This window comes from Chiloscyllium punctatum, chromosome 42, assembly GCF_047496795.1.
Source record: "Chiloscyllium punctatum isolate Juve2018m chromosome 42, sChiPun1.3, whole genome shotgun sequence".
Taxonomy (NCBI): Eukaryota; Metazoa; Chordata; class Chondrichthyes; order Orectolobiformes; family Hemiscylliidae; genus Chiloscyllium; species Chiloscyllium punctatum.
The window spans coordinates 39,049,213-39,193,391 of record NC_092780.1 but is presented as its reverse complement, the minus strand read 5'-3'; the positions used below and the strand labels follow the sequence as shown (position 1 = coordinate 39,193,391).

Sequence of the window (144,179 nt, the reverse complement as noted above, 5' to 3'; positions counted from 1 at the left end):
AAATACAGTTCATTGTAAAAGGCACAGTTAATTCACAAGGGATGGTCCACTCCAACAGGCAGCAAATGCTCACCTCCCAGTACACACACCGATGTTCAGTTTTTACTAAGGCCCAGTCTACCCACAGAGGAGTAGCTCATCTGGAAAGGTGCAGTATCTCACAGGGGCTCAGTCCAAACATCAAAGAAAAAAAAATTGAAAACATACAAGAAAAGAAAACCAGAGTGCAAAGACTAAGCCCAGCCATAAAATCAGTATGGTCCTTTTCTCAAAGTAAACAGAGTAACACACAGGCTGTAACCAGCCAGTGAAACAAGAGTACCCTAATGAGACCTGAATTACACTTGTAACAGGATGTACACTTGTTAAATTGTGTGGATCATGCAGTTTAGAAATCAGTCCTCAATAAAATAGAAAGATCAGATAAGAAACTGAACAACGACGACCACACTGTCTGTCCAACTGTCCAGCGCACAGTCAGACCCCTCAACTGAGGAGATTCTAAACCCCCTGTTCATGTTGTTCAGCCAGGGCTTTCCTGATTGGCCCAGGTAAACAACCTTGATCAAGGATTTCAGTCAATGAGATCCACCTAGCTCCAATCAATTCAGTACCAAAACTCTAACTTATTAAGGAACCTTGTAATTGATTGCTGCCATACAACAAACTACACCTTCCGAAGACAAGACCCTCTTCTCTATGAGACTAGCTAGTAGTTTTCCTTCTGCATTGTGAACCAAGTAGGGCCTTAGACCCAGTCAAGGAAAGTGAATGGTGATAATGAACTACACCAAATACAAGCTGCCATTGAAAACATCACAGTACGTACAATAGAATTAGCAAATGGAACCTCACTGTTTGATAAAGGAGGGAGAGAGAAAAATACAAAGAAATACCACCTTTTAGTTTGTTATCAGTAGTAGTGAAAATGTTAATATCAATTATAAAGCTTCTGATAATATGGAAAATAATGATTTACCTGGGCTGAATCAACTTGATTCATGAAAAGGAAATGATGTCTGACAAATGTATGAGAGTTTTTTGAAGAAGTTACTTGACACAGATAAAGGAGAACACGTAGATATGATCTATGTGGATTTTCAGGAGGATTTTTGATAATGTCAGACACAACAGGCTAGTGAATAAAAATTAAGAGAACATGGACTTTAGGGTAATATGCTGCTAGAGACTGAGAACTGGGTAACAGACAAAAAACAGAGAGCAGGAATAAATTCTCAAATTGGCAAGTTGTGAATTGTAGGGACCACAATGGTCATGTTAGTTCCACAACTGTTCATACTTTAGGTAAATAATTTTGAGGGGACTTCAATAATACTTTAAGTTTGCTGATGACTCAACAATGTGAATTGGGAGGAGGATGCAAGGGGACTTGGAGAAGTTAAGAGAATGAGCAAGTACAGTCAGATTAAATATAATGTGAATAAGTGTGAGCTTATTCACCAAGGCTCCTTAGACAGCACCTGCCAAACCCACAACCACTTTCATCTAGGCAGACAAGGGCAGCAGATATTTGGGAACCTTCAAGTTCCCCACCAAGCCCCTCACCATCCTGACTTAGAAATATATTATCGTTCCTTCACTGTTGCTGGGTCATAATTCAGGAATTCCCTCCCCGAGGGCATTGTGGGTCAACCCACAGCAGATGGACTGCAGCAGTTCAGCTCACCACCACTTTCTCGAGGGCATCTAGGAATGGGCAATAAATGCTGACCAGCCAGTGATGCCCACATCCCACAAATGAGTTTTTTTGAAAATCCACTTTGGCAGCAAAAGAAAACCCAGAAAGGCAGAATATTTCTTAACTGGTGAGAAGCTGAGAAACGTTGATGTCCAAAGGGGCCTGGATGTTCTTGTACATGTGTAACTAACACACAGTTGCAGAAAGCAATTGGGAAGGCAACTGGCCTCTTAGTCTTCACTGCAAGATTTGCATACAGGAGTAAAGGTGTTTTGCTTCAGCTGTATGCATTTGGTGAGACCTCACCTGGCGTTCTTGATCTCCTTATCTAAGGGCGGATAAACTTGTCACAAACACAGGCTCAGCAAGCTGCATAATATAGTCCTGCTTAAGTTTTCATTGGAAAAACAAACATGGCAGATGACTGTATGGTCAAGAGAGGGAAAGTGGAAGGTTACCTTTCAGAAGAGTTGGAGCTGAAGAGAATTCTCTAAAGGACTGTCGTACACTTTAACAATCAAAACGTTACAGCAGAGAAAGAGGCCATTCTGTCTGTGCTGGTTGAATAAAATAGCCACACATTCTGTTCCCAATTTCCAGCATCTGGTCCATAGCCTTGCAGATTCCAGAGCTCCAGGTGTAGATCCAGGTTCCTCCTAAATGAGTAGAGAGTTTCTTCCTCCACCACCAAACTGGACAGTGAACTTCAGACGCCCAGCAACCTCACAGTGAAAAGAGTTTTCCTTATGTTCCCTCTAATCCAATAAACCTTAAATCTGGATCTCCTTGTACATTGACCTCTCCACTGTGGGCAGCACGGTGGCACAGTGGTTAGCCCTGCTGCCTCACAGCGCCAGAGACTCGGGTTCAATTCCAACCTCAGGCAACTGTCTGTGTGGAGTTTGCACATTCTCCCCGTGTCTGCGTGGGTTTCCTCTAGGTGCTCCGGTTTCCTCCCACAGTCCAAAAATGTGCAGGTTAGGTGAATTGGTCATGCTAAATTGCCCGTAGTGTTAGATGTAGGGGAATAGGTCTAGGTGGGTTGCTCTTCGGAGGGTCAGCGTGGACTTGTTGGGCCGAAGGGCCTGTTTCCACACAGTAAGTAATCTAATTTAAAATAAAATGGAAATAGGGCTTGCCTAATCCTCATTATTTTGAGCTCTTCAATTAATCACAGAATCCCTACCTTGTGGAAAAAGGCCATCTGGTCCATTGGCTCTGCACCAACCTTCCGAAGTGCATCCCATCCAGTCCCAGCACCCCTTCTAAGCCGATAACCTTGCATCTACCACAGCCAATCTACCCTAACCTGCACATCCTTGGACTGTGGGAGGAAACCCACACAAACACAGTGAGAATGTGCAAACTCCACACAGACAGTCACCCAAGGCTGGGATTGAACCCAGGTCTCTGGCACTGTAAGGTAACCCTTATCCTCCTATATTCTAAGAATAGAACTGGAATTAGAATCCTAACAGTGTGGAAACAGGCCCTTTGGCTCAAGTCCACACCGACCCTCTGAAAAGCAACCTACCCAGACCCATTCCCTTACGTTTACCCCTGATTAATAAACATAACCTACACATCCCTGAACACTGTTGGCAATTTAGCGCAGCCAATTCACCTAACTTGCACATCTTTGGACTGCAGAAGGAAACCAGAGCACACGGAGGAAACCCACACAGACACAAGGAGAATGTGCAAACTCCACACAGAGAGTCACCCGAGGCTGGAATCGCACCCAGGTCCCCAGCATTGTGAGGCAGCAGTGCTAACAACTGAGCCACCGTGCCACCCCAAGTGGCACCAACCTATGTCTGTTAATCATTCCTCATAACTGCAACTTTTAAGGTAACATTCTTGTAAATCTCCTCCATACTCTGTCTAGACCAAATGGTTTTCCTATAATGCGGTATACCAGAACCGTGCACTAACTATAGCTGGTGCCTAACCAATGATTCTTATAGTACACCATTCTATCCCTGCTTCACCAAACACCTTGCTCAATGAAGGGAAGAAGCATCCCATATGCATTCCTTACCACCTTATCTACCCATCCTGTCACTTTCAGGGTATTCATTTCACAATCTCATACTTCCTTCACCCTCATTACTCTCCTGTCTACTGTGTATTCCCATACGTTATTTGCCTTCTCAAATGCATACCCTTGCACTTCTCTAGATTGAATCCCATTTCCAGTTTCCTGCTCACTCATCCAAGCTATTGATATCTTCCTGCGTCATCAACCATCTACCTCACCACTTGGTCAATATCAATGCAGTCTGAAAATTTCCTAGTCATGCCTCTCACAGTCAAGTTTAAATCATGAGTATCTACCACAAACAGCAAGGGAGCCAGTATGGAGCCCCATGGAACATTACTGCAAACCAGGTTCCATTGACAACAAAATATCCATGGACTATCAGCCTTTGTTTCCTATCACTAAAACAATTTTGGATCTACCTTGTTACATTTCTCTGAATCACAGTCTTTAATTTTTCTGATAAGTTGGCCATGTGAAACCTTGTCAAACATCCACCACACTACCTCATCAACTCTCCTCATTACTTCCAAAAAAGTGTAATTTAGTTAGTAAGAACTTCCTTAACAAAGAGAGAAAGAGAGGACTGTGATGCCAGAGATCAGAATTGAAAGGTATGGCACTGGAAAAGCACAGCAGGCCAGGCAGCAGCCGAGGAACTCTCTTCAACTGTCCTATCTGTCCACCTTCATTCCCACCTATCTGCTTCATCCTCCTCTATGACCTATCACAATCACTCCCTACCTTCATCTAACTATCACCTTCCCCCATCCCCAATCTCACCTTCCTATTTATCTCTCAGCCTCCTTCCCCACCCCCACCCTCGCCCATTCCTGATGAAGGGCTTATGAGCGAAATGTCGACTCTGTTGCTCCTAAGGTGCTGCCTGACCTGCTGTGTTTTTCCAGCATCACACTTTTCGACTCTTTCCTTAACAAAGCCGTACTGACTATCCCTGACTAATTTATGCCTTTTCAAGTAACCAGTGAGTCCTATTCTTTAATATTCAATGCAGTAATTTGTCCACAAGGGACATGAAACCGACTGACCTGTATTTGGTCTGTCCTTCACACCTTTTCAAGAGTGGTCCCTACAAAAGTAAATCATGTTAAGATTGATTTGCTTTATGAGAGAATTCTTAGGAAACATAAGAAGTAGGGGAAAGTGAGGACTGCAGATGCTGGAGATCAGAGCTGAAAATGTGTTGCTGGAAAAGCGCAGCAGGTCAGGCAGCATCCAAGGAACAGGAGAATCGACGTTTTGGGCATAAGCCCTTCTTCAGGAATGAGGAAAGTGTGTCCAGCAAACTAAGATAAAAGGTAGGGAGGAGGGACTTGAGGGAGGGGTATTGGAAATGCGATTGGTGGAAGGAGGTTAAGGTGAGCCACAGCTACCTAGACTACACCTCCTCTCACCCTGCCCCCTGTAAAAACGCCATCCCATATTCCCAATTCCTTCGTCTCCGCCGCATCTGCTCCCAGGATGACCAGTTCCAAAACCGTACAACCCAGATGGCCTCCTTCTTCAAAGACCGCAATTTCCCCCCAGATGTAGTCGACGATGCCCTCCGCCGCATCTCTTCCACTTCCCGCTCCTCTGCCCTTGAGCCTCTCCCCTCCAACCACCACCAGGACAGAACCCCACTGGTCCTCACCTACTACCTCACCAACCTCCATGTCCAGCGTATCATCCGCCGTCATTTCCGCCACCTCCAAACGGACCCCACCACCAGGGATATATTTCCCTTCCCTCCACTATCAGCGTTCCGAAAAGACCACTCCCTCCGTGACTCCCTCGTCAGGTCCACACCCCCCACCAACCCAACCTCCACTCCCGGCGCCTTCCCCTGCAACCGCAAGAAATGCAAAACTTGCGCTCACACCTCCCCCCTTACTTCCCTCCAAGGCCCCAAGGGATACTTCCATATCCGCCACAAATTCACCTGCACCTCCACACACATCATCTATTGCATCCGCTGCACCCGATGTGGCCTCCTCTATATTGGGGAGACAGGCCGCCTACTTGCGGAACATTTCAGAGAACACCTCTGGGATACCCGGACCAACCAACCCAACCACCCCGTAGCCCAACACTTCAACTCCCCCTCCCACTCCAACAAGGACATGCAGGTCCTTGGACTCCTCCATTGCCCGACCATAGCAACACGATGGTTGGAGGAAGAGCGCCTCATCTTCCGCCTGGGAACCCTCCAACCACAAGGGATGAACTCAGATTTCTCCAGTTTCCTCATTTCCCCTCCCCCCACCTTGTCTCAGTCAAATCCCTCGAACTCAGCACCGCCTTCCTAACCTGCAATCTTCTTCCTGACCTCTCCGCCCCCACCCTACTCCGGCCTATCACCCTCACCTTGACCTCCTTCCACCTATTGCATTTCCAACGCCCCTCCCCCAAGTCCTTCCTCCCTACCTTTTATCTTAGCCTGCTGGACACACTTTCCTCATTCCTGAAGAAGGGCTGATGCCCGAAACCTCGATTCTCCTGCTCCTTGGATGCTGCCTGACCTGCTGCGCTTTTCCAGCAACACATTTTCAGCAAACATAAGAAGTAATCTGGACTGCATATTATTGATGGTTGTAAATTATCTTATTAAGGTAATAGTGCTTGATTTGTTTAATTCTTTTATTTGCAATGAAGTTTGTTTTATTTAAAAATAAATCTTGTAACATAGTTTTATTGGTCAAAACAATGTGCTCAGATTGCTCTTTAAATGTTACAGACTGTAACAGAGTCCTCACTTTGTCTTGCCCCCGTACAATGAATTGTGTACATGTACTCTTAGTCTTTCAGTTCCTGTATCCCGTTTAAAATTGTATCACTCATTTTATTTTGCCTCGCTCCATTCTTCCTACCAGTGTGAATCACTTCACATTTTCTGTATTACATCTTATCTGTCCAGTAGCCTGCATATGTATTCCTGAAGTTTGCCCCTCTTCCTTTCACTGTTTACGGCATTGCTGAGGTGTGCGATATCTATAAGCTTTGAAATGATGCCCAGCATCTCCAGATCCGATCATGATAGATCTATCAAAAACAATGGCTCCCTCACAACATGCTCTTCGTCCAAATTTTGTTCAGGCTGAGGAGCAATCACTCACTATTTGTCTCCTTTCTACTACTTTCCGATTCCTTAACAACTTACCTACCAATGTTGCTGCTGCCCCTTCAATCTCACGTGTTCCTATTTTCCAAATATACTGTGAGATTGATGGACTGTCTTTTGGAAGTTCACCTGCACAACTCCTGCAACGCCTCATTGAAGCCTCATCGTTTCATCGCCGCACTACAACCTCCCAGCACCTCTCTGTGGTGCATTGGCAATAAGTTTCAAGCAAGGGAATCGTAGTCTCTGTGGTTATGTTTCACTGTTAGGCAGAGTCATTCAAATTATCAGGCAGTTTGCTGGCTGATAAATTTTGCCATAGCATTTTACAGCTGGTTTGCAAGGCAGTGAAACAATTATGAACACAAACTAGATCTATTTCCTCCCCATCCCTCCACAGAACAGTTATCGACACAGTCCTGCCCTCTACTCCCCCAAAGAATGGTTATGGATATGTGATAACTTTCTGAGCACGAGTTTTGTATGTATTGTACGCTTGCAAGTTGCATTCTGTAGTAAAGAGTGCCCTCTAGGGGATGTCTACTGAACAGCTACATTGCTTGGATATTTGGCTCTCATTTAGTCAATCAGAAGATTTACCTTTCTGCAGCCTCTTTTACATCCCAAATTGCTTCTTAGCCAGTGAAAAACTTTCATGACATAGTCACAGTTTGAATGTAGGAAATGTAATGACCATTTGGACACAAGGTCCCACACACAGGAATGAGCTAACCCATTTGCTGCAGTGATGTTGATAGAAGGGTTATTATGGAACATGATAGATGAAGAATCTCTGGTTTCCTTCAAGGTAATGCCTGGATAACTCTTACCTGCAGCTGAGTATCTCAAAGCTGGCACCTCTGACAGAGTGGCACTCCATCAGTGACAGGTTCAGGGGAGAGGCAAGGTAGGATAGAAATTCCATTAAACTATTAATTATACAATTTAAAAGCTCATGACAAACTTGTCCAGGTTCGAGATTTAAATTTTAAAGGGTTGCACATGGTTTATTCAGAAACAGATCAGGTGAGGTGGGGTACAGAGTGCGAAGTCAATCACGGCTGTCTCACTGAATCATCCTGACATGATAACAAGATGAGTGGTACGATAAGGACCAGGTACTTTGTGTCATAGAACTGTACAGCATGGAAACAGACCCTTCAGTCCAACTCATCCATACTGACCAGATAGCCTAAATTAATCTCGTCCCATTTGCCAGCTTTTGGCCCATCTCTCTCTGAATCCTTCCTATTCATTTACCTATCCAGACGCCTTTTAAATGTTGTAATTGCACCAGCCTCCATCACTTGCTCTGACAGCTCATTCAATACACACACCACCTTCTGCGTAAAAAAATTAGCACCTTTGGTCTCTTTTAAATCTTTCCCCTCTCACCTTAAACCTATGCCCTCTAGCTTTGGACTCACTTACCCTGGGGAACAGATCTTGACTATTCACGCTATCCATACCCCTCATGACTTTACAAACGTTCCAGGAAAAATAGCCACAGCCTACACCTCAAACCTCGCCCCCCCCCCCTCCTCCCCCAACCCTGGCAACATCCTTGCAAATCTTTTCTGAACCCTTTCAAGTTTCACAACATCTTTCCTATAGCAGAGAGGCCAGAACTGGACACAATATTCCAAAAGTGGCCTAATCAATGTCCAGCAAAGCCACACCATGACCTCTGAGCTCCTATACTCAATGCATTGATCAATACCATACTTGCTAAATGGATGTGCGCTGCAATGCAGGTGATAAAGCCTGGAGTCTGTACCTGGCATCTTGGAAGCAAAAGATGTATCGTTCCATTACTTTTTGCTCTGATAATAGATAATCCTCCCCATGTGTATGAACCTAATTGAATCACAAAGATCAATTGACCTGAATGACTGGCTGAAATTCAAAACTAGTAATAATAGACATCACGTTTTGTCACGAACAAGAGAAATAATTATTTCTTAAAAACACTTATAGTTTAATAAAATGATAAAAATGGATAATTAACTATTAAACTAATACTATTAAACTAAAACTATATCCTTGTACCTCAAATACAAAGTAAGTCACAAATAACAGACAGACAGTTTGACCCAAGTACTATTGGTGGAAGAAAAGTAGTCACAGAAAACTTAGGTCTGTGTCACTAGTCCACATCATAAAAATAGAATGGGTGGTTCTCACAATTCTCTGATGATTAGCAATGGCAATATGATGATGTCAACAAAGAATGATGCACATTCTTTACTTCATTGGTTGATCAATTGAACCTGGAGTCTGCTTTCCTTTTCTTTTTGTTTTCAAATTCATAGGATCCCGACAGTGTGGAAACAGGCCCTTTGGCCCAAAACTTCCACACCGACCCTCCAAAGAGTAACCCTCCCAGACCCATTCCCCTAACTAATGCACCTAACCTACACATCCCTGAACACTATGGACAATTTAGCATGGCCAATTCAGCCAACCTGCACATCTTTGGACTGTGGGAGGAAACTGGGGCACTCGGAGAAAACCCACGCAGACACAGGGAGAATGTGCAAACTCCACACAGACAGTTGCCAAAGGTTGGAATCAAGCCCAAGTCCCTGACCACTGAGCCCCCCTGCCAGCCTTCTCGACTGTAATTTCTTCTGTTTTCTTTGCAGAGAAAGGGAGAGAGCACTCAGCAAAGACAAAGACAGAGGGATGCTGATGCAACCAGCTTATGGAGTTTTGTGCTAAGCTGCAGCTGGACCAATCTAAACCCTGTTCCTTTGCTGAGCTCCCCTGAACCCACAACAGGTGGTGCCATTTGTCTGGACTTAGCATGCAAAAAGAGTAACATTATATTATTTAAAAAATTGCAAACATACTTCTTGCACACTTTCCTTTTTTAAAGCAGTGTCCATTTTTCCAACTTTCAGTCCATTGACGAAAATAAAAATGTGAAGCTTTTACATCGTATTATTATAAAACTTGGGTTCTAATGTAGGCTGAGCTGAAAATGTGTTGCTGGAAAAGCGCAGCAGGTCAGGCCCTCCTGAAGAAGGGCTGATGCCCGAAACGTCGATTCTCCTGCTCCTTGGATGCTGCCTGACCTGCTGCGCTTTTCCAGCAACACATTTTCAGCTCTGACCTCCAGCATCTGCAGTCCTCACTTTCTCCTTCTAATGTAGGCTGAGCCATGTATAGATTTAAGTTTTTTTTTGTATTTCTATGCTGTGTGTGTTAAAATGTTCTAAGTTTCATTTTTGGTGTTCTGTGAGTGGTATTTGATTGTTTGGACACTTGGTTCCACATATTGAAATCAGACTTCATAGAAAACCTTGAGATAAGTATTTTCATTCTTCAGAAATTAAGGTAGAGGTAAGGGGCAAAAAATGGGCAGTAACCGAGCAACAAGATGTCCAGTGACACAATGGGACAGAGACAGTAACAACCTACCTTTTGGAAACCTACCTTGGGAAGGTTCGTGACAGCACAAATTTCTTTCAAAAAGAAGCAGGCTCATTTAAACAAAAGAGGTCTGTAACATGAACAGTATAGTTTAGCAGTCTCCAAAACCATCAGCATATAAAATAAAACCATCCTGAATGACTGAGAAGTCAGTGGTGTACAACCTTCAGAAATTGAAGACTTTGAGTGTCAAAAAAGAAGACATTCTCTACAAGGCTGTTGAATGCATGAGTTGAAGGACCACATTTTGAAGAAATAAATGAGCTGAGGTAGAATTTTGTTTAGGGTTTCAGGAAGAGACAAGAACTAAAGAAGATGCAGAGGTTTGCTGGAAAGAAACATTCCCACTGAACAAGGAACTTTAAAATGGAAAGAGAGTTGATTCTTCACTAAGGTCTGAAAAAAATGAATCTTTATTTTTGATAGTTGTAGTGAGACTGTTTCAAGTAGCTATCTTTATGTGTAATGAGCTTTGATAGATCTTTTATTAAAAAATACATTGACAGTTTCTTGTGAATATGGTGATACCGTGAAAAATGAGCTGCCTCAAGGAAGGCTGCCGAGGAAGTGAAAATCATTCCTATATTTCATCTGAACTGCCTCCATTCCCATCCATAGTGGCTCTACATGGGCAGAAAACCTGTTTCCAAGTGAATTAAGGATGCATCCCTGTGGAAATCTGAACTTGAATCAGTTTCCCATCACTTGCAGATTCCTGATTCACTGACAGCTGGCTCCTGGTTCCTGCTTCCAAGGTGAAAATTCCAACCTCAACTCCGCGAGTGTAGGATCTGAACCTTCCAAGTTCTTTCTCAAAGATAAATTCACCTTAGCTGACAGCTGAGGGTGGAGATAGGGAGGAATTAAAGCTACAAACTCAGTTTAGGATTGCAGATGGTGAGATGGCACCAGACACTTGTGTATTTTCCCCAGTAGTGCTGCCAATCACCCTTCCATCCTGTGGTGACAGACTAGGCAGATCATTTAAGAACAGAAACTACGGAGTATTATCTCCACATTCAGCACGCATACGGTACTCCTAGAGTTGCAAGGAATAACTATATATTAGATACAGTATACCTGGCTTTGGATGAAGAAATTATTCAAACATCAAGTAGGGTAAGGAGCTACAACCTAAATAAATATTTTACGCCATACAATGAACTCATCACCTCACTTAACCTTTGAGGCTGTTTCAATATTCCAGACCACAAACCCTTGCCAAAACAGCCAGGGTCTCTCCTTCCCACCTCTCCCTATTTTGGTACCAATGAGAACCAACTGTCCGGGAAGTTTTAAAAGTGGACAGAACAGGGCCAGAGAAGCAACATATCAAAATAAACTCCCTGCAAATTAGGTACAAAAGTAAATGGGGAGGACACTAATCCAGGATCTAATAATTGATTAGAGAACTCCAGGCAAGTCATTCAAAACAAAGTTTTACAAATTGAGCTGTTAATCACTGTGTTATCTGAAGCAATGGTCAGTGAAAGACCGTTGTGGTGGCTGTAGTTGTGTCCCTGTTTTAGAGCCAAATGATCCTATATCCAAGTCCCACTCCAATCCAGAACTGTGGCAGAAAGGATTGGTTAAAATTAGTCAGCCAAGTTTCACTACAGGTCAGACTCCTTGATTGTTTTAATGACCACATTACCTGTTTTAGTGACGTTGGTTAAAATTTGCCAGCACAATAGGGAGAACTAAACAAAAGGTCTTTACATAGCACCATTCATGATGTTGAGTGAACCCAAAGTACTGTAAGCACATGGTGTAGTCACTGCTGTTCTGCAGAAAAGATACCTTCTTTTCTTCAAATTGTAGGTGCAATCATTTCTATCTATCTGAAAGGAGACAGACTAGGCCATGATTTAATATGGTATTGGAGAGTCAGCATGTCTGACTGTGCAGCACTGACTCCACTCCAGTGAAATATCTTGACAGATGTGCTTCCAGTCTCTGCAAAAACCTGCTACTCACAGAGCTCACACCTATAGAGTGGTACCTCCAACAAGTCAGAGCTCCCTCCATGCTGCACATACATTAGAGTCTCATGTCTTTGACTGGAGATTAGACTCAACAGCATCTGAGCCAGTGGTGATACAAGTCCCAAGCTTAGAATCATAGAATCTTGATAGTGTGGAAGCAGGCCACTTGGCCCATTGGGATCACACCAACCCTCCAAAAAGATCCCATCCCCATAACCTTGCATTTCCCATGGTTAATCCACTGAGCCAACATATGACTAGATACTACGGGGCAATTTAACATGGCCAATGCACCTAACCTGCACATCTTTGGACTGTGGGAGGAAACTGGAGCACACAGACACAGGGAGAATGTGCAAACTCCACACAGACTGTTGCCCGAGTGTGGAATCAAAACTGGGTCCCTGGAGCTATGAGCCAGCAGTGCTAACCACTATTCGAGCCACCATTTCGTCCAAGCCTCTGGGCTGAAAACTTTCAAATCACTGATGAATTGTCAGACAATGCTCACTCAATGGGCTTCTCTCTGGGGTTTTATCTAATGTCTGTCATGCCAAGTTTGATAGTTAAAATCTAGTTGGAAATATAGAATGCTGCCAAGGGATGACAAACACTGATTAAATATGGATGTTATTCATTTTCATTAATTCATGGGCCATCATTTATTGCCCATGAACTGAGCTGCTTGCTTGGCAGTTTCAGAGGACATTGAAGAGTCGGCAACGTTACTGAATTCACATCTGGGGTAGACCAAGGACGGACAGCGGATTTCCTTTCATTAATGAACCAGATGGATTTTGAAGAGGAGAAAGTGAGGACTGCAGATGCTGGAGATTAGAGCTGAAAAATGTGTTGCTGGAAAAGCGCAGCAGGTCAGGCAGCATCAAAGGAGCAGGAGAATCGACGTTTCGGGCATGAGCCCTTCTTCAGGAAGGATTCCCTAAACGTCGATTCTCCTGCTCCTTTGATGCTGTCTGACCTGTTGCGCTTTCCAGCAACACATTTTTCAGCAGATGGAGTTTTACAAAAGCAGTCACTATTAAGATAGCTTTTAATGCCAGATTTTTACGGAATTAAAATTCACTTTCTGCTACCTTGGGATTTGAACACAGATCCTGAAGATTTCAAAGACATTGGATTATTAACAGAGTGGCACTGTCACTACACCACACCACAATCTCCCCTTGCTGCAGATGCTCTTTTCAAATGTGTCCGAATGTTTCAGTGACCATTCTACTTCAGTTTACATGTGCAATACAATCAGTGGCTCAGTGGTTAGCACTGCTGCCTCATAACACCAGGGACTCGGGTTCAGTTCCAGACTTGGGCAACAGTCTGTGTTTGTGTGGTTTTTCTCTGGTTTCCTCCCACAGACCAACGATGTGCAGGTTAGGTGAATTGGCCAAGCTAAATTGCCCATAGTGTTCAGGGATGTGTAGGTTAGGTGCATTAGTCAGGGGTAAATGTAGAGTGGTGGGGATTGGGTCAGGGTGGGTTATTCTTTGGAGGGTCGGTGTGGACTTGTTGGGCCATAGGGCCTGTTTCCACACTGTAGGGATTCTATGTTTCTAATGCTGGGAAAGTTCCCTAATTTAAGAAAAGGATCTGAAATGCCTCCTAGCTTTCGACTAATGCTCATGCTTGTTTGGGTTTTGCAGTAAGTTCATTTACATGAATGCAGAGGGAGAGGCTCCCAATCTTTGTGTTTCTTCTACACAATCAGTTTCTAATTAGCTATCATCCAAACTTTCTCAAAACAAGATGATTACTGAATAAAGCAATTCTCAAAACAAAACATAATAAACAGGAAGGACTGGGCATATTCTCCCAGAGCAATCATTTCCTCCCACTTCAGAGGATGTTTGATTTATTTTGGGTATTTCTTAAACCTTTATTTGACAATAAATTTAAATCAATATTCATGCAAAATGTGCATCTGACAGAAATCATCAGATTGTTCACATTTCAACATGCAAATATCAAAGTCCAAGTGCTTGACTTTAACACCTTTCTCAAGACAACAATAACTTTTTTATATGTAGTACCTTTAACACAATTAAAAGTCCCAAAGTGTTTCACAAGATCAATATAAAATTAAGACTGATACCAAACCACATGAGGAGACATTAGATCACATGATAAAATGTATAGTCAAATTAGTACAATTACAACATTTAAAAGGCACCTAAATGGGTACAAGAATAGGAAGGACTTAGAGGGATATGGGCCAAATACTGGCAAATGGGACTAGATCAGTTTAGGGTATCTGGTCGGCATGGATGAAAGGGTCTATTTCTGTGTTGTACATCTCTAATATTCTATGATTCTAAAGAAATAAAGTTTAAGGAAAGACCAATTCTGATGAAAAGGGTCACTTGACTTGCTTTCTCTCTCCACACCAGACCTATTGAGTTTCTCCAGTTCTTCCTGTTTGTATTGTTTCAAATCACCAGCATCCACAGCTCTTTGCTTAATTAACTTTGAGGAGTTTCTTCACAGTAGAAAGTGAGGTGGGGAGATGTAGGAAGGGAATTCCAGAGCTAGGGGTTTAACCAACACAAGGCATGGTGACCAATTGTGGAACAACAGTGATTGGGAATGCACAAGAGGAGTAGAGATACTTTGGAGGATTGTCAGGCTGGTGGGTATTGTTGTTCAAGAGGTGGAAGCATAGAAAAATTTTAAAATAAGGATAACAATTGTAAAATCAAAGATGTTGTGTGACAAGGAAGCATAATCAGTCAATGTGCACTGAGTGGGTAGAGATACAGGATTTGGGCAGTGAGTTGTCCCAACACAGTTTGGGACAACCTCAAGTTTACATGGGGTAGAATGTGGGAAACCAGCAGGGAATGGGCTGGGTCCAGAGCTATCAAAGACACGGATAAGGGTTTAAGCAGCAGAGGATCTGAGGCAAGGCTGACATTGAGCACTTCAGAGAAGGATACAGGCAGTCGTCGTGAAGGGGCAAGCATGAGGTTGGAAGTTCCTCTCAAGGCTAAAGTTGTGTACAGACTGACTTAATCTCACATTGTTCCAAGGGAAAGGGATTGAGTCAGAAGATTTCTCTCCTATCCATGTCCTTAACCTCCCTCCCTCCCTAAACTATCCTCCATTATAATCCCTAATCCACAGTATCTCTGGAGAGAAGGCAACAGGTTGGACATTTCAACTCAAACAGTTCTCTGCAGAACTGACAAAGCATTGTCAATCTGAATCATCAGCCTCACCTTTTAATACCATAGATTTGCTAGTTTTCTTTACATCAGTAATTCATCACATCCAGCATCTATACTATTTTGCTCTTTGTTTGTTTGTATCTCTGACTCTTGTTCCTGTAGTGATTGTAATGAGGTCAGCCAGGTGGATCTTACAAAATACCAGTTCCCTGATTGGGACTGTTAACCTGGCTCAATCAGGGAGCCCTGGCTGACAGATACAAACAGGAGTGTCAGAGATTCTGTTCACTCTGAGAACTGGCTCTGACGGAGCTGGATCAGTGTCAGGGAGGGCACAGGCTCTGAGCTTGCTGCCTACATCCAGTGTTTTACTGCTGCTGTTAATTTCTGTTTGTTTTGTTATGGAGGAAACCCGATTCCTGATCTGGCTGAACCATATTGCCAGTTTGATAACTGGCATTGCTTTTTATTGAAGACAGACTTTTAAACTGGCTGATTTACACAGTCAATGTGTTTCAGGCGTGTTTCAGTTTTCATTAGGGAACTGTTCTTTCATTGGCAAGTTACAGCCGGTATTACCCTTTTCTCCTTTATTTTGAGAAAAGGACTATGTTGATTTTGTGACAGGACTGAGCCCTTGCATTCTGGTTTTCTTTGTTTTATTTTAACATGTTTTCACTTTTTTTTAATGTTTGAACTGAGCCCTTGTGAGAAAATACGTCTTTCCAGATAAGCTGTTCCTGTGTGAGTAGGCCTGGCCCTTTGTGGGTGACTAGGCCTCAGTAAAGACTGAACAACTGTGCGTGTGCTCGGAGGTGAGCAATTGCTACATCCTGAGTGGACCAAACCTCTGTGAGTTAACTGCGCCTTTACGATGCATTGTGTTCCTGTGAGTGGGCCTCGTTCTCTGTGGATGGGCCACGCCTCTATGGAGGCTGAACACCTGTGTGTGCGCTGTGGGGTGTGCATTTGCTGCCTGTTGGCGTGGACTCTACCTTGGTACTGGAAACTATATTGTGAGGACTTTGAGAATTCTGTTAATGAATGTGGGTTTTGTAATTGATTGTATCTGAGTGCGGGCCAGAGTGGGCTAGTCGGTATGTGGGGCGGCCGGGAGCTGGAGGGTCAATGACTGGCCTAGGGAAAGACGTGCTGGGGGTGTCTGTTAATACGCAAGATGGATGGGGGCTAAGCAGTCGACAGCATGCCCATTGGAAAGCTGGTCAGGGGAGGGGCAGCCACTACTCAGGGTGGCTAGGGGCCACACGGTCAATGGCCAGCCTGAAGGGAAGTGGGCCAGGAGGAACCTGTCAGTAGTGGGGTGAGACAACTGATAGCATCCTCGCAGGAAGGCCAGTAGAGAGCAGGCCAGTCAGTATGCAGGGAGGCTGAGTCAGGCGGCCATTGCAGCCCGTAGGAAGGCCGACCAGTGAGTCGGACATTGGGTGGCCGCGTGCTGGAAGGCCCTCAGCCCGACTGTAGGAAAGCAGGTCGGGTTGGTTTGCCAGCTGACCGGCAGCTGGTGGCTAATGTCCATCCCGGAGAAAAGCAGGCTGGGGAGGGTCAGTTAGTATGCAGGGCAGCTAGAGACAGGAAGGCTGATAACTGTCCTGCAGAAAGGCTAGCCAAGGTCGGCCTGATCAACATATAGTGCAGACGGGTGTCAGTTTGTTTTATACAGCTATATTGGGTCTGTGTTCCATGCACTGTTTTTCAGTTGATTGCACTGTCTTATCTGTGTTTGTTACTGTTATCGTTGACTGAAAGTGGGACTTGAGGTTTGCCCTCATCTCTCTGAAAACTGGTCGAACGGTGGGGTTTGGGGTTTGGGGTTTGGCTTTGTTGCCCTTTCCTCTGTATGTAGTGGATTTTTTTGTGAACTGCTGCTTTTTTTATTGTTAACTGTATTTTGTACCGTTTACTAAAATAATACAAACATGAGTGTCAGAGATTCTGTTCACTCGGAGAACTGGCTCTGACGGAGCTGGATCATTTGCCTCAGGGAGGGGACTGACTCTGAGCTGGCTGCCCACAGTCAGTGTGTTACTGCTGTTGGTCTCAGTATTGTTTAGGGAACCTGATTCCTAAACTGGCTGAACTATATAGCCAATTTGTTAACTGGTATTCCTTTTTTATTGAGGACTGATGTCTAAACTGGCTGATTTATACAGTCAATGTGTTACAGGTGTATTTCAGTTCTCAGGGAACTATTGTTTCATTGGCCTGTAAGGTAGGGGAGTCTAAAACTAAATGGCATAGGTTTAAAGGTGAGAAGGGAAAGATTTAAAAAGGACCTTAGGAGCAACTTCTCCATACAGTGGATGGTGTGTATGGAATGACTGTTCCTCTATGGGTGAACTAGGCCTCAGTAAAGACTGAACAACTGTGTGTGTGCTAGGAGGTGAGCAATTACTAATCTTGGAGTGGACTCTGCCTTTGGGAGTGGACCAAATCCCTGAGAGTTAACTGCACCTTTACAATGTACTGTGTTCCTGTGAGTGGGTCTGGTTCTCAATAGGGCTTTTGCCTGAAACGTCGATTTTGCTGCTCCTTGGATGCTGCCTGAACTGCTGTGCTCTTCCAGCACCACTAATCCAGAATCTGGTTTCCAGCATCTGCAGTCATTGTTTTTACCTTCTCAATAGATGGGCCAGGCCTCAATGGAGACTGAACACCTGTGTATGTGCTGTGGGGTGTGCATTTACTGCCTTCTGGAATGGACTCTGCTCTCAGTTGTGGACTCTGGTTTTTGGCACTGGTCTCCACATACCAGAGTGGACTCTATTCCTGGGAATGGACTCTGCAGTCTGACGAGAACTGTTTATGGTAATAGACTCTGTGTACAAGAGGGGACTCTGTTTTTGGAAATTGACTCTGTCTTTTTGCAGTGGGATGCCTTTGAGTGGCTGGAAGGTGGGAGGGAAGGTGGGGGTTTGCTGTGTTGTGGGGTGTCTGTGATATATGCCCTGTTTTATTGCTCAGTTTATCAGACTGTTTGTTTGTATGTGATTGCGTCTGCTGTTTCCTTTTTGATATGGTAAGATGGGATTTGAGGTTTGTCCTGTTTTCCCTGTGAACTGGTCATACGCTGAGGCTTGGGGATCTGGCTTTGCTGCCCCTTTCCCCTGTAAATTGCTATTTCTTGTGTACTGTTGCTTACTGTTAACTGTTTGTTTGTAATTTGTACTGTTTATTAAAATAAAAGAAATACAAACAGGGGTATCAGAGATTTTGTTCGCTTTGAGATTTGGCTCTGAGGAAGCTGGATCCATGTCAAGGACTAATAAAGGGTGTCCTGGTGACGGGATACCGACCTCTGTGAAGGTATGTCAGCGGCAATGAGAGTAAAGCTCACTCCTGAAGACATTCGCCCCCAACAGTCATCTTTGAGTTGGGGGGTAATTTCAGGCATCGTGCCACTATTTGGGAAGCTTCATTTGATCTTGCTGGCAAAGATTGAGATCAGTATGTGGAAAGAATGCAGTCATTTTTCTGGGCAAATAACACTGGGACATATGAAAAGCAGCAACTAATTCTACTGACACCATCCAGAAGGCCAAGTTGCAAATGTGGATGTATGAGCCACCTCCCACTGATAGATACACCTATGGTGGTACCGCCACTGGAAGAATCTGTAATGGTTTTAAATTTTCTGGACCCTCTTCCAGACACAGCTGACAATATCAGACTTTAGATGCAGAAAGATTCGGTCCAGGCAAAACTGAAACAGCTGGTGGTGATGGCAGAAATCAAAGTGCCATACAACCAGAATTGAAAACATTTGGACCCAGAGAGACCAGATCACTGTACAGGATGACATATTATTATGGAGAGCAAGACTGGTTGTCCTGAGCATAGATCACTGCCAGACATTGGCTGAACTCCACCAGAAACGTCCAGGAGTTTCCAAAGTGAAGATGTTGATGAGAAGTTATATCTGGTGCCCAGGATTGGATGCTGACATAGCTGTGTTGGTGAGGCAGTGCTCCGTGTGCCAACAAGGACACACTGTCAGCAGCTCCTCCACATTTGTGCGAATGACCAGGTAAACCCTGGGCATGTCATAGCACAGAAACAGACTCCTCTGCACTGACCAAGTTTCCCAAACTGAACTAGTCCCATTTGCCTGCATTTGGCCCATATCCCTCTAAACATTTCCTATTCATGTATCTGTCCAAATGTCTTTTAAACGTAATTGTATTCACCTCTAGCAGCTCATTCCATACACACACCATCTGCTATGTGGAGAAGTTGCCCCTAAGGTCCTTTTTTTATATCTTTCCCCTCTCGCCTTTAAACCTATGTCCTCTAGTTTTAGACTCCCCTACCCTGAGGTAAAGACCTTGACTATACACCTTATCTATGCCATTGATATCACAAGTATCTTCTGCCTGGATCACCATTTTGGACTTGTTTCGATTGACCTTTGTCAGGTGCCTGCCCTCTGACCTCACCATCTTGGGTGACCTGCCCAGAGCAAGAATTCCTGACACCAACGTTTTCAGGAATAATGGAACCTTCGAGCCTCTTTCCTCACAGCAAGAGGGCAATCTACGAAAAGGAATCAAGCAACTAAGTATCTGAACACAAGAATACGTTCAAAAACAATTACAATATTGCTAAACATTTTGCCATAAGAATGCTATATACCTAGGAGCACAATGTCTGGAAATATGCTACCTTATTGTGAGGTGGAGGCAGGTCCAACTGAGACTTTTAAAAGGGTGTTACAGTACAATCTGAAAGGAAGAATGTGCAAGTCTACAGAGAGAAGGAGGCTGGGTGTTACAAAATGGATAACTTATTCAGAGAGTTGGCCGATTCATAATGTGCTGAATGCCCTTTTCGGTGCTATAACAGTACTGTGATTCTTCAGTGCTAGATTCAAAAAGACGTTTTACATCGAGGTAGAAACAATCAATAACTACAAACTGAATAACAAGTGCTCACTGACCAGAGTAGCTAATTGATTGATTAATTGAATGTGTAGATAGCAAGGATCAAGGATTACCTTGATGCTGACCCTGATACTTGATTGGTTGAAGTGGATGATGAGACAAAAGATGCCTCTTTTATTGATATTACATGAATGTGGTGCATGAGAATCCGGAGATACCACTGGCACCAGGAAAAAGATCTCACTGTGAGACAAACTATTTAGGTTGGATTTGAATTTATAAACTGTCCTTACAACTGATTCAGGCCCCTTGTACAACACTTCACCGTTGTTCTCTGGATATTCTGAAATCCATTCTGAAAGCACTCTTCCTCTGTCATTCTTTAAGGCATATCTGAAACCAGCCTCTTTGATCATTCGGTCACCTGTTCTAATATATTTAAATCGTATTTTACAGATCTCTGGACTCAGCATTGAGTTCAACAATCCAGACTATAGCCTCTGATGCTAATGTTTTCAGCAACTGTTGTTAATGACTCTACTGTTCTCAGACACACCTCCACCAGACCCATCATCTTCCACTATTTGTCCGTGATATCTCCTTCTTTCCTCCCACCATCATCCCTGCTTTTAATCTATTTTCCATTCTAATGTCGACCTCCCCAGCCCACACTTTAAGCTAACTCTAACCCTAACCCTAATGTAGACCTCTCTGTTATTGTTTAAAACCTGTTACATCTCCAGCACTTCTTCCAGATTTGATAGGATCATTGTCCTCAAATATTAACTCTGGTTCTCTCTCCAGGGTATTTTCAGCACTTTCTGCTACCTGAGTATTTTTTGGCATTTTCTGCTTTTATTTCTAGTATCGCCCAATGGGATGGCTTATGAAGTTTTAATTAATAATGCTCCTAAGCAACACTAAAGGCACTATATGATGCAAGTTGTTGTTGATGTTGTTTGATTTCCTTCCTGACCATTTGGATCATTTCCCTTCTGTGGATTACTTGGCTGATGGTACATTCAGAGGATGGAATAATCTCCATAATTTAAAATTACTGGAATTGTTACGCCTCTGGGAGAGAGAGACAGAGAATGGGGGATGGAACCAAGGGAGTCAAGATGCTCATGAGTGGCACTGAGTTGGAAATTACTTTTGGATTCTTTTATAGATGGTTTAGCCACCTGGCACCAATAGACTGTATTTATATACAATTTGAACACCTCTCATTGCATTGTTCTTTTCTTCTGCATATGACTTGTTTGTAAAATTTCTGTAAATAAATCAAGTTGGGCTCCTGCATTATCTGGATCCAGCCCTGGGTGTTTGTTTATTGCCTCTTGATGCCATTGCACCTCAATAATTCTCTTCTGGACAGATGTAAAGTGAACCATGATTGTGGAGGTCTTAAACTGGACATGGTCCCATGGACATAATAAAGACCTCTCCCACCCAGTTACAATCCCTTCTAACCTCCTCCGTCAGCCAGAAGATACAAAACCTTAATTACATGTACAAATAGATTCAAGAACAGTTTCTTCCCTGCTGTTATTAGACTTCTGATCGGACGACTCAAAGTTCAAATTTAATGTCGGCCTCGCTTTTTGTTTTGCACCTTCTCTGCAGTTTAAACATTGTATTCCTCATTCTGTTCTATTAACCTTATGCACCTTGTATGGAATGATCTGCACACAAATCTTTTCACTGTACCCAATTGCATGACAATAATAAATCAAATGGAAAAAAAAAGTACTGGTCTTCGGGGGAGAAAAGCGTCACACTGTGCTTGCACTCAATGCAGGTTTTCACACTGGGCCTGTATCCTGTGTTTGTTACACTACTGCCTGTGGCTGATGTAATCAGTTCTGTATTTGCACCCAATACAGGGTCTTATACTGTGTTAACAGCCCCAATATTTCTAAAAAAAAACTCTGACCCCTACCCTACTATTGAACAATCAAGGGAGTAAGATTGATGTACAATTGTTCATCATGTCAAATAAATTACTGGGATGTAAAACAATTGTGACAGTTACCTATTTCTCTAAGATGTGATGCTTGAATATTTTACAAGATAGAACTGGTTGAAGGTGGCTGCTTCCTGTTGCTCAGTGCCAGTGTCCACTGATAGTTGATGTCTAAATTCAGTAAAAACCAATGATGGGCAGTGGCTAACTTTTACAATCCTCAATAATTGATGTTTTTAATCCCCAAAATAAAAAGGAATTTCTCTCCAGTCAGGACTTGGCCAGACTGAGCTTTTATCTTCGAGGGTGGTGAGAAACTGTCTGAGAGAGGAACCCTCAGGCAGCAAAGCTGCTAATGCAAACGAAAAGAATTTTCTGTGGCTCTGAACTAAAGACATTCGCTTGAAGATGAATTTGCTTCTCTCTGGAACGGAGTGTAAACCCGCCTCTGTCCATTAAGTGTTACAGTAAAAGGCTGCAGGCCAATTGGTTCTTATCCAAGTGTATTGGATCATGTTGAAGGAATAGCTAAATATATTGTACTTACTACCTAAGGTAGTACACTTTACCTCAACATTGGTCTGTTATGTAGATATGTAGAGTATTTGTGGCTTACTTTTTCCCCTTTTTTTAAGGTATGGGTAAACTAGATGGGTTTTAACTACATGATCGCTGAAAGGTTAGTCTTTAATTCCCGACTTTATTAAATTCAAATTTCACCATCTACCATCCTGGGATTTGAACACCTGAATCCAGAACATCAGGCTGGAACTTTGAAATATTAGTCCAATGACAATATCACTAACATCCAATTTATTTGTGGGTTGTATTTTTTTTCTTTTTTTAAAACCAGAAATGCTCTTACGTACAGGATTTTGCCACCACTTGTGGTTCTAATTAACCAATTTACCTGCAAAGCCCACTGGGGACAGTGCAAATACTTGTGGATTTTTTTTTATGTCCGGAAAGGTTACTAAGCACAACAAAACAGCTTATTCCATCACCACATCATCTGTAGCAATGTTCATCTATTAGCCATGCCATAAAATCAATCCAATTCAAATTGTTCAATTTACCTGCAGAGCCCATTAAGGAGAATTCAATCTCCCAAAATTGAGGGAGAGGTATGGGGATAAATCAAATGGAATTCTAACGGGAAATAAGGCAATCCTCACCCTGCCCTTGCAGAGCCCATCTCGCGGTCTCTAAAAGCATCACCAGTATTGGTGGACACCACATATTCCCTCTCCAAGCAGAAACATTTGTAGCTCGATACTTTTTTGATGCAACCTGTTATAACACACCTCTGAAATAAGTAGGACCTGAACCTAAGCTTCCTGTTCAAAGAACCCTTTATTTGTTGCTTGTTGAATAGAGACTCCAATATGCAGCATCTGGTTACTCAGTAGTAGCACTCTTACCTCGTGTCAGACCGTAACTCCAAATGTATGTCAGCATCTATACTGACACATCAATGTGGGGCTGAGAAAGTATAGCAGCAGGAAAGGAGTAGAATTGGTAATCTAATGCCCTTACCGTGATGCCTAGTGTGGGATCTTACTGCATGTAAGTTGGCTGCAATGTTTGTCTCAAAAGTACAGGTAGTTCTCCTGTAATGCCATAGTTGTGTTCCAGTGAAATCTCGCTTCATAGAAAATCATTCAATAGAATAATGGGGCCTATGGGAAAAGTGGGGTTAGGGGGCAGACCAGCAAAAACATAGCACTCTCAATCACTCAAAAATCACCCAAATGTCTAACATAAATCAGAGCATAGCCTGAATAAAAGTATAAATCATATTTATCAACAAAACAAAAGTAAATTTAACACCATACATTTTAAAAATATTGCTTACACAGGGACGAAGGGTCATCATGGTGCATATGGCAGACTCCCTCATTCCTGTTATGTGAGCTATATCACATTGTCTCCTTACACTCAATGCTTTATAATATAGAGTTTCTCTTCCAGTGTTATAGCCTTTCCTTTGCATTTACCACCCACTATTTTGTTACCAAGATGCTTCTTGCTAACAGTCTTGTCACTCTGCCCCTCCATTTTTTTTCAAAAAAGTGGATAATCTAGTAGTTAACCTTTCACAAGAAGCTGCTCTCTGTATATTAGCTCTCAGAGAAAGCAACTCTGGACAGCTGACATTGGCACATGCGCAGAACAAAGCAAGTGAGATGATCATCGCTGGAATCACGCTATTGCGAACAGAGGTAAGCGTTCTCGGAAACAGTGTCTTTGTTCCTCAGCAACATTAAAGGCAAATCGCACTGCCGAAATGCGTGATATCAGAGAATGAGTTTTCTCTGTGAATAATTGGCTGTATAGTACTTTAGGACATTTTGAAGACATTAAAGCTATTTTTCTTTTGTTATTGAAATAAATTCAGAATATACAACCTGTTTGTCAGAACAACTAAAATAGAGAGTGGTATCTTCTGGAACTCTTTCCCAGTTTGCTGTGTGCAGAACTATGTTTATCAGATATAATGAAGTGCTGCAGAGCTGTTGTTGTTTTTTTGTATATCTACACAATGACTTTCATACATAAAGTGCCTCTTATGACCTCCAGGTGTCTGAAAGGACCTCATATCGAGTGCCCAGTAAAAGATTTTTTAATCACTCATAATGTAGGAAGCATGACAGCCAATATGCACAGTAGGAAAGAAATTATTAAACAAATAACTTTTCTACCTGCTTTTAATGATATTATTTAAGGAGTAAATGATGACCAGGACATTGGGAGTATTCTGCTCTTCTACAGATATTGCCTTGGGATCTTTTATGCATTCCTAACAGGCAAATTGGAAATATTTTAACCAAAATCAGTTTTATCTAACAGGGTGGACTCCCTCCTCATACACTGAACTGTCGTCTCAGGTCATACATTTAGTTCCTGGAGTAGAGCTTGAATATATGACTCCCAAACTCAGTCAAGCTGACACAAACACCTAAAAAGTCTTGGCAAAACTCACTCTTTGGCATTGTTTTAAAAAAAAAATCTGCAAAGTAAACATAGTGGAGTTTTGGACCAAATAAGGGACAGGTAAATATTTTGAGAAAACTTCATGAAAGCCCATCGTGAAAGAGAAATGAGGTTAAAAGGCGGTGAAGAGAACTTGTCATTAGCCAAGTTTAGTTTTAAAGCCACAGCTATTGAAGAAGAAAATTGGAATTAAAAATTTCTACAATTTGAAGGTCACGTGAAACAAATTCATAGACGCTAAATTAGATGCACAAAGTTGTACTTTCATGTAAACAGATTATGAATTGATGTAGAGGCAATAGGGTAGTGGTGATGGGAGATTTTAATTTTCCCAACATTGACTGGGATAAGCTCAGAGTCAGAGGTCTGGATGGAGTAGAATTTGTAAGAAGCGTCCAGGAGAGTGTTCTAGAGCAATATGTCAATAGTCCAATGAGGGAAGGGGCCACATTGGACCTTGTACTGGGGAATGATCCAGGACAAGTGGTAGAAGTTGCGGTGGGGGATTTCTTTGGGAACAGTGACCACAATTCTGTAAGTTTTAGAATACTCAAAGCTAAAGTGAGTGGTTCTAAGGAAAGACTACTAAACTGGGCCAAGGCTAATTATATCAAAATTAGGTAGGAGCTGGGAAAAGTGGATTGGACACAGCTATTTGAAGGGAAGTCCACATTTGAGATGTGGGAGGCTTTCAAAGATAGTGCAGGATAGGCATGGCCATTGAAGGCAAAGGATAGGAAGGGCGAGATTCGTGAACAGTGGATGACAGGAGAGATTGTACGACTAGCCAAGAGGAAAAGGGAAGGGTACATAAGGTCTAGGCAGCTAAGAACAGAACGGGCCCTGGAGGAATATTGGAAGAGTAGGACAAGTCTTAAACAAGGAATCAAGCGGGTGAAAAGGGTCATGAAATAGCTTTAGCGAGCAGAATTAAGGAAAATCCCAAAACATTTTATTCTTATATATGAAGCAAGCAGGTAACTAGAGAAAGGATTGGTCCACTAAAAGATAATGAAGGAAGGCTGTGTGTCGAACCTGAGAGAATGGGTGAGATTCTGAATGATTATTTTACATCAGTATTCACTGAGGAGAGGAACATGATGAAGTTTGATTAGTCTGGATCACATTGGCATAAGTAGGGAAGATGTGTTGGGTATGCTAGAGGTTATTAAGGTGGACAAATCCCCAGGACCAGATGGGATATATCCCAGGTTGCTGAGGGAGGCAAGAGAGGAAATAGCTGGAGCCCTGACAGATAGCTTTGTGGTATCCTTAAATACAGGTGAGGAGCCGGAGGACTGGAAGGTTGCTCATATTGTCCCCCTGTACAAGAAGGGTAGCAGGGATATTCCAGGAAACTATAGACCAGCGAGCCTAACATCGGTGGTGCGGAAGTTGCTGGAGAGGGTACTGAGAGATAAGCTCATTCTTTTCTAAATATAAATAGATCCTATCAGTGATAGGCAACATGGATTTGTGCAGGAGAGATTGTGCCTTACCAACTTAATAGAGTTCTTCGAGGAAGTGACCAAGTTGTTAGATGAAGGAAGGGCTGTTGATGTCATATACATGGACTTTAGTAAGGCATTTGATAAGGTTCCCCATGGTAAACTAATGGAGAAAGTGAAGTCACATGGTGTGTAGGGTATTCTAGCTAGGTGGATAAAGAACTGGTTGAGCAACAGGAGACAGAGTACTAGTTGAAGGGAGTTTCTTGAAATGGAGAAAGGTGACCAGTGATGTTCCACAGGGATCAGTATTGGGGCCACTGTGTTGTTTGTAACATACATAACTGATCTAGAAGAGGGCCCTGTTGGTATGATCAGCAAGTTTGCAGATGACAAAGATTGGTGGAGTAGCAGAAAGCATAAGGGACTGTCCGAGAATACAGGAGAATATAGATAGACTGGAGAGTTGGGCGGAAAAGTGGCAGATGGATTTCGATCCTGACAAATGTATGGTGATGCATTTAGGCAAGTCTAATTCTAAAGTGAATTATACAATGAATGGAAGAGCCTTGGGAAAAGTTGATGCGCAGAGAGATCTGGGAGTGCAGGTCCATTGTACCCTGAAGGTTGCTGCACAGGTGGTCAAGAAGGCATATAGTATGCTTGCCTTCATTGGACAGGGTATTGAGTATAAGAGCTGGCAAGTCATGTTAAAATTGTACAAAACATTGGTTTGGCCGCATTTAGAATACTGTGTACAATTCTGGTCGGCACATTACCAAAAGGATGTGGACGCTTTGGAAAGGGTGCAGAGAAGGTTTGAGGATGTTGCCTGGTATGGAAGGTTCTAGCTATGAAGAGAGGTTCAGTAGGTTAGGTTTATTTTCACTAGAAAAAAGGAAATTGAGGGGGGATCTGATTGTGGTTTATTAAATTATGAAGGGTATAGACAGGGTGGATAGAGACAAGCTTTTTCCCAGGGTGAAGGATTCGATAACGAGAGGTCATGCTTTCAAGGTGAGAGGTGGAAAGTTTAAAGGGGATACATGCAGCAAGTACTTCACACAGAGGGTGGTGGGCGTTTGGAGCGTGTTGCCAACAGAGGTGGGAGACGTAGGCACGGTAGATTCATTTAAGATGCGTCTGAACAGATGCATGAGTAGGTGGGGAGCAGATGCTTAGGAATTGACCGACAGGTTTAGACAGTACATTTGGATCGGCTCAGGCTTGGAGGGCCGAAGGGCCTATTCCTGGGCTGTAAATTTTCTTTGTTCTTTGTATTAAAAAATTGTGAGAAGCATAGATAGGATGGATAGTCGGAGGCCTTTTCCCAGAGTGGTAAGGTCAACTACAAGAGGGCACAGGTTCAAGGTGAGGGGGAAGGTTTGGGGAAGAAGCCACTTCAGATAAACCAACCGAACCTCAATCACAAGAAGTGACAATCACTAACATTATTTAACAAGTGTAATAAAAATTAATAACATGTTCATGATATTGGGTTCTAAGTGGAGAAAGTGGATTTTTCTTTGGTCTGTGAAGGTCTGACTTTTATTTTAGGGGTCAATGTTATTTTGAATATTGATTTCTAAACCGCATTTATAAAAGTCATGTGATGTCAGCTAAATGACTAGCAGGACACCAAGGTGTTTGCTGACTTCAATTTTTTGACCGAGAGGAAAGGGAGGAAGACAAGGAAAGGAAGAGGGGATGAGGAGCAAGAGGGAGAAAGATAGACAGAGAAATTAGCAGCTTGTTTTAAGGATTAGGGAAGAAGCATTACCTGAAGAAAATAGCATTGAATGGATGCAGAGAAATTTGCCAAAACAAAACTGATTATCAGCAAAGCAAGATGCTTTCTTGTGGAGATGAGGATGGCTCTTCACTGAGGTGTCAGGGCATTTCTGGGCAAAAGGAATTTAATCTTTCTTTCTGAAATTTGTAATTCAGATGACAATAGTTCATGTTCTTGTTCATATTGTCTTCTGTGCAATCAATTTTTATGCTTTTGTTGAAAGTACACTTGCAGCCTCATGTGATTATGTTCACTGACTGGCCCCTATGATGAACAAAATGGAAAGTAAAACTATGGTCTATCAAGCCAGATTCTATTCTGGGTTCTGACATTTCCAGTATCACCATCAGTGAGAATTATAACACAAGACAACGTGTTTTAATACTTGTCAATATATAGCATATATTATCTGACATTTACTATCCATCAATTAATACCCCAAACTTGATGCAACTGAGGGGCTTTTTAGGTGACTTCAAAGGACAGGTGACTAATCATGGTGCTGTGAGACTGGAATCACATATATAACAGACTGAATAAGCACAAGATTCCTTCCCTAAGGAAATTAGTGAACCACTAATGCTGCAGTGTTTGTTTTTCAGTAAGTTTGAGATGCTTCTGATCTTAAATGTGCTCCATTTTGAACAGTCAGGAAAAATTAACCTCAACATTAAGTGCACAAAGTTATTTGTTGGTGTATGGCAATTCCTAAGGCATAAAATCAGTTTTCTTTGCATTCTGCTGTTGCTGTGAAATCATAATACCTTGCTATTTGTTCCATTTCCAAGGCACCTTAAGTAGTTTGCCTTTTCCATGTAACGAATAGATCTGTTCAACGGCAACACTACTGTCAGGTCAAGGTACTGCAGCAACAAGTTGAGCATGTTCGCCCCTGCTGCAGTTACAGTATTCCCCTCCGTCCCCATGGGGGATACATTCCAAGACCTACCGCAGAAACCAAAACTATGGATAGGAGCAAACCCATTCATTTAATTGGGAAATATACCTTCCCAGTAGCCACCTGGTCCTGGCTCTGGAAAATTCCCTGTAATATGTTCAGGCTGCAGTAAACCGCAGGTCACTGAAACAGAATCTGCAGATACGGCAGTCGCCCTGTGTTTAAGTGGCCAATAGTGTTGCTGTAGAGTTGACGTACCTGTGGACTAACCATTACAGACACAGACTTGAAGCTGTTAAACAGGGAGAGGGGTGGAAATTAATGCAAGAAATAAGAATATGAAAACAAAAGCACGATTAGTTAAACCTAAAGCTGACTTGATAAATAAAACCCATTCTACACAAGAGGAAGAGGTGGAAGCTGGTACAACTACAACATTGAAAAGACTTCTGGATGGGTACATGAATAGGAAGGGTTTAGAGAGATATGGGCCAAATGCTGGCAAATGGGACTAGATTAATTTAGGCTATCTGGTCGGCATGGACAAGTTGGGCCGAAAGGTCTGTTTCCATGCTGTAAAACTCCATGACTCCTGCTGATATTTCAAATTAATTCAGAGTTGCCATAGTGTTGCAGAGATTCCATTTCAATATGCTTGAGGATTCAGTTCTTCACATGAGACAGATCTAAAAAAATCCTAACAGTGAGCCTTCTACAACCTCAACATTAAATCTGCAAATTGCTCACAGCAGTGAGTGATTGAAATACAGGACACTATTTCTTCACATTAGCAGTTATGATATCATCAGTTTTAGACACAAATGGATATTCCATGAGCTTTTCTATGCAATCCACATGTCTTGAGGAGTAGATACAAGTGTCCAGCAAATCATAGTCAAGTGATGATATTTAAAGATTGGAGTGCTCATCATCTGAACAGTTGGAAATAGCACAATGATGGGCAAGTTACATGTAAAATTGCCAAAATAATCACATATCTTAGCTCTTCAATTGCTATGTTGTTATAAAGAAATATTTTTAAAAGCTAATACAAAAAAGACAGTTTTCATAGATTCATAGAACCCCATTAGCACACGTGATGCTATGCACAGCTCAAAGTCTTTCACAGCTTTCTTTGACTGGTAGAGTTTAATTTTTCGTTACACAACATTTGATTCTGCCAACATCTATGTTCTAATCAAGGCCCACAGATATAGTCATCACCAAAAAAGGTACAGAACATCCTTCACTCTTTCATAACAGCCCCAATGACTTGGATTTCCCACAGTCACAGTCATCTGACCACTTAGCACCACCCCAGTACACTGCATTGCTGGCTCTGGTAAAAACTGAAGTCGTGGTGGTAACCAAGTTATACCATTCCCCTTTCTAAACCAAGTCTTCAGTTTCCATTGTTGCTTAGCTGTCTCACACGCACAGCTCCTTAAAATCTGTGTTACCTTGACCTCCTGGTGAAATCTGATCTCAGCCTTTGTGGAGAAAAAAAATCAGTTTAATTTTCCTTCCAAACAAAAGTTGCAGAATGTTTTCCCAAACGCCTGATGTCACATCTGGGGATACACATTCCTTCCCCTGAAATATTTGTTTCTTTATCAGGTGTAACTGCCAAAATTATTGTAGACAACAGCTCATCTATGTCTCTCCTGTGATCTTACAAAGTGTATATTTAATACCTTCATACCAGCTATCATGCCTCCTTTCATCTCTCCCGTTTGGTTATTCTGCCATCCCAAGTCCTAGCCTTTTAGAACTTTAGAAACAGGAGCAGGGATAGACCATTCAGCTAGGCAAGCCTGCCTGACATCGAAAACAACCAAGACTGAGCTTGGGCATCAATTCCACATTCTCAATCAGTCCTACTGATTCCATGTTAAACCAAATAAACTATCCCAGCCTTGACAACAATCAGCAATCAATCATCCTCCATCCTTTTGGGTAAAGACTTCCAAACATCCACAACACTCAGTGAAACAATTTCTCCTTAATTCAGTGTTAAATGGTCAGCTCACTATCCAGAAATGGCATCCTGTGTTATAGATTTTCCAGGAGAAAGACAGGATTGCAGATGCTGAAGATAAGAGTCAAAAAGTGTGCTGCTGGAAAAGCACAGCCAGTCAGGCAGCACCCAATGTGATATTTCTGATGAAGAGTTTATGCTCAATATCGACTCTCCTGCTTCACTGATGCTGCCTGACTGGCTGGGCTTCTCCACCACCATACTTTTTGACCTTGCAGATTCCCCAACCAGCAGAAAGAGTCCCTCAACCTCTACCTTCTCCGGTCTCTTCAGAATCTTGTATGCCTCAATTAGGGTGGCACGGTGGCACAGTGGTTAGCACTGCTGCCTCACAGCGCCAGAGACCTGGGTTCAATTCCCGCCTCAGGCGACTGACTGTGTGGAGTTTGCACGTTCTCCCCGTGTCTGCGTGGGTTTCCTCCGGGTGCTCCGGTTTCCTCCCACAGTCCAAAGATGTGCAGGTCAGGTGAATTGGCTATGCTAAATTGCCCATAGTGTTAGGTAAGGAGTAGATGTAGGGGTATGGGTGGGTTGCGCTTCGGCGGGGCAGTGTGGACTTGTTGGGCCGAAGGGCCTGTTTCCACACTGTAAGTAATCTAATCTAAATCTAATCTAATCTAGATTGCCGCTCATCCTCCTGAGAACACAGACATAATCTACTCAGTCTTTCATCACAGAACAACTCCTCAGCCCAGGAACCTTTGCTATCTGCCCCCATTACTAGTCTTTCTTTACCTATGAAGACTGAAACTGCACACTATTACAAATGTCAGAACAAAGTCCAGGATAATTGTATCAATTACCTTTAATCCTGTACTTCAATTCTCTTGTAATAAATGCCCACATACAATTTGCCTTCTTGCTTGCTGTATGCTATCTGTATTCCTTCTAAAAGCAATTCAAGTCAACACTTACAAGTTTCACAGCTATAAAAAAACTGCTCTTCTATTGCTATAACCAAATAGTGTCTACTTTTCCCACGTTACACTCCAATTGCTGCTTAATCTGTCTATATCGGTGAGACCAAACTTAAATTCAGGGCACGTTTCACCGAGCATCTCAACCAGGCACGCAGGGGCCAACCTGACTTCCCAGTCACTGTCAATTTTAATTCTGTCTCCCACTCCCTTTCCAATATGACCACCCTTGGCCTCCTCTATTGTCACAGTGAATTAGACCGCAAATTGGAGAAACACAACCTCATCTTCCGCCTGGGCAGCCTACAGCTTGGAGGACTCAACACTGATTTCTCCAATTTTAAAATAACCTCCCTCTCCATCCCTTCCATTCCTCTGACCGACCCTTTTCTTCCAGCTACTAACTGGATTCATTCCTCCCACCGACCTCCAGGTCATACCCTCTACCTGTGTTCACCTAATCCAACCTACCATCCCACCCCTCTCCCCACCCAAAATCGTCCCCCACCTCCACGTGTCCCTGTATCTGCAGCTATCCTTACACCTACCCCGAGTCCTGAAGGATTACACCCAAAACGCTGACTTCTCCACCTCCTGATTTTACCTGGCTTGCTGTGTTCTTCCAGCCTCCTGCTTGTCCAATGTCTATATCTTCTTGCAGCCTCTTTTTAGTCCTTCTCATAGTTTGAATTCCCACCTTGTATTGTCAGAAAACATAAGAAATAGAGCGAAATGTATCTAAGCTAAGCCATGAATAGAGATTGAAAATAGTAGCGGTCCCAGAACTGATCCTTGTGGCACTCCACTATTTATAGGCTATGATGAGCCTATTCTTCTACCAGCATTCCAGCCTTGTTACCTTCTTGGATAAAGATACAGTTCTCTATGTCTCTTTTAGTATCCTCCAAAGTGCCTACAGAGTGCTGTCTCCATACTACTAGAATCCAAAACTGACTCAGCTTCTTGCTAAACTCCCAATTTGGAGAATAATCTGTCCAGACCACCTCACTGCTCCTGTGATGATCCTGAGGTCAGCAAGTCATCCCCCATATCCTTTTTCTCAACTACCCTCAGAATGCCTAGTCAGTCAGGAACGAAGCCCATAACTCCAGCAGTTTATTACAGATGCCTGCAGCATGGCCTTGAAGAAGATATGGCTGAAGAGTGATGACAATTCCCCATTAACTGAAGCCTTCCCTCCTAACTACATATTTCACTACTTGACTTGCCCAGAGTCTCGCTGTTCTGTTGTCGATCTTATCATAAAGTAACACCTTGATCTGCCCGCAAACTGATATTTTCTGTTCCTCTGAGCATCTTATCTTGTTCCACTCTTTCCTTTTCATCTCTCATTTAAAACCCTCATTCTCTACCACCCACCAGAGGACACCAAATTGTTCAGAGTTCACTGCTTTTCTTCCTAGTTTCTGCTCCAACTAATTCTCATTCTTGATTCCATCCTCAACACTTCACATTTTTTGTCCAAAGTTCATTGCCCTTCAATTCTTTCTCCCAACCCATGGGCCAAACTTCCTCTCCTTGCCCGATCCCAGATCTTGCAACTTCTGAGTTTTTCTCTGAGCTCATGTTGCCCATGAGACCCACCTCATTCTGTCTTGATCCAATTTCTACTAAACTACCAACAAATAAACTTCCTTTGCTCACTCCTACATCTCCTGAATCATTCTCCTTCCTGTGGTATTATCTCCATAGCCTTCATATCTGCCATCATGACCCTCATCCCCAAAAGGATTTTTGGGCTTGTCAACGTTGTAAAATACTACTCCATCTCCAACTGCCCTTTCCTTTCTAAAGGCCTTGAAGATGTTATCCCTCTCAAATCCATGTCCATGTTTCCTGGCTCTTGTTTGCATCCTTTGACAGGGCTGATAACATCGTCTTCCTCTGTTCCTCTCTGTCCAGCTACCTAGACTGCACTCACCAGGTTCCATTATAACTCATCTTATCATAGTCAGAAAATTATCTGCAATGGTTTCTCTTCCTTCTCCCTCAACTTTAGGTTGAGGGTTAAATATCAAAAGATTTATCCTTTGGCCTCCTGCTGTTTCTCATTTGAATGCTGCCTGTCAGTAACATTATCTGAAAAGACAGTAAATGTACACTGACATGGCACTACCTCTCAATTTATCAAAGTGCTTCTCAGACATTCAGTACTGAAAGTTCCTCCAATTAAGTATGGGCTATTGCCTTCAGCCCTGATTCAACTCTTAAGCCTCTGACTCCATCCCTCTCCCAGCAACCGATAGAGGCTCAGTCAACCCTGGTATCTTATTTGACCCTAAAGTGATTTTCCATCCACATATCTATGCTTTCTCTAAGACTTTCTATTTCTACCTCTGTGAAAGGCACAACCTTACCATGCCTCAGCTTACTTGATTCTGAAACACTCATTCTTGCCTTTGTTACCTCCAGATTTGTCAAACCCAAAGCGATCCTTTTGGTTTCTGACATTCTCCCCTCCATAAACCTGAAGTCAGCGACCACTCTGAACCTGCCCATTTTCATCCATCGTCCCTGTGCTCGCTGTCCTACCTTTAACAATTTTGAAGAGCTCCGTATGTGATGAGAGCCAAAAAGCAGACATCCTGAACTCGATAGTTTGGTGTTGCAATGCCAAGTATTGATTGATAAGCCTTTTCACAATTGAATCGCTGCTATTGCTGATTGTGTGTTTGTTCAGGATATTAATAACTCACAATCTTGTTTAAACTTGCTGCATTTCCATTCATCACTGAAAATTATCAGGCACCAAATGTTCACAAACAATTGATGATCAAACATATTTAAAACGGCAAAGTAAAGATATTCTGACTCATGGGGAAATTGTCTGAAACTATTCCCAAAATACTTGAATAGACTTTATTAAAAAGGTAAATTATCAATTTGTTCTTTTCAAGTATAGCCAAGGTTACCTGTAACGAATATGGTTCACCAAGCCAGAAAGGCAATGTTTAGGGAATTGAGCATTTGGAAAAGACAAGTATACATCAGATCTATGGTGGGATAAAAACAGAGGTCAGTCTAGCACAATTAGAACAACTCTCAAGAAGCCCTTGAAATAAATTTACAATAAGGTCCATGTGGAAAAATTGGAGTAAAACTCAAAGTGAAGCAATTTTGCGTGATTCTTGTGAACATTAAACAGATCAATAACGTAAAACGCCAATTAATGTATTTTCGCATTGATAAGGGCCTCAAAGGTAGTCATTATTCTGACTAGAAGGGCACAACAACGCAAAATATTGTGAAATAAGTTTGAGGGTTTTATACTATATTGAATCAATTAATATTTTAATGATGACAGTCAGTGACAATTACACAGAAGGCAGTTCAAAGAAGGTTCACTAGGTTGATACTTGGAATATGGGGGCTGTTTTCTGAGGAAAGATGAAGCAAAATGGGCCCGTGATCATGGAGTGTAAAAGAATGGTTATTGAGACACGGGATTAGGAGGAATCTTGATGAGTTTAATGCTGAGAGGATGTGACCTCTCATACCAGAATTTAAAACTAGAGGCACTGTTTCAAAATATGTGAACTCCCATTTAAGATGGACACAAAAAGGAACTCCTCTCAGAGACCCATTAGTCTTTGAGCCAGCAGGCAATGGAGTCTGGTTCACTGAATATATTCAAAACTAAGTTAGACAGATCTGAAAATGTGTTGCTGGAAAAGCGCAGCAGGTCAGGCAGCATCCAAGGAACAGGAGAATCGACGTTTCGGGCATCAGCCCTTCTTCAGGAAACAGATGTTTGGTTGACAAGGAAATTAAGGGTTAAGGGTGCCTAAGCAGGAAATTGGAGTTAAGGCCACAATCAATTCAGGTATGATCATACTGAATGGTCGATCAACCTAGAGAGATTGAATGGATTGGCCTGCTCTAATTTCTTATGATCTTTTGAAAAAGTTAACACTCCCCATATTTTCCAATTGTTGTACCTGAAAAGAGCAGTTTGAGGAAGTAAAGTCCCCATTAAGAACATAGACTTCGACTGCTTGGCTAATAACTTTCTAATTACTTCAACCAATGAATATTTTATTACATGCAAAAGGATACAGTGTTATTGGACAATAAAGGAAAAACAATGGAAATTAATGAGGTCCCGGAGGCATTAAGGCTCATGGCATCATGTCAGATGAATATCAAAAGGCCAAATGTTAGTGAAATAAAGATCTTTTCAAAGAAAATAGGACAAAAGAAAAGACAGAACTGAATTTAAATAAAGTGACTGGTGGGGGAGACAGCAAACAGACTTACATTAATATTGTGCATTTGATGATCTTTATGATCAATTAAATATCTTTTAACTGTAATCACTGTTGTAATGTAGGTACCGAGATAAATTGTGTAAAATCCATTGAAAAGCAGTAAGGTAATGAACAGATCATTTGTTTTAATGCTGTTGGTTCAGGGAAGAGATATTGGTTAGCCACTGCAGACATTGTTTCTGCTTCTCTTTGCATTAGCTTTTTTACAACCACCTAAAAGGGTAATTGTGCCATAGTTTTATAGCCCAGCAGAAAGACAGCTCCTTGAAAAGTGAAACACTTGCTCAGTACTGCACTGTACGAGCTTCTGACTCAGGCATGAGAATAAGCCACGGTTTACCCTACTCATGTCAACTAAAAGATTCCCTCAGTAGTGATATCATTATTTAGAAAATGGAAGAAAGATAGCAGAAATGGTTTGGATATGGATGCTAAATCTGAATAAGGTAAGCAAATTCAGGGATTATTGGGATAAATTTTTTCATTCACTCACAGGATGTGGGGGGGGGGGGTCTCTGGCTCGGCCAACATTTATTGTCCATCCCCAATTACCCAGAGGGCAGTTAAAAGTCGTAATCATAGAGTTGTACAGCATAGAAACAAGCCCTTCCAGTGCGTCTGTGCTGGCCAGATATTGTAAAATTGATCTAGTCCCATTTGCCAGCATTTGGCCCATATCCCTCTAAACCTTTCCTATTCATGTAACTGACCAAATGCCTCTACCATCTCCTCTTGCAGCTCAGTACATACACACACCACCTCCTGCATGAAAAAAGTCATCCCTCAGGTCCCTTTTAAATTTTTTCTCTCACTTTAAACTTATGCCCTCTAGGTTTGGACTTCTCTACCCTGAGAAAAACACTTGGCTATTTACCACGCTTTTCATGATCTTATAAACCTCTAGAAGGTTACCCCTCAGTCTCCGATGCTCCAGGGAATAAAAGCCCCAGCCTATTCAATATGTCCCTGTAGCTCAAACCCTCCAATACCTATGGGTCTGGAGTCACATATAGGCCAGACCAAGTAAGGTGGGTGGCACGGTGGCACAGTGGTTAGCACTGCTGCCTCACAGCGCCTGAGACCCGGGTTCAATTCCCGCCTCAGGCGACTGACTGTGTGGAGTTTGCACGTTCTCCCCGTGTCTGCGTGGGTTTCCTCCGGGTGCTCCGGTTTCCTCCCACAGTCCAAAGATGTGCAGGCCAGGTGAATTGGCCATGCTAAATTGCCCATAGTGTTAGGTAAAGGGTAAATGTAGATGTAGATGTAGGGGTATGGGTGGGTTACGCTTCAGCAGGGCGGTGTGGACTTGTTGGGCCGAAGGGCCTGTTTCCACACTGTAAGTAATCTAATCTAATCTAAAAAAAAAGGATGGTAGATTAGATTAGATTCCCTACAGTGTGGAAATAGGCCCTTCGGCTCAACCAGTCCACACCAACCCTCTGAAGAGTAACCCACCCAGACCCATTTCCCTCTGACTAATGCACTTAATACAATGGGCAATTCACCTGGCCTGCACATCTTTGGACTGTGGGAGGGAACCTGAGCACTCCAAGGAAACCCATGCAAACATGGGGAGAACGTACAAACTCCACACTGGCAGTCACCCGAGGCTGGAATCGAACCTGGGACCCTGGTGCTATAAAGCAGCAGTGCTAACTACTGAGCCACCATGCCGCCTCAAAGTAGTAAAGAACATTATTGTACTAGATGGGGTTTTTTGATGTTCAACAGTGATTTCACGGTCACATTAGACCCTTAATTCCTGAGGTTGTTTTAATGAATTCAAATTCTGCCATCTGACATTGGCAAGATTTAAACCCAGGTCCCCAGAATATTAGCTGAGTTTCTGAATTAATAATCCAATGATAATACCACTAGGCCAGTGCCTCTCCCTTGAAATACAGATGCTGCCAACTTATGAAATTTTGAATAATCTGTTGTGAAGACCCCAAGGTATCAATCCATGGGTGTCTCCCCTCTCTGGTAATTTTATAAAATGATTTTTAGGAGTTAAATGTCATGACTCTCCAGATCACAGTTAAAACTCCTAGTTAACAATCGCAACTGTAGGCCACCAATTTCTTGTCTGCCAGAGTTGTCTGGCCTGTTTCCAACTGGTGTCTCCTCAATGTACAAATTATGGTAGCACACTAGCATAATCTTGAGGAACAATAGGGACTGCTGCAGAAAAAGGGATAAGATATAGTTACAACGTTTAAAAGACATTGGATAAGTACAAGAATAAGAAGGGTTTGTTGGGATATGGGCCAAACGCAGGCAAGTGGGACTAATTTAGTTTAGGAACATAATCGGTGTGGACTAGTTGGACCAAAGGGTCTGTTTCCATGCTGTATGACTCATATATGACTCTATACGTTTCTCTGGGAGAAAGTGTGCAAGAATCAGGAGTGCTGTTACAGTGCTCACAGTAATACTCAGGCCACTCAACACCATACTTGATGAGCTATGGGGCCAGTTTCCCCTTCATGCCTATCCATCCTGTTTAGTATGAGAGAGAGCCTATGTCCAGCTTTCCCATAGATGAGCCACAGCACATAGTCATATCTCACTGCTGTCATTCACATGTAGCCTGGATCCCAAGGTAGTGACCAGTCATGACACTCCCTCATGAGTGTGGGCAAAATTGTTGGATCAACTGTGTGTCCTGTCTATTAATTTTATATATTTGCAGAAGATGTTCTGATCCTCTCAACCTCACATCCATTTTGAGCAAAAGTTAAGATGTCCTCCGCCTATAAGAAAGCATTTAATTTGACTGCTACTTTAATCCTCGTTTGATGATTTCTATTTCATAGCTGTGGCAGCGATCTCAAAGACATAAATGGGTTTATTAAGAAATATATTTATCTTCAATATAATCCCCCACAATTTATCACAAACTAAATATTTTAAACAAGCACTTAAAAAGAGATAATAACGAGCTATGAAATTCAAATCAAGATAATACCAAAAGCAATTAAATATTGTAGAAAGCAATACCCAAAACATAAGTTGGCTTGTCAAAACTAAATAAACACACTTATATTAAATACAATGCACGTGACTGTTACTTCCTTCCACTATACCCTCATACCTCTCTTTAAATGTTCCTCACTGCCTTTTACCATCTTAATGGTTAAGTGATCAGAGTATCACATTTCAATCTCCACTTGATTTCGATAGGACACCATTACTCCCAATCAAATAGTAAATAACATGATGTTGAAGGAGGCAGGGATTATATGTACTTTTACATCCTGGCCACTCTGCTCCTGCACACCATTTAGAATAGTACCCTTTATTATTGTCTCTCCATGTTCCTTGTACCAAAGCATTTCACTTCACACTTATCCATGTTGAACTTCATCTGCCACCTATCTCTCCGCTTCACCAACTTGTCAATGTCCTTTTGAGGTTTTTTGATGTGGGGAGGGCTGATAAATGTGGTTTGCATGGACTTCCAAAAGGCTTTTAGTACAGTGCCACATAAAACCCTTGGGTTGGAAGTTAAAGGTCATGAATAAAAGAGTGATCGATGCAATACTACCTGAGGGATAGGAAAGAGAGAGTAATGATTAATGGGCCTTTTCCAGACCAAAAGCTTGTTTGGAGTGGATTTCCCCAGGGACAGTTTTAGGGTCATAGTTTTTGAGTAATCTAAATCTTGATGTGCAGGAGACAATTTCAAAGCTTTCAGATGACACTAAACTTGTTCACTGTAGAGACACTACAGAACTTCAAAAGGGCGTTCACAACATGGCAGATGAAGCTCAATGTGAACGAGCATGAAGTGATATACTTTGGTACAAGGAACATGGAGAGACAGTATGAAGGATACTATTCTGAATGGTGTTCAGGACCAGACTGACCAAAGTGTAAATGTACAGAAGATATTAAAGTTAGCGGGACAGGCAGAGAGCCGTTAATACAGCTTACAATATTCTTCACTTCACTAATAGGGCCACAGAGTACAAGAACAAGGAAGTTATAGACTAGATTCCCTACAGTATAGAAACAGGCCACTGGCCCAACAAGTCCACACCAACCCTCCAAAGAGTAACCCACCCAGACCCATTCCCTACACTATATTTACCCCTGACTAATGCACCTAACACCATGGGCAATTTAGCATGGCCAGGTCATCTGACCTGCACATCTTTGGATTGTGGGAGGAAACTGAAGCACCCAGAGGAAATCCACGCAGACACAGGGAGACTGTGCATACTCCACACAGACAGTTGCCCGAGGTGAGAATTGAAACCAGATCCCTGGTGCTGTGAGGCAGTAGTGCGAACTACTGAGCTGCCATGCTGCCCAAAACTCATAGAAAACATTCGATACCAGGAGCCACACTATAAGAGTGTGAACACATTGGAGACATGCAGAATCATTTCAGGAATGAGAAAGGGAGGCAATGGCCTAGTGCTATGATCAATAGAAAATTAATCGAAAGACTTGGGTAATGTTCTGGGGACCTGAGTCCAAATCCTGCCGTGTCAGAAGGTGGAATCCCGAATTAAGAGTCTAACAATGACCATTAAACCATTGCCGTTTGTTGGGAAAAGTCTATCTAGTTCACCAATGTCCTCAAGGGAGCAAAATCTGCTGAACTTACCCAGCCTGGACTACAAGTGACTCCAGACCAACAGAAATGTGGTTGACACTTAATAGCCTTCTGCAGCAATTAGGGATGGGCAATAAATGTTGGGCCAGTAGTGACATCCTCATTCAATTAATGAATAAAAAGAAACATCATAGTGAGAAAAGTTTGGATAACCTGGGACTGTTTTCTTTGGCTAGGAGAAGGATAACAGTACCTTTTTTCTGAGAATTATCAAAATCATGAGGCATCTGGACAGACTGGATAGGGAAAAATTGATCTTAAATGGATTGAGAATCAAAAAGCATAGTTTTAAGATGTTTAGCAAAAGGAAGCAAATGCAAAGTGAGGAAAATATTTGTCACACACTAAGTACTTAGGGTCTGGAAAGCACTGCCTGGAAGCATGGTACAGTCAGGTTCAATTTAAGAATCTAAGAGAGCGTTAGATGATTACTTAAATAGTAGCAATGTGTAGAGTTGCATGGAAAGGAACGAAATTGGTATTGCATTAAAATGCTCAGAGAGCCAGTGTAGACACAGTGGAACAAATAGCCTCCTTCTGGATCGTAACAACTCTGTGAATGGATCACACTAGGTGGGGAAAAAAGGTCACATCGTCCCTCGATTTAACATTTCAAATGAAAGATAGTACAGCATTCATAAGGTATAGCACTAGGGTGTCAGCCAAAATTATATGTTTGAATCACTGAAATGGAGCTTGAACACAAAACCTAATGGCTCAAGGTCAAGACTGCTATCAGTGAGACAAGGCTGGCACTGTATGTAACAACAATACCATCTCTGACATCAGGAATATAGGAAAACGTGTAGGCCATTCAGTACCATTGAGCCTGCCCCATCTTTCAACACAATCATGGCTGATCAAACTCCTCAATGTCTTATCCCCATACTATCACCATAATCCTGGACATCATTGGCAATCAGAAATCTATCAATGTCTACCTTAAATATACTCAAAGACTGAGTCATGGAAGTCTACAGTACAGAAAAAAATCCATTGGCCCAAGTCTATGGTGAATAAAAATGATCACCTATTCTAATCCCATTTTCCAGCATGCATGCCTTGATATCACAAATGCACATCCAAATACTTCCCAAATATTATGAGTGTTTATATCTCTACCACCCTTACAGGCAGTGAGTTCCAGATTCCCACCAACCTCTGGATGATTGTTTTTTCCTCCCATCTCTTTAAAGCCACCTGCCTTTTCCATTAAAACTATGCCTCTAGAGCTTTTACAGTCCTCTGTGACAGAGAATTCCAAAGGTTAACAACAACGAGTAAAATAATTATCCGCATCTCAGACCAAAGTGAAATCCCCCTTATTTTTAAAATTTCTGTTTGGTTTTAGATGCTACAATCAACAAACATTTTATGTGCATCTACCCAAACTAGCACCTTCAGTATTTTGTAAGCTTCAATGAGATTACCTCCCACTCTGGCTCACATCTGCAAACAAGTTTCTAATTTGCTTAATCTTAACTACCTTCTTGGATTTTTAAATCATGTTGGGTTTTCTGTGATATAACTTTTTTTTTTAAAGCATGTCACCTCTTTGCTTTCCTAATTTCCTTTTATTTTCCCTCCTGCACTTTCAATAGGCCACTAGGCTTTCTGCAATATTGAGCTTGGGACATCTGAAATAAACTTTTTCCCTTTGTTTTATCCAAGCTTGATGTTGTCTAAAGATCCCTGCAGTTCAGAGGTAAGACAGCCACATATTTTCTTGGCTTATATTTATTCTGAACCCTCAACTTCTTTCGTGAGTACCTCTCAGTTCTGACACTGATTTGTCTTCAAGTAGCTGCTGCTAGTCCACATTTGTCAAATTTCATCTCTGCTTTGTAAACTAGCCTTTCCCTGCAAAACGTTAATACTTTAATTAGATTAGATTCCCTACAGTATGTAAACAGGCCTGTGGGCCCAACAAGTCCACACCGACCTTCCAAAGAGTAACCCACCCAGATCCATTTCTCTCTGACTAATGCACCTAACACTATGGGCAATTTAGCATGGCCAATTCACTTGACCTGCATATCTTTGGACTCTGGGAGGAAATCAGAGCACCCAGAAGAAACACATGCAGTCACAGGGAGAATGTCTGCGTGGAGTTTGCACAGTCACCGGTGGCTGGAATCAAACCTGGGTCCCTGGCGCTGTGAGGCAGCAGTGCTAACCACTGAGCCACCATGCTTCCCTGATTCCTCCTTTATCTTTCATCTTTTCCATAACTACTCTAAGACTATATGAAACACCTCATTAAGATGCTCTCCCTCTGACCATTCACACCTGCCCAAACTCATTCTCTAAAACTAAGCCTGCAGCTGCTTCTTCTCTTATCGGCAGGTAGAGGACTTGCTGAATGCATTTTAAGAATTGTGTGCAATGTACCTTTACATAGTTAATCTTTGCAGAAATCCAAAACAGCAGTATCAACAAAGTAATCATGGTCAAAACTACACCAAAATGAATTTGGAACTATTAACTTTGTGAAACTTGCACTGTTATCATGTTTGCAATACCTTCTGAAATAATTTGAAGCAAAGTTTTTATGTGTACTTTTCAGTTTTACAGATAAATTTTCAGTTATCAGTACTTCCCAGGACAGGCATATTATTATAATTGTCCTTGTGATAGGGTAGGTGGAAGACGACACCATGGAACTCAGTCCATTGAGAGCACATTATAAACAATGTTGTCTGCCTGTACAAAAACTTCTAATCATTGTAGTAGGAAGTCATGCAGCGTGTCCAGGAATTTCTGACATGTTGTTTGCAAACCGTAATAGTCACCTTGCTTGATTGATTCACCAAAGCAGGAGGGGAATATTTTCCAAGTGAGTTTGCTAAACTTGGACAGTGATTTGATACAGGTTGCATCCTGCAGGATAAGCAATGATGTGTCCAGCTGTCTTTTATCTCTATCTTTATGAACATCTGTACCTATATGCGCAAACATATTGTTAATTCATGGTTTTGATTTTATTCAATCCTGCAGAGTTTATAATTTTGGGAATATCCATTAAAATGGTGAGAGAAACTTTTCCAGAACAGTGGTTGGTGAAGATTTGAAATAGGTTGTCAGAAAATGTCCTGGAAACTTACCTGGAACTAAAAGAAACCAGTACAACACATAGGCCCCACTAGAACCAGAAGTTTCACAACCATTCATTACCAATTGGTAGTCACAGACAGAGAGCATCACAACATTAAAGCTCATAGATTTAACCACAATGCTTTAAATGCTGCAAAATGTCTAGCTCACTTGACAAGTGCCCAGGATCAAACCTATTAAACGATGTACTGAAATGTTCTTCAATAATTGAGATGAAACAGTTTTTAAAGTACAGAATGTTTGCATTTATATTAAGTTCTTTAATAACTCTAACCTGAAGTGATTAGTGGAAAGCAAATGGACTTTTCAACCATCAACAACCTTGACAATTACTTACCAAAGGGAACAGTTAAACAAACATATCATATGGGACAGGTCAAAGCACTCTCATTTGCAAAATTAATCAAGATATGGCAAGCCAACTATTTGCAGGGCAAATGTTCCCGTGCTTTGGGCTACTGGATCACCTGGGTGTAGTGAATACAGGAAAATTGGGTGGGAAGTACGCACACCCTACTGGAGTCAGCTTAATTTCCACAATTACTTTAAATAGACAAAAGATCAGACAAGCTCCCTTATGACTGTGCACTCCTCCCAGCCTGACTTCCTGTGTATTCTCATTTCTCACAGCCCAAGCAATCCAATAGTCCCAGGCACAGGAAGAGGAAAGCCTGCCTCATAAGATTTGGATTGAAATTTACATTATTTACTCAAACCTACTGAGGTGGAAAGACAGGATTCACAGTCTGATAGACAGAATGTCAAAAGAAATTACAATCCATATCTGTGTATCGGTAGCATTAAACCATTAATCATATATACACAGTTGCATTTCAAACCATGTCGAGAGACATTCCATAATGCAGGATGTACACTGCACCTTAACATTCAGAAAGTAGAAGAATCTTTAACAGATTTACAGGAGTCATTGGATATCTACTAAATGGAGCTTGGTTTAATCATTTTAAGTATAGTTTAGGGCCAGCCTACAGTGAAACTGGCAAGTGCACTTGCTATAAGTATCGAACACAGACAAAAGAACATTGAACTAATGACAAAATAGCAATACGGGTGAGGCAATTAAGCTTTTTCTTTTATTGAGTACAGAAGCTATCTTTCACTTATTCCAAAGTATCCTGCAGGCTGAGTGTCAATATCATGGAACATGACCACACAATTTGATGCACAGTAAGCATACAGGTTATTCCAATGAGAAACAATTCACATCACATCCATTTCCCACTAGTGCAAACAGACTAAGGATACCATTTCTCAGCTTCACAGTGAATATGATGTAACTTAAACACCATCTAGACTGAATAAGTAAAACGTAGTTTGCTGCTTTGTAATAAATACAGCCTCCAACAGCAATAGAAAAAACTTTCAATTATCAGAGCAGTAGCTTTTTCCTTTAAGTCCAATTCCTGTTTTGCTTCGGATGAGACTTTTTTAAAAAATTGCCACTAGATGAATTTAGGGACAACAAGAGGATACCTTACACACTGTCCCTGTGATGCTGTTTGGAGCCCACTATTAAATGATCTATGTAAGTAGCCTGGGTTCACTCGTCCTCAAGAGTTTTTCATTGACTACGCGACAAATACACCTTCAAGTCAACAACTGCCTCCAAAGCTTGGCTGAGATCAGGAACTTGCTCTCTCAAGAATTGAGAGCTCAACGGGTGGCAAATGGGGATAGTGCATCTGGCTATTACCTGAAACACCAGGTTGCAACATTTGTCGGGGGAAATATGGAATGCCTCATTTGAACGCATCAAAAGGTTGAAAATGCTATTTCTGAGAAGGTCACGTCAGCCACCTGAAATTACTTGTTTATTTCTGCAGGAAAATGCCTGGAGCTGGGATAGGAGCAATTAGTACAAAGTGGCTTCCTGGCAGTATCATCAAATTCAGCTTTTTTACAGGTTTCTTTTTATTAAAATGAGATTTTTTTCCTCCTCCAGGTACTACAAAATTAAAACGATTTATAATGCATCATTTTTATTTATTAGAATTGGAATTATTGGCCTTTATCAAATCTTTGATCAATGGTGCTGGCCAAAAGAATTGGCATCATTGTTATAGATTGTGTAAAGGCTTTTTGTCCAGACTAGTAGTTATTAACCTGAAATAGTTTCAGGGCAATTAGAGGTTAGGGGAGGGAGGGGGAAGGAGTCTGAAAGCAACGAGCCAGACAATCACTTGGGCAGTCTTTTCATGGAAATACTGATTCTTTATTTTCCCTGAAGCAGAGTCCACAAGACAAAATTGATTCATGTCAAATATTTAACCGCCAAGACCATGATAATGCAGGTGATCACCATCCCACCAATCATAATGAACTTGTCCTGGAACGCTCGCTTCTCAATTAGACGCATCACAGTATTTGACATTCCCAACATATTTGCCACATCCAGGATCTTCTTCTGTGCTCCCTGCAATGATAGATACTATGTTAGACAAGATGCTACAGTCAGAAAAAACAGAGCACAAGTGTGAAGCAACAGATAGCTTCAAAACAACTTGGACAGGATCATTCTTTTCTCATCCTGATATCATTTCAAATACATAAATTAACAAAAATAATGACTCAACGCTCTCTCCCTCTCTCTCAGGTAGTCACAAAAAGAACCTACGGCACTATTCAGAAGATCAGCAAGTGAGTTGTACACATTGTCCTGACACATAGTAACCAATACCAGTAAACATGAAAGAAACATGTTTATTTCCTCATTATCACACTACTTTTTGTGAGACTTCGCTGAGTGTAAATCAGTGGTCTCATTTCTTTCTTTAAAAACTGTGACTACTCTTCAACTCTGGTCTTACCCTGAACCTCAACCACCTGGAAGAAAAAGGGCAGTAGATGCACCTTCTCATCATCCACAGCACACCCCTCACCCCCTCTCTACGCCCACCCCCCCCCCCCCCCTCCCCACCAACCACCCTTCATCACACACCATCCCATTTCAGAATAATATCACTGTTCTTTCATGGCCATGGAGTTAAAATCCTGGAATACTCTCTCTGACAGTAGTGTAGGCTGCACTGATTTAACACAGCTGTGCCCCCATCACTCTCAAGAAGAATTCAGATCGAGCAGTACGATTGAAGATATAGATTACATATCCTCACGATGATCAATGATGCTCATATCCATGAAGAAGAAAAGATGTCTATGAGAAAAGTGGTCCTCAAAGGTGCTCTATAAATGCAATTTCTTCATCATCTTAATGTAATAGCAATTTTGGAAGTACAGAAGACTCCTTGGTCAGTTAAAGATTTTGCCCATACTATTCAAAACCATGAGATAATACTTAATACCATCAACAAATACCGGTAGTTCTCCTATAATGTCATAGTTGCGTTGCAGCGAAACCTTGCTTAATAGAAATAATGAGACCTTTGGGAAAAGTGAATTTAGAGGTAGACAGGCAAAGAATATCATACATGATCACTCAAAAATCATCCAAAAGTCTAATGCAAAGTATAGTACAGCCTAAATGAAGGTTGAAATCATATTTTATTAGCAAAACAAAAGTAAATTTAAAACAGTATGTTTGAAAAATGTAAGAAAGCTGCTCTCTGTTCAGTACCTCTCACAGAAAGCTGCTTGGTTGGAAGCTGACATCAGCACATGTGCAGAACGGCACATAGACCAGCATTGACATGATGCATGTGCAGAACAGCACAGAGACTTTGGCATATGCACAGAATGGTTCGAAGACCAGCACTGACACTGCACATAAACAGACACCAGTGCATGGCAAGACAGCACACAGATTTCAGAGCACCTGCAGAACAAAGTGCTTAAATCATGCTATTGCCAACAGAGGTAAGCCTTCCGCAAAATACCATTCCTTACATCTGTAGCAACATTATAGCCAAATCCTACTGCCAAAATGCACATTATTCCAGAAGTACCTGTGCTAGTAAATTAACTTACTATTTTTTCTCCTGCTATCTGTGCTGCAATACTGGCTGACAATGGCTGAACATTTGCTTACATAACACTGCACTTTAGAATAAGTGATTGTACAAAGTGCCTTATGAGGTTTATGATAAATCACGATATGAATAGGACTACAATAATTACCTTTAGGATTTATGAGTCTCTCATTAGTGGAGGCAGTGTGGCACCACTGGTATTGTAATTGCTGTATGACAAGTTTACATATTACAGCTTCCATTATAAAAGTGAACATGGAGTGTTTTGTAATAGAATCAGAAAAAAACTGAGAACAGAATGTATGACTTTAAAATGAGAATGGAATATGTCAGCATGTCAAGGTCTGATTACAACTTATAGTACCATTTCATCTGAAGATTATACTTCGTCTCTACTCTGAACACAACAGCACTCAAGACCAACTAATAGTAAATTAGACTTACATGTGAATAATCTGTTTCTACAGCAGCATAATTCAAAAGGCCAAGCAAGCACTCAGCACAAAAACAGAACCTCTGATCCAACTTGTCCATTCCAAACAAGTTTTCCAAATCCCATATCCCTGTAAACCTTGCCTATTACAGAGTCATAGAGATATACAGCACAGAAAGAGACCCTTTGGCCCAACTTGTCCATGCTTACCAGGTATTCTCAATTAATCTAGTCCCATTTTCCAGCACTTCACTCATATCCTCCAAACCCTTCCTATTCATATCCCCATCCAGATGCCTTTTAAATGTTTTTTAATTGTACCAGCCTCCACCACTTTGTCTGGCAGCTCATTCCATACATGCACCATCCTTTGTGTGAAAAAGTTGCTCCTTAGTTACCTTTTAAATTTTCCCCTCTCACCTTAAACCTCTGCCCTCTAGTTCTGGATTCCCCCACCCCAGGGAAAAGACTTTGCCTATTTACCCTATCTATGCCCCTCATGATTTTATAAACCTCTATAAGGTCACCCCTCAGCCTTCGACGCTCCAGGGAAAACGGCTCCAGCCTATTCAGCCTCTTCCAAAATCTCAAACCTCCAACCCTGGCAGCATTCTTGTAAATCTATTCTGAACCCTTTCACATTTCACACAGCCTTCCTGTAGGGAGACCAGAATTAAACATAATATTCCAAAAGTGGCCTAACCAATGTCCTACACAACCATAGCAGGACCTTCCATCTCCTATACTCAATACTCTGACCAATAAAGGAAAGCATACCAAACTATATTTTCACTATCCTATCCATTCATGGGCCTTTCCAAATGTTGCTTAAATGTTGTAACTGTACCTGCATCTACTGCATCCTATGGAAGTTCATTCCACACACGAACCACCTCTGGGTGAAAACATGCCTCTCAGGTTCCTTTTAAATCTTTCCCCGCTCACCTTAAACCAATTCCTCACCTGGACCAAGTGCTGGCAAATGGGACCAGAATAACTGAACTTCCTTAGCCTTGGGAAAAGACCTTTGCTATTCACCTTATCTATGCCCATCATGATCTTATAAATCTCTATAAAGTCACTCCTCAACCTCCTACACCCTACTCATTGCCCAGTAAGGGAAATCCTTCAGAAGGCCATCACGCCTCACAAGAAAATACTGCTGAGCACCATGGAAGATACAATCAATACTCAAAGCTAGGCTTGTGCTTTTTGCTACCTACATCCTCAAAGGTCAACAAATTGCATTGACAATGCTTTCTGTATATTGTATAGTCAGAGTAACAACTCTGGCTGAATGACAACACTATGCTTTGTAGAATGCAAGTTGACATCAGGGGAAAAATACTGTGATACTGCAGAGAAGATTCAGGTAAATGACTGAAAGGAAAGCAGGTCTGGGATCCACTCAGTTTTGGGATGTGAGCGAGCGTTTGAAGAAATAGCATTTCTAGTTCTGCGATTTCACTGGCGAAAGAGACTTTCACAATACTATGCATATCATTTTTAAAATACACTGTTTTTTTTTAAATGGACATCAATAGTGAGGTTAAGGTTTTATAGATTAAGCAGTTTATGTTTGACAATGTCCTTTTTCCTCATGCTAGCAAAACTGCCATCAATTTGCTTCCATTAGCTTGAGATTCAAGATTTAATTTAGCGTACAACGATATGAAATGCTTCAGTAATTCACATCTATTAGATTGTTTCAGTTATCAGTGGAATCACATTATATTATAAGATCATTAAGTAAATCAATTTGCAAACTTCCTGCTGTTAGAACTAATTTTGGCAAATCTTCATTCACTCCTGCTGAGGTTCAATTATAGAACTCCATACCCATCAACATAAAATTATCTTCAAATCTGCATAGATTTAAAGCAAACAATACTGCCAATTCTTCCCACAGCAACAGTGTACAATCATGGGTTGGCATAAATTATAATCTGTAATACTCAAGTATCCAGATGTAGATAAATATAAAGCTGTAAATATTGGAAAAGGAACCAGGTTCAAATGATGAAAAGGCTAGAACAGCAATGTTGTTGAAGTTTAATTGGTGGTCAACATGGCCAGTGATTTATCGCTCTGAAATTAAAGAAGTTTAAACAGAGTTATACACAAGAAGCAAAAACCCTACATCTGGTAGCTTTACAAACTGCCTTGCTGAAACAAATCACTTGTCTGACTGAAAATATCGAGGAGCGTTAGCAAAATATTCCAATGGCATTTGATTAAAAATTGGAACTTATTTTTCCAGTTGTAGGACATGGGTAGAATAGGCATTTATATCAGAGAACAAGACTTGTAAAATCACATGGTTGCATTGAAGGAACTCAGGAAAGAGATGGCACATCTTAATTCGTTAAGAGAAGTACTTTGCAGCAATGGCTTTCAACCAGTGTGTCACGACAAAGCAAGAGGTTTGCCGTGATATTTTCGGATGGCAGTACAACCTTACCTTCTGACACCGAACACCCCTATTATGGGGGGCAGGGGAACAGCTCCAGTACAATTGTTGGATTATGTTGTCACTCACTGCATGGGTCCAATGATTCTGTCACATTTATCCTTTACTGAGCTGAGCCAGTTGGAGTGTGCACCGCTGCTACTGCAGGTTGTCAGGGCTGTGCCAGAGCACAGCCAGGAACAGGGAGAGTGTGGGAATTGCAGCGTACAGAGAGCCGGCCCTTGGCTGGAACTGAGTCACAGGGAGAGGGGATCGGCTCACTACCTCACCAAGTGCTGAACAGTCAGGGGTAGCTGCTACCCCGGGTGACCAGGTTTCCTCTACAACCAAGCCGTGCTACAACTTCTGCAAGATGGTGGCAAACGGATTGCAGTGGAGGGAGCAGGGAGTAAGGAGGCCATAGGAGAGCTTCACCAATTACTCAGTATTGCCATTCATAGAATCCCTACAATGTGGGAGCAGCCAGTCGGCTCATTGAGTCCACTCCGGCCCTCCAAACAGCATCCCAAACAAAACTGTAAGTCCAAACAGAAAGATTAGTCACAACAGAATACTGGCTATATATCTAGAGGACTACAAGAGGACAGGAATCATCTGCAGTTATGAGTAGATCATACATGGAATACAGCTCTTCATATCACAGAAGGAAAAATTGGCATTGTGAGCACAGTACGGGTAAGTCAGAATGGTATCTGGACTCCAAAAATTATATTGAGGCAAGATTATACAAATGTGATTTGTATTATAGGAATTTTGAGGATGATGGGGTCATTTAATTAAAATATTCAGGATATTAAGGGGAAAGGAGAAAGATACTTTCTAACAGATTAGGGAGTTTTGTCTTCAGAGACAATTGAAAAAGTAGAGCCAGGCCTTTCACACTGAAGTTAATAAATGCTCCAACACATAATGGGTATCAGAAATTTAAACTCGTTTTCACAAATGACAATTAATGTCAAATCAATTGTTAATTGTAAAACAGAGATAGATTTTTGTTGAACAATTGCATTAAAGTAAAGGACAAAAACAAGTATTTTAGTTTAGTCACAAATCAGCCACAACCTCAGCAAATGGTATATAGGCTTGAGGGGCTAAATGACATTCCCCTCTTCCCAAGTTCCTTCTGGATATTCACAGCAAGGTTCTACAGCTGTGGTTGCACTGATAAAGTGACAGTGAACTGATTAGGTTTGCTCCAGCACACTGATAAGCATAGCTCAGCAGCAGAGGTAATAAGGATAAATGATTATAATGGACTTTTGGCTGGACTGACCCCGATAATCATCATGTGATTGTGCAGCTCAGAAAGAGACCATTCAGCCCTCTGTTTCTGTGCCAGATCTTTGAAAGACTTATCCACTAGCCTCTATGGTTTATTTCCTATAGTTCTGCAAATTTTCCCTTTTCAAGTTGTTTTCCAGTTCCTTTTTTCCTAGTTACTATCAACTGTGCTTTCACCACCCTTTCACAGGTACGATCAGCATCCTGATCAAATGTAGGATTTTATAACTTTAACAATGACTGAAGTCAGCGGTGACACTTAGTCCAAAATTTCTTAATGTCCCAGGAGTATGAGCACGTTCGGGGACAGCATTATATCACAAACAGGAGAGCACTCTATAGAAAGGATTCTCCCAGGTTGTCTCTAACCAGTGTAATGCTAAATGGTATAGAACTCCAACAACATCAGAAACACAACTCCTGAACACAGAAAGGGCAATGTGGTAACATATGCTGATTTTTTTTTAAACCATTTTCCTATTATCAAATTAGTACAAGTGCAGAGTGCAAGCCCTCGAACATAAAAGGTTTAACAAATATAAGGAGTAACAGATACAGGACTCAACACAGAAAAGATGTATAAAAAAGACAACTCCACAGAGTCACATTATTACATGAAATAAAAATGATAAAGTAGTACTACAATGTAAGGAATATGGTATATCACAGTTTTGTTCCTAACATTAAATGCAATCCTGTACCAGTGTAAAAGCCACAAGTACATCAGTCAACTTGAACACTGTTTTATGAGAGTAATCATGTTCCATACAGCGAGGATGGTATATAGGGAAGCAGTGGAACAAGTTACTTTTCTCTGTATCAATGATATAAAATAGCGACAATTCAATAGTGAATTTGGTTGGAGTGCAGAAAATTGAAAATAGAGATGGTAGACTCCAAAGACGAGATTATAATGCATTAAAGTCACTATTCATAAAAATGTACTATGTACATGGCATCTTAGTGAACACACCAGAGATGACATTCAGTAAACAATTCTATAACTCATATCGGATCCAGGAATACAGTACATGAAAACAAAGGGTGATCATCCAGCTTTCGGGCTGACAAGATCGCTATCATTGAAATGTAGAAGCTGGTTATGCAGGTAGCAGAAATAAGATCCCTCACTTCCTCATTCAACTTTGGCTACAAGTCCCCTCCTACTTGATGATGTGGCAAAGCATTCTGGAATTGCCCATGTAATGATTTGCTTTGTACTAAGCACTTGAAATATTCCAGAACCACTGTCTTCACTTACAGGTGTTTGATGTGCAAGGTTAGCTATTTTTTATTGGTTGCGATGGACTAATTCCTGGCAGATGGGTATTCCATCCTTCCAGGGAACCAATTACAACTGCAGATTCTGGGGCTTTATAAGATATAAGGGAGACAACTGCCTGACTATAACGCTGCTCAGCATATATTTTTACCAGAAGCCCAACTTTAGTGCTACCTCATGAGGAAGCAACATAATGAAGAAAGGAAAAATGTCTTTCTATTTAGAAAAATGGCAACAAAGATCAGAATCACTTTCACTATAAGAGCTTGCTGACAAAACAGAATATGAAATGAACCCTCTCCATGGATGCAGCAAGTTCTGTTGTGGCCACGTAACTGTGATTACATGCTATCTGTTGTTTACAAAGTTTACAGCTCAGATCATTTCTGAAGTTGGAAAAACAACCCAAGGACACAGATGTTTTCCATTGGGAGGCAGCCGCTTTGGAATTGATGATTAAACCTACAGCGTGGGAACCAATCAATAGATAGCCTGGAACCCAATTCCAGGTTAGAACCACATCCAAACCAACAGCTGGATCATCTGGACTTTCATGTTCCCAGATTTTTCAAAAAGTGTAGCACATACATTCTTTTTTTCAGACTGTTAAATTTAAAAACTAGAAAGCATATATTGGCAAGAAAATTCCAGCCTGCTGTGTACATTATACTGCAAGTGATCCTGACTTCACTTACTTCTCTGCTCCCTAACAGAAGCAGACAGGACTTGCATTTCTCACAGCTCTGCTCCTCAGTTCCCAGGGACCACACCTTAGATAAAGACAGTGACATGCTTCCAACTGGCCGCCAACACAGATAGAGGAAGGCGCAATGACAGAAGTGGAGGGAGGGCAAAACTGAATTGAACGGTGAACAAACACAAAAAAAATGGCCAAATCACATTCTCACACCCACCTTGGCAATTGGGCAGTCTTTTTCCACACACCACGAAAATTTAAAAACAATTCAAACTTCAAGTAATCCATTAAGTGTTTATAATCTGCTAAATGCCTGTGACATAACAAGTACTGTCATTGTTGGAAATGTACTGATCAATCAATGGGAAAGTTACACGGTTTGATAAGTGTTCTTGCAATCATTTTTAAATATGTATAAAAGAACCCTTATCACCAAGATTGACAGACTGGGCGGAGCGGTCATTGCAAGATTTGATATTTATGACTTACATCAAGACTATCAAAGCAGGTTCCAAAGCATTCACAGCTGAAGTGACAATATTGCACTAACTTTTGCTGTAAAAACAAAATTGAACATTTGAGGAATAGGAGCAATTGAGCAACAATCACAAGTTTAACTTGTCTCAATACGGCCAATATATTGCACATGTCACTCACAGGAGGTTAACTGAAGGATTGAAGCTCCACTGATGATTTTTGTTGTGCAATCTGGAGAATACACAATTTGAATTCTTGCAGCACATTAGCCACCGAAGTCTTATTTTCCTTAACTTTATTCAAATTAATCCCTAATTAAGAAGTGTTTTTAGTGAGGAGTTCCAGTTATCAGAACAGACCTAAACAAAATGCACACTGGCCAGTTCTGAAGCTTTGAATAACAAATGATGATATATTATAGTACCTGACAGCACCTTTTTCCTGTGAACACAATGCAAACCTTATCCTAAATGACCCATCAGATAGATAGAATAGTGTACGTGGCCATGTTTGCTGTGCAAACTCAGCACCCACAGTGGTTCAGCCCCTAGAACATTACTTGATTCAGAGATTCACAGTATAGGGCCAACCATCTGTAATAAAAGACCATGTATACTAAATACAGAGGTTCACCAAAACCAAGCAAGTTTAGCTTCCTTTCTCCAATATGACCAGACCATTTAACTGTTTCACAAAAATATATCCCTGCGTAATTTTACCTAACAGCATCTGCTCAAAGCTTTCAGCTTTAAGAAGACAAATGTGATTGACTATAACACCAGAATTCAGCTGATAGATTTCATCATCAAAGAGAAAAGTGAGACAGTTCTATTCTCTTTCCCTCCTGATCTGGACACCATATTTAGCAACTTTAAGGAAAGGACAGATTTCAGGAGGCTCTTTTGAACAAAAACAAATAGTAGCAAGGATACCCAGTCAGGAAGAGAAAAATGCTTCAAGGGTAGTATGCCGGTGGAAGATTTAATCAGAAATAGAATATATAATGAATTTTGTTTAAAGTACAGATACTTAGAAAAATACAATCAATCGCAGCTATTAACTCACCCACCAGGAATGGGAAAGGGGAGAGGGCAGTGGGCAATCGGAGAGGGCAAGGGCGATCAGAGTGGATGAGTGCAATCAGAGAGGGCGAGGGCAAGCGCAAGCAACAGGAATGTTAGCAAGCAGATATATAGCATGTTATATGAAATAAAGGGAACTATGAAATATGATGACTAAGACTGAGAAATTACATTAAAAGTTATAACAGTAGGCAGGCAATAGCATGCACTTAGAGAATACATGCAGAATTACAACAAATCTACAATCGTTTGAGACACAAAATCAAACATGATCTACCTCTGGCTTACAAGAAAAAGTAAAGACTGTATTAGATCAAATAAAGAGACTTAAGAAGTTGCCAAAAAAAGGGAAGGAGCCTGAGGATTCATCTCAGGGAGTACCAATAAAGTGGTAAACAATGGCAACTTTACCTTTTACTTTTACAATGGAATAATATGTATTCCATTTATATGATGATCATGGTGCAATTCTGAACAAAAAACTCATTTCCACATGCAGTTGGCCAACTTGAAACAGTAGCTGAACCACTACTAAGCACCTTAGGCCTTTCAACTTGATTCAGAAAAACATATATGCACATTTTACAATGGTGATACAAGGGGTGTTACATTGATAGACTAAAAAACCTGAAATGGTTCTCATCAGAGCAGAGAAGGCTATATTTAATAGAAGCATTCAAAATCATAAAGGATTTTAACTGACTAAATAAGGAGGATCAGTTTCCAAATGCATGGTTAAAATCAGAAAATGCTGGAGATATTCAGTCTATCTCACAGCATATTTTGATAGAGAAACTGTGGACATTTCAGATCCGTTACTATTCGTTGGAACAAGGAAAAGCGAAGTGGTCCCAGATAGGAGGGAAAATTTAAAATAATTAGCAAAAAAGCCAGGAGGAAGAGTTTTATATATTTTATACAGATGGGTTATTACACTAAATGCTCTATATGAAGGGCAACTGAAACAGATTCAACAGTAACAATCAAAAGGGAGATAGATACTTAGATGCAAACAAAAAATTTGCAGGGTTGTAGAAAATATTGCGGGGTAGAACTAATCAGTAGCTCTTTCATAGGAGCTGGCACAAACTGGTTAGCACTGCTGCCTCACAACACCAGGGACCTGGGTTTGATTACACCCTCAGGCAACTGTCTGTGTGGACTTTGCACATTCTCCCCATGTCTGCGCAGGTTTCCTCTGCATGCTCCTCCCACAGTCCAAAGCAATATAGGTTAAGTGGATTGGCCATGCTAAACAGTCCGTACTTTCCAGGGATGTGCTGGCTAGGTGGATTAGCCATGGGAAATGCCGAGTTACAGGGATAGGGTAGGGTGGTGGGTCTGAGTAGGATGCTGTTCAGAGGGGGAATGTGGATTTGATGGGCCAAAGGGCCTGCTTCCAAACTGTAGGGATTCTTGGAAACCAAATACACCGTATAATTCTCTGATACAATTTTCACTATACAGTTTGGTGACACCAGCTATCAATAATTAGATTCTATAGATCACTGACAACTGCAAGAACACAGTAAGGCATTTTGGGTTGAGGGATTTAACAATTTACCTGGCTTTTAGCTAAATCAAGGGATATCAATCAGTGTTTCAAGTGCTGCTAGGCTCAATCTCTGAAAACAGTGTCTGTTCTATTTATTTTCCTATTTGGAATCAATTTATCTAACAGTTGTAGATGTCTTAACCATGATTTAACTAAGATTTATTTCGCATTAGTCACAGCTCGAAATCTGCCTGATTATTGAGCTTACAGCTAAATTTTGCCATATGTTTTATTTAAGCTCGAAAGAAATGTACATCATTAGGTTTTTTTTTCCCTCTGATAATGTATGGACATCTGTGCAAGAATATTGAGACTAGTGTGAGCAATGTGTTATAGAGGGCTGATAGTCTATCTGGGTAGTTCTGAACAAATGTGGGAAACTGAAGGAAGCCAATGTGTACTACACTTGAAGTCAATGTAGAATATAGAATTTTGGCTGATTAATTTATTTGCTGAGCTGAACACTCTCCTGAAACAAGCAATGTCCAAGATCTGCATTTAAGTCTCATACCACCCCAGAGGAATCCTCATAGTAGAGTGATGAAAATCGAGATTGTGCAAAAGACCAAAAGGCACTAGAATTTGATGGGCTGAAGAAGGTAAAAGAGATAGGGAGGGGCACTGAGAATTGATTAGGGTTAGGGTTGAATGAGCATTTTTAAATCAAAGCATCATTGGACTCAAAGTCAGTAAAGGTTGATGAAAGTGCAAGTTAGGATAGGGACATAGAAAATACCCAGCAGGTAAGGCAATAACTGTAGCAGGGAAATAGGGTTTAACTGTTTAAAACTGTTAGTCAAAATTGTGACAATCTTTGAACGAGAAGCTGGCAGTGTAAAAGAGCTGTAATTACTAATATATCATTGGAATAGCTGTAATTATCTTCCAAATATCTGAAAAGGATTTTTAAGAGTTTACATAAATTGTCAAGCAGTAAATTGTACCTTTCTTGGTTAAAAGAAAATACTGGTCCATGTGACTTGGAAGCAGTAGAGTAGTTATGAAAGTTATGTGGCCAGACACAGGGAAGACAGATGAAAAAGCTACCGCTGAAGATAGGATGGCTGTGAGCAGAAGGTGATCAGCAAACAGATGCTGACACCAGAAGAAAGCAGAGACAAAAAAAACATTTTATTAAGGAGAAGCATTCAAGTCTCTCTATGCGAAGGTCAATTTTCTGTTTGACATTAAGGAAGAAAATAAATGTCCAGAAGCTCTGAAAAGACAATTTACAAGTGACCAAAAAAAATTTGGAATGCTGCTTAAAGTGAAAGACTAAATCTGAGCTATATACAAAGATCAATTCTGTCCTAGCTCAGAAAGACAGTCTTCATTATATCCGCTATCTCGGGCCTATTAGCTTATGCTTATTTTGAGCTGATTCTAATTTATACTGAAGTCAAAATTACAAAACATAAAATCTTCCTTGCAACTTCTTTGTTCGGATGGCCATTCAGTAAATTTATTTACTTTGGTCTCTGGTTTCCCTGTAGGTATCATAGCAGAATTGGAAAAATCTGTAAAAGGTTTTACACAAATACAGAGACAAAGAAAAGGAGAAAGGGGGACAAAAGAACAAAAGGGAAGGCTTGTAGGGTCAAATGCAAAATTGATTCAATGACAAATGAATTATGATTGAAGACAAAAGCAGAGCTGGTAGTTTGTCAGATAAGAATAAAACATGGGTCTAACAGAAGTTTAACTACCAAGAACAGAAACATCACCAACACTATAAGAAAGGAAAGCAAGGTGGTTATTATCTGACTGTTGACAGGAAAGTGCCAACTTGATTGGCTGGGAACAGCATCTAACCAATCACTCAAATTGCACTTGGTTTCCCAAATGTAGGAAACTGTAACATGACCATCAAATACAACTGAAAACAAAATAAGTCAATTCCTAATTCGTTTGGAAGGAGAGTTTACGGTTCTGGATGTCCTGAAAGGAACAAGTGAAAAGGCAGTTGGTGCATCTCCTGTATTTGCATGGAAAGCTGCCAAGGGAAAGAAGAGATTACAACATGAACCAAGATACAGCAATGAAAGCAGTCCTTTCAGAATGTTCTAAGTGTAGGGGAAGGAGTAGGAAAATTGATAGTCACGCCATGCTGTAAAATGGTCGGTTGAACATGATGGGCTGGAAGGTGATGAAAACAGGAATTTCGTCATGATTGTGGGAGAGATGGAGAGACGCTTAGGAATGCAATGGATTCAGTCGAGTACCTGCCAACCAGCATGGAGGTGTACCTTTGTTTCAGGAGAAAGGAAAAGATACATCAAAAGTACTGGTGTAGAAGATGCAAACAGCAGATGTTGACAAAGCCAGAAAAAAAAGAGAGAGAATGCTGTCAGGTCTTCACAGGAACTAGGTACAAAGAAGTGTGATCAAGATCGTCAGATGAGGGTTATGCTAAGACAGGCTGAAAGATGATGATTTGATGCTCCAAAATAGGATTACGGTCCAAGGTAATTACGAGGAAATGACAAGAACTGTCAATTAGCCTGCAGTGTAAAGAATGGATTGCCAAAGATGCCCTTGTGAGCAGGTTTACTGCCAATGTGAGGATCAGACCCAAGATAGGAGCAGAATGATTGAGTGGAGCCAGCTGAGATGATCAAGTCTCACTGACAGTTCTCAATAAAAAGACCAAAGGAAGTAAGGGATAAGAGGGAAGGATATAGGTGTAACAAGAATTCTGAAGACAGGAGGGAGGGCCTACTTTGCAGGGAAAGCTTCTCATCCAAAGAGTGGACTTGCAGACACTGGCATGTTGTTGCGCTCAATAAGATGAAAGAAGAAAATAATTCAATTGCAGGACACCTCTGAAATAGCAAGTCAATGCTACTGAATAGAGGGGTCAAGAACATGTGTCGTAAAGCATGACATGCAGTGTTGGTCTCTGGTCATGACAAGAGCAGTAGTTGCAGGAATGCAATATTATGGAGATATCTGTAATCATAGGTGCCCCTATAACATGGAATCTCATAATAGATCTACTTGGAATACTTCAGAGGGAGAGATTTCTGCTGAGGCAAACAGTTAAGGCTGTGAAGGAAGGTGAATGAAGTAAATACCACAAAGTTTAGACAGGCAACTTCATTTCAAACATATAAGACCCTAGGTTTTCTTGACAGGCTGCTTGTGAGAGAACCTAGAACGAGAGCTTCCTATTTTAAAAAGGGATTGCCCAGTTCAGACAACGATAAGGAGACTTTGTTTCTCACAAGGATCTTGAGTCTTTGGAACATTTTTCTTTGAAAGGCAATGGAAGCAAAGTTTTTGAATTTTTTTTTAAAACAGAGGTAGACAAATGTTTTTAAGCAGATGCTTTATTGTGGGTAGGCTGGAATATGGAGTCATCAGTCAGCTATGATCTTAGTAAATGATAGAGCAGACTAGAGGTAGCCTACACTTTCTCATAATTTGTACATTTGTGTATGAAAGAGACAAATGGTAATCACAAAATCACAGCTTTTTTGGTTGAGTTCAAGTTTATAGAAGACTGAAGATTATTTAAATAGTTATGTCTAGAGGTAAAAAAAAAATGCACACAATCAGTAGATGAGCTAAGGCAAGATTAAAAATGGGCAATGTTACAGTGGAGATGAAGTTGAAATGGGGTTGGAATCCAAATCCATAGTAAAATAAAATAAAAGCCAAATCTACAAACAGTCTTGTGAACCTCAGATAGTAGCCTGGGAAAGGGATGGAGTCAGTGGTCAGTCCAGAGTTACCCGATTTCAAAAATCGAGAGTAAACTGTGCTGGATTTGCATCCCTCATGGAAAGTGTTCATGAATTTTCACAAGGACACAAATGGTTTGACTCCTGTATGAACTGCTGCCTTTGTAGCAAGATAGCAGAGGTGCCAGTAACTATGGAACTGCACGAATACAAGTGGGTCACAAGACAAGATGAAACTGAAGAGGAGTAAACTGCATTCAGTATGTAAGCTTATATAAAAGAGAGAGAGAGAGAGAGAGAAAAGATGGAACATCACTCAATAGAAGATTCATTTTGGATAGCCCTGACTTATTCCATTATAACTACAGATTGTGATCATATCAAGCATGTGAAGAAAATAATTAAGTTGTTGGCTAATTACTGAAAAACTAGACTTTCACATAAAGAACATTTTTAAAATTAAAAGGAACTGATATGTTCACATTGATATAAATTTTAATCAACTGCTCTTTCAAACTGTACAATCTTTGTTGATTTATTAAGAAAGAACTACCAGCAGCAAGGTTTCCAAATCTTCCCAGTGTCATGATGAGGTTATAAAGCTAATATTATCTTACATAAAGAGTTCATTGTATCAATGTACTTAAACTATTCACGGTTAGATCTCTAGCCTGTGGCACCTGAGATCTAAGGTAAATGCCACTCACTGTTTAAGTTTAAGGTGACTGCTCAGAACCATTTATCCAGTTCATAACCACAGAACACCTGAAATTTTGTCGCGAGAGACAATGAAGAAGAAACTTTAGTTCCAGAATGTGGAATGTTCCATAGGATCTTCTCAGGGCAGACTTTTAAAACAAAATAAGAATACAAAAAAAGATCAACCAAAACAGTCATTGTTATTAATTGGGATCGACATCAATAGATATCTCTTCAAAGGCATGAAGCAACAGGGTTTGCAGTCCCACTTGGATTTCTCGTGTTTGCTTCGGTATAGAAATTATTTAGGCAACCAATGTATTTTGCCTGGTAAAGGCTGCAATATTTCAAAGGACTAATACCTGAGCCTCAAAAGGAAAACCAAGTGATTTACTCAAAGTTTAAAACAAACTGAACTGGATAAAAGAGAAAATTAACCCTAGTGGGCTGCTTCAGGATAATTTACAGATGTGTTCATAACAATTGCCCACTTTCCTTACGATAAATTATTTAAATATCAATATGTTTTCATGGTGATTTTGCAAAGAAGTATAATGGGAATCCTTTCAAAATTATTTATTAAATGATCTGCATTAACTCTGGAGAGACTAAAAAGTGAAGGCAACCTCTCAGACTGAAAGGTAGGAAGTTTGAAATGTGGTTTCAAGCAAGAAAACAGCATTTGAAAATTCAAAGCTTAACAGCTACATGAAAAAAGCTAGTACCAAACAATGTATTTTCTCTAAAACTGCAGTCAGTTTTCATTCAGTTACCAAGGTAGATCTAATCCATTCAACTGTGGAAATCCAATTATTAATTCTGAAAACTATATTGGGCAGGCTGACATGAAACTTTGAGATACCATCTTCCTTTTCCTTATGCATTCAAATCAAAGGCACTTCAAACAGTAAAGAAGGCGGCTTGCAATCACCAAGCCAGTCATGTATACATTTGCAACATACTGCCAGAAATGGCACTCGTAAAGAGCATATAGCAGGAGGCCAGATAACTTTCCTCAACACATTCAAGTGGCAAAAAGAAGTTACACGTGAAAGAAACACTTACTGAGCTCTTTTCCTTCTTTAGGAGCAAATAACAGCAGATGTTAGAATCTGTACTGAAAACAAAATATGCTGGAAATCACTGTCAGAAAGCATCCGTGGAGAGACAGAAAGCTAACATTTCAAATCTAGATGACCCTCCATCAGAGCTGATTTCCTTCTTTTTCCTTTTTTGATTTCCTTAATTTCCTTTTCCTTCTTTGATCAATGACTTGAAAAAGCTTCTTCATTGATCATCTTTGACTAATTATTTTCTATTCATTAGTTCTTTGCTTCCCTCTACTTTTCGGCACATGCCTCTCCTGATCCAAGGTTAGCATTCAGAGTTTTCTCTTCCTCCTCTCACAAAAGACAGCGTCCTGACTTGTAAATACTTTGCCATTTCTTCAGTGTCACTGTCCCCTCACCCTCAACTGGATTGTGAATCTACTTACAATAAATACACTGTGGCAGTTCAAGAAGGCAGCTCACCATCACCTTAAGGGCAACGAGGAATGGACTCTAAATGCTCACCAAACCAGCGACATCTAGATACCATTAATAAATTTTAAAGTCTCCTCTATGTGGATGCCATATAGAGAATCAAAATATGGGTAGTAAAACATCACACGCCAGTCTAGAACTAAGATAGATCACCAATTATTTGGTAGAAAAATAATTAAAAACATGGCTGAGGTGTGGACAAATGAAATAATAAATTACCTGCTCTGTACAGTCTCTATCAAATAATAAGCGTTCCCCACACACAGCAGAGACCGGGTCCTACTGATAGGTTATATATGTTTGTTATGCATACCACCAGTACATGTCACGTATGTCTTCTTCACCTCCAGGATCTCGGAAAGTTAACTGTAATTGGAAACTAAACTCAGGGGGGATCCAAGATGGTGGTGATCTGATAGGTTTGCTGTGCTGGGCTCTGCACCATAACCCAAGTAAAGTGGTGCTTTTACACACCCACTAGCCATCTATAAGAAAAATTGGGAAAATAAAGTAAAACAAAACCCCTAGAACCTTTTAAATACTGGTCCTAACATTTTGGGAACAAGATGAAGACGAATAAAGGAAAAGGAGCACGAGGATCACAGCAGGCAGGGCACTCCCCTACAGTACCAGGCACACCCGTGGCCACAGACCTGACTCCAGCAGCGGTGCCTTTGAACCCATTGGGGCAACTGAACTTAGTCTCGATGCTTGTAAAACTCCAAGAGAAAACCCAGTCGGCACTGGAACCGCTGCTACAAAAACGTGAGCATGAGATCCAAAATGCTTGATCAACACATCAAGGCGGCTGAACAAACGACCCCGGCAGAGAATTCGGAGGGAAGGATCCAAACACTGGAAAGCCAGGTTTGGGCCTTGCTGGATCAGGTCGACGACCTCAAGGATCGAGGTCGAAGGAAGGACTTACGGGTAACCAGGCTCCCGGAACATGAAGGTGGTGAGAACCCGGTAGCCTCCTGGAGCAGTGGTTACCGCAGCTTCTGGAGCTGGGAATCGAGTCAGGCTGGAGCAGGCCCACCGGATAGCGATGCCCACTGGTCCGGGTCAGATCAGAGCCCCTGCCCAGTTCTACTGCGACCCCAGTGTTACAAGGAGAAGCAAATGATAATGGACGCCTCCAGAAGGCTGGGGGAAGGCTCACAAGCCCCGGTGCACAAGGTGTCGAAAATTATGTTCTTTCAAGACTTTTCTGGAGCTGTAAATAAGAAGAGGAAATCTTTTGATGAAGTCAGGAAGAGGTTGAGAGACCTGAATGTCCAATTTTCTGCGAGGTACCTGGCAGTACTGTGCTTTTACCATGGAGAATCTGCTTACAACTTAGACTCAGCAGAGAAAACAAGGGATTTCCTAGACTCTTTAAAATAGATGGTTTGGGTCAGAAAAAACAATTATGGACAATGGTATGTCCTTTACTCTCTTGGTTGTTGGTTTTATATGCTTGGCATTGCTTTGATGTAAATTCCTTTTTTGATAATGCCTGTTATAGTGCTTCCGCTGGGTGTGGTTTGGTAATCTTTTTTATTAAAGACAAATGGGGTGGAAGTATGGAGGGGATGGGTTTGTCTCTGTACTGCTTGGGATTGGGTTGCAGCTTTAGCTGGAAGGAACCATAATGGTAGTCGGGATTGGGATGAGATCCCCCTATGGGCAAAGGGGGAATATCCAATTATTTGTTGTTTGTATGTATGTTTGTTTAAATTAAGAGGAGTGGTTAGTTGTTTTAGTTTTGTAATATCTGTAGCAATAGTTTTTAAGAGTTTATAAATCCTGCTTTTTTTCCACTCGCCGCAACATGAGTAAGCTTCTTCCCCTCAGGGGGCTGCGGGCTGCTTTAGACCATTATGGCTGGTGGTTCATTTAGATGGTGCACCTAGAACATAAAGGGGAGTCATTCCTCGATCAAAAGAAAGAAGATGCTTTCAAACCTCAGAGGTGAGGGTTGACATTACCCTGCTACAAGAAGCACACTTGAATGATAAGGAACATTTGAAATTACAGCAGGGAAGGTTTGGTAGGATATTCTTTTCCATTTTCAATTCTTAAGGCAGAGAAGTGGTATACTAGTACAGAGGAACCTCCCATTTCAGATAATAGACCAAATTAAGGATGAACATGGGCAGATCATGATCCTCAAGGCCTTAATACACGGGGAAGGGTCTGGCATCCTGAATGTCTATAAGATCACTGGCACATCTCCTTAAATTCTTAATCAACACATTCTCTAAATTGATGGCTCTTGGAGTGTGCCACACCATTATAGGAGGAGACTTCAGCCATCTCATGGATCCCAAGGTGGACAGGATGCCAAGAGGTCCCTCAGGTATCTCCCTGCAATCCAGACAGTCGGTGGACTTATTTGGGGGTTGGAGCAGGTGAATGCTTGGAGATGTCTCCACCCTAATGGTAGAGATTTCACCTTTTACTCCAACTCGCGAAAGTGCCACAGGAGAATTGATATGTTCTTTGTTCTATCGATCTATCTGGATTAGGTGTTATTCTGCAGGATTGGGAATATAACCATTTCAGACCATGCAGCAGTGTACTTGGATGCCAAGGTTAGAGGTAGTGGAATAGATACATGGATCGGCGCATGGATCAATTTCTTTTGAAGAATAGCAAATTTACAGAGTACTTCACAAGGGAGTTTAGGACCTTCTGTGACATTGACTCGGGTACGGCCGGTAACCCATCGATGCTTTGGGAGACCACCAAGGCTTATTTAAGGGGCTTAGTTATTTCATACTCAGCAAGCAGGAAAAGACGAGAGAACAACAACATATGCTTGAGGCCTGGCTGAAGACAGCCGAATTGGTGTATCTGTGGCCAAGCTAGGTGGCAAAGAGAGAGATCTCCTTTGCTAAGCAAAGTTTGTTTGAATACGGTGATAAGCCAGGTAGATACCTGGCATATTTGGCCAGGAAGAAAGGTGCCCCACAATCCATTGTGTCCATGGGGGAGAGAACTGGTACTGTCACTCATGAGTCTAAAACGATTAATGCGATATTCAGGAAATTTTATGCAGAGTTATCTCGATCGGAGGGTTGTGAGGATGGAGTAGCAAGGATGGAATCCTTTTTTGAGAATCTGGACCTCTCAGGTATGAATGCAGAGCAAGCCTCCCTTTCGAATGCTCCTGTAACAACACAAGGGGCGGTAAGGCAGTTCCAAAGTGGCAAAGCACCTAGCCCAGATGGGTTTCTGAACGGGTTCAAAAAGAAGTTCATAGACATGTTGGCCCAGCCAATATTGGGTATAGAAATCACTCATACAGCCAGAACTGCCTTCCGCCCTCTCTTAGGGAGGCCAATATCACCCTTATTCTAAAGGGAGGGAAAGATCCTGAGGACTGTGCCTCGTATAGACATATCTCGCTGCTAAACGTAGGTTTTTAAATCCTGTCTAAGATGCTAGCTTTGATATTGGAGAAGGTTCTGCCCACTATCATAAAGGAAGACCAGACAGGTTTTATTAAAGGTTGTAGCTCTTCCAGTATTATCAGGAGAGTGCTGAATATAGTACAGGTATGACAGCAGAGGTCAATTCCGGCCTTGGTGGTCTCCTTGGATGCGGAAAGGGCATTTGACTGGGTGGAGTGGGCGTATCTCTTTGGTGTTCTTGAACATTTTGGCCTGGGGGGGTTCGTTAGGTGGGTGGTACTGCTAAGTAACGACCTTATGGTGGTGGTCCTTATGAATGGCGTAACATCAGATAATATTAGCATTGGGAGAGGCAGCTGACAAGGGTGTGCTCTCTCGCCACCGCTATTCACCTTAGTAATCAAACCATTGGTGGAAGCTATTCAGAAGGACTCTAAAATAGTTGCCCCAAAGGTAGGGACGGGAAGAGCACAAAATTACTCTCTACGCTGATGAGTTTTTCTCTTTTTGGCTAACCTGGAAATGTCCGTACCCCGGTTAATACAAAAGATTAACTTATTTTGGCATTTTCTTGGGATATAAAATTAATTTTACAAAATTAGAAGCCATGCCCATGGGGGGCTTGGTGAGAGTGCCTGACCTGGAGGATGGAACACAGTTTCCTTTCCAGTGGTGACAAAAAAGTTTTCTTTACTTGGGTCTTTTTATTACCTCCGCTTTCCACCAGCTGTATCGAGCTAACTTTGTGCAATTGTTTGAAAGGATAAAACAGGATAGTCAGCGTTGGGAGGGGTTACCAATATCATGGTTAGGCCAAACAGTTCTGATTAAAATGGATGTTCTTCCTCAGCTACTATACCTCAGGAGAAGGCTTCTGTTGTTTTTGCCCAGACAAATGCTGCTGAAGCTCAATGGCTGGCTTGGATCCTTCACTTGGTGTTGTAGGCGCTCTCATATTCAATTCACCAAGTTGCAACTCCCACAGGGTATGGGGAGAGGCGGGGCAGATCAGGGAAGTGGGGGGGGGGGGGTTAGATCTCCCAGATTTTAAGCAATACCAAATAAGCACCTTATTATTCTATGTGAGTGACTGGGTGTGGAAGGATCAGAGGTTGATATGGCTTGACATCGAAGCCTCCCAGGCAACTGCCCCCTCCTTAATTTGCTGTTTATGGACAGGATGAAATCTGTTGCGGAGCATTTTAGAAGTCCAATTATTATAAACACAGTTAAAGCGTGGAGGATTATGCGGCAGGGTAAGGACAACCTGCATAAGACCTCACTGTTTGCATCCTTAGTTGGAGCCCCAGGATTCAGGCTGGCATTAATAGATTTTGGCTTTAAAACATGGAAGGTCAAGGGAGTCTCCTGTTTGGGAGACCTATTTGAGGGAGGGGTCCTGATGTCTTCTGACCAGCTGAGTCACAAATACGAGCTACCTAATAGGGACCTCTTCCATTATTTTCGGATTAGGGATTATATACAGAGGAAGATTACATACAATTTTAGCTCAGCCCTACAAATCCGACATGGCGAGAAGAGTGCTCCGGTGCATGGGCACTCTCTGTCAGTGCTCTATACCATTTACAGAGAGGGGGCACCTTGGAAGATATGGAAAGACTCTACAGAATCTGGAGTCAGGAACTAGGGGGAGAAATTTCATCTGAAACATGGCAGGACATATGGGAGAATATGAAAAAGATCTCTATATGCAATAAAGCGTAGGCTGTGCAATTGAAGATTCTCCACAGAGCCCATGTAGCCCCAGAGCGATTAGCAAAATTCATTTAGAGAGCCCTAAATGTAAAACAAGCGCCAGCACCCTTACATATTGTCTGTAGTCATGTCATAAGATCCATAGGTACTGGGGTGCCATAGCAAATGAAGTGAAGGAGATCCCGAGAATTGAAATTAAGCCGGATCCGGTATCCCTTCTTTTGGGATTGCCGAATCTGCCTTCCCTAAGTGAACACAGGAAGAGATTATTCAACAATCTCACGTATTGTGCAAGCAAGTACATTTTAATGAACTGGACCTCAGAAAACTCCCCAAGGTCTCATGGGGCGGCGTAGATTAATGACGGAGAACGTTCCTCTGGATTTTGTTAGGAATGTAGTGCACCAGAAAATGGAACTATTCTATAAGACATGGCGGCCCTTTTTAAATTGCATAGACACGGACTTGTCAGCCATATTGACCTGGGCCTTTATATAGCCGTGAAAGCCAGATTTGGTGGTCTAGGGGCCTTGCGGGGAAGAAGCTTGAATAAATACTGGTATAATAACCGATGCTCCCATGGATGGGAGCTTCAGTGGGGGTGCATCAGGTGATGTAATTTAATTTAAATTAATTTAAGTTGATTTTATTTAATTTGACCTCATCTAAATTAAGTTAGGTTAGTCTAATATAATTTAAGCTAATTTAAACTCATTAGCTAAGTTCAATTATTTATCGAATTGTAACATGGAAAGATTGTTCCGCACCTTTGCGATAGTTTTGGTTTGTTTTGTAAAGTAGTAGGTAGTTTGTTGTTAATGTTTTTGTAACATAAGATTGTTATACTATCATTTGTACTTTTATAATTTTGAAAAAAATAAAAACCTTTTTCAATAAAAAAAACTACTCAGTCCCACAATAAGAAAACTGTTCTGCTGCAATATTTGTTTACATGGAAATGGGTGCAGGATGAACAACATTTAGATATTATGTAACAGATAGATAATCCATCCTTTTCAAACTACACTCTCCACACAACACAGAGCACAATTAAGTGGCATAACATTTGGAAGATGGGAGCCTAAAGATGAAGAAGGCATAACAATCAACCATTGGCATCAATTAAACTTCAACAATTAGATCCCACAAAGCTGCGAGGATTCCTTCATAACTTTTCCATATGTCATCAATTGGAACATGACTGAGTTAAGCTGAGGAACAAATAAAACAACCATTCAATCTGTCACTCTGTTTCCTTCCCAAAAAATGTACTTTGGTACTTGATGCACTCAACCATCCAATGGCAAAAGAAGAACTTTTGAGATGATCTATCTAACTTCGTGAGAGACCTGGAGTTCTGAGAATTCTCTCCATCAAGATGATGATATGTCAGTTCGAGCTTGTACAGAAACGAATAAAATGAATTCTTCACCCAAGGAAAACATTTTTCACCTGCAGTTCCATGGATTAATTTCCATGTGTACAAGACAGTATATGGTACCCAAGATAAGGGCGGCACGGTGGCACAGTGGTTAGCACTGCTGCCTCACAGCGCCAGAGACCTGGGTTCAATTCCCGCCTCAGGCGACTGACTGTGTGGAGTTTGCACGTTCTCCCCGTGTCTGCGTGGGTTTCCTCCGGGTGCTCCGGTTTCCTCCCACAGTCCAAAGATGTGCAGGTCAGGTGAATTGGCCATCCTAAATTGTCCGTAGTGTAGGTAAGGGGTAGACGTAGGGGTATGGGTGGGTTGCGCTTCGGCGGGGCAGTGTGGACTTGTTGGGCCGTAGGGCCTGTTTCCACACTGTAAGTAATCTAATCTAATCTAATAAATGGAGCAAGGCTAAGCACCTGCATTACATAGACAGGATACAAAGTGAAAGTACAATAGGTGGTGCCCTTCTAAGGTACCATTATATAATTTGAGACTGAACAGACATATAAATATAGACGCAAAAACAAAAAAAAATGAACTAATCAAGTAAAATAATAAAAATTAGTGTGAGAGGTTTATGAGCTAAGTAAAACAAAAATATCATTTTAAAAGTGTAAGGGAAACAGCACTGAATTTATTGCCAATGTTAAGTTTCAGTTCCCTGCCATTCCCTGTGGAGCTGCAGAAAATGGGGGAGATACGAAATGAGTATTTTGCATCAGTATTTACTGTGGAAAAGGATATGGAAGATATAGACTAGAGGGAAATAGATGGTGACATCTTGCAAAATGTCCATATTACAGAGGAGGAAGTGCTGGATGCCTTGAAACGGGTAAAAGTGGATAAATCCCCAGGACCTGATCAGGTGCACCCTAGAACTCTGTGGGAAGCTAGAGAGGTGATTGCTGGGCCTCTTGCTGAGATATTTGTATCATCGATAGTCACAGGTGAGGTGCCAGAAGACTGCAGCTTGGCTAACATGGTGCCACTGTTTAAGAAAGGTGGTAAGGACAAGCCACCACTGTAAGAACTGTAGACCAGTGAGCCTGACGTCAGTGGTGGGCAAGTTGTTGGAAGGAATCCTGATGGACAGGATGTATGTGTATTTGGAAAGGCAAGGACTGATTAGGGACAGTCAATATGGCTGTGCACGTGGGAAATCATATCTCACAAACTTGATTGAGTTTTTTGAGGAAGTAACAAAAAGGATTGATCAGGGCAGAGCGGTAGATGTGATCTATATGGACTTCAGTAAGGCGTTCAACAAGGTTCCCCATGGGAGACTGATTAGGAAGGTTAGATCTCATTGAATACAGGGAGAACTAGCCATTTGGATACAGAACTGGTTCAAAGGTAGAAGACAGAGGGTGGTGGTGGAGGGTTGTTTTTCAGACTGGAGGCCTGTGACCAGTAGAGTGCCACAAGGATTGGTGCTGGGTCCACTACCTTTTGTCATTTTACATAAATGATTTGGATGTGAGCATAAGCAGTAGTTAGTAAGTTTGCAGATGACACCAAAATTGGAGGTGTAGTGGACAGCAAAGAGGGTTACCTCAGATTACAACAGGATCTGGACCAGATGAGCCAATGGTCTGAGAAGTGGCAGATGGAGTTTAATTCAGACAAATGCGAGATGCTGCATTTTGGGAAAGCAAATCTTAGCAGGACTTAAACACTTAATGGTAAGGTCCTAGGGAGTGCTGCTGAACAAAGAGACCTTGGAGCGCAGGTTCATAGCTCCTTGAAAGTGGAGTCGCAGGTAGATATGATAGTGAAGAAGGCATTTGGTATGCTTTCCTTTATTGGTCAGAGTATTGAGTACATGAGTTGGGAGGTCATGTTGCGGCTATACAGAATATTGGTTAGGCCACTGTTGGAATATTGCTTGCAATTCTGGTTTCCTTCCTATCGGAAAAATGTTGTGAAATTTGAAAGAGTTCTGAAAAGATTTACAAGGATGTTGCCAGGGTTGGAGGATTTGAGCTATAGGGAGAGGCTGAACAGGCTGGGGCTGTTTTCCCTGGAGCTTCAGAGGCTGAGGGGTGACCTTGTAGAGGTTTACAAAATTATGAGGGGTATGTATAAGGTAAATAGGCAAAGTCTTTTCCTTGGCGACGGGACTCCAGAACTAGAGGGCATAGGTTTAGGGTGAGAGGGGAAAGATATAAAAGAGACCTAAGGGGCAACTTTTTCATACAGAGGGTGGTATGTGAATGAAATGAGCTGCCAGTGGAAGTGGTGGAGGCTGATACAATTGCAACATTTAAGAGGCATTTGGATGGGTATATGAATAGGAAGGGTTTGGAGAGATATGGGCCAGGTGCTGATAGGTGGGACAAGATTGAGTTGGGATACCTGGTTGGCATGGACGGGTTGGGCCGAAGGGTCTGCTTCCATGCTGCACATCTCTATGACTCTATTTCATTGTCTGTAGCTGTTTGGGAAGGAAATATCTGAAAATATTCTTTAAAGAATGAAACTATTATGTCAAATGTGTAACCACATTTGTGAAAATGACAAATTATTCCTCACGTTTTGACAATACTGACCTTTAGATGAGAAAAAATTCACCTTATTGAGACAATGTATATGACACTTATTTGGACCTCCAAGTCAAAAAATGTTGGACTCCACATGTAAGTTTGATGATCGTGATCCTTAACTACTTTTTCTCAAAAATATTTGTAGCTTCAATTATGACAAAGCAGACATCTTAAACCTTTGCACAAACACTAGGTAAAACCTCTGTATACAACCCACTAAATGAAAAATGCTGCAATGCAGCATCAATAGGGGTCCAGTATTGACGTTGTAAGTATTAACAAGCATTCCCTCGCTACATAATTGTAAATCATTTGACATAGCTACTCTTGCTGCTTAGACTGAAGACACTGAATTGAAAGGTGCAGATCACTATAAAAAAATCTAGTAGATTAACGTCACCAGTCAGCAATGGGAGGAGAGAAAATCTGGCAATGAAAAAAACGATACCTGGTATGAAATAATGTGTTAATAGTCAGAGACAGGTAATTCAATATAAAAAGGCTATATATAACAGGGTCTTTTTAGAGATCCTGCAGGTTCTGTTTTGTCCCACCTTGAGAGTCATCCGCTGATCCCGTAGTCCAGTCAGAATAGAGGACCCGCTCCCCAGGAGATCATCCATTCCTTTGTGTGCATTGTGTAAAGAAGTGTTAAACTGCAAGGACTCGTCTATTGCTATTGAGGTATCAGCATCCTGCATAAAAAATGGGAGGTCCTCATTACCTGCTTAGATTCCTTTCGGTATTAAATAAAAACAATGTTTATATGGTTCATCTCAGCACGGGTTTACAAATATTCAATTATGAGGGAAATTTGATTATAGGCTATCCCTCAATCTTTGTCAGAATATCACTTTTTTAAAAAAACAGAAAAGAGGGCTGAGAAATAATAAAGTAATAAAAATGTAAATGAACTGTCAAACATTATAAAAACACATGAGAACTGCAATGCATTTGCAAACTTAGGTAAATGTCTTCTATCAGTGTCATACTCTCTAGGACCAAACAGCACATCTCCAATCATTCATTGAAGTAGTTCACGTGAAAGTGGAGATAATGTTTAATGCGTTTTTACAGAGCAACTACAGTACTGAACCAGTTTATGAGACACTCTGCTTCTCTCAAGTTAAATCCTGTCTCTGGATTTAGGTTGTGATTTCACAATGGTCTGAAATAATGAGTCTATAATTGCCGTGACTGTGCTTCAATCTGCTAGTGCAGTCAAATAGCTAATCTACAGGTTGAAAGACCTTTTGCATTCAAATTTATCGGAGATTTGAGTTCACTCTATTTCACAAATATGTCGTACAGCTCAAAACTGCATCTTTGTAAATTACCTCTATAGCTTTGTTAATTTAAAAGGCGATTGGATAAATACATGGACAGGAAAGGTTTAGAAGGATATGGGCCAAGTGCAGGGAAATGGGGTTAGTGTAGATGGACATTTTGGTCAGCATGGACCAGTTTGGGCCAAAGGGCCTATCTCCGTGCTGTAGGACTCTGTATTTCACACATAAGATTCTCAGTGTTTCTCTTTGTTTTTATATAAGCTCCTTGCATCTCAGAAAATGAATACTGGGACAAAGTGATACAATGCTGCACTGTAACCACACAGGAACTTGCTCAAAGATCTCATCTCTAATGTAGCAACTCCTCCAACAACATGGATAACCAATAGCATCCTATTCTAAGAAAATAAGCAGGGATCTAAATTTTCTAATTCTCTATTTTAAGAAAAACTTGCAATGGATAGTCTGACGTTAAATAATAGAGCATCAACAACTGACTCAGTAGCAAGAATTTCATGCTCCCACTAATTTGGTTCTATTCCAAAAGTAATCAAATCCTAATGGGTTACAAGTGTTCAAATAACAGTACATAAAAAAGACTGTCAAATTAACCACCCTTATCAATTGCACTTCCACTTCACCAGGTTTGAACTTGTGCCCGGAAGGATAGGACTCAATAAGAACTGCACCAGTCACTCACTCTAAACATTTGCTCATTAGTGACAAGCAGTAAACAGATACACAAAGCATTATCCAAACTATCCACATACACAAAGCCAGTTGTCAGGTAGGTAAAAACTACTATCCTATGTACAACTAGATGCTCATACTTGCACAGTCTGTACTAACAGCACCAAGGTGTTTAATTGTTCAATTCCACTATGATCCCTTCTTTGTACCTTCATCCTTACCTTTGATGGAGGAGGAGGAACTTACCAATTCTTGTCTTCAGAACAGGCCATTCAAGTAGTTGCCCATCTTTCTGACCATTTCCTTTGTTCCTGACCATTCACTTGCTTCAGCTCCTAGTCCAAGCCATCTCAGTCTCCTAACACCAGTCGCCAAACTCTCCCTTCCTGTAGACAGACTAGCTATGCTCTTGACTGTCCCTGGCTCAGCTGCTAATCACAATTAATTATTCTTGATCTACTATTGTTCATTTGTCTTTCAAAATAAATGTCATTATTCTCCTTTTCTGAAAAAGAAACCATCCTGGATCCCTCAGTTCTGTCCAAAGCTGCCTCGAGTATTTTTGCCATGGAATCTTCCATCCATAGGAAACAATTTTGACCAAGAAGTCAACGGCACCCTTTGCAAAATGTTATAATTATGCAGTTATAACTGCATATTCTGTTTAATGGTTGAGTGTGTACCTTCTCTAATAAGAATGTCCTACCATAGTTCTATTTCCATAGGTCCAGAGAGGAAATCAAATCAACTGCAAGCCATTTATAGCCTCACTGCTGATATCCAGCTTTATTTCCCACAGCACGTGCTCCCAACTACACAGACTTGTAACTAATGAGCAAGTAATTGTCCAAGGAGCCAGAATCAGCTTCAGCTGAAGACTGGAACAATAGATGCCAGCCTTTGGCATCATCATCAAAATCTTTGTATCTTAAATACAACTACATCCTCAGTCTCGAAATCATGGTTGGTCAGGCAGCATCCATAGAGAAAGAGCAAGCCAAAGTCAAGATGACTCTTCAACACTGCCTAACCTGCTGTGATTTCCAGCATTTTTTATCTTCTGCACAGATTTGAGCATCTAAAGTAATTCGCTCCTACATCGCCATTCTCAGCTCTTTGTTTAGCCTGAACCTAATGATGTAAAATTTCAATCCCACATCATCATGCTTTTATGCAGTATCTTTAACAGTGGAAAATATCCTAAGGCATTTCAGGAGTATTATTAAACATTAAGCCACATAAAGTGAGAGAGAGAGAGAGAGAGAGAGAGAGAGAGAGAGAGAGAGAAGATAGCTAAAAACTTGGTCAAAGAAGAAAGAGATTAAGGATGCCATCCTAACAAGTAGATAAAAAGGCAAGCGGTTTCAGGAGGAATTCCAGAGAATACAAGCCTAAGTGTTCATCAGTTGAAGGCACGGTTGTCAGTGGTGAGATTACAAAGTCACAAACTCTCAGATGTTTACAACTGAAAGATGGCAGAGATCGGAGGATTGTAATTCATGAAGAGAGTTTGAAACCAGGTGAATTTTTTAAAGTGAGGCATTGTCATATTAGAAACTAGTGTAGCTCAGTGAGCATAGGAACATTGAGTGAAGAGAATTTGGTGAGAATTAGGAAACATATAGAGTTTCTAATGAATCAGGTTTATGGAGAGCAGAAGATGACAGATCGACCAGGTAAGCACTGGAATAATCACCTCCAGAATTAAAAAGGGCACAAAAGACATGGGACTCTCAACTGCAGATGGGCCAAGATAGAAGTAGAGACACATAATGCTATGAAGGTGGAAGCAGATCTCAGTGATGCAGATATCCATGTATATCTTGGGGTGTGTTTCAATCTCTGCAATTTTAGCCCCCTTCTCCATTACTTTGATACCACTAACACCAAAATATGATCCACATCTCCAACACCTCCAAGTTCAACAATTTCCCAAGATTTTGTTTCCACACTAATCTCATAGCTGTATCGAACTGTCCCTTCCTACAAGAACATTCTTTTAATCTCACCCTCTGACACAGTCAGCAGCCACCATTCTTCCCAGTTGCACACACTCTTCACCCAGTTCATTCTTTCAAAATCTCTCAACAGAAGTTTAGGAAGCACTTACACCCATTTGAGAAAATAGCTGCAGGTCACCTAATACAAACACAACAGATTTCACAGCAAGGCTGAGGTATTGGTCAGCCAAACCAAATATAACATGTATAGAACAATTCTCATGCACTTGTAAGAAATAATAGCAATTTTAAAATTGGACTCAACCATTCTCCAGCTTCAACAAGTGAAGCATTCCTTCTGAAGTTCTCTGCACAAGTGCAATTTTCCATGTGCCATGCTTCATTCAGAAGCATCAGTGTTGTGTCACAACTCTGTGGCAAAAGTTAGTGATTCAAGTGGACCAAATCTTTCTAAATTTACTTCAGGCACAGTTGACTATCACAAACCGTTTTCTACTGAGGATTGACCAAACTTTCTCAGTAAAGCCTAAAACACAGAGACTTAAAGCTTCAGTATCCACGGTGTCCAATAATCCTAAATCCATATCAAAGGGATATTAAGCAGGCATTTTTCACCCTTTGAAAAAGAATCAGAAAAGTAGTGATCTTTTTATATAAGAGAGTCTGATTCAGTAACAAGTACTTCTAAAATTCTGGCATAACCTTTCATGCCGCTGTGGTATCAACCTCAGTCCAAGTTGGTAGGCTAAGAGGAGACTGGATCTTAAACAATACTCTAAAACTAGCATCATTATTTACTAATACAATCCAATTTTTTTAGCCAAAATTTTAATTAGCAAGAGTGTAGAATAATCTTTTGGGGTGGGAGGGAAATTTAAGCCTAAAAGTATAATGGAATTTTTCAAAATGTCACATTATAATATATATTAAACACCATCATCTTAAGGGATAACCCGATGTCAATTTTTTGTTAACATTAGTTCCTCTGGGTTTTGGATCAATGCCAATGAAAGACTAAAGCAGAAGGCAACAGGACTAGATAATTTGTGAAACCCCTACATTAGTTTCCACCAGATAGAAGTAGCTTCATAATTAAATATACCAGAACTAAAATACTTTTGCAAGGACTTCTTAGCTTCTTTACAGAACAATGTAGAAATGAAGGTATGTATGTTATTACCATCATTGCAGTATTACAGCAAACTACAACTTACTACCTGAAGGCAAACATTCAACATATAATCATCCTCTTCCATTGTACCCCTCCTCACCCTTCGCTGAATCCTTCGCCACAGGGGATACAAAGATTTACACCATGTATACATTCCAATGATTTCAGAACTTTAGCAGTAGCACTAACAATTATCTGCTAACACTGGCATTTTTCTTCTTAAGCTGAACTGTAGAATTATCCAAGCAGTGAATATGAAGTTTTTTTTCTTGCATTGAAGGCAAAATTCCTTCTATTTTTCTTTCACCCCTTCTCAATTCCTACCATTACCTAATGCAGCTAGACAGATAATGAGCTGCCTCCGAGCAATCACTAGTGTAGAAATTAGCCACTAGAGAAATGTTAGATCTCTTCTCCAACATTTCTGCTATCATCAAAGACTATTCCCAAATTGCAGAATTGTTACACTGCAGAAGTACAATATTTGGCCCTCTTGCCCTGCTCCCTACCATTATCACTCTCTGAAGGGAGTATTTTTCCACAACACCACTGACTAGTGCTCAGTCACCCCCAAGCATTCCCTCAAATCCGACACTCTCCCTGACAATGGCAAGAAATAGAAGACCCTTCCCTCCCTATTACTATCCCTTTATTATCATCACTGGCATCAAATATCCCTTTCACATTAAACTTATATTTCCTTTCAATCTCATATGTTTTCTCTACATTGGTAAGACTAAATGCAAACTGGATGACCACTTTGCAGAATACCTCTGTTCAGCATGTAAGCAGTTTCCTGTCACTGTTACATCAATTCTTCATCGTCTCTGACCTTTGTGCCCTTGGATTCCTACAGTTCTCCAATAATGCTCAATGAAAGATTGAGGAATAGCTCTCTTCATTTTTTGACAGGGCATTTTACAGCCTTCCGAGCTCAACAAAGAGTTCAACAATTTTAGATCATAACTTCCACTTGGGGTTTAGCCTTTTTTTGCTAGTTTGGTTATTCTCTTGTTTCTTTCTTAATCCCTTTACTTCGCATTTAGATGGTCACTTTTATGTCATTCATAACTCATCAAGATGTTCCTTTTGTTTCATTATTTATCCCATCATGAATCGCTGTGGATGTTATATGATAAAAATTGTCATTTAATATCTCTTGTCCTCACCTATCACACATTCAATATTTTTTTGTTCCAACCTGCCTTGCTTTCAATTGCTCAAAACTCCGTACATTTCTAATTTTCGAATTCTGATGCAAGGTTACAGACCTGAAAAGTTATTTTTCCTTCTTTCCATAAACGCTGCCTGAATTGCTGAGTACAGTGAACATTTTCTGATTTAGTTCAGCTTTTGACCATCTGCAGTATTTTGCTGTTAGGATGGATTCCTCCTCCACCACACTTCATTGCACATTAGCATATGGAGACATAACAGACACTGACCAAAATCCCATGTTTCCCCTGGTGCTCCAATCTTGTTTTTTCTTTATAAGCTAATGGGTTGTGGGCATCATCCTAAAACACGAGCTTTTGTTGCCCTTTCCCAATTGCCATTGATGGGAGAAACTTGCTAGGACATTGCAGTTAAAAGTCAACCTCATTGAGTGAGTCACATGTAGGCCACATTTCCTTCCCTAATGTACATAATTGTACCAGAACGGTTTTTACAACAATTGCTGATAGCTTCACTGTCACTATTAACAAGACTAGTCTTTTTTTCTTCCAGATTATTGGATGAATTGAAATTCCAATAGCTGCCATGGTGGGATTTCCAGAGGATTCCCAGATTCACAGAGGATTAACTCTGGATTACTAAACCAGTGACATTACAACTACACCACACACTTCCCTTCTATTGCACCACTTGTCTTTATTTGAACTATACATTGACAACTGGTTTCACAAACTTAAAAAAATTGTAGGGTTAAATAGTGTGAATAGTTCCTTACGTTAGTTGTGAATGTGCGTGACAACAGTTCTTCTCTCTCTCGATCCTGTTGTTCACGGGCATATCGGCGGTGCTGAAAATTCTTCAGCGCTGTTTGAAGGTGCTGGCAGTCATATTTTAGTTGATCCACTTTGCTGGAAAGAAAAATACCAAATTTAACAATAAGTTAATAACTATCAAAAAGTATTTCACTGCAAAACCTAAATGCAATAGGCCATGGCCCAAGGACAGTGTTAATCACAAAGATCTTGGAATCTAGTTAGTGCACAGGAAGAAACATGAAGTTGTTGAGATAAAGTACTGGTTTTTATATAACACATTTCACAACCTGAGGATCAACTAAGACACTTCAAATGCCAATTAACTACTGTGATTAATTACTGCTGCTTTGTCAGCAAACACAGAAGCCAATTTGCCTATAGCAACCCATAATTGAATACAGCAACCTTTTCCAAGGACAAAAACTTGCTGCCCTCTGCAACAGTGTTTTGAAATGCACACAGCCTAATAGATGTACTGATGCACATGCCTGCAAGGCGAGTGCTCAATCCAAATTTGCTTTTTCAGGTGCACAATCCTCATCGTCAGCCAGGATTAAAAAAAAATAAGTAATAACATGCAGCTACATTGCCCCTTTCATGTGCTCAGACCCTCCACAAGAATTTTGCCCAATGAGAATTAATTTTATTGTCACATGTACTCACATGAGTACAGCGAAACGTTCACAAGTCGCCACTTATGGTGCGATCTTCGGCACAAACGTACCGAGGTACAGATTCGTAAGTACAAATTCTTAGGTAAAATAAAGAAATAAACAATCCAACATTACAGACCTTTCCACTATCTTAGATACAAACGTACATAATAATAGGAATAAATTGGAAAAATAAAGAAATAAAAAGTTCACAGTGACAGTCCTTCCAACCAAGTCTGGGAGTCCACTCTGGATTCACTGAGAGGCCGGGCGTCCACACTGAGGCCAGAAGTCCGAGCTGGCTTCACCTCAAGGCTCTCTTGTGATAAAGTACACTGCTTTGCATTGATGCAAACATTGCAACACAATAGCAGCCCAAGAACAAACTTTAATACAGCTCAATCATAGTTTTAGAATTTTCTTCACTTAACTGTATCTTAAGAAAACCTTCAAAGAAAGAGATAAATTAATTTCTCCACATCACCAACTCTTCTTTAGATTTACAAGGTGAATTTTTCTTTCTGGTTTTCTTATTTCAGTCTTACTAAAGGCAGCTTTTATTTTCAAATAGAGGAAATGTCATTACAAAACTGCCCATTCCCCACTCCATTTAAAGCATCCATGACTAGGGCCCAGAGCGAAGAGGCAAAATATACAGTTTACAAAATAATTACTCCCTCGCTTATAAAATTATTTGGTGGCATAAATCTGGTATGCCAGGAGGATTTCCTATTTTATATGGAGTTATATTACAACAATCTACAGTCAGTAGGAAATGAGGGTGGAAGACGAAGTGTTGGGTACAGAATGACACCTGCCTAGAATGTGCTGCACAATCAGAGAAAGCAAGCCAAGGCACCAAACCTTTTGAATCATGGAACCTAGGAGCTTTCATTTTTCAGTATATTAAAGCTAAGAGATGTGGTGATTTAATTTTATTCTGATGGCAATCACTTTGGAAATTTTACGATTGGGGATTAGGGAATAGATTTGAATTTAAAACTGACTGACTCCTAATGTTAGCACAACTGAAGCATTGAAAGCTCATATTTTGATTAGAATTTTGGATACAGGGATAGTAGGCTTTATAGCCAAATTTGTGGACGACACAAAAATTGGCAGTATGTTAAACTGCAATGAGAAATAAGAACCTTACAAATGGAGATAGAATAGGTTTAGAGAGTGGGCCAAAACGTGGCATTTGGAGTTTAACATGGATAAGTGTGAGGTCATGCATTTGGGTCAAAAAAATGAGAAGGCGACCTATTATCTCAATGGGGAGAGACTTCATGGTGCTCCGGTGTGGAAGGATCTAGGCGTACTCGTTCATGAGTCACAGAAAAATAGCATACAGGCACAGCAGATAACGAAGAAAGTGAATGTTGGATTTTATAGCTAAGGGAATAGAATATAAAGGTAAGGAAGTATTGGTAAGACTGCAAATGAAGTATTGTGCACAGGTTTGGTCCCCTCATTTGAGGAAAGATGCAATGGCATTAGAGGCAGTTCAGTGGAGGTTCACTAGATTGATCCCAGAGAGGAGGGGTTTGCCATATGAAGACAGATTGAACAGTTTAGACTTATACTATCTGGAATTTAGAAGAATGAGAGGAAATCAAATTGAGGTATTCAAGATGATAAAAAGGTGTGGATAAAATAGAAGTGAAGCTGTTGCTTCCTCCTGTGGGGCACTCTACGAGAAGAGATCATAGTCTTAATATAAGGGGTAGCAAATTTAAAACATAGTTGAGGAGAAACTACTTCTCCCAAAAGGGTGCGAATCTGTGGAATTCACTACACCAAAATGCAGTGGATTCTGGGACAGTGAGTAAAGTTAAGGAGGAGCTAGACAGATTTTGAACTGGTAATGGGTTGAAAGGATATGGAGAGAAGGCAGGAAAATGGGGATGAGGAGCATATCAGCCATGATCGAATGGTGGAGCAGACTTGATGGGCTGAATGGCCTGATTTTGATCCTATATCTTTTGAACTCTTGGCACAAAAACAAGCACGTCAATTTCTAAGGCAATTAGCAGATACAGACAGGATCTTTTTGATTATAACCAACTCATTAAAATTTGACAAAAGGTGAAAAATTTAATTGGAAGAACATCGCCACAATGTGATTTATAACTCTTTAATTGAAGGCAGCAATCAAAAACACAAAATTAAAATGTTTTGCAGAGACATCTGTTTTGGACCTCAGCATGTTTCATATTGAGATTCAAGTATATATTTTTAAGTATGCTACAACTATCCTGTTACACTGGATTCGGGACACCGCCTTGGAATTTCCTGAACAATACAGCTACACAAAACTCAATGCTTTATGTAGCTTGTTGAAACCTAGGACTCTTTTGTAAAAAGTTCAACATTTATCACAAATAAATAAGCTTACAAAAGAACGGAATGATGTGTATTGATATAGCAATCACACTTACAGTTTAGCATTTTGCCGTCTATTTGGAGGCTCTTTGCTGGTCAGTATTTCAAGGCGCTCCAGATTGCTGAAAATCTGATCTATTCTGGCTTGTATTTCATTTTCCACCACTGCAGCAGCAACAGAATTATCAAATCATTAAAACAATAGAAGTAGGAATAGATGAACTATGCAAGTTCTTCAAGCCAAACTGTAGACATGTAATACATCGACTTGTCTGAATGTCAATATGGCACATTTGTAGTGTCAGGCATGGGTGACACCTTTTATCAGAGTCAGAAGGTTGTTGAGAGAGAAACAGACAGACTGCGTGTGAGAGAGAGGGCACGCGCACATGAACGACAGCTCGGGAGCGACCATGCAAGAGTGCAAGTGTGAGAGCAAGAGAGAGAGGGAAAGACAGGAGAAAAAGAAGACAGAAGAGAATGTAAAAGAAGAAAGTGAGGAGAGTGCTTGTGTGCATGAATGAAGGAGGCTCCTATCTTCTGGGTACATACCACAGATGAGGAAAAGGCATCTTCCAGAGCCAACACAACTTCCTTCCTGTTATTTTGAAAACATGAACAAAAAACCTGCATACACCAAACATATTGTGCTGTGGCAGGGCACAACAGAGAGGGCCAAAGGGCTCGTACTGTGCTGTACTGTTCTGTGTTCTCAGGGTAATATTAGGGTTAACTGAGTTCATAATATTTACATTTAAATTCAATTATACATTACAAATTTATAAAACAATATACCTAATGATACATTTACATATGGTAAGCTAGCTACCAATTTCAGTGCCTGTTCACCAGCCCCTGTATGATAGGGGTGTGGGGCAAGGCACCTTATTTTACATGCTGCCCTTACCAGAAATGCACCTGGGAGAAATGGAATCTGCAACCCTTAACATAAAAATCAAGCCAGATACTCACGTATAGCACAGAAAGTATGAGGCCCCTCCACTAGATCCTACAGTACCAGTTCTAAGAAGTGCAGGGGTCCTAACTTGTGGTTCTAGCCAATATTTATCTCTCACTTAGCATTCCAAAAAGCATGATCATGATCACATTGCTTTGGAGGCAGTTGTGTGAAAATTAGAGATCCTGTTTCCTAGATTACAACAGCTGGCAGAAAAGTACTTTAAACACTTTACAGACAATTGGGATGTCCTGAGACGGTGAAAGGGCTATATAAATGCATCACTCTTTCTTTCTTTATTTTCTGCTAAGACCCTTAGGGTCAACTGCTATCAAATAACAAGACAACACTGGGACTGACTTTTAAAATATGAAATAAAAACATGCTCAGAGAGGCATTCTATGAACTTTCAATCCCAAATTACACAAACTCCAATTAAGAGAATGTCAGAATGCCTCGTTGATGGCTCAGTTGGTAACTAGCAACTGAGATATAAAGCCCACAAGGCTCCATTCCAGTCTGCTGATTTAAATTGACTTAAACTGGGGTGGCAGTAATGGTTGCTACAAATAGGCCTCAATGTTCTGGGTGAACAATAGGGGAAAAAACATTCAGCCAGTGCTCTTAACCAATGCTCTGCAACAACTGCTAAAACAATATTGCAGCATATGGTGCTAAAATTATTCAGTAAATTTCAGATATTAGGTTAGCGGGAGGTCTGGCTCCATGTCCAGCATGGCCTGGGTCAAATCACAAAGGGAAAAATATCAGAGGGCAGCTGCTATAGGGTAAGTAGAGCCATACAGCCCACCCCATGCATTTCCTACTATACTTTCCATTAATACTACCACTAAAATATAAATTTTAGTTGAAATTTATAACCCCCATCCACCTGGGCTGCAGCAAGTGAAGAGATGGCAAGATCAGTAATGAAGCATGAAGGCAGACAGTCACCCCAAGTGATTAATGTCTGAAATAGTCCTCAGAGTTCCAAATTAACAAATCTACTGTTTATCATGTAAAGCATTTTAAGAGATGAGATCAAAGCTATAATAGATTAACTCTGGAGGGGATCTGAATAAAAAACATCAAAAAAATGTTTGGTTCGAATGACTTCATGAAAAGCTGTAACATCTCTCTAAGAGGTTTGGACCATACCCTAATAATATGATGATGTAATAAGATGCCCCACCAGGACTAAAAATAATGTCATTATTTCTTTTGGCAAAGCCTTGTGCCCACATCAGACGCTCCCCTGCCTTGGCACCAGGCTGGCTCTGTTTACATCTCCTAATTATGAATACTTACAGTGAACAGACTGCGCGTCCGCCTTCTCCAGCTGCCCCATGTGAGTTTGCACCTCATGAATCTGCCTGTGAGGAGAGACAGGAGGAAATGGGTGGGTTAGCATCTATCTGCAAACATGGGCAGAGCCCTTCAGAGGAAAGAGGACATTTCCACCCCCCACCCCCAACTCCCCCAGTATTCTGTGCAAGGACTCCCTATCAGCCCTTGGAAAACAAGACAAAAGCACAAGGAGTGGCTCCACTTTCAGGGCACAGCTGATGGCAAAGATAGAGGAAGATTGGAAACATGCATTGCAATGATGTAAACATACAATCCGGGGCACAGTGGTGACACAAATCAGTAACTGCACATCCCAAGTCACTGTGAGACAGGCTGGTTAACAAGGCTGGCGAAAAAACATTTTCACAAGCAAGCACTACTGACAGTCACGAGAGAAACGTTACTGCCTGTATCCTTTAAGGGAAAATGCTATGTTAATAAATGAACCTACGTACTTAAATGACTATTTGAAAGTATTCGCAGCACAGAAACAGGATACAGTATACTGTTCAGGAGATTTAGTGTTGAAATCCACGAAAGCATCCTCCTACTTGGTTTCATCCAAAACCATCAAGATATTCATCTTTTTTACATGTATTTACCCACCTTTCTCTCGAATACATCGATGTTATTTTCCTCAGCTACTCTTTGTCTCAAACCATTTGGAAGTAGAATCATAGTTTTAAAAAATTCAAGTGTTTATTTCCACTAACTTACTCTCATATATATGAACCTCACACAAGATACTGTAGTCAAAAAGAAACTCATGTGGAACATTAACACTGGCGTGGACCAGTTAGGGTGAAGAACATACAGCATAGAAATTAGTCAATGCAATTCAATGAAAGAGTGTTATTAAATGAGCTGTTGGGCTATAAAGACCTCAGAACTTCAATTAGATTAAAAAATTAAATTCTGATGGATCCCAATTAACCTGATCTCAGTCAACATATTTCAGCAGGCTTTTGTGTCACAAAGCAGTGGACAGATGTATTAATTCAGGTCATCAGTGACAGATCCAAAGCAGGTCCTGACTCCTATTATTGACAATCAGCCAGATGATGGCAGAGTGGGTGCATGAGAAGCCACACATCAAAATTAATGTTTTAATATGCTGACAGAGGGTGGACCAGAGGAACTGCTGTTTACTGTAGCTCCTCTTTGTGCTGCGTTCAGCAAATTATCCCTGATCAAACGCTGAAATACCACAGATACTCACAGTTCCAATAAACACTTCTGTTAAAAAATCATACCTTCCAAATTAGGGTCAGAATAAAGTGAAATACATGTGGATGAAAGAGGAGGATGAAGCTATTTAATCTACAGACATCACCAAAGTTATTTTTTTAAAACTGAGAGAAAATGAACAATGCGGAAAGTTAAACAAAACTTGGCACTTGATAAGAAACTTAACATTTTCCCCCATTACTTTCAGCAATACCTTACCTGCTGAATGTGCTGAGCTTTCCTACCTACATCACAATGTGATAGTAACTATATTTCCATTGGGCAGACACTTAACTGTCCTAATCAGTCATAGAACATTCCACTAGTTGGAGAAATGGTTTATTATTCATTTAGATACAAAAAGAATCAGCTTGCCAAGACCAACCATACATCACAGTCTGACAAACAAACAAGATATCTGGATTTTGCTTTACAGATTATTGTAGAAGTGAATATGTAGTTTCATTACTGGAGGATATGGAACTACTAAGTCACTACAGAAAACAAATATCACAGACATGACAGTACAAATATCTGCCTTGTGATATCAATGGATACTTTCCTATGAATTATATTGCCTTTGGGAGTATGGGGGGATGGGATCAGATTCTCTCTAATCTTGGGAGTAGGAGAGCACTAAGACCAAAAAAACCTTAACAGAGCAGACTGTTAGTGTATGAGAAACAGGAACCAAAGTTCTTGACAATAAAAAAAATCTGCATTCAGAAAAGGTGATTTTACTTTTTTTAAACGGCATTTCAGGACGACTTCTAGAGCAACTGGCTAAAGTAACTGGAGGCCTTCTGGTTAATCCATATCGTTCAAATGCTTATTGATTCCTTCAACATTTTGCAAAAACATTATTCTGTAGCAGTTGTTGTACATGTTGCCAGGACTTCCTGAGAATTTCAGATTGACATTACCAACCAATTGCAGGATTTTAAATACATTCAAGCAAGCTACCTCCACGTCAAAGGTATTTTTGTATAATTAACAGCTTATTTACAACTTTACAGAGTTTTCATACAGCATTACATTACAATGATCATGAGGTACATTTTCATGAAACATAAAGCCAAGTCCAAACAAGTCAGATTAATTTTCAAAGTCATATCACATAGGAGGTGCCTTGTGTCTGTGCCAGTGCTCTGAAACAGCTATTGAAATAGCTTTAAATCCAGTACATTAGTTCTTTTTTTTATTTGATTTTTCCTATTTATGAGACAAAAATCACTTGGAAACCAAAAATCAAATGCTCAGAACAATGGAGGTTGAAAGTCACGTGCTTCATAGCTTGTGTTCTTTAAAATGTAGAATTGCAACTCAATGACAGAACAACAATGTTTAGTAAAGAGTAATAAAAATGTTCAAATTGTGTTTACTTGAACTGTGAAAGGCATCCAGCAGCGCTCCGAAAGTTTGGTTGTTCTCAACTTGGATCATTTCTCCAAATGTACTTTAGCTGTCAGACACAAGGACGAAGTCCTGGGCATTGCAGGCTTTTCAGCAGAACTGAGAGCAATTTGAGGTGAAAGAGAATATCACATTCTGTACTGCAAAGATTACTTTTTCCCCATAAATTACTGCTACCAATACTCAAGCTATATCAACAATGGATCAACACATTTTAAGTAGAACTCTTAATAGCTGCAAATTTCAAATTACTGCTTAGCACCTGAATCAGAAGAACAAAGGTTCAAGTCCCACCACAATTGTGTAATTTACCTTCACATTCCAGTGCTGTGCTTAGGGGGTTCTGTACTGTCAAAGGTGTCAGCTTTAAAAATTGGAATTTACACAGGGCGGCACAGTGGTTCAGTGGTTAGCACTGCTGCCTCACAGCGCCAGGGACCTGGATTCAAGTCCAGCCTCAGGTAACTGTCTGTGTGAAGTTTGCACATTCTCCCTGTGTCTGCGTGGGTTTCCTCCGGGTGCTCTGGTTTCCTCCCACAATCCAAAGATGTGCAGGTTAGGTGAATTGGTCATGCTAAATTGCATATAGTGTTAGATGCACTAGTCAGAGAGAAATGGGTCTGGGTGGGTTACTCTTCAGAGAGTCGGTGTGGACTTGTTGGGCTGAATAGCCTGTTAACACACTATAGGGAATCTAATCTAAACTAATTTAAGGTACTTTTCTGCTCTTTCAGGGAGATGGAAAAAATCTTAAGTCATTATCTCAAAGAAGAGTTTGGGGGTTCTCCCCATTGCCTTGGCCAACGTATATTCTTCAGTCAAATCAGAAAAACAAATTATCTAATCAGTATTCAAAACTGCTTCACACATTTCCTGCAAAACTCGAAATTTATTTCACAGACTGAAAAGTGCCAACGATATTATATAAACATAGAACATTACAGGGCAGTACAGGCCCTTCGGCTCTCTATGTTGCGCCACCCTGTCATAATAATCTGATGCCCATCCCACCTACACTATTCCATGTACATCCATATGCCTGTCCAATGATGACTTAAATGCACTTAAACTTGGTGATGTTTCTCTTTCTCTATATACAGTATATAGGAACACTAGAAGCAAAGAATACCACAGTCCGGATTGTCACTCTTCAATCACCCATTAACTGAATTATCTAATTATCACGTGGAGGTGTTAGACTGGGGTGGACAAAGTTAAAAATCACACAATACCAAGTTATAGTCCAACAAGTTTATTTGAAAAGTACAAACTTTCAGAGCGCTGCACCTTCGTCAGGTACAAAGGACACAGAATTTATAAGGGGAACGTGAGGACTGCAGATGTGGAGGGGGAAGGGGACAGCAAGATAAATAGGAGGATGGGAAAGGTAGGTGGAATAATGATAGGTGCATGCAGGTAGGAGGTGATTGTGATAGATTGGTGGGGACGGTGGAGCAGATAGGTGGAAAGGACTTTGGACAGGTAAGTCAGGTCAAGAGGGTGGTGCCGAATTGAAGGGCTGGATTTGGGACGAGATGGGGAGATTTCAAAACTTAAGACAAATTTGATGCTGTGGTGATAGTAGGATCCCGAGGTGGAAGATGCTCTTCCTCCAGTTAGAGGGGCTTGTATTTGGTGGTGGAGGCAACCCAGGATTTGAATGTTCTTGAGGGAGTGAGAGGGGGAGCTGAAGTAGTTGGCCAAAGCCCAACTATCACCATCCCACCCAGCTTTCCCACTGTCCCACCCCCACATCCTCCTACTTATCTCTTAGTCCACTCCACATTCCTGAAGGGCTTATGCCCGAAACATCAACTCTCCTGTTCCTCAAATTCTTCCTAACCAGTGTACTTTTTCCAGGGCCACACTTTGACACAGAATTCATAACTAAAGGATCAAGGTGTCATACAACTGATGTGATGTATTAGACAAACCTAGATGGGTTGTTCAGTTTTTAATCATTTAGAATGGAGATGCAGGTTTCAATTGATCAATATGTAAATCCCAGAATTTCTTTCAAGTCACAGCCCCAAGGTCACTTAAGGTTTTATCATTGGATAAAAAATAAAGGTGACACGTCAGCACAGACACATTAAGGTGTGACGTTAGAGCCTATTGGAATCCCAGCCTGGGTGTCAGAATGGTATTATTTACAAAGTAGGAATTTATAAAATGTCACATTGACTGACTGCCTACAGATTGTGTCCTTTTTGAACAAAATAAAATATATTGGCGAATCAAATTCGCCCCATATACTTATATATGCATATATATGTGTGCAGAGTGTGAGAGTGTGTGCACGCATGGAGTTCACAAGTACGATGGAATATATGCCTGTGATTGTGTGCACGCGCTTGAGTGAGAGTGTATGTATGAGAGACAGTGTACAGACATACATATGAAAGAGGGTCTGTGTGAGTGTGTTTGCGTGAGAGTATGTGCGAGAGAGAGTGTATAGTGCAGTGAGATCACCTGTACTGTCTCATGAACCCAAGGTCCCAGTTGAAGTCGCCCTCATGGATACCAAACTTGGCTATTGGCCTCTGCTCGGCAACTCTGAGTCGTTGCATCGCCGAAGTCCACCCTTGGAGGATGGTCACCTGAAGATCCGAGGCCGAACGTCCCTGACCGCTGAAGGTGTTCCCCAAGTGGAGGGAACATCCTATCTGGGAATTGTTGCACACTGACAATTTATCAATTGTCGCAACGTCTGCATGGTTTTGCCAACATACCATGCCTCGGGGCATCGTTGCCTGCAGTGTATGAGATAGACAATATTGGCTGAGTCACGTAAGTATCTGCCACGCACATGGTGGGTGGTGAGCCCACAGGTGATGGTAGCATCCATGTCAACGCTCTGGCGTGTCTTGCATTGGCTGCCATGACAGGGTTGTATACTGCTGTGGACAATGTTGTCCTGAAGGCTGGGTATTTTGCTGTGAACATTGGACTGTTTAAGTTTTTTGAAGGCGAGAAGGGGAGGCAGAGAGAACATCCTGGCAAGGTGCTCAACCTCTTCAATAATGTGTTGCAGACTGCAAAGAACATGGCATCGTTTCTCCACTCCCAGGAAAAACTGGACGACGAAGGGTAGCCTATTGATCATCTCCTGTGTCTGCCTCCTGAAGAGATCATTCTGGTTTTTTGCTGTAACACGTCTGAACTGGCCACCAATGAGTTGAGGAGAAAGTGAGGACTGCAGATGCTGGAGATCAGAGCTGAAAATGTGTTGCTGGAAAAGCGCACTAAATGAGTTGAGCACTGTATCCCATTCTTATGAAGATTCCTTCAGCACCCAAAGGTGTCCGTCTCATTCCTCCTCATTTGAACAGATGCTGTGTCTGCATAGGGCTTGTCCACAGGGGGTGGCTGTTTTAATATATTTAAGGTGGAGCTAGAGAAGTGCAGCATCATGAGGTTATCAATAGGCTTGTGGTAAAGTGAGTTACTGAGGTTTCCGTCCTTAATGGAGGTGCATGTGTCCAAGAATGAGACTGATTCTAAACAGTAGTCCATAATAAGTCTGATGGTGACATGAAATCACTATGTAGTTGTTTCACAACTGACCATGGATCCAGAGGAGGGTAATGTCAAAGTATCTGGTATCTTGTGCTGGTTGGAGGTCCTGTGCAGCAGTCTGACTCCAGATTGGGACACAGACAGACTCTAACCTCACACCTTTAATGCACTGTCTGAGCTGAGATGACACCTTTTTTTAATCCACTGATAAACCCTTAAATTATCTCGGGGCTGTGACCTGAAAGAAGTTCTGAGATTTACATATCAATCAATCGAATCCAGCATCCCCATTCTAAATGATTAAAGACTTAACAGTCATCTGGGTTTGTCGAATGCATTGAATTCGTTGTATGACGCTTTGATCTTTTACTTGTAAATTCTGTGTCCCATAATCCTGCCTCACTAGCTACCAAAGGAACAGCTCCAAAATCTTATACTTTCAAATAAATCTGTTGGATTATAACCTGGTGTTGTGTGATTTTTAAATTTACCCAATTATCATTTTTTTTTCCTCAGACCACCTGCCTCCATGGCCTTGCAGCATAGTCCATTCAACATGTTTAATAACTTTCACATAATTAATGTTTAGCTGTCTACTATGGAAAATACTACTCTCAAAGACTGTCCAGAGTATCAGTGTGAAATGAGTTGCTTAATCTGTTGTTAAGATTTTTGGCAGCTTCCTGTATACAAACTGTTTCCACCATTACAACGGTAATGACTCAGAGTCATAAAGATGTGTCAAAAATATTTCAATTCTTTTAAATTGCTTTGAGATATTCTGATTTCAGTTTCTTCACAAAATCAAAACTTTCACACCTTGCAAGTGCCAGAAAATGACCATCTCCAACAAGATACAATTTAACCATATTCCACATTGCTGAATCTCAAACATCAGCACATGCTGTATTTCAAAAATGATATCAAATTCCCTAGTAATGCCAGAGCATAAACGTAATTGCGGATCTGGGTTTCAGTTTTTATTTCAATGGCTATTTTTGCATTAAGTAATCTTTTTAAAAATCCCTAAAATAGTAATCCTTAAAGCCCCCTCAAAGAGAAGGTAAAGCACAGGTGAGTTTTAGGGCAGATCATTTAAGGTCACTTTCCTTTCCATCTCACCTGTACCAAACGTGTAAAGCAGTAATGGCATTCAAAGTAGGTGGTCTCAGTGTTCCTGTAACAGAGGTCAGTGCTGCAACGGTGGCTCAGTGATTAGCACTGCTGTCTCGCAACAACAGGGATCTGGGTTCAATTCCTAACTCAAGCGACTGTCTGTGTGGAATTTGCACATTGTCATGTCTGTGTGGGTTTCCTCCAGGTACTCTGGTTTCCTCCCACAATGCAAACATGTGCAGGTTAGGTGAATTAGCCATGCTAAATTGCCTATAATGATCAGGTTAGGTAAATTAGTCAGGGGTAAATATAGGATAATAGGGTAGGGGAATGGGTTTAGGTGGATTACTGTTTGAAGGGTCGGTGTAAACCTGTTGGGCCGAAGGGCCTGTTTCAACACTGTAGGGATTCTATGAACTCTCCTGGTCGCTCCAGTCAAATCAGTGATAAGTTTCTAGCACCTGTCTTATGAGCAGATGTACTTTCTAGGATTCCTCATATCTTTAACAGATATTGCAAAACTTGTTTCATTTACTGATACAATTTGGATGAAATGAAAGCAATTAAATCTTGGTAAACAGAGATGCTGCAGCCTCAGGCTTGCAACAAAAATACCTGCTTTAAATAACTGAACTCTAAAGGTACATGTAGCCTCAGGGACAAAATCTATCAACAGCAACACAGAGGACTACAGAGGGCAACTGTTGCGACAATGAGTAACAGCTTAATGCGATTCAATCAAATGGTCCTCCGAACATAAACAATGAGAATAAACTTGTGGATCTACGAACATTAAGACTGCAAGATTAAATGTCTTATTTTGCTGCCAATTCTTTTCTACTATAGATTTTTCACAAAATATTTGTTACTTTCATACAACAACCTACAGTTTAGATAACATACAGGTAATTCTTCTATAATGTAATGCTTACGTTCTGATGCAACCCCACATTATAGATATATCGCACGTCGGTGATGTAATCACGCTACAGCCAACACACTGTTTTACAAGTTTGTGCTTTAGAAACAGTGACCCCAATTCGTCAATTGGGTTAGAGCGAATTTGCGTTAACGTAACTCACGTTACAGCAGAAAAACCTGTAGCTATAAAAGGTAAATTAAGATAATGCAGAAATAATGTTACGATAGAAGATCAACTGCAATCTGGCTGAATGTGGATCAGACTCAAGAGGCCAAATGGCCTACCCTTATCTCCTGTTTTTCGATAAGAATATGCTGTCATTGTCTACTGGAATAATACCAGAAGACTAGAGGATAGTAAATATTGTTCACTCGTTCAAAAAGGGGAGTAGAGACAACCCTGGTAATTACAGACCAGTGAGCCGTACTTGGTTGTGAGTAAAGTGTTCGAAAAGGTTATAAGAGATAGGATTTATAATAATCTAGAAAGGAATAAGGTGATTAGGGATAGTCAACAGTGTTTCGTGAAGGGTAGGTTATGCCTCACAAACCTTATTGAGTACTTTGAGATGGTGACCAAGCAAGTGGATGAGGGTAAGGCCGTTGATGTGGTGTATATGGATTTCAGTAAGGCATTTGATAAGGTTCCCAATGGTAGGCTACTGCACAAAATACTGAGGCATGGGATTGAGGGTGATTTAGCGTTTTGGATCAGAAATTGGCTAGATGAAAGAAGACAGAGGGTGGTGGATGATAGGAAATATACACCCTGGAGTTCAGTTACTTGTGGTGTACCACAAGGATCTGTTTTAGATCCAATACTGTTTGTCATTTTTATAAATGACCTAAGTGAGAACGTAGAAGGATAGGTTAGTAAATTTGCAGATGACGCGAAGGTCGGCACAGTTGTGGATAGTGCCGAAGGATGTTGTACATTACAGAGGGACATAGATAAGCTGTTTACCTGGGCCGAGAGGTGGCAAATGGAGTTTAATGCAGAAAAGTGAGAGTTGATTCACTTTGGAAGGAGTAACAGGAGTTTTGGAACAATGAGGTTATGCTGCCGCGGTACAAAACTCTGGTGTAGCTGCACTTGGAGTATTGAGTGCAGTTCTGGTCACCACATTATAGGAAGGATGTGGAAGCTTTGGAAAGGGTTCAGAGGAGATTTACTAGGATGTTGCCTATTACTGAAGGGAAGGTCTTAAGAAGAAAGGTTGAGGGACTTGAGGCTGTTTTCGGTAGAGAAAATGTTGAGAGGTGACTTAATTGAGGCATATAAGATAATCAGAGCGTTAGATCGAGGGGAGCCTTTTTCCAAGGATGATGATGGATAGCACGAGGGGGGCATAGCTTCAAATTGAGGGGTGACAGTTATAGGACAGATGTCAGAGGTAGTTTCTTTACTCAGAATAGTAGCGGCGTGGAACGCACTGCCTGCAACAGTTGTAGAATGGTCAACTTTACGGCATTTAAATGGTCATTGGATAGGCACATGGATGAGAATGGAATAGTGTAGATTAGATGGGCTTCAGATTGGTTTCACAGGGTGAGGCAACATCGAGGGTTGAAGGGCCTGTACTGTGCTGTTATGTTCTATATTCTAACGGGCAAGGCAGAATCAAGAGAACTGAGAAAGTAGGTGGCCTTGCGTAATTAGTAAACTGTTGACATTACAGCTAATACACTTGTGTCAATCATAGGATTTGGAGAAATTCAGAAAATAATGTTACAATAGCAGCATTTCACCTAATCATAGAGTCATAAAGATGTACAGAACGGAAACAGACCCTTTGATCCAACTTGTCCATGCCAACCAGACATCCAAACTCAATCTAGTCCCACTTGCCAGCACCAGGCCCACATCCCTCCAAACCCTTCCTATTCACATACCCATCCAGATGCCTCTTAAATGTTGCAATTGTACCAGCCTCCACCACTTCCTCTGGCAGCTCACTCCACACACGTACTATCCGCTGCATGAAAAAGTTGCTCCTTCAGTCTTCTTTATATCTTTCCTCTCTCACCCTAAACCTATGCCCTCTAGTCCTGGAGTCCCACACCCCAGGGAAAAGACTTTGTCTATTTATCCTATCCATGCCCCTCATGATTTTATAGACTTCTGTGGGGTCACCCCTCAGCCTCCGACGCTCCAGAGAAAATAGCTCCAGCCTATTCAAACTCTCCCTATAGCTCAAATCTTCCAACCCTCCAACATCCTTGTAAATCTTTTCTGAACCCTTTCAAGTTTCACAACATCCTTCCGATAGGAAGGAGACCAGAATTGCACGCTGTTTTCCCTGGAGCATCGGAGGCTGAGGGGTGACCTTATAGAGGTTTACAAAATTATGAGGGGCATGGATAGGGCAAATAAACAAAGTCTTTTCCCTGGGGTCGGGGAGTTTAGAACTAGAGGGCATAGAGTTAGGGTGAGAGGGGAAAGATATAAAAGAGATCTACGGGACAACTTTTTCACACAGAGGGTGGTACGTGTATGGAATGAGCTACCAGAGGAAGTGGTAGAGGCTGGTACAACTGTAACATTTAAGATGCATTTGGATGGGTATATGAATAGGAAGGGTTTGGAGAGACTTGAGCCGGGTGCTGGCAGGTGGGACTAGATTAGGTTGGGATACCTGGTCGGCTTAGACGGGTTGGATTGAAGGGTCTGTTTCAATGCTGTACATCTATATGACTCTTAAGTGGCTGAACCAATGTCCTGTACAGCTGCAACATGACCTCCCAACTCCTGTATTCAATAATCTGACTGCAAAAGGAAAGCATACCAAACGTCTTCTTCACTATACTATCTACCTGCGACTCCACTTTCAAGGAGCTATGAATCTGCACTCCAAAGTCTCTTTGCTCAGCAACACTCCCTAGGACTTTACCATCAAGTGTATAAGTCCTGCTAAGATTTGTTTTCCCAAAATGCAGCACCTCACATTTAATTTAAATTAGATTAGATTACTTACAGTGTGGAAACAGGCCCTACGGCCCAACAAGTCCACACCGACCTTCCGAAGAGCAACCACCCAGACCCATTCCCCTACATTTACCACTTCACCTAACACTACGGGCTATTTAGCATGGCCAGCTCACTTGACCTGCACATTTTTGGACTGTGGGAGGAAACCGGAGCACCCGGAGGAAACCCACGCAGACACTGGGAGAATGTGCAAACTCCACACAGACAGTTGCCTGAGGCAGAAATTGAACCGTGTGGACTTGTTGGACAGAAGGGCCTGTTTCCACACTGTAAGTAATCTAATCTAATCCTTTTTGTTACTTGTTCAAAAAACTCAAACAATTTTGTCAGACATGATTTTCCACTCACAAAGTCATGCTGACTATCCCTAATCAGTCCTTGCCTTTCCAAATACATGTATGCCCTGTCCCACAGGATTCTCTCCAACACTCGCCCACCACCGACGTCAAGTTCATTGGTCTATAGTTCTCTGGCTTATTCTTACCACCCTTCTTAAACAGTGGCACCACATTAGGCAACCTCCGGTCTTCCAGCATCTCACTTGTGACTATAGATGATACAAATAACTCAGCAAGGAGCCCAGCAATCACTTCCCTCGCTTCCCACAGAGCTCTAGGGTACACCTGATCAGGTCCTAGGGATTTATCCACTTTTATGTGTTTTAAGACATCCAGCACTTCTTCCTCTGTAATATGGACATTTTTCAAGATATCACCATCTATTTCCCTACATTCTATATTTTCCATGTCTTTTTCCACAGTAAACACTGATGCAAAATACTCGTTTAGTATCTCCCACACCTCCTGTGGCTCCACACAAAGGCCGCCTTGCTGATCTTTGAGGGCCCCTATTCTCTCCCTAGTTACCCTTTTGTCCTTAACGTATTTGTAAAAACCCTTTGGATTCTCCTTAATTCTATTTGCCAAAGCTATCTCATGCCCCCTTTTTGCCCGCATGATTTCCCTCTTAAGTATACTCCTACTGCCTTTATACTCTTCTAAGGACTCATTCAATCTATCTTGTCAATACCTGACATATGCTTCCCTTCTTTTTAACCAAGCACTCAATTTCTCTAGTCATCCAGCCTTCCCTACACCTATCAGCCTTTCCTTTCACCCTAACTGGAATATACTGTTGCTGGACACGCAATTGAAGTTAGTCTTTCAACTCTCCAGCTATGCAACAAACACTAGAGTAAGCAGTGAATCCCTCTAGTTCTAGATTCTAGTGCAGCCCTGATTTTAATCACTTCATCATTGGTAGCTTCCCTTCACTCACACAGCTGTAAGATCTGAAATTCACTGGAAAATTTGCAGCATTTTTCCTGCTTTAAGTTGCTCCTCAAAAGCTCTCTCTGGCCAAGGTTTTTGGTCATCTGTCCTACTATGTTGTATGCAGTTCAGTGTCATATTCATATTATAATATAACTGTGACATGTTGATTATGTTGAAGGTGCTGTACAAATACAGAGGAACCTCGATTATCCAACGGACACAGGCTGGGAGTCTTTTGTTCGGTTAATCGAATTCCGGATAATCGAATACCAGATAACACAGTTTAGCCAAGCATCGCGACCATGCGATCTTGCCAAATAATCAGATATTCAGATAATTGAATGCCGGATAATTGGACAATCTGTCCAAGTAGTTGCTATTGTTATCCATTCACCTTATTAGATTAGATTAGATTAGATTACTTACAGTGTGGAAACAGGCCCTTCGGCCCAACAAGTCCACACCGCCCCGCCGAAGCGTAACCCACCCATACCCCTACATCTACATCTACCCCTTACCTAACACTACGGGAAATTTAGCATGGCCAATTCACCTGACCTGCACATCTTTGGACTGTGGGAGGAAACCGGAGCACCCGGAGGAAACCCACGCAGACACGGGGAGAATGTGCAAACTCCACACAGTCAGTCGCCTGAGGCGGGAAGTGAACCCGGGTCTCCGGCGCTGTGAGGCAGCAGTTATCCCATTTGCATAATTTCTACATTTCAGTTTCTAAAAGCATGGGTAATCTTGTTGAGAGAAAGTGACAAAGTTTGTTAAGAGATCCAAGCTGTGCCTCAGATTTCAAGTCAGTTACATGAGTGTAAGGGACTTCGTGATTCAGCTTGATACATCTAACACTGACTTCAAATGCAGACTTCACTCCATCCTGTAAAAGATGCTGTTTTTTGCTTGTGATATTCAGTTTCACAAAGAGAGAATATTCCTCTTATAAGCTATGATAGCAAGCCTTTTTTCAAGTGCAATGTGTATCACAGTTGGCAACTGAATTACACCGTGCATGCTCTCTCAGCTTCTTTGTATCTGCCAATTCTGGACAGTCAATCCCCCCTGTTCTGCTTCTATCCATACCTGGTACTGGAAATGTAGATCAAACAGAAATCCAGGTCCAGCTACTCTCTGAACAACAATCAGGTGTGGAGATTTGAATCTAATTAATATTTAATACTTTGTCAATTTCTTGTGTATTTCAAAATTCGTGTCAGCTGCTCGGATGCAATTTGGTCAAAATCTTCCAGCCAGAAATAATGCCACAGTCAACAGTGATTACACGTAAGCTGATACATTTTATCAGCACTGTGGCTCGAACTTCCTATGGAGGTGGCATAGGTAGGTGTTAATTATTCAGTCTAGTTTTAAGTGAATGCATAAGCCTTCCTGATACAATTCCTTCTATCGATCACTGTTAATCCAGGTTCCATGCCTGTGATTAACAGCGGAAATACCCGGAGGTTAATTTCTACTTAAGTACAGGGCAGCAAGCCCAAGATTTTAATGTTAAGGTCAGTGTCAAAGACATTCTCAGAGGGGGCCAGGGTGTGTACTTCTACCTATCTGAAGGTTAAGCTTCCAAGGTAAATATGCGTGTGGGACTAAACATTCACCTCAATTACCGTTGGGAGCTCTGAACTAAACTTAAAACATACCTCCTATCAACTTCCTATCTCTATCTTGATTTGGTTTTTGGTTGATTTCTTAAGTATTTCCTATGATTCGTTGATGACATAAAAGATTTGGGCTAGGAGTAAGTTCAATGAATATACATTAACCTCATGAGAGAATGACCAGCTCTCGGTTTAAGTAACCAGATCCTCAGAGAAAAAAAAAAGTACTCACTTTTACATCCCAGACAATTCTCTTGAGGAGATCACCATGCAATTTAAACATTAAAAAATAGCCATAGATCAAATAAAGTAAAAAGAAACATAATATTGATTTCAGGCGGCGCTACTCCCCTTTGTACGATATTCGACTCAATGTTAAAGCAAATCTCTGCCGATGGACAAGTTAAACAAAACATGGTGTCATATTAAAACAAATACATTCTGGGTTAGGAACAAACTACTTCAGGCACTGGAATTTATACTGAAACCAACAAATGCTGGAGATCACAGCTTCCATAGAAAGAGAGCAAGCTAATGCTTCAAGTCTGGATGACTCAAAGCTCAAACAAATTCTGGGTTAACTGAGAGTTATTCATTAGATAACTGATAGGACGAAGGCAAACTGACCAAAGATTCCCCATGCTTGATCGCTGGTCTGTGATCTTGCCTGATTTGTGGCCACAGTGGAGAAGGACCAAAGAAAAAGACACAATACTGATTTCTATCCAGTGATCCCCCTGGAACAGCTTGTGTCTGAAGCCTGGATCATGCATGGCTGAGAAGCTACCCTTTATGGAATAACTTTATAATAGTCATTGTCTATTTAATAATGTCCCAAGAAGAGTTAATGCCTCGGGAATATTGAATAATTGTTAAAGGAGGAGAAAACTTTGCCTGACAGGTCAGTGAACTTTAATCAGTTCTTCATCCAATTATGGTTTCTCCCTAAATGTTGACACCCTCCCTCTTATGAGCTAGCTTCAGGATTTGGAAGTTATAGGCTTTCCTACATGACAAAAGCTTTCTTTCAAATTCTTCCACACGATTTGGTAATGTTGGCAAGGTCAGCATTTATTGCTGATCTCGAATTACCCTTGAGATGATAGTGTTTAGCCACTTGCATGAATCACAGCAGTTCAGGTATATCCACAGTGCTGTTGAGCAGAGAGTTGCAAGATTTGACCCAGTGACGGTTGAGGAATGATGATATAGATCCCAGTTAATTTGGTGCGTGGCTAGGAGGGAACCTTTTAAGTGATGGTTTTCCCCATGTATCCTTTGTCCCTGTTCTTCTAGGTGATAGAAATCACAAGTTTGTTGAAAGAGCTTTGGTAAGTAACTCTATTGAAACCTGCCTTTGGTACACATTTAGTCACTGTGCATCAGTGGTGGAGGGAGTTAAAAGTTTAAATTGGTGGATGCGGTAATGATTAAGAGGACTGCTGTGGCCTGTTCTTGAAGCTGTACTGACCCAGTTAAGTACAGAGTATTCCATCACATTTCTGACTTGCACTGCGTGGATGATGGACAGGCATTGGGGAGACAGGAGGTGAGTTCCGTACATCAGAATACCAGCTTGTGATCTGCTCTTGTATTGATAGTATGAGTGATCATATCATTTTCTGGTTAACAAAATGCTGTTTATACTAGAATTAAAGCATAAACATTTATCTTAAATCTTCAAGTCATAATTAACGAAATATGTTGGAAGCAGCACAACATTACAGTCTAATATCTTTAAAAACAAGCACACCGGTACAGTACTGAGTCCTGCAGAGGGCTCCATCACTGGTTTATGCCAAGTCAGCAGTTTGTTTGCTACAACTACTGTCTCCCAGTTGTGATCAGGGTCCACTGCAGCAGAGTTCATGTGCTCAGAGTGAACGGTGAAAACAGAACTGATCTCAGGTGTAATCTTCTCCAGGGTTAACCTGCCTGTTAACACTCAGTACCTCAGCTCACATACAGAAACTGCCTTAGGCGGAATTACTGTGGTAGTGAACGAGCACAACAAAAATTACAGCTTTCAGCAGACATTGGGAGATTTTCTTTTTTTTTGGAGAAAAGGAGAGCAATTTCTGTATGCCAGCTTCACAGCAGATGCACTGGTAAAATTCATTTGTGGGAGGATAGGTGAGATAAGGCCATCTACTGCAGAAAATAGTTTAAAAAGCTAGTCAAGCAAAATAGTGCTCATCTTCAAGGAATGGGAGAAATTGGACAGAAATTAATCTCAAAAGAGTTAACATCATCCAATTCAGTGGGGCAGCTCTTTCAAAAGCACTTTTCAGATATGCTTGGGTTATTTTCAACGTAGTTTTTGCTTTTATACATTCACACGTGGGCATCACTGGATAGACCGGCACTCATTGGGAGGTTCACATATAAAATTGCACAGTTATAAGGTTCAAGGACCTCTAAGTCCGACCATGTCGGATGACCTAGGACTCTGCTTCTCCCCTTTGCAACTGGATCGTCGACTTCCTGACCCGCAGATGACAATCAATAAGGGTAGGTAACAACACCTCCTTCACAATAATCCTCAACACCACTGCCCCACAAGGCTGTGTACTCAGCCACTTACTATATTACTTATACATTCACCTCTGTGAGAGCAAATTCAGCTCCAACTCCATTTACAAACTTGCTGGCGACATGACCATAGTGGATCGGATCAGATCAGATCTCAAACAATGATGAAACAGAGTACAGGAAAGAGATAGTCAGCTTATTGGAATGGTGTAAAAACAACAATCTCTCCCTCCATGTCAGCAAAACCAAGGAGCTGGTCATCAACTTCAGAAAGCAGAGTGGAGAACAGGCCTGCCTGTATCAATGGGAATGAGGTGGAGCTTCAAATTCCTAAAAATAAATATCCATCACAACCTAGTATGGTAACTGCTCTGCCCAAGACTACAAGAAATTATAGAGTGGTAAATCCATCACAAAAACCAGCCTTCCTTCCATTGACTCCATCTATACTTCCTGCTGCCTCAAGAAAGCCATCAACATAATTAAAGACCATTCCCACCTTGATTATAATCTCTTCCATCCTCTTCCATCAGGCAGAAGACACAAAAGTTTGAAAGTTCATCCCAATAGATTTAAGAACAGCTTCTTCCCCACTGTTATCAGACTTACGAACAGACCTCTCATACATCAGAGTTGATCTATCTCTGCACCTTTTCTGTAACTGTAACATTATTTTCAGCATTCTTTTACCCTGATGTACTCAATAAGGTGTGATTTATCCCGTTAGCATGTAAACCCATACTTTTTACGATATCACAGAACATGTGACAATAAGAAATCAAATCAGATAAGGCTACCTAGATGGGTACAACAAGATCAACTCTGCACATCACATCAGAGGATTGGTTAGAGGAATATGCCACTTAATACAGAATTCATCTAATCATGGGAAGGACATACTGTCTCTGAATGATGCAGAAGCAACCTACAACAGCCCTCCACACTATCCACAACTCCACTAACCTTCATGTCATCGACAAACTTACTAATCCACCCTTCCACATCCTCATCCAAGTTATGTATGAAAATCATGAAGAGCACAGCTCCCAGAATACATCTGAAGAACACCACTGGTCACCTAGCACCAGGCTGAATACTTTCCATCTACTACCATCCTCTGGTGTCTGTGGGCCAGCCAATTCTGTATCCAGACAGCAAATTTTCCCTGTATAACATGACTCTTTTCCTTTTGAATGAACTACAGTGAGGTTCCCCATGGTAGTGGGTGCGTGGAATGCACTGCCAGCAGTGGTGGTAGAGTCAGATACATTAGGGACATTTAAGCAACTCCTGGATAGGCACATAGATGATAGTAAAATGTAGGGTATGAAGGCTAGTTTGACCTTAGAGTAGGATAAAAGGTCGGCACACCACCGAGGGCTGAAAGGCCTGTACTGTGCTGTGCTGCTCTACATTCTATGTTCAAGAAAATACTAAACGACAAACAATTTAGTTCTGGAAATTACACATAAAGCACTCTTAACCTGGAGAACATTCCAAATTACTCCACAGAAGAAAAGGCAATAGGTAAGAGAATGGACTGCATGTCATGGAGAGAGAAATTAGGAGCAGTAAACTGAGGTTTGAATAAGACAACGGGCTTTGGGAAGGTTCTTCATACTGGACAAGGGAGAGAGCAGAATTCTGAGAAACGTGTTAAGAGTTCCGACCGTAGTCAGAAATATATGTCACCAACACACATGGCTGGCCAGCGGGACGTGCCCTTAATTTTGTCAACAGTGGCTCATTAATCAGGTTTGATGGCCAGTCCTGAATGGCTGCCTGCCTGTAAAAGCTGCCAGCCAATCAGAGAACCAGCAGCACCACCACAAGGCGGTGCACTCAACAGCACTTGAATTCTCATAAAATTCAAATGTTGGAGAGCAATCCTGCTGGAAGAAATCACTAGAGTTATAGGACTCTATTCCCTGCTCATGGGCCTATCCTTGAATAAAAACTATAGCAACTTTGTTTTATTTTCCACTGTACCTCAACTAATCAGCAACATAAAAGCTAAGGCAGAACTAAGACTAGGTATTTTGTGGCAGGTGGCTAATTTGCTGAAGGTTCCTCCAACTATCTACAAGGCTTGGTAGAAGGATGAAATAATGTCCAATTGCCTGGGTGAATGAGTGGCTCTACAACTTTCAGGAGGTCGACACCCCATCCCATTAGTCTATCACACACAGACCTGACACCACTGACATACCTTGGCTGCAGTACGTACTATCCACACTATGGCAGATTATTGTGCTGTCTTCAGTAGCATCTCCAAAACCATCAAACACAAACACATAGGATCAAAGTAGCAGGTTCATGAGAATGCCATTGTGACTATCAGAATCATTCATACATCTCCACTCCTTCATCCCAAGGTCAAAATCACTGAACCCAACAGCACTGAGGACACTAATCACAGACACTGTAGAAATCAAGGCAATGATCCACCCTTACTAAGGGGTACTAGGAATCAACAATTAATGAGAGTCATGCCAGCGATTTGACAAGTATCACTGACTTGTTGAGAAAATAAAGCCAAAAAGATTCCCTAAACAAAGTTTTCCTTACAACTAGCCTGTTAAGACAAGAACATTACTTTTAATATACTAAATACAGGCTTTGCATGATTTTCAGGATTGCTAATACATTTTTAAACCAGCAGCACCAAGTCACATTCATAGAGTGATATAGCACAGAAACAGATCCTTCAGTCCAACCAGTCCATGGTGACCATAATCCCAAATGAAACCAGCCCCACATAATAAAAATATACAAATACCGTGCAGGCCATTTTCATAGAGGGATAATAATGGTACTACATTGTACAAGTGGGACAGACGCAGAATTTTGAAATATAAATAGGCATGAAATACCTCTTAAGTCCTGAGGCACAAAGAGGTCTGCTGTTAGTGCTCTATTCATGTAGCATTGTCATTAGAAAATAAAGCATTGTTGCCAATGTTTGCCTCAGTCCTCAACAGATCAACATTGCAATTCCCATTTCACAAAAAGGAGTGGCTCCAGGGTTGAATAACTTCAGTTATGAGATTATGAAGACAGTTTGGAGAAGTTGGGATTGCATTCAGTGAAGAGAGAGTTGAGACAAGGTCTGAAGTATGCAAAATCACGAGATAAATGGATAGAGCAAACAGGGAGAAAATGTTCCCATTTGTGAAAGGATAGAGAATTGGTAAAATTGGTTAAAAAGTGATATGAAATAGAACATTTTCACACAGCGAGTGGTTCTGGAATGCACTGCCTGTGAGCTTGGTGGAGGTAAATTCAATGGAGGCATTCAATGGTGAATTACACATTATTTGACAAGAAAAAACATACAGAATTATGGGAGAAGGCAAGAGATTGCTCTTTGTGAAATGCTCATTCTGAGCACTGGTTCAACATAATGGGTCAAAAGTGACCTCGTCCTGTAGGGTATGAAGTTTGTGATTCCAATGGGCAGATTGGTTGAATCCCACTTATCTGTCGTGTGGGCCACATCCTGAGCACAAAACACAAAGCAGATCCACTCTCTCCAACCAAAGAAAGGCAACAACAGATGGCCATAAAGCTAAGCAAGCTACTCCTTTAACTAGTTTGATTCATTTCAATGGTCTAATAGAAGTGTACTGTAGTCTCATGATATGAAGCAATGATTTCACTGGTGGTCTCCTCTGGAAATAATCCATTCAATATAGCCGGCTGCTACTAACATAATGCATTACAGACAATGACAGAATAGCTGCTGACTGCTGAATTACAGGTGTGCAACTTTCCAAGTTGTCTGGATCAGTAGACAGTCTGTGGATGATCCAAAACCAACAGTGGATCCAATGCAGCTGCAACTCATTCATCAACTACTTTTCAGGCTATCGAGGCAAGCGCAAGCTTGATGCAGACAGGCAACACGAGACCAAATCCTGAGAGATATTGGTGCAAAGTACAGCTGAAGGCAACACAGATGGATAACAGGGCTATCTGTTATAGCTCCATAAACAAATGTATGACTGCATTTCGTATGGCTGCTTTCCCAAAGAACAGAGTAGCTTTGTAACACACAACTTTATTGCTGAGAACACTTCAATGCCGAGAAAATGCTTTTCTTTGGGGGAGGGTGGAGAGTGGTCAGAGAATTCATACAAATGTCAATGTATACTATAATGTAGTGTGTTTGATGACTTAGATCACACTTCAAAAATAAAAACATTCACAGGCAGGAAACAATTACGGGTGAACCGAAACTGAGTTGAAGGCCATTTCAAAACGAAAATGAGACAGTTCAGTTTTGGATACAACTTTGAAAGCAAAAGAGTAGCTCAGAGTTCCATTCCTTATGGAGGGGTGAAGGAGAGAACAGTATTGAAGACCACATACACAGCAGCAAAGATTTACAAGCTGAGAGGAAGTTGCAGAGGTAGAATGGAGCAAAACCGAGAAGAAATCTGGAAAGAAAATAATTTTATACAAAATACATTGTATCAAAGAGAGCCAACATAGGTTCATGAGGATTGGGAAGGAACTGGTAAATGGGATTAGTGTAGGATGGGAGCCAGGTTGCTGCAACTGAGTTTATGAAGGATGGAAATCAACTCCAGAGATGGGAAAAGCCTGTTTCAGTTACCAAAGGAAATGTATAAAATCTTGTGCAAGTGGATATAAACAGCCTTGGTGATGCAGAGATCATGGGAAACTCAGGTCTGGTTGGAACACAGCACCAGGATCTGGCATATGGGGTTACATACAGCTGACCATTGAAATAAAGTCTCTAGTCCATTGGCTAGAAGATATGAAAAGGGTTTGGGCAGTTTCAATTTCAGTTCTTTACGTCAAATATACAAAATTGTACCAAATTGATGCTCAATTAGCAGGTCTACTCCAAGAAGCAACAGCATACCTGCTGTTTTTAACATAGGGATGTCTAAAGCTTGGGTAGATTAGAAGATCTTCAATTCTAATATTATACACCCGAGTCTGATTTTGAGACCAAATACACAAAATGGAAAGCATTCCATTTTTCAGCATCAACTTTCTTGAACCAAACGAAGAGACATTTCACAACCAAAACATACTCTCTTCAAGAATAAATTAATTCTCACTTTGATTGCAAATTGCTGGTTCAATGTGAACACATGCATTAATTCAGAGCTCATAAAGTAGCTACCACAGAAGTTCTTCAGTTTAATCACTGGAAGTACAGAGTTTGAGGTTAAACATTAACTTACAGAACCTACATTGTCATATCTTCTGGGATTTTGAAGTCATTTCGAAATATTTTTGGAACGTAATTAATTTAACATTTAAAAATAAGCAACAATAGAAATATTGGTTCATTAGTGTCTGAAATAAGAATAACAACAATATCTTGTATGCATATAGCATGTTTGGGGGAGAAGAGTTCCAAGGCACTTCACAGAAGTGTATTCAAACAGAAGTTTAAAAAGAGATTTTGACTTGGAGCTTGGTCAAAGATGGATTTCAAGGAGAAGAGGGATTCAGGGAGACAATTCCCCATGGACAACAAAAGAACAACCACCATTAAAATGTAAAGGGGGAAATGCCTTTTTCCTTGGGGGGGGAGGGGGGGATTTCAAGACATGGGAACATATTTTTAAGATGAGAAGAGAGTAATTTTAAAAGGTGGTGAGGGGAAAGTTTTCGAGGGTGGTTCGTGTGTGGAGTAAACCTCCTGATGAAGTGGTGAATCCAGGCACAGTTACGATCCTTGAAAGTACATGAATAGGAACGGTTTGAACAGGTATGGGCCAGTAACAGGCAGGTAGGACTAGTTTAGTTTGGAATCATGCTTGGCATGGTCTGGTTGGACCGAAGGGTCTCTTTCCAAGTGACTCTTCTCTGCCACTTCTGGAAGTCAACTGTGCATGAAGATTTAAGCAGATGGCCTGCAGGGGAACTGGAGAAAGATATCCCAGAAGTGTAGAGACATACTGGTGATGGGGAGGATGAGGTTGGAAGTTCAAATCAATATGAAACACAGTCCCAAAGTTGCAACAGTTCTTATTTAGCAGACAGTGTCAAGAGAAAGAAATGGAATCAGTGTCTGGGAAAGAGATTGTGGAGGGAGCCATGGACAAGACCTTCTGTCCTTACAATGTTTGTAGTCATAGAGTCATACCTTGTGTATTTATCCTATCTATGCCCCTCCTAATTTCATAAACTACTTTAAGGTCAATTAGAAGAAATATCAGTTCATCCAGGATAACAGCACAAAACCAATACAGAGATCAAGGATCATGGTAATGGTTAGGTGGAGTTGGTTACAACATACAATTGAAAATAGTGCTGTAAATTTAGATGATGAAACTGAGTGGCAACATGCACAATTGTTGCAAATTATGATGAGCTCAAGATAGATTCAAAGGGAATTGCATTCAAGCAATCCTTTTTAAGCACTTCTTGTTATTTGGGGAGAGTGTGGTACAGGAGAAAAGAACTACATGGGACTGCAGTCCCACCCCAGCATCACCTAACCTGTTAGGCAATAGGAAAGCAACGGTGTTAGCCCAGGGAAAAGTGTCTTGTGTCAGCCAACGTAAAAAAGGGAAACTTTACCTACAAATATATTTCAAAATAACATCATATTCTACCAGATACAGAATCTAACTGCTCTGCAGACCATTCGCTCCATCAGGTTTGTGCTGGCTCCTTGACCAAATCCAATTAATCTCACTCTTCCTCTCTAGTTTTTTAAATATAAATTACAGTTTGAATTTTACTCTGGGATCAGCTTCCAGTTCCCACCTGGAGCCCAAGGGGACCCTGAGAGGCCTCATGTCCCACGATCCAGCCCCTCCACTTACTTGTTGGTCTGATGGTAGAGCGTCTCCATCCCGGCAGCAGGCCGGGGCTGAGGCCGAGGCCGAGGCCGGGGCCGGGGCCGGTGTCTCTCCCTGTCCCTGTCCCGGGGCCTGTCCCGCTGTGGCCGGATTTCCCGCTCTCTCTCTCTCTCTCTCACACGGACACGTCAGCAGCAGCTACCTCAGGCCCCGATGGATCCGGGTCCAGGCCCGGGCCCTGCCCCCACCCTCTGTCTCTGTCTCTGTCTCTCTCCCGCCGCCGCCGCCGCCGCCTCCCCCCGGGTCTCGCTCTCGGATGTTGCTGAAGATTCTCGCAGCAGCTTCAGAGACCCGACTCCCGCAGTGAGGAGGAGCCACGGAGAGAGAAACCAGAGCGGATCCGGATCAGTAACCGGAGCGGATCCGGATCAGTAACCGGAGCGGATCCCGATCAGAAACCGGAGCGGATCCGGATCGGTAACCGGAGCGGATCCGGATCGTTAACAGGAGCGGATCCCGATCAGTAACCGGAGCGGATCCGGATCAGAAACCAGAGCGGATCCCGATCAGAAACCGAAGCGGATCCTAATCAGTAACCGGAGTGGATCCAGATCAGTAACCGGAGCGGATCCCGATCAGAAACCGGAGCGGATCCCGATCAGTAACCGGAGCGGATCCCGATCAGAAACCGAAGCGGATCCGGATCGTTAACAGGAGCGGATCCGGATCGGTAACCGGAGCGGATCCCGATCAGAAACCGAAGCGGATCCGGATCAGTAACCAGAGTGGATCCCGATCAGTGACCGGAGCGGATCCGGATCAGAAACCAGAGCGGATCCCGATCAGAAACCGAAGCGGATCCTAATCAGTAACCGGAGTGGATCCAGATCAGTAACCGGAGCGGATCCGGATCGTTAACAGGAGCGGATCCGGATCGGTAACCGGAGCGGATCCCGATCAGTAACCGGAGCGGATCCCGATCAGTAACCGGAGCGGATCCGGATCGTTAACAGGAGCGGATCCGGATCGGTAACCGGAGCGGATCCCGATCAGAAACCGAAGCGGATCCGGATCAGTAACCAGAGTGGATCCCGATCAGTAACCGGAGCGGATCCGGATCAGAAACCAGAGCGGATCCCGATCAGAAACCGAAGCGGATCCTAATCAGTAACCGGAGTGGATCCAGATCAGTAACCGGAGCGGATCCCGATCAGAAACCGGAGCGGATCCCGATCAGTAACCGGAGCGGATCCCGATCAGAAACCGAAGCGGATCCGGATCGTTAACAGGAGCGGATCCGGATCGGTAACCGGAGCGGATCCCGATCAGAAACCGAAGCGGATCCGGATCAGTAACCAGAGTGGATCCCGATCAGTAACCGGAGCGGATCCGGATCAGAAACCAGAGCGGATCCCGATCAGAAACCGAAGCGGATCCTAATCAGTAACCGGAGTGGATCCAGATCAGAAACCGGAGCGGATCCCGATCAGAAACCGGAGCAGATCCTGATCAGAAACCGGAGTGGATCCAGATTCGAAACCGGAACGGATCCTGATCAGAAACCTGAGCGGATCCCGATTGGAAACCTGAGTGGATCCAGATTTTAGTCAGAAACGGGAGCAGATTCAGAACCGGGTTGGAAACCAGTACTGATAAGATCGGAAACTGGTGCAGATCTGGATCCAGATCAGAAACTGGAGTAGATTTAGATCCTGCCGCTGAATCAGAAACCAGAGGAAATCTTAATTCAGATCAGAAGCTGAAGTAGATCCAACTCCACATCAGAATTTGGAATACATCCAACTATATCTGGATCAGAAAATGGAGCAGCTATTGATGCAGATCACAACTGAAGAAAATTCAGATCAGATCCAGGAGCAAATCAGGATAAGAAACAGCAGAGGGCCAGTGACAGGAGCAGATCAAGATCAGAGATAGCAGCAATTTAGATCAGACAATAGACAATAAGTGCAGGAGTAGCCATTCAGCCCTTCGAGCCTGCACCGCCATTCAATATGATCATGGCTGATCATTCCTAATCAGTATCCTCTTCCTGCCTTATCTCCATAACCCTTGATTCCACTATCTTTGAGAGCTCTATCCAACTCTTTCTTAAATTAATCCAGAGACTGGGCCTCCACTGCCCTCTGGGGCAGAGCATTCCACACAGATCAGGTATAGGAACAGATGCAAATCAGAGACAGGAGCAAGACAGATGGCCAAAAGTTTAGCCAATACGGTAGGTTTTAGGAAAGTTCTCATATAAGACACAGAAAGTCCAGTTGGAGAATTCCAGAACTTTGTATTATATTCCAGAAAGCAGTGCTGTGAAGAATACAATTGAGTCAAACTGTGCACAATTCTACAAGCGTTTATTTGCGGAGTTACACATGACAAGCAAGCACCTAACCGAAAAGGCATACTTTTGACTTGTTCAGTATGATTGCAGGAGAAAGTGAGGATGTCTGAGATGTCTGAGATCAGGAATTCCTGACAAAGGGCTTATGCCTGAAATATCAAATCTCCTGCTCCTCAGATGCTACCTGACCTTCTGTGTTTTCCATCACTACACAGTATAGAACATAGAACAGTGCAGAACAGGCCCTCCGGCCATCAATGTTGCGCCGACCTGTAAACTATTCTCAGCTCGTCCCCCTACACTATCCCAAAATCATCCATGTGCTTACCTAAGGATTATTTAAATCTCCCTAATGTGGCTGAGTTGACTACATTAGCAGGTAGGACATTCCACGCCCTTACCACTCTCTGCGTAAAGAACCTGCCTCTGACATATGATGGCACAAAAGTGAACCTCTAGTTACTGCCCATAGCCTGCATATAATTAGACAAAATTAACATACAGTCAGTACAGAGACAACCTTGACAGCTAAAGTTAAAAATCTCACAAAACCAGGTTATAGTCCAGCAGGTTTATTTGGAAGTACTAGCTTTCAGAGCGCTGCAGAAACACTGCAAAAGCTAGTACTTCCAAATAAACTGTAACTGTTGGACTGTAACCTGGTGTTATGTGATTTTTAACTTTGTCCATCCCAGTCCAACACTGGAGCCGCCTCATCTTGACAACTAAAGACGTGGCCATCAATTGCAAGACAAAGGAAATCAGTGAAGCCAGAATTAGAGCAGATAGTAAGACTTGAGAATGTTCCACACATGAATATGTGTATTTGCCAATACTTCCTTCCAATTGATTCCATCACAAACCTTCATGACAGCTTCTTAATGGGAAACTACCAATCTAATCTTGTCATATTGTGATTTCATGTTCCCTGCTACTGGAGGCTAACAGTGCCATTATAGGCAGGAATATCTAATTAAACCGGCAAGTTTACTTTTTTTTATTTCAAAATATACTTTATTCATGTAAATAAATCTCTGGTACTTGTACAATTTTCCATGTTTTTCATAGTTATATACATTGCATGTCTTAACATTACAAAGAACAAATTGAATTAATCAAATTCACAGTTATCCTATTAACAGTTACCTTTATTAACTATCCAGTCCCTTGGTATTTGGCTGTGGCTTCAGCGGAACCCACCTACTGAGTGGGTGCCCTGTTATATGAAAGCAAATGCAACTTCTTTAACCCCCAGTTTATGGGGGTTACCATTGTCCATTTGACTGTCCTGTCTCTGGGGTAGCTTGTCTACATCCCCATGGTAAGCACGAACTGCTGGACCTTCGCTGGGCTGAGGTAGCTATCCAGCTCCTCACTGGGGTCATTTACCCGCTCTGGTGTCATTGAGCCAAGGCAAGGGTCCTCACTGTCCAGTTCTGTGTCTGACAATGGGACTGTCAGAGGATCACAGCTCTCGGTTGCCTGTAGTTGTGGGGCAGTGGGTACCTCCTGGTTCTCACTGGGTGGAGGGTGGACTTCGGGGGGTCCGTTGTTTCCTGGTTGGGAGGAAATGCCCTCCTCTTTACCGACGGCGCTCTGTCTCTTCTTCTGGTGGTGATGGCCTTCTTTGCGTCCATCTTCCCCCTCCGAAGAGCTGGCCGTCCCTCCCTCGTGCAGCTGTCTTTTCCCCTTTTGCTGGGGGGCTTTGGGAGCCTGGCAAGATTTCCTCTTCCTGTTTTTAACAGGTATCCACTCCTCTGCCTGCTTGATTACCTCCTCCTCCTCCATTTCTTCCATCTGCCCGGCTAGAGCTAGGATCAGCTGCTGTGTCTCTCCGCTGGCTGCCACCTCCTCCACTCCAGCCTGTTCTTCTTTCTGGGTGCCACCAGACTCCGTTTCCCTGCTGTCCGAGTGGACCTTACTGGTCTTTGGGGGTCCACGGCTCACATTGCCACCTCCAGCCATCTGTGCGTAAGTGGGGCCCCCCCGTCTTGGGCAGGTCTTATACATATGGCCCGCCTCTCCGCACAGGTTGCAGCTCTTTTCTTCCTGACAGTCCTTAGTCAAGTGACCCTCCTGTTTGCAGTTCCTGCAGATGGTCACTTTGCAATCCGCCGCCACATGTCCCGACTTCCCGCAGGTTCGGCACACTTTCGGCTGCCCTGCATATGTCGGCAGCCTCTGCTCCCTCCAATTGCGAAGCTCGAGGGTGGGAGGAGGATGTTCCCACTGTCATCGGCCCTCAGAGTTACCCTGACCTGCCGCTTACTGGTCCAGATCCCAAAGGGGTCGATCACATCAGTGGCTTCTCCCTCAACTTGGACGTACCTTCCAGGAAGGTCAGGACATCAGCCGCTGGAACGTAAGGGTTGTACATATGGATTGTAACAACCCGATTCCTCTGTGCAGGAAGCACACACAATGGGGTCGCTGACAAGATGGAAAATAGCGGCTCCCCTTCCTTCTCCTTGAAGACCTTCAGGAGCTGTTCGCACTGCTTCACGCTTCTGAAGGTCATATCAAAGTAGCCTGCCCCAGGGAAATCCTGCAGGCAGTACACGTCCGCAGCAGCAAACCCACAGCATCCCAACAGTACCTTCTTAAAAACAGGGTGCGGTCGAGTGGTGTATGATCCTCAATCTTCTTCACAGTCACCCTGACTGTGTTTCGAACCCCCTAGCCAGGGCTGCGGGCAGCTGTCGAGGCCATAGCTCAGAGGCAAGTTTACATTTTACTGGCAAACATGAATCACAATAATGCCAAATGTAAATGTAGAATTGTAACTGCCAAAGCCATTTTTATCACTACTCATTTGGGTTTGAGCACAAGTTCCAATACGGAGCTTTCAGGTAAGTCATAGAGTCACAGAGATGTAACAGACCCTTCGGTCCAACTCGCCCATGCCGACCAGATATCTCACCTAATCTAGTCCTATTTGTCAGCACATGGCCCATATCTCTCTAAACCCTTCCTATTCACATTTCCAATCAGATGCCTTTTAAATGTTGTAATTGTACCAGCCTGCACCACTTCCTCTGGCAACTCATTCCGTACCCGCACCACCCTTTGTGTGAAAAAGTTGTCTTTTAGGTTTCTTTTTAATTTTTCCCCTCTCACCTTAAACCTATGTCCTCTAGTTCTGGAGTCCCCCACCCCAGAGAAGAGACTTTCTCTATTTACCCTATCTTTGCCCCTCATGATTTTATCAATCTTCGACCTCCAGAGAAAACAGCCCCAGTCTATTCAGCCACTCCTTCAACCCTGGCAACACCCTTGTAAATTCTTTCTGACCCCTTTCAAGTTTTGCAACATCCTTCCAATAGGAGGGAGACCAGAATTGCTCACAATATTCCAAAAGTGGCCTAACCAATGTCCTGTACCACTACAACATGACGTCCCAACTCTTACATTCAATGCACTGACCAAGAAAGGAAGGCATACCTTTTTCACTAACCTGCCTACCTGCGACTCCACATTCAAGGAACTATGAACCTGCACTCCAAGGTCTCTTTGTTCAGTAACACTCCCCAGGACCTTACCATTAAGTAGAGGTCCCGCCCTGATTTGCTCAACCAAAATGCAGCACCTCACATTTGTCTAAATTAAACTCCATTTACCCATCTGATCAAGGTCCCATTGTACTCTGAGATAACCTTCTTCACTGTTCACTACACTTCCCATTTTGGTGTCATATGCAAAATTACTAACCATACCTCCAAATCATTTATATAAATGACAAAAAGCAGTGGACCCAGCACTCACCCCTGTAGCACACTGCTGGTCACAGGCCTCCAGTCTGAAGAGCAACTGTCCATCACCATCCTCTGAGTTCTAAATTCCAGTCAGTTCTGTATCTAAATAGCTCTCTAAAGAAGTTCTTCATGATTCCATATAATCTAACCTTGCCAACCAGTCTACCATGAAGAACGTTGTTGAATGCGTTACTGAAATTCCAATTGGTCACTCTGCCTCATCAATCCTCTTTGTTATTTCTTTTAAAAAATCAAGGAGATCTCTCCATTCCTTTTTTTTTCATTCTTTCCAATCAATGTGCAGCCTGAACCCTGCCAGGGTCCCTTTAACTAAAAATCATAACGTGGACAGTTTCTGAATATAAGCCATCGCACCTTTTCTGATTGGTTGACAAATGTAGAAGCAGGATGTCATTACCCTGGCTGAATTAAAAAGCTCATTGACAGAACATAATGGGTTTATAATCCCCTTCGTCATCTCCCCTCTACTTGGGTCTATTTGGTTCATTTCACCTGGTAGTAAGAAAACATGGGAGTGAATGACAATTATTCCCCCCCTCTCATCTGCTACGCGCTTACAAAAGTTGGTGCTGTCTGCTTAAGTGGTTTCATTCACCAGCCTCAATCATGCAAGATTTGCCTGTTGTGTTTGGGGTTTTGCTGTATGTGATATTTAGAAACAGTGCCCATTTGAAGAAGTAACAAGTGCCTGGCAATAGCAGTTCAATCTTCATCTGTGCCTGAGTGGATCTCCTGTCTTCCAACCAATTGTAATGCTTTACTTCCTAAATTAATGACATTTTGTTAATGAATCATAAATAATAATATAAGTTAGCTATTATCAAAATGTATTGGCTACAATATGCCTTTACAATCAAGTCCAATTGATCCACTAATGGGAGTTGACATGAAGACTATATTTCTTCCATTGACATTGCCTTGAAAGATTAGATATTATCTGTAATGAGATACTGAAATCATTTTAAAATCAGAACTACTTTTTTCTAGACATCATTAGCAAAATGATGTTGACCCCACAAACTGTGGCAATATAAGAAAGAAGGAAATGAAGAAAAAGAAATTACATGTTTAGAACCCCTTTCACAATCTAAGGATATGCCGAAGGACTTTTTGGCTCAATGCATTGCGGAGCAAAGAGTGACTGTGAAATGAAGGGTATGTTAACCAAATGCTAAAATTGGGAATTTAGTGCAAATGTCAATTGGGTGCTGAAGGAGAAAGGGGAATGCTGCTGTATATCCTAGTCAATTTACTGCCAGGAATGTTTTCATCTTCTTCTTCTGACTCCAAACTAGGGGATTATAACTTGCTATTACTTATCTTCATCAAAATAATTAGTTCTTTAATATTGCTGTGGGGAAAATCTCCAGTCTCAGAGTCAGAATCGGGATTCAGCGACAGAGTTTATTGTACAAAGAAACCGGAGCTCCAGGGAGAGAGAAACGTCCAGCAACACGGCTGTCAGCTGCGAGCCTTCTCTCCCCCTCAGATACATGTCACGATATTTTATACATTGCATGGTATAATGGTACAGATATCGAGTCTTTTTTTTGTGCAGCACGGTTTGTTTACAGAAAACTTCACAGAGTCATTGTCAGTTTCAAAGAAACGTTATAGAGTCATTATCAGTTTCAGCAGCTATGCAAAAGTCCACTGGTGCAGTACTTGGTCGTGATCACCTGCCTTAAACTGGACAGTTTCTGAATTTCAGCCATCGTACCTTCTCTGATTGGTTGACAAATGTAGAAGCAGGATGTCATTACTCTGGCTGAATTAAAAAGCTCATTGACAGAACATAATGGGTTGACAATCCCCTTCGTCATCTCCCCTCTACTTGGGTCTATTTGGTTAGTTTCACCTGGTAGTAAGAAAACATGTTCTGTATCTATTGTGCTGGTTTCCTGTTGGCCTCATGCAGTATCTGTGAATGCTTCGCTATACTTTTCTATGTAATGGCTCAGCGACCATTTTGTGTGCTAAGTGACCAACATATGCCTCAGTGGCTGTCTTGTGTCTGTGTGCCCCATGTCAGCATGCCCCGTGTCAACCCCCACTTCAATATAATACCATTGTATTAAATAACAAACTCAGTTTGTCTGCCTTTTCCTGCCCCACAGAACTTATTTCTCTCTACCTCTACTCTTTTTTTTAATCAGTAGCTGCCTCCTCTTCACATGGATTACATATCCATTCCTCATCACAATGGTGTAACTCAACCCCCAACCCAGACAGACACACAGGCAGACAAAGACCCACATGCACACATATATTTTGTGGGGTGAATTTGTACTTGCAGGGTTAAATTGTACTTTGCTCAAAAACTGCATGCATTCATGTAGAACTCTGAGCTCAAAAACTGCGTGAATTCATGTAAAACTTTGTTATCTCACTTTTTAGATTAGAATCAATCTAAACATCATGGCATAAACAGAGAACACAGGGGGCTAACACCTTCAACATATTGTCTAGCTATCACCATTGTTAACAGCTAACCTGAGAATGCAACTTTTTAAAAAAAGGTTTTGTGATTTACACATGAAAGAAATGAAACTATCACGGTATTCTAACAGATGAAAAGCTTAACAGACAATCAATTTTTCAATGTATAATTTCAGTTACATCACACTGTAAAGTTTTGCTATAAATTCTGTGTGTTAGGATTGAGCCCTCCACTACCACCTGATGAAGGAGCGATACTCCGAAAGCTAGTATGCTTCCAATTAAACCTGTTGGACTATAACCTGGTGTTGTGTGATTTTTAACTTTGTACACCCCAGTCCAACACTGGCATCTCCAAATCTTTCAGGTAAGTAAGTCTGAACCAGTCCTATCCTCCACCACTATTCTCCATCTGTCCAAGCTTCACCTCATTTTGAACAACTTCTCCAATAACCCCTCTCACTTTCTTCAGGTCAAAGGTGTGGCTATGGGTATCCACATGGCCCCCAGTTTTGTTTTATGTCTCTTTGTGGGGTACTTTGAACATTCCTATTCCAGTCCTTCTCTGATCCCCACCCACAACTCTTTCTCCAGTAGAGCAATGGCATCATTGCTGCTTCTTCTTTCTCTTATCCCGAACAGGAAACATTTATGAATTTCCTTTGCAAATTCCACCCTGCCCTCACCTTCACCAGGTCTAATTCTGACTCCTCCCTTCCCTTCCTTGAGATCTCTGTTTCCATTTCTGGATAGGCTAGCCACCAATATCCCTTACAAACCCACTAATTCCCATAGTTACCTTGATTGTACATTCCCACACCCTATTTCCTGTTAGGACTCCTTCCCATTCTCCCAGTTTCTTCATCTCTGTTGCATCTGTTCTGATGATGCTACCTTTCATAGGGGAGCCTCAGAAATATCCACCATTTTCCATAGTTAAGGATTCCCTACCACCATGGTCAACAGAGCCCTTAACCATCTGTCTCATTTCCTGCACTTCTGTCATCATTCCTTCCCTTCCCTCCCACAAGATCAAGAGGGTCCCCTCTTCCTCACTTACCACACCACCTGCATCTCCATCCAAAGGATGCCTCTGCCAGACACATATTCCCTTCCCTTCCCTTGTCAGTATTCCACATGGACAATTCCCTCTGATACACCTTGGTCAACTGCTCCATTCCCCACACTTCCACACCACCTTCCCATAAGGTGGAATGTCAGAAAGTGCAACACTTGCCTGTTTGTTTCTTTCTTCCTCACTATCCAAGGAAAAATTGAGGACTGCAGATGCTGGAGACCAGAGTTGAAAAATGTGGTGCTCGAAAAACACAGCAGGCCAGGCAGCATCCGAGGAGTAGGAGAATCGACGTTTCAGGCCTAAGCCCTTCTTCTGAAGAAGGGCTTAGGCCCAAAACATCGATTTTCCTGCTCCTCTGATGCTGCCTGGTCTGCTGTGTTTTTCCAGTCTCACTATCCAAGGATCCAAACACACTTTCCAGGTGAAGCAGTTCACTCCATTGAGTCGACTATTCACTGCTCACAACGTGGTTTGCTCTACATTGGGAAACAAAGTGCAGACTGGGTGACTGCTTCACAGAATGCTTATGTTCTGTCTGCAAAAAAGACCCTCAGCTTCTAGTTGCCAGCTGGCATTGCTGTCTCAGGCTTGCTACAGTGCTCCAGTGAAGCTCAGCGCAAACTGGAACAGCATTTTCCACTTGGGGACCCGGCAGCATTCTGGACTCAATATCAGGTTCAATTATTTTAGAATCTGAACACCTTTTTCCATGTCCTTTACTTACATCATAGGCTCTGTCACAACATGGGCTGCTTTCAGCATAGCCAACCCATTTTCACCCACTCAGGGTTCCCATTATCAGCTTTTCTCTTTCCCTGCTTTACTAATAACCATCCTTTATCTGCTTAAATTTCTTTCTTTCACTCTCTCTGCTCTGTCTCCACCTGTCTGCTCACTCCTTTACCTCTCTCTCCCTGTCATTTCCTAGTAACTATTCAGTACCAAAGAAATGTCACTGGATTCAAAAAGTCCCCTTTGCTTTCTCTCCACAAATATTGCCAGACACTTGAATCAATTTCTATTTATGTTTCAGGTCATCACATGCGCAGTCCTTTGTTTTATTCTGATCTGCTCTTGTTGGTCCCGTTCAGTTTCTGGTCAGCTGTAAGCCCCAGATGTTGACAGTGGGGTATTAAGCTATGGTAACTTCTCATATTTCTTCATGGGTTGAGGGCACAAGTAATCATGAGAGAGGTCGAGCAGTTACAGTTACATTAAAAGCCAGAACCTCAGAAATAATACTCTGAGGATTATTAACTTAACCATGTTGGCATAGGGTGAACCAGATTAGAGAATTAAATAACAAACAAATAGAGGATACTGGAAAAACTCAGCAGGTCTGTTAGCTCTGCTTAGTCCTGCTGACTTTCTCCACCATTCTCTGTGTTTGTTTCAGACCTTCAGCATCCCCACCGATTTGCTTTTATTGGAAATTTTTTTTCATGGGGGTGTGGGGTGGCTGGCACTGGTATCAGTGACAGGGAAATCTGTTCCACTCATTCGGGCTTCTCTTATATTGGGGTGTGATCAATGCCCTAGCATTTCATATAACTAGGGCAATGAATTGGGCCTTCCGCTAAAAGGGGAACGTGGAGTCAGCTGGAGAGATATTTGGTAATCTAAAGAAAACAATCAACAGAAGTGGATATAAAGGGCTTAAATTAGTCTTTTGATGATGAGATGGAGAATTTCCCCCTTAATGGTCAATATGTATCCTTCAACTACCAAATTTTCTGGCCATTGTTGGTTGTGGGAATTACTGTGTGCAATTTGGCTGATGTTTCCCACATTACAACAGTTGAAAGAACTTGATTATCTGTAAAGTGTTTTAGGACATTCTGAGGTTATTACAGGTACTATATAAATGCAAGTGTTCCTTTTTCTCTTTTTGTCAAAGAATGGTCAGCTCCCATACAAGGGAGATCTCACCACAACCTGCCAACTTTAGGAGAGTTGGATCGGAAGAGGAAAAAGTGTAATAGCTTTCAAGTTCCGCAAACAAATTTCCTCAAAGCAATTACAGAATTCAACATAAACAATTTTTTTTGCCTTGAGGCGGTGCGAAAAATGAGGTGGAGGAGGGAAAGCACTCTTGGAAAGGGAGTAGCTGAGTGTTATCAAAAGAGGAGATTTGATTTTGGATGGTGAGAGATATGAGTCAGTTTGGGTGGAAAAATGTGACGCAAAAGGAAATTAATAATTGGGATTGTTGCAGTCCATCTGGGCAAGTGGAGGAAACTGATGTGAAATTATTTGAACAAATATGAAATGAATTGGGTAAAGGGCGGAAGATTATTATGAGGAATTTTAATTATACTGATTTAAAATAGAATGGAGGAAGGGTAGGATTATCAGAAAGGTCATTTCATATAGCAATGAATAACTGCACTGAACATGATACAGAGAGTTTCCACATTCCCAGTGGAAAACTATACTAGTGTGGAGTGCAGGATGGAGTCAGAGCTAATTGTGGTCTAAAAGTTCTGCCATATATATTCACTTTTAGCATACATTCCCATTCATACTTCCAGAAGAATTATCAAAAAGGCATCACCTTCATTAAGAAAGAAGAGAATGAAACAGCTACTTTGACCATCCATAGATACAACCCATTTCAAACAATAACAATAAATCACATTTATCTAGTATGCTTCATGGTACTCATAGAATGTCACAAGGTACTTGCCAAAAATTGATTCCAATTTAAAGAAGGAGCCATTATTGTGGGGAACCAAAAGCATGGTCCAACAGCTAAGCTGTAACACATGTCTTAAATGAAGAGGGAGGTAGACAATTTAGGGAGGGACTTTCGGTCTAGATGGCAACCAATGGTGAAGCAAAGAAAATCAAAGGTGTTCAGGAGGCCAGAATTATAGGAGTACAGAGACCCTGGAGGAAAGATTACAGAGGGTCAGCAACATGAAGGGATTTGAACATGACAATGAGAATCTGGAACTCAAGACTTTGACAAACTAGGAACTGAGGTAAGTCCGCAAGTAGAGGGTGATGAATGAATGGGAGTTGGCGTAAATGAAGAATACAGTCATCAGATGCTTCAATTTCTATTCTTATCTACATTTGATGATGCATAACAATGTCTTTAAATACAATATGTTTTGCTCCAAAATGTCGGCAATAGATTGCTACTAGCCAGCGGAAAACTGCAGCCCAAATTTTTTATGACGTAATTTGTAATAAATAATAGTTGTGTCAAGATTTTAAATAAATCAGTTATACCTCAAAACATTGCTTCTCCATATTTTAAGCTTTGGTAAAATCAAATCTAAGACTGCTCTGTCTGCATTTGGAATAAGTAAAACCACCTTTCTTAAATATTCAAATGAATTGCATTTCCCCAAAAAGGATATTTACAGTGAGGTTTTAGCTTACTTACTGGTGTTATTGTTGTATCACAGGAATTATAGAAGGCAAGCAGGTAGACCTTGGTCTTCTATGATCTAACAAGATTGGAAGAAAACTACATAAACTGATGTGACAAAAAATGGAGTCAAAAGATGAAGTAAGGTATTTAAATGAAGGATAACTGCTTTCTTCGGAAGTCAAGATGTTTATGAAAATTGGAAAAGTATTGGAAATTCAGGTTCGAAAATGAAAGAGCTGTTTGTCTAACAAAGTCGCAAACTGGTTCAATTCTGAAAGATCCAGCTCAATTTTGATGTTATTCCAATAATTGACAGATTTGAGTTACTGCACTGTCTTCAGGTCCTAAAACAACAAATAAGAGAAGAAAATTTCAGTTTCCAGAGAGAAACAGATTTCGGTTTCCAGCCTCTCAGTAAAATCACTATTTGACTCTGCAGTGAATGATATTTGGGTAATGTTGAATAAGCCATCAGTTGATGCATTGAAAAACTAATCCTTTGAAATTGCATAAATAAGATAGTGGAATTATCATATTGGCACATATTTAATAGTGAACACTTCACAAAGCTTGTGTTTTAGAAACAGGAGGTGGTCATTCAGCCCCTCAAGCCTCTTGTGTCATTCATGATAATGGTCCTGGTTTTAAAAGTGATATTTTTCAAGAATGCAGCTAGTTGCTTGAATTATTCAGCTATATTAATATATTCATATGAATATATCTGAATAATTCAAGCAACCATCTGCATTCTTGAAAAATACCATATGAATATGTATCAGATGTCATGCCTGGATAAACATGTTTTAAAATATATGTTTTAAAATAAGCTCGAATAATCTTGTGTTCATGTGGTTAGTGACGGCACACAGACTCCATGCTTCCTGCTCATGACCACCATTTTCATAGCCAGAGTTCCCAATGTTCTTTCTGGGCTACAAATTGGGTTGAGCGGAATATTACTTATAGCTTGTAATTACTGAGATCTATGCTACATTAATAGAAGGACATGTATTGAAAGAACATTGACCTGGCAAAGAGTGAAAAATGACTGACCATGGGAGATAGTAGGCATCAAGAATTTCATACATAGGGGATACCTTTTGTACAGACACAGTGGTTTGCTTGTGGAAGGAACTTCCAGAGGGCAAAGTGAACATGTACGTGTAGAATCACAAGAGATGGGTGAGTTCCTCAATGAATATTTCTCATCTGTGTTTACCATAATGAAAGATATGAAGACTTGGAAACTTGGGGAAGTTAATGGTCATATCTTGGGGACAATCCATATCACAATAGAGGAGGTGTTGGATGTATTAGAATATATGAAAGTGGATAAATCTCCTGGTCCTGACCAGATACATCCAAGAACACTGCAAGAGACTAGAGAAGAAATTGTGGGGCCCTGGCTGATATTTTTGCATCATTGTTAGCTATGGGTGAGGCCCCAGAAGGCTGAGGGTAGCGAGTGTTGTGCCCTTATTAAACAAAAACCTGGGAACTATAGACCAGTAAGCCTAACATCTATGATAGGTTTGTTACTTGAGAAGATTCTGAGAGATAAGATATACATGTATTTGGAAAGAAAGGATTTGAATAATCAGCATAGCTTTATGCGTGGGAGATCATGCCTCACAAATTTGTTAGAGTCCTTTGATGAAGTGAACAGGAAGGTTGATGAGGGCAAGGTAGTAGATGTAGCTGAAAATGTGTTGCTGGAAAAGTGCAGCAGGTCAGGCAGCATCCAAGGAGCAGGAGAATCGACGTTTCGGTCATGAGCCCTTCTTCAGGGTAGTAGATGTAGTCCACATGGATTTCAGTGAGGCCTTTGACCAGGTTCTACGTGGTAGGCTGTTCTGGGCGGTTAGATCATATGGAATCCAAGGGGAGCTGGCAAATTGGATGCATAACTGGCTTGATGGTAGGAAGCAGAGGGTAATAGTGAAAAAATGCAAATTGGGTTGGAGGCCTGTGACTAGCAGAGTGCCTCAGGGGTCAGTGCTGGGCCCATTGCTATTTGCTATCTATATCAATCATTTGGATGAGAATGTAATTGGCATGATTAGTAAGTTTGCAGATGACATTAAAATAGGAGATATCATAAAAAGTGAGGAAGGTTATCAGGAATTATAGAGTCACAGAGTCATAAAGATGTACAGCAAGGAAACAGACTCTTCGGTCCAACCCATCCATGCCGACCAGAAATCCCAACCCAATCTAGTCCGACCTGACAGCACCCGGTCCATATCCCTCTAAACTCTTCCTATTCATGTACCCATCCAAATACCTCTTAAATGTTGTAATTGTACCAGCCTCCACCACTTCCTCTGGCAGCTCATTCCATACACTTACCACCCTCTGCATGAAGAAATTGTCCCTTAGGTCTCTTTTATATCTTTCCCCTCTCAACCTAAACTTCTGCCGTCTAGTTCTGGACTCCCCACCCCAGGAAAAAGACTTTGTCTGTTTATCCTATCGAATCCCCTCATGATTTTGTAAATCTCTATAAGGTCACCCCACAGCCTCCGACGCTCCAGGGAAAACAGCCCCAGCCTATTCAACCTCTCCCTTTAGCTCATATCCTCCAACCCTGGCAACATCCTTGTAAATCTTTTCTGAACCCTTTCAAGTTTCACAACATCCTTCCAATAGGAAGGAGACCAGATTGCATGCAATATTCCAACTGTAGCCTAACCAATGTCCTGTACAGCTGCAACATGACCTCCCAACTCCTGTATTCAATACTCTGACTGCTAAAGGAAAGCATACCAAACACCTTCTACGCTATCTTACCTACCTGCAACTCCATTTTCAAGAAGCTATGAAACTGCACTGCAAGGTCTCATTGTTCAGCAACACTCCCTAGGATCTTATCATTAAGTGTATAAGTCCTGCTAAGATTTGCTTTCCCAAAATGCAGTACCTCACATTTATATGAATTAAACCCCACCTGCCACTTCTCAGCCCATTGGCCCATCTGATCAAGATCCTGTTGTATTCTGAGGTAACCTTCTTCACTGTCATCTGCAAACTTACTAACTATACCTCTTAGGCTCCCATCCAAATCATTTATATAAATGATGATAAGTAGAGGACCCAGCACCGATCCTTGTGGCACTCCACTGGTCACAGGCCTCCAGTCTGAAAAACAACCCTCCACCACCACCCTCTGTCTTCTACTTTGAGCGAGTTCTGTATTCATATGGCTAGTTCTCCCTGTATTCCGTGAGATCTAACCTTGCTAACCAGTCTCCCATGGGGAACCTTGTCAAACACCTTACTGAAGTCCATATCGATCACATCTACCGCTCTGCCTTCATCTATTCTCTTTGTTACTTCTTGAAAAAATTCAATCAAGTTTGTGAGACATGATTTCCCACACACAAAGCCATGTTGACTATCCCTAATCAGTCCTTGCCTTTCCAAATATATGTACATCCTGTCCCTCAGGATTCTCTCCAACAACTTGGCCACCACCGACGTCAAGCTAACTGGTCTATAGTTCCCTGGCTTGTCCTTACCACCCTTCTTAAATGGTGGCACCGCGTTAGCCAACCTCCAATCTTCCAGTACCTCACCTGTGACTATCGATGATACAAATATCTCAGCAAGAGGCCCAGCAATCACTTCCCTAGCTTCCCACAGAGTTCTAGGGTACACCTGATCAGGTCCTGGGGATTTATCCACCTTTATGTGTTTCAAGACATCCAGCACTTCCTCCTCTATAATACGGACATTTTTCAAGATGTCACCATCTATTTCCCTACATTTTATATCTTCCATGTCTTTTTCCACAGTAAATACTGATGCAAAATACTCATTTAGTATCTCCCCCATTTTCTGTGGCTCCACACAAGGGCCGCCTTGCTGATCTTTGAGGGGCTCAGTTCTCTCCCTAGTTACCATTTTGTCCTTAATGTATTTGTAAAAACCCTTTGGATTCTCCTTAATTCTATTTGCCAAAGCTATCTCATGTCCCCTTTTTTCCCTCCTGATTTCCCTCTTAAGTATACTCCTACTGCCTTTATACTCTTCTGAGGATTCACTCGATCTATCATATGTGACATATGATTCCTTCTTTTTCTTAATCAAACCCTCAATTTCTTTAGTCATCCAGCATTCCCTATACCGACCAGCCTTTCCTTGCAGCAGTACCTTAATCAGCTGGGGAAGACGGGCTGAGAAATGGCAAATGGGGTTTAATATAGATAAGTCTTGCATTTTGAAAAGTCAAATCAAGGCAGGAGTTTCATGCTGAATAGTAGAGCCTTAAGAAGTGTATTAGAACAGAGGGACTTTGGAGTTCAGGTGCGCTGTTCTTGAAAAGTGGAGTCACAGGTACACAAAGCAGCGAAAAAGGCTTTTGGCACACTGGCCTTCATCAGTCAAGGCATTGAATATAGAAGTTGGGAAGTTATGATGCAGTTGTATAGGACTTTGGTGAGGCCGCACTTGGAGTATTGTGCTCAGTTTTGGCCACCTTGCTATAGGAAGAATGTTATTAAACTGGAAAGAGTGCAGAAGAAATTTACAAAGATGTTGCCAGGACTCAAGGGTCTGACTTATAGGGAGAGATTGGAGAAGCTAGGACTTTTTCATTAGAGCGTAGGAGACTGAGGGGCGATCTTATAGAAGTGTATAAGATCATGTGAGGCATGGATAGGTGAATGCACTCAGTCTTTTTCCCAGGGTTAGGGAATGAAGGACTAGAGGACATCAGTTTATGGTTAGAGTGGAAAGATTAAAGGAGAACCTGAGGGGCAGCTTTTTTTACTTAGAGGCTGGTGAACAAATGGAATGAGCTGCCCATGGAAATGGTTTCGGCAGGTATTTTAACAACACTTAAAAGGCATTTGGATAAATACATGGATAGGAAAGGATTAGAAGGATATGGGCCAAGTGCAGGGAAATGTGGTTAGCATTGATGGACATTTTGGTCGGCATGGATCAATTTGGGCCAAAGGGCCCGTCTATGTACTGTAGGAAGTGGTGGATGTCAACACAGTTAAAACAGTGAGGTCCGAGAAAGGATTGCTCCTGGACAGTCATGCAGTGAGTGCCCACTTGGTCAGGAACCACAGGGGACACTGCTTGAAGACATTTAGATAACTCCATAAATGGGAAAGGTTTGGAAGGATATGGGCCAGGACAGACAGGTGGGACTGGTTTAAGTTGGGATTATGTTTAGCATGGACTAGTTGAACCAAAGAGTCTGTAAACATACTGTATGACTCTATGACTTAATGGTTTTGAGAAAATACACCAGGAACAAAAGAGAGGGCAAATTCAAGATTGGGAAAGGTAAAATCAGGATTAAGTCATCATACAGAGGATGATTCACAGCTGGAATAAGTTCCCAGCAATAATAATTGAACAGGATGCTGAAGTCATTTACAAACTAACTGTATACTATAACAGGCAGTCATGATGGTTTGTATCCTGGAAGGATAAGACCAATAGGGACAATCCTTATATGTGGAGAAAGTGAGGAATGCAGATGCTGGAGATCAGAGTCAAGAAAGTTGTGCTGGAAAACCACAGCAGGTCAGCCAGCATCCGAGAAGCAGGCGAATCGACGTTTCGGACATAAGCCTGATTCCTGATGAAGAGCTAATGCCCGAAACATCGATTCTCCTGCTCCTCGGATACTGCCTGACCTGCTATGCTTTTCCAGCACCACACAGTCCTTATATGTGTATTCCCACAGTATTGGAGCCATATTTTCCAGTACTACTTGGTGGTACTGTTCCTCCTGATGATTCCTTGATTCGTTTTGTTCTAACCCTATCTGTTCTATCTAACTTTTCCTTCTATAATTAACTTGTAACATTCATGCTTTAGAAATTTTTTTTGTCAGAAAAGACTGGGATTCTGTGTGAGGTACAAGATTCAGTCAGCACTCAGCACACTCCCACCCCCAACCAGTAAGAAAAGTTACAATGTGAGGGAAAATGAGGCGCTGGAATTGTAAAGCCAAGTACCATGTGAAGAGTTGATCGCGAGAGCTTCAGCAGTGAGGTCCGAGAAAGGATTGCTCCTGGATAGGAGTCATGCAGTGAGTACCCACTTGGTCAGGAACCACAGGGGACACTGCCTGAAGCAAAGAACATATAAGTGTGACTCGAGAAGTAAAGAATGAACTGGAAAACCATCTTCAACAAGAAGCCGTATTGTGAGTGTCACGTTGTGAGGGTGCCACAAGAAGACTGCCCAGAAGAAGGAACCAACATATCTCAGTAACTCCATCTGAGGTTTTATCTCCAAACTCACCAACCATCATAGAGCTACATCGAGGGGTTTAGCACATTCAGAGCTTGGAACTGCTAACCTGAGATTCAATACTCTGGGTCTAGGCACATGGCTTACCACCTTTCTCTATGTTTAACCTAAAGTCTAACCTCTACTACCAACCTTTTAACTTGTCAGTCAGTTTTAAGTGCCAACTCGGGGAGAAAGGGGGATTTTGGATTTATGGTCTGAGTGGTTAGTGGGTGGGTTTTATTTAACGAGCTTGTGTCATTGCCATTCCTAGAATTTTGTAAAGTACTTTTCATTAGTAATAAAGTTATTTCTGTCTTGCGTAAACAAACCACGGCAGATGGTGGAATTTGAATTCAATAAAAATCTGGAGTTAGAAATCTAATGATTACAACCATGACTCAATTATCAGGAAAAACCTATTTGGTTCACTAATGTCCTTTAGGCAAGGAAATTTACATCTTTACCTGGTCTGGCCTACAGACTCCATACCCACAGCAATGTGGATGACTCTCAATTGCCCTCTGGCAATGAATGATAGCACAGCTAGCAATGGCCACATCCTGTCAATAAATTAAGGAAATGTCAAGTGGGAGGAGTTATTGCAAAAACTTCACAAAACCTTCTGAACTCATGGTTCTCCACCACATTATGTATGTGCAAGTGGTTAATTCAGTGCCTGTGACACATTGTAGGAGTGTCCCAGACTAAAGAACTAAGGCTTATCCAGAAATAAAACTTCTCTCCAGAAACCCTACCATTAAAAATTGTATGGATTTGATGACAAAAGCAGTGAAACAATTTGGTTGGGAGTCGGCATGTGAGGGTGGAGACAGTTCAGAAACGTTGTGGAATCAAACTTGCAGGAAAGGAGTTGTACATGCCCGACTCACCCTGATGAAATTTCCTGCAACTCCACTGAAAAACGCCATGGAAAATTCCTCCACTGTTGCCAGTGGTGAAAGAGGTATGAGAGGTGAGTTGTCAGATTATTACTATTATGGGTGTGGAGACACAAAGCTGAAATGATTCCTGTCAGCCAAGGTTTTGATCAATGATGGACAAAGGGTGAATTTTGCCCAGGGTCTTGCCTGCTTGCCAGCTGGAGTGACCCATGCTGCCTGTTTTTGAGAAGGTCCATTAAACATCGAGCCAATCAGGTAGTAGTAAGAACACTCCTGAACCGTCGCCTGGAATCAAGACTCTCAGAAGCCTCACCCATTAAGAGTTGCCGGTAAGTTGGAGACCAGCAGCTCTTGTGCTCAATAGTTCCACTGGGGAGGTCACCACTGGAGAAAGAACACTTGACAGCCTCCCCCCTACCCCAGAGTCACCCAGCCCATTGATATGGAAGGGGTGGAGGGGTGTGATTTCTCAGGATGGGATTTGTGAGAAAAGGGTACAGGGCTGTCAATAAGTGCCTCACCCATCCAGCCCTTGACCAGGTACTGAGTGTCTTTGCTTGATAAACCCTTCCCTGAATGGCTGCATAGGTTTAGTTGTCCACTCCAGGTAGCAACAGAGCCCAGTTGGTCAATACCAGACTAGAATCTTTAAATGGGTCCTGGCCCTCAAAGAGCCCCCGGAGGTGGATCTTGGACTTATCCAATAAACAGGATAGCTGTTTTCAGTAATCAAATTTCAGGCACCTGCCTGGACATCTCCCAGCTAAGTCCCAGAGGACAGGAAGACAATGACAGGAGCAGAGCCACTTGCAGGTCAACAGCAGGATGCAATTGTACTGTGGAGCTAGACAAGGAATTTCTGCTTCCACACCAACATATTTTGGGGAACAACAGTGCATTTCCTGTGGTCACGGATAAGGCAAGATTGGTTCCCCTTCACAGGCACAGAGCTTGTTTCTTCCATCATTCCCTAATTTAATGTAGAAATTCTGGAAGAGACACTATAGGTCCCTCATTCTGACACAAAAGGGATCTAACTCCTGTTTCACAAAGGTGACACATGCCTGTGCAGATGCCCATGCAAATATGTTGGCACCTAAGATTGCTTGACAACAGAGCTTTCTCCCTGAAATTAATCCTTAAAACTTTTTTTTGTAATTAGGCACATCTGTATAGATATTTTCATATCAAGTTATTCAGAGATTTTATTACACATCTCTAGAGCAGATTGCACTTGAACAAAAGCCTCCTGGCTTAAAGGTGGGGACATTACCATTGCACCACAAGAATACTGGCCTTCTGTCTTCACGTATGAGAAGCTATGAGGACCAATTTCAGCCCCAAGAACTTAATTTAACGATAAATATGAAGAAAGGTTCTGCTGGAAGGCAATACAACGATCAATTCTTCCTAATGAACACTTGTAGTGAAGGAATTGTTGGTTCAGTCTGCCGTTCTGGATCCTAATAAATGATTGGAAGAGAAAACTGTTGGCCAAGTGCTCATGAGATGATCTTCCTGCAAGGATTGGTACATTTGGGAGTTCTGAATCATTAACCCATCCTTGCCACAACTGCCTCACAATATATATTATCTGATTGTAAATTTGCTTGTTGAGCTGGCAGGTTTGTTCTCAGATGTTTCGTCACCATGCTCGGTAACATCATCAGTGACTCTTCAGTGAAGCGCTGGTGTTCTGTCCCACTTTCTATTTATGTGTCTTGGTCTGATACTGTGGGTGATATCATTTCCAGTTCTTTTTGAGAGTTTGGTAAATTGGGTCCAATTTGATCTATTCATTGAAGAAATTCCAGTTTGAATGCCCAGCCTTTAGGAATGCCTGTGTGTGTCTCAGTTTAGCCTGTCCTCGGATGGATGTGTTGTCCCAGTCAAAGTGGTGTCCTTCTTCGTCTGTGTTTAAGGATACTTGGGATAGTGGGCCATGTCTTTTGGTGGCTAGTTGGTGTTCGTGTATACGATATCATCCACCTTAAGAGACCAAGGCACATAAATAGAAATTAGAACAGAACACCAGCGCTTCACCAGAGACTCACTGTTGATGTTACCTAGCATGGTGATGAAACATCTGAAAACAAACCTACCAGCTCAGCAAGCAAACTTACAACCTGAACCTCAACCTGAGCTACAAATCTTCTCAAAAATCGCATTTATTACCTGACTTGCAAATGTGGTCTCAGCAAACAGCAACAAGACGTTACTATTAATGTTTTGTTATGGAGTTGTTTAGAAACATTTTTATTGTTTATGTTATTCCATGATGAGCTAACTCCCAACAAACTGGGAGGGACAGAGGATTTGTATACAATCCCTTCCAGCCCAACACAATAACACATTCTCTAACATTGGGCGGCACGGTGGCACAGTGGTTAGCACTGCTGCCTCACAGCGCCAGAGACCCGGGTTCAATTCCCAATTCAGGCGACTGACTGTGTGGAGTTTGCACATTCTCCCCGTGTCTGCGTGGGTTTCCTCCGGGTGCTCCGGTTTCCTCCCACACTCCAAAGATGTGCAGGTCAGGTGAATTGGCCATGCTAAATTGCCCATAGTGTTAGGTAAGGGGTAGATGTAGGGGTATGGGTGGGTTGCGCTTCGGCGAGGCGGTGTGGACTTGTTGGGCCGAAGGGCCTGTTTCCACACTGTAAGTAATCTAATCTAATCTAATGAATTTAATTGCTCTTTAAACATACCTGTCAATTGCAAGAATATTATGTAAATATATTTACGCCATTTCCACTCAACCACAGCAGATATGGATTACAGTTTAATGTGTCCCATATATCAAGACAAACTGCAATCACAAACTAAACCTCCCTCTGGGACACTATGCTTGATTTGGGAAGTGGTCAAATCTTTGCTGTGGGATTAGAGCTTGTTTTCTTTGAGTTTAGGTTCAGCATGTTCTGGGGGAGAATGAATGGAGTGGTTCGTTAAAAGGATATTTTTTTAACCAGTTGGAGCTCTGCTGGACAGGAGCACAGATCAGAGGGAGAGAGTGGTAACACTCTTAGATATGGGCTGTGTCCATAACACACTCACATAGAAGCATAGGAATAGGAGTAGGCCATTCAGTCTTTTGAACCCAGTCTACCATTCAGTATGATCTCATGGCTAATCCTCTATCTCAAAACCATGTTCATGTTGAATGAGGCCCCGTGGCAGTCACCAAGCCTCACAGGTTTACTCCGATATTAAAACTTGTTCTAGATTAGAGTGGTACTGGAAAAGCACAGCAGGTCAGGCAGCATCCGAGGAGCAGGAAAATGGATGTTTTGGGCGAAACCAGGAAATTTTAGGTTTAGGAATAGGAATAGGTTTTTACCTATTAAAACTTGTTGATGACTGCTTTGTGCTGCTTCATTCAGAATAGTACAAATAATTCTCCACAACTGACACCCCACACATAATAATGATATTCAAAATACATCAACTAAGTTACTGTTTATTGGTATTGATAATTTAAAATTTTGGCAATTGTAATATGCGATTCCTACCTTCAGAAAGAAGTTTTATATTAACATTTTGTTTTAATTTGAGCTCCCAAATGTTCAAGAAGGTATCAGTTCTGAGAGAGTAAATGTTGCTGATGTATTAGAGCCACCCAACCTGACAAATCTGGGTGAGGAAACAATTAGTCTTTCATGAGGTTCTGATGAATATAAACATCATGTACCTGGTTCCTGACAGTTATAATTCTGCCTAAATAAGTAATCTTAATTATATCATTTGCTATCATGCAATAAACCACATCTTGTAATGTAAGACAAGATTCTGTTCTTGATCGGGCTGTACAATGGTCTATCTTCCAGCACTGATAATTACACAGGCCCTTGAATGCAGAATAGAAAGAATTGCAGGGCTCTTTTAATACAAAGTCAAAAAGTGTGGTACTGGAAAAGTACAGCAGGTCAGGCAACATCCGAGGAGGATGAATGCCAACATTTCAGGCATACGTTTTCATCAGGAATGTGGTAGGGGAAGAGGGCTGAGAGGTGGGAGTGGGGCTGAGGGAAGGTATCTGGGAAGGTGGTGGATGCAGGTGGGGAATGGGTGATTGTGATAGGTCAGTGGGGAAAGTGGAGCAGATGGAGGGAAGGAAGATAGACAGGTGGGACAGGTGAAGAGGGCAGTCATGAGTTGGAGGGTTGGATCTGGAGGGAGGGGAGATTTGGAAACTTGTAAAGTCACCGTTGATGCTATGTAGTTGAAGGGTCCCAAGGCAGTCTTCCTCCAGACGTCGGGTTGCTCGGATTTGAGCAAAAAAGAGGGTGATAGAATCTTAGAATTAGATCTCAGCCATTCAGATTTGATATCAAGAAGCACTTTTCATACAAACAGTGGCAGAAATCCCTTAAATGCTATTGAATCTTGAGGTCAATTGAAAATTTCAATGTGGAAACCAATAGATCTTTGTAGACTAAAGCTGTTAAAAGATTTTAACAGAAAGCAGCTGGATGGAGTTGAGGTACACATCAGAGGAATAGAGTGAGTAGGCCAAGGTGTGATTTGGTGATCAGAGGCATTCTGCTACTGTGATGCTTTGGGTGAGTTAGCTATTAGAAGGAATAGGAGAAAGTGAGGACTGCAGATCAGAGTGGAAAAGTATGGCCCTAGAAAAGCACAGCACGTCAGGCAACATCCAAGGAGCAGGACGATTGACATTTCAGGCATAAGCTCTTCATCAGGAATGTGCAGGAGTGGGGAAGGGGTCCAGGAGATAAATAGGAGGGTGGGGGTTGGGTTGGTGGTGAGGTAGCTGGAAAGGCAATAGGTAGATGCAGATGGGGGATGATGGTGATAGGTCAGAGGAGAGGGTGGAGCAAACAGGTGGGAAGGAGGATAGGCAGGTAGGAGAGTTCAAGAGGGTAGTGCCATGTTAGAGGTTTGGATCTGTGATGAGGTGGGGGGAGGCGATTTGAGGAAACTGGTGAAATCAACGTTGATGCCATGTGGTTGGAGGGTCCCAATATGGAAGATGAGGTGTTCTTCCTCCAGGTGTCAGGGTGCTTTGGATTTGGCAGTGTAGGAAGCCCAGGACTTGTATGTCCTTGGAAGAGTGGGAAGGGGAATTGAAGTGATCAGCTACAGGACTGTTGGGGTAGTTTGGTGTGTGTGTGTGTGAGTGTGTCTGCATGTGCCCCAGAGATTTTCCCTGAAACATTCCATGAGTTGGCGTCCTGTCTCCCCAATATAGAAGAGACTACATCGACATCAATGGACGCAGTAGATGAGATGTTTGGATGTGCAGGAAAATCTCTGCCAGATGTGGAAGGATCCTTTGGGACCTTGGACAGAGGTGAGGGAGGAGGTGTGGGTGCAGGTTTTGCTCCTCTTGTGGTGGCAGGGGAAGGTGCCGGGATTGGAGGGTGGGTTGGTGGGGACGTGGGGTGGGGGGGGGGGGGGGGGGGCGGGGGGGCATGGACCTAACGAGGCACTCGCAGAGAGAATTGTCTCTGTGGAATGCTGATAGGGATGGAGAGGGAAATATATTTCTGGTGGTGGGGTCTGATTATAGGCAGCAGAAATGGTGGAGGATTATGCACTGTTTCCAGAGATTAATGGGGTGGACGGTGAGGATTGGGGTAGAGGCGAGGGGCTGTCTATCCTTGTTGTGGTTGGAGTGGTGGGATTCAAGGACGGAGGTGTGAGAAGTGGAGGAGATGCACTAGAAGGTATTGTTGATCACATGGGAGGGGAAATTGTGGTCCTTGAAATAGGAGGCCAACTGGGCTGTCTTGCAGTGGAATTGTGCCTCCTGGGAGCAGATATGGTGGAGGTGGAGGGATTGAAAGTAGGCAATCACGTTTTTACAGGAGGGGGTTTGGGAGGAAGTGCAGTCCAGGTAGCTGTGGGAGTCAGTGGGTTTGAAGTAGATGACCATGTTGAGTCGGTCGCCAGAGATGGAGCTATAGTGGTCCAGGAAGGAGAGGGTGGTGTCTGAGATGATCTAAGTGAACTTAAGGTCAAGGTGGAAGGAATAGTCAGGGTAGGGATGTCTTCTGTTAGTGAGGAAGATGCCATCATCTTTCATCCATGTTTTTGCCTTATTGAACAGTGGAATAGGTTTGATGGACTGAATGGCAATTCCTGCTCCTACATGAGGCAAGTTCTTCAGAAATTTAGACTGTACTTTAATGTCTGACATTATAGAGGGGTTTCAGCTGCCAACTGGAGATCTGGTGACATGCTGGTATCATTTTGAGAAGATGTGCCACAACTTCAGATCTCAGCCACTTGACAGATCAGTGATGAGTCTGCCCACAGGCTTAAGGTCCCATCTACTATGAGCTACTTGGCCAACAGAGGATGACCCCTCTAGGGAGTCACTAGGGAGGCAGTAGTCACTGTCTGTAAGACACCCCATTGAGGACTCAGGGACGGAGGGACTCGGGTATTGGTGAGTAATGGAAGTAGCTGGACCATAGGGTGAGGATCACCAGAGAAGGGGATCAGCAGTAATAGTAGATTCACACATGGTGGGAAAAGTGCTGGAGTCAATTATAAAGGACGAAATTATGACACATCTGGATAACAGTAACAGGATAGGTCAGAGTCAGCATGGATTTATGAAGGGAAAATCATGCTTGACTAATCTTCTGGAATTTTTTGAGGATGTAACTCTGAAGGTGGACAAGGGGGATCCAGTGGATGTAGTATACCTGGACTTTCAGAAAGCCTTTGATAAAGTCCCACATAGGAGGTTAGTGAGCAAAATTAGGGCACATGGTATTAGGGGCAAAATACTGACATGGATTGAAAATTGGTTGGCTGACAGAAAACAAAGAGTAGTGATAAATGGGTCCCTTTCGGAATGGCAGGCAGTGACCAATGGTGTGCCGCAGGGATCAGGGCTGGGACCACAGCTTTTTACAATGTACATTAATGATATAGATGAAGGTATTAAAAGTAATATTAGCAAATTTACTGGGTGGCAGAGTGAAATGTGAGGAGGATGTTAGGAGAATACAGGGTGATCTGGACAGGCTAGGTGAGTGGACGGATGCATGGCAGATGCAGTTTAATGTGGATAAATGTGTGGTTATCCACTTTGGTGGCAAGAACAGGAAGGCAGATTACTACCTAAATGGAGTCAAGTTAGGTAAAGGGGCAGTACAACGAGATCTAGGTGTTCTTGTACATCAGTCAATGAAAGCAAGCATGCAGGTACAGCAGACAGTGAAGAAAGCTAATCGCATGCTGGCCTTCATAACAAGAGGAATTGAGTATATAAGCAAAGATGTCCTTCTGCAGCTATACAAGGCCCTGGTGAGACCGCACCTGAAATATTGTGTGCAGTTTCATCTCCAAATTTGAGGAAAGACATTCTGGCTATTGAGGGAGTGCAGCATAAGTTCACGAGGTCAATTCCTGGAATGGCAGGACTATCTTACGCTGGAAGATTGGAGCGACTGGGTTTGTATACCCTTGAGTTTAGAAGGATGAGTGGGGACCTGATTGAGACGTATAAGATTATTAAAGGATTGGACACTCTGGAGCAGGAAGCATGTTTCCGCTGATGGGTGAGTCCCGAACCAGAGGACACAGCTTAAGAATAAGGGGCAGGCCACTTAGAACAGAGTTGAGGAGAAACTTCTTCACCCAGAGAGTGGTGGGTGTATGGAATGCTCTGCCCCAGAGGGCTGTGGAGGCCAAGTCTCTGGATACTTTCAAGAAAGAGTTGGATAGATCTCTTAAGGATAGTGGAATCAAGGATTATGGGGATAAAGCAGGAACAGGATACTGATTGAGGATGATCAGCCATGATCATAATGAATGGTGGTGCTGGCTCAAAGGGCAGAATGGCCGACTCCTGCACCTATTGTCTATTGTCTATTAAATGTATAAGTCTAAACATTAGCTCTGCTTTCCCCTCACAGATGCTGCCAGTCCTTGCTGAGTTTTTCCAGCAATTTATGATTTTGTTTCTGATTCACAGCATCTGCAATCCTTTGGCTTTTTGTTTCTTGGTTGGATGTACAGGACTGAGCCAAGGGCTGGAAAATTTGATTAGAATAGTTAGGTGATTGCTTTTGACCATCATCAACTCGAAGGGCCAAAGGACCTTTTTCTTCACTCTATGACTGAGTTAATCAGTGATACCAACCACATTTGACCAAGTTACTGACTGATTATTTCATCATATGTGGATGAGATACTAAAGGTCTGGCAGCAACTGTAGCATGATACCCTGGTGGTGCTAAGATAAATGGGATATATATGGATGTCCAAAGAGTGCTGGAGCAGTGCTCAGGTATGAAATAGTATGCAGTAACAGACAGCTGTGGGACTGCCTTGGCTGGGATGAATTGTGAAGAAGAACAATGTCAAATGTACCTTTCATTTAAAAATGTTGGACTGGGGGTACAAAGTTAAAAATCACACAACACCAGGTTATAGTCCGACTGGTATATTTGGAAGCACTAGCTTTTAGAGCGCTGCTCCTTCATCCATAACCATCTGACGATGGAGCAGCGCTTTGAAAGCTAATACTTCCAAATAGACGTGTTAGACTATAACCTGGTGTTGTGTGATTTTTAACTTTATAAAAACAGGGTACATTTTGAACCTTAGACTTTGTAAATATAAAAAGAAAATGATGGAAGCCTGAAAGTAGAAACAGAAAATTCTGAAAGTACACGACAGTCGGTGCCTGTTATGGATAAATAATCTTCAAATTCTGAGTGGAATAGAAAATGTTTATTGATCTCAGACAGAAATTCCCCAATATATGGAAATTTCTGACTTGCTGTGCTACAAATCCCTTGCTTTCAGAGTTCACAAATGACTCAAGCACAAACTAAGAGCAAAGTAAGAAAATATGACGCCGAGTTTGTTTTTTTTTTCTGTGTGAAGGATGGTGCTGCATTGGGACAGGTGTGTGGGAGTGAACCTCAGGAAATCCATCACAAGACCAGTCAATCCCCTCACACCAGAGCTAGTCAGCAACTCAGTTCCCACAGCCACAACAGCCAGCAGCAACAGGCAAATGGAGCATGTCAGATAAAGCCAATGTATTGTAAATAGGATTAGAATGTTGGGAGCAGTGGGCCACCACTGTACTGCATGTCCCCAGGTGGTTTCTCTGACCAGATTCACCCAGGAAGGAGGACAAATGAAGAGCTTTATCAGGAGGAGCCTTCATGTCCTGGGGCAGGCAGTGAGGGAAATGAATAGCAAAGGGCTGATGAATACGTTAAGTGAAGCACCTGGAGGTATGGACTGACGCATCCCAGCTTTGTCAGTCTCTGTTACACAAAACAGGTCCTAGCTACGCCTTCCACCACTGCAGGGGATAAACCTGACAAGAGTATAAGAAGCTCATCCATCAAACGTTCCAGAAAGAGCTAAAGAGCCAGTTAAGCATTAACCCTCTAAGTAATGGTGCCGTTCTCTCTTTTGAACAGTCTAATATTTTAAAATAATCTAGAGAAGCCACATTTTTACAAACAATTAGTGCACCATGAGATAAAAGGTCTAGTACCTGATGGATAGACAATGTTCAATCAATGATTCTAAACCTATATTTAAGAAAGGAGATAGAACATGCCCAGACAACCAGAGCCTTGTTACCTTAACATCTGTAGTAGATAAAACATTGGAATCCCTGCTACAAACAAAATAGAAATGCATCTAGAAACCAGAAATGCAATAAAATATAGTTGCCATGAATTTCAAAATAAAAAGCCTTACTTGACTAACCTCACTGAATTTGTTGAACAAGTAACAGACAAAGTAGACAAGGGTAATAATGCAATAAATGTAACTCACCTAGATTTCCCAAAGGCCTTTGGTAAGGTACCTCATAAATTCAGAAATCAGATCAGAGTGTGTGGAGGAAGGGAAAAGGTGAATATAGTTATCTAACTGGCTGCAAGACAGGAAACAGAGAGTGAGGGTAGTTTTTCAGACTAGCAGTGAGGCCCCACAATGATTACTGCTGAGTTGTGAGGAGGAGGGGGTTAGTGAATAGGTACAAAAAACCCACAGGTTTCATTCTGTGCCAACTAAAATCTTTGCAGTACTGGGCAAACTAAGTTAAAGGAACCACTTGATAAAAACAATGGGCCAAAGCAAATCCATTTTAAAGGAACTGTCAGCTGGATCAATTGTCCAGAATGTTTGTTAATGATATAGACTTTAGAGCAAAAGAAACAATTTCTAAATTTGCAGGCATCACTTATTCAATGGTACAATAAATTACAAGGTGACATTAATGACTTGCAAGATTGATATAGTATTAGCATATATATCTCATCAAAGGTAACTCCATTTTGATAAGAAAAATGAGGAGCTCACATATTGCTTGGAAATTAAGAATCCAAATTGAGTCAAGGAGCAAAGGGATCTGGGACCATAAATGTACCAATCACTTAAGTAATCACACAGCTAATAAGGCCATAAAACAAAATGCAGGCCAAATATCAGTGGTCATTTAGATTAGATTACATTACAGTGTGGAAACAGGCCGCTCGGCCCAACAAGTCCACGCCAACCTGGCGAAGTGCAACCCACCCATACCCCTACATTTACCCCTTACCTAACACTACGGGCAATTTAGCATGGCCAATTCACCTGACCTGCACATCTTTGGACTGTGGGAGGAAACCGGAGCACCCGGAGGAAACCAACGCAGACACGGGGAGAACGTGCAAACTCCACACAATGAGTCGCCTGAGGCGGGAATTGAACCCGGGTCTCCGGCGCTGTGAGGCAGCAGTGCTTGCCACCGTGCCACCCAGTAGGGAATTCACAGGAAACACCTTTACTTATAGACTGGCAAGAGTGTGGAATTCTCTATCATGGGGATTAGTTAAGGGGAATATTCATTAAAGGGAAGCTAGATAAACATTTGGAGCAGAGGGGACAAAGAGTTACACTGACTGAGGTAGATGAGGAAATGTCAGAGAAGATTTCTAGAAGGATCAAAATGAAAAGTAAAATACTTAAGTTAAATTTGTATCAAACTGTAGTGATTGGAGTCAGGTGAATCGTATTGACTATGAGATCCTTGATTGGGGTTGTTAACCTGGGCTAATCAGCGAGCCCTGGCTGACAGATATAAACTAGGGATTCAGAGAGTCTTCTGACTTCAGGTACTGACTCCAAACTGGCTGGTTACGGCCAGTGTGCTGTGCACATGTAACTAAAGGGTGACTTGGTGACGGATACCGGCCTTTGTACAGTTATTTCACAAAACCTTTATTGAACCAAAGTTCAAGCGTTGTGTACAATTGTAACCATATTATAATAAGGATTGTAATAAGCATAAGCCCTAGGTTTCCTGGACAGTAGGCCAAAGCAGAGGAGACTAAGCCCTTGCAGAACATGCACCTAAGATTGTTTAACCTTTATTCTTTTATTTTTCTGCTTAATACTAAGAACAGAAGTAATGCTTTACTTCAATTTCATTTTTCTATGTTACCACTTGTACCTAAGATTTGTACCTAGGTCCCTTCGTATTCAAGGTGGTGCCATGTGTGGCAACAGTGTACATTTTTCACTGTGCTCCTATATTTCTGTACGTGAGTTGACTTGACAATAAAGCTTAAATCAAATCAAATCAAACATAGAAACAATAAAGAAATTTGTAAGGGTGTTACCGGAAATGGGAAGTTACACCTGACAAAAAAAAAGTTAACAGGCTAGGTTTCATTATTCTTGAAATGAAAAGGCTGAAGAGTGACCTAATAACAGTCTGTAATATTAGAAAAGGTTTTGATAGAGGATGTTTCCTCTCCTGGGGAGGAGCATAACTAGAGTTAACAATTATAACAAAATAGTCACCAAGTAATCCAGTAGGGAATTCACAGGAAACACCTTTACTCATAGACTGGCAAGAGTGTGGAATTCTCTATCATGGGGATTAGTTAAGGGGAATATTCATTAAAGGGAAGCCAGATAAACATTTGGAGCAGAGGGGACAAGAGTTACACTGACTGAGGTAGATGAGGAAATGTCAGAGAAAATTTTATTTCAGCATAATTGCCAGCATGAACTGAATGGGCCAAATGGCTTTTTTCAGCTCCATAGATCTAAGTAATTCTCTAATCCTGGTCCATTCTGCCAGACTCTAAGATTTTATTTGAGCAATACAGATTCAAATTGAATTGCATCAGTTCAGTTGTACTGGATTGTTGTGTTATCAATTCTAATTATGCAGAGGCTTGAAATCCTCACCTCATTATGGAAACCATGAATGTAAGGCCTTTGCACATTTGTGCAAGTGTTCTTCAATAATGTACAAATGGTAGTATCTTCAGTGGAGTCCATACTAAATGTGGGTAATTGTAACTTAGGATATTAGGGATAACATAATAGACATTATGAGATCAACCATCTATGAGAGATCTAGAATATAAAACTGTACAGCACACAAATGGGCCATTCGATCCACAATGGTGTGCCGCACATTACACCAAATTAAACAAACCCCTTGATCCATATCCCTCCATTCCTTGCACTTCAAGTGCTTGTTGAAAAGTCTCTTACACACCCCTACTGCTTCCACCACCACCCGGCACATGTTTCACACTTCTACCACTCTCTACGTGAAAAACCTGTTCCTCACATCTCCTTTAAACTTGCCCCCTCTTACCTTAAATGCATGCCCCCTAGTTTTAGACATTTCAAGTCTAGGAAAAACAATTCTGACTGTCAACCCTATCTATGCAGCTCATAATTTTGCAGACTTTTATCAAGTTTCCCGTCAGCCTCTGCTGCTCCAGACAAAACAATCTATGTTTTTCTAGCCTCTCCTTAATGCCCTCTAATCCAAGCAGCATGCTGGTAAACATCTGCACCCTCTCCAAAGTCTCCACATCTTTCCTATAATGTGACAATGAGAATCTCTCATGGTTTTTACTTCCACTGAATCAAAGGAAGTACATCAGGCTCAGATCTGACTTTATGTACATTTTACCTCTCTTAATGTTTCTTTCTCTTGACTTCAATGAAAGTAAAATGGGCAGTGATGCATAATCAGCACGTGATCCAATATTTCCTGAATTACTTTGGCAACCCAACTGAAAGTTACCCCCCCAGTAGCATTGTAATACTTTTAAAAATCATTTCTTGTTTCCCAGCTCAATCTGGTTCATATTTTATTAATTCATCACCCCCATTCTGTGTAATTGGAGATCATAGCTCAGACCCCACCTCAAATAGGAAATCAGAGCAGTAGCTGTAAAACGTCAAATAGCAACACTTAGTTTTTGCAGTTGGAGGATACTGACCAGACCAGAAGACAAAACAAAGAACTTGGTGTTTTGAGGGTCTGTGTTCAGCTTTAGTTTTGGTAGGCAAATAATTTGTATGTCATAATTGGAAAGGCTGAAGATTACTCTCAGAAAAATAAACTGTTTTTTTTCCCTTTCCATTCCACTCCCCACCATCATCAACATGTACCAACACCACCAAAAACCACACCATCTATTCTCCATTCAGTTCCAAGGCTTGAGTGATACATTCACCAAAATCCTCAGAACCCTGAGGCTGTCAGAGCACACACTTAGCTCGTGGCCAAGAGATTGGATTCCTTGACTAAAATGTCTGGGCGCTACCAGACACAAATATTTATCATGTTTATTTCAAGTACTGAAGCAAGAATTTTAAGAAAGTGTACAAGTCAACTTTATGATAACAGCTAAACCCAATGTGCATGTGAGAGACAAGTTAATAAAATGGACAGCTTGTCTTTTTTATATATTGTGATTTTAATGTTTTTTGCTTATTTTAAGTTTAGTGAATTGAATGCAGTGTTACCAATCAGAATTTGTAATTGTGCTTTCTGGTTCCTTGGATTGTTGGAACCTCTTTGTCAAGCTACAAGTTAACAATGAGTTATTATGTTTAAGTGATCTCCTAATCTCACTTCAATTATATTTCCAGAGTCCAAACTTGGACCACAGTGGAGCTTGAGCCAAGAGCATAGGTTTTCAGTCACCTCTGCCCCTGTTCCCAAGCAGTTAAACCTCCCTAAAGGAAATTCCCGAGTTCAAATGCCTATTGAGTTTTGGAATAGAAAAGCAACATCTAAATAGTTAAAAACTACTCAAATTGAAGCTATTTTTAATATGTTACACTGTAGCAACAAAGTAATAATTAAACTGCAGAGGAAGATCCACTCCCAAAGCTTTGTGCCCGTGATGTGAAATGCAACAAAACTGTGATACTTGAGGGATTTCAGTTGGACTATTTGTTTAAACTGGGAGTGACTCCTTGGGAATCGGCTAAGTAAATTCTCACACAGTTGTCCCCGCCAAGGCCAAGTACCTGATCCATCAGAGGCAGCATATTCACTGAGGCAGCCAATATCATCAATGAACCCTCCCACCCCAGTTATAATCTCTTCCAACCTCTTCTGTCGGATACAAAAGCTTAAACACACAAACCAACAGGTTCAATAACAGCATCTTCCCCATTGTTCTGAATGGACCCCAAAATTTCAAATCTAATGTTGATCTTGCTTTTTGTACAACGTCTTTGCAGCCATGACTTTGTATTCCTTGCTCTGTTCAATCATCCCATGATCTTTATGTCTTTGTATGTTATCATCTGCCTGTATTGCAAGCAAAACAAAACTTTTCAATTAGATACATGTGACAATAATTAATCTAATCAAATTTTAAAAATCAAATCGAATCAAAACAAGCATAGCATCCAACACTGGTGTCAATACCGTAAGTTTCCTTCCCACTCATCACTGATGACAGAGAGGATGAATGCTCTATCCAGTGGAGGGAAAGTCTACTTTGACAAAGTGACTACTTGTTCAGGTCTGATACCACAGAAGCCAAGGAAAACTGACTTCAAGGTAGGAGAGTTCAGTATGAAAGCCCAGCAGTGACCTGTTCAATCCTGAATGTTGTGTTTTCTTGCTCTCCTGATCTGCTAATGGAGAGAATTAGGAGGGCTCGTGGTGCCATAGGTAGAATTTCTGTCACTAAACCAGAATCTCCAGGTTCGAATCCAATATCAGACTCCATGCTCAAGGAAGATCCGTTCACAACGGAACAAAACGGGTTGAGTCATAGAGTCATACAGCATGGAAACAGACCCTTCAGTCCATCTATTCCATGCCGACCGGTTCCCAAACTAAACTAGTCCCACCTGCCTGTACTTGGCCCATATTCCTGCAAATCTTTACTATTCATGAACTTATCAAAGTATCCAAGACATTAAAGAATTGAGACGAGGCTGGACGGTGAGATACTCATCATTGAATATCCAATATATGCCCTGCTCTTGTGGCAAGTGTATCTATATGCCCGTAGAATTAAATCTGAATATTGATGATCTAGTTACAGTGGTACAAATGTGCGAAAATTGGACTAATGTTACTTGCCACTTGTCAGCTTCTGTCTGAATGTTATCTAGATCTTTCAGTCAACTTCTGCAACATCATTAGGGGAATGCTATCTGAATGGGGTTGAACATTCAGTT

The 144,179-nt window shown here is 41.6% G+C and overlaps 1 protein-coding gene across 4 annotated transcripts; it reads right to left on the bottom strand.

Moving 5' to 3' along the window:
* Positions 1-45,510: 45,510 nt before the first annotated feature.
* On the bottom strand, positions 45,511-109,007 carry gosr2 (golgi SNAP receptor complex member 2). Of its 4 annotated transcripts, XM_072561843.1 has the most exons (7): positions 88,075-88,183; positions 87,732-87,861; positions 85,084-85,148; positions 82,874-82,982; positions 79,740-79,872; positions 73,232-73,372; positions 45,511-46,872 (listed from the first exon to the last, which is right to left on the bottom strand). In XM_072561843.1, exons 3-7 carry the CDS (start codon positions 85,121-85,123, stop codon positions 46,711-46,713), a joined length of 585 nt encoding a protein of 194 aa, XP_072417944.1. In that variant the 5' UTR covers positions 85,124-85,148; positions 87,732-87,861; positions 88,075-88,183; the 3' UTR covers positions 45,511-46,710. The 4 variants fall into 4 exon arrangements, with proteins under 4 accessions (XP_072417944.1, XP_072417943.1, XP_072417946.1 ...); XM_072561842.1 differs by lacking the exons at positions 87,732-87,861; positions 88,075-88,183 and adding an exon at positions 108,554-109,002; XM_072561845.1 differs by lacking the exon at positions 87,732-87,861 and having other exon boundaries at positions 88,075-88,192.
* Between the last annotated feature and the right edge of the window lie 35,172 nt (positions 109,008-144,179).

What these genes read in the sequence shown, in the direction of transcription:
- gosr2 (XM_072561842.1), bottom strand. Translation starts at nt 108,582, where the DNA reads ATGGAGACGCTCTACCATCAGACCAACAA. An exon ending in CTCTACCATCAGACCAACAA is followed by an intron (nt 85,149 to 108,553) that starts GTAAGTGGAGGG and finishes CTCTCCTCACAG; the next exon opens with GCAGATTCATGAGGTGCAAA. An exon ending in AGACGGCAAAATGCTAAACT is followed by an intron (nt 79,873 to 82,873) that starts GTAAGTGTGATT and finishes TTTTCTTTCCAG; the next exon opens with CAAAGTGGATCAACTAAAAT.